Source organism: Oryzias latipes, chromosome 7 (genome assembly GCF_002234675.1).
Source record: "Oryzias latipes chromosome 7, ASM223467v1".
Classification (NCBI taxonomy): Eukaryota; Metazoa; Chordata; class Actinopteri; order Beloniformes; family Adrianichthyidae; genus Oryzias; species Oryzias latipes.
Window position 1 is genome coordinate 31,951,953 of NC_019865.2, and position 129,345 is coordinate 32,081,297.

The 129,345-nt window shown below is 46.0% G+C and overlaps 1 protein-coding gene across 1 annotated transcript; it reads right to left on the minus strand.

Moving 5' to 3' along the window:
- Window positions 1–7,705: 7,705 nt before the first annotated feature.
- Window positions 7,706–105,282, minus strand: plxna3 (plexin A3). The gene is made up of 38 exons (XM_023957061.1): window positions 104,892–105,282; window positions 78,425–78,853; window positions 78,068–78,258; window positions 75,952–76,499; window positions 75,688–75,852; window positions 71,519–71,701; window positions 45,264–45,404; window positions 42,649–42,749; window positions 40,171–40,294; window positions 39,919–40,075; window positions 39,744–39,843; window positions 39,548–39,662; window positions 33,747–33,947; window positions 25,224–25,320; window positions 24,950–25,140; window positions 24,588–24,736; window positions 24,400–24,520; window positions 23,608–23,744; window positions 23,358–23,528; window positions 23,192–23,285; window positions 22,793–22,912; window positions 22,603–22,722; window positions 22,395–22,529; window positions 21,072–21,306; window positions 20,845–20,987; window positions 19,889–20,044; window positions 19,229–19,329; window positions 18,914–18,980; window positions 18,591–18,737; window positions 17,552–17,711; window positions 17,213–17,316; window positions 16,598–16,694; window positions 15,505–15,582; window positions 15,191–15,300; window positions 14,298–14,467; window positions 14,003–14,215; window positions 12,988–13,138; window positions 7,706–12,906 (listed from the first exon to the last, which is right to left on the minus strand). The coding sequence occupies exons 2-38, from the start codon at window positions 78,721–78,723 to the stop codon at window positions 12,811–12,813; spliced, it is 5,688 nt and encodes a 1,895-aa protein (XP_023812829.1). The 5' UTR covers window positions 78,724–78,853; window positions 104,892–105,282; the 3' UTR covers window positions 7,706–12,810.
- Between the last annotated feature and the right edge of the window lie 24,063 nt (window positions 105,283–129,345).

The following is a 129,345-nucleotide window of genomic DNA, read 5'->3' on the forward strand; positions in this document are numbered from 1 at the left end:
GGGACATGGAACAAGGACGCTAGACAAGAAGACGTTAACAACATGAGCAGAAGTTAATGGACCAGCACAAGAGGAAGGCAGAGACAAGACTTATATACAGACAGGGCAGACAAGACCCAGGTGAACACGATCAGGGCAGATGGGGACTAAGGAAGTACAACTCAAGACATGACAAGACAGGAACCCTTTCAAAATAAAACAGGAAACAGAACCAAACAAGACAGAACAAGAACTAAAACAAAAACAGAGACAAAACAAACTCAAACCATGACACGATGTAGGGAAACTGAATGGCTGCATCAGAGACATCAAGACCTGGATGACAATTAACCCTTGTACTATCCTAGGCACTTTAACATTGGGAGTTGGGTCATCTAGACCCACTAGACAGAGCTCTGAACCTTTTTTCTTCAATGGTTTGTGATCTTCACTGGTGTCCATGGATTACATGAAATCTTTCCACCTTTATCCACCTTTGTCATGGTAGGGAGAACACTTCAATGGAAGGGGGGGGGGGTCATCTAAGATAGCACAAGGGTTAATTACCTCCTCTTGAACCCAGAAAAAACTGAGGTCATACTAGGTCCTAAAAACCTCAGAGATGCTCTGTGTTACGCCCCCTTCCGAGTCTAGGGGCAACGAGGCGGCATAACATAAAAAAAATAAAGTTTTGGCTAGTAAATTGACTGTAATACAAAGACCAAACGAATGTCTCCATACCAAAAGGTAACACATTTTATTTACAAACAAAACAACCAACAAAGACTAAAAGTGAAGCAAAAAAGCTTCAGGGTGAACCCAGGCCAAAATAAAAAACAAAACCCCACCTAACTGAAACATGAAAACTTACCTGCAAAAGAAAGAAAAGTGAAATCAAAGACAAAACACTAACCTCCCTAACTTAACAAAAGCAGGAGAAAACATGTACTAAACAAAGGCTACGTTCACACTGCAGGCTGAAACGACCCAATTCCGATTTTTTTGCCCCTATGCGACCCAATTCCGATCTTTTCATGACAGTCTGAATGACACAGATCCGATCTTTTCAAATGCGACCCAGGCCACTTGGTTTTGCCGTCCTGAATCCGAAACGTATTCGATCTTTTCAATTGCGACCGCCGTCTGACCGGCCAGGCCACCTAAATCCGAATCGTACGTCATCGATACGCAACAAACGTCATCATTCTGCGTTGAAATAGGCGGGAACGAGAACGTAAACAGCAACCATGGCGGACGATGCTGCTGAGACCCGTCAGTGGAAGGGAAGCGATGTCCCCGATTGTATTAATATTTGGTGTGACAGCTCTATTCAGGCCAAACTCCAGGGCTCTTATCGCAACTGGGCGGTTTTTGAAAAAAAATTAACAGCTAAATGGCCGAGCGTGGTGTTGAACATTTCTCGCGAGTACTTTTTTTTCTTTCTCCCCCTTCCCGACAGTGGTCAGAAGTGCAGGGGACCCAAGGCGGATCCTCCTCCTCCTCCTCCCTGTTCTGACCCTTAGATTCTCCAGGATTCTCCGGAATGGGTTAATAAAGAGTCCATAGCATTTATTCTGGGGGAAACCTTCTTTTATTACTGTTGTCCTTCCTCCGTAACACACAATATGAATGCGCGCCCACACTGCCGCCCCCCCATTCTCTCCCGCTGCACGCGCTCTTTTCCTGTCCCTTACACAAACGCGCGTGGGCCCGATACATTCCACAACAGTGGTTACAGACGATCCCCGCTCCAATGCCTTCTTAAAAATGGGAAGATTGTTATTGTGCTGGCTCTTTTGTGAAAATAAATGTATTAATGAAAAAAGAGCTCCGCTGTTGACAACACTGTTGTTGACATCCATGTTAACTTTAGCTACTTCCGCAAACAACGAGTGACGTCATTTGACGTTGAGTACTCTTCTGCGCATGCGGGTCAACTCTGGGTCGTTTCACGGTCACACAGTAGATCACAAAAATTCGGATTTACTTGGAAATGTGAACGGTCTAGCAAACAATTCGGATTTTTAAAAAAAAATCGGAATTGAGCATTAAGCCCTGCAGTGTGAACGTAGCCAAAATGGCGCTTCACCCCTACAGCTTCACTTAAACAAAATTATAAACCAAATGACTAAACAGAGTGGGCACGGACAAAACTACAAAATACTAAAACACAACACTAAAGTGCAACACACAACTAAACAAGAGGTGAAATCAAAAACAAAATGTAGAAGTGGGTTAAGCTGCAATGGAGACGAGTTGCAGCCAAACTCCCTTCTCAAGGTGTAGAGGTCCAAGTGGTGCTCTTAAGGCAGCGTCTTCCAGCTCTGGACCAATTGGAGGCCACACTTTCATGCACCACACCGGAAAATATTCAGACAAAAACAGACACACAAAGATCCACAAAAACACAAGTCCCACTCTGATACAGAAATACACAAAACACAGAACAAACAGAATAAAACAAAACCAAATACGGCCACAGCCATAACCCTCTGTCTGATCAGATAGTCTCCCTGGAAGGCGTAAGTATAGCCCCCAATTCACAACGACTGTTGTTGTGAATTTGGGCTATACAAATAAAATACAATAAAATTAATACATTACAGTCAGTCTGTTTTTAACTGATTCAGATCAAAAAGTGCTCCTTGGGGTGGGGGGGGGGGTGCTTGTACATCACTGCCAGCAAGCAGCAGATGTGTCACGGTGAGGGGGCTCGAGAGCAGGTAGGACCCAGATGCAGAGACGGGAGGCAAACGGTTCCAAGGCTAGAGGGTTTATTAAACAAACAAAAGGCGCTGCAGAGCAGGAATCAAAACAAAACAACGCTTACTGTGGCGTGGCGAGGAACATGGAACATGGCATGAAGGGACGAAGACACATGAAGACGTTAATGGACAAGCACAAGAGAAAGGGAGAGACGAGACTTAAATACAGACAGGGCAGACAAGACTCAGGTGAACATGGTGAATATCAGGACAGATAGGGACAAAGGAAGTAAAACTCAAAAACATGACAAGACAGGAACCCTTTCAAAATAAAACAGGAAACAGAACCAAACATGACAGAACAAGAAATAAAACAAATTATGCCCGCCAATTTTAACTGCACCCCCTTAGTACACACACCCTTTACTCCTCAAAACAGTCCAACACACATGCACGCACACACCCTCACAAACACACACACACGCATTTCGCAAGGAAGGTGGGACCTTGGACCATCTGGTAGGGGGTACTGGACCCTTGGCAACGGCGGCCGTGTTCCCTGGGTGCTGGTTTCCTGGGCCCGGCAGCCCTCTCTCCACGCAGGGAGAGGGATCCCTGAGCTTTCTGGCAAGGCCAGAAGCCGGGGATCACATCACACCTGAGCCGGAGGTGTCCGTGCCTGGATACAAGGACGAGGGCAGGGCCCGCGGACCCATGGGCCGCCCACCACCCAACCGGCGCCCGTCTCCGCAAGCCAGCCCAGGCACCCGACCCGAGCAACCCAGAGATCGCCGCGCACCCACAGCCCCCCCCCCCCCCCCCCCCCCACCATAACCCTACACTCTACAACCCTCCTCACCCGCCATATTATCCGACCCCTCCTCCCATACCCCCCCTAAAGCCCTCCCCACCCTGTGATGGAGAAGGAGAGCCCCAGAGGATCCCAGGCCCCAGGTCCATCCCACTCATGCACTCTCGCACACATACTCACAATCTTCTGGTTGCCTCCCACCCCCCGTCGTCACGCAGTAACCCCCTTCGGCCGACCGACCCCTTAGCGCCGCACGCCCGACCATCACCGCAGCCGACAGGATACCCACAGGCCCGGCCTATTACGACTTTTAGAAAAAACATTGCGGAGGGACTTAACATCAATGCAGACTATGAGTTTCTCCCTTTGTTTTCTTTTTTTGGATGCTGGTGTGCCGCAGGATTTTTGTCGAGGATAAAGTGTGCCTTGACTTCAAAAAGGTTAAAAAACCTGCGTGTCCAGTGTGAACACCATGGGCTAAACGTGCATTCAAAAACACGTGTTTAGAGCGTTCTTTACACATGTGTCACATACACATGTGAACATAGCTTATCAAGGAAGGTTTGTTTGGGTCTGTGTCAGACATTCACAATGAGGACATCTTGCTTTGTGATGACAAATTGCTCCTAATTATGGATTTGGTTGATATCGGATAATCACATCATGGGTCAGATATACACACTTTGTAATAAAAGTCAGTGGTCTCCCACAAACATCAGCAGAAAATACAACTTGCTGAAAGCAGAAATTAATATAAATGCTACCAGCAACACAGTGTGTGTGTGTGTGTGTGAGTGTGTGTCTGTGTGTGTGGTAAGCTAATGAAAAGAAAAGTCATGAGTCAGCTCTTCTTACCGTCTATGATTAACAGTTCATTTTAGAGAGTGGCTGTGTGTGGGTTTGCTTGTTCACGTCTCTTTTTGTGGATCACAGAGAGTTTTGGACCTTTTGAAGACCCACTTCAATGAAAACGGTCTTTTTTCTGTTTTTAACTTTTTCTTGTGGCATTTTTCTGAAGACATGAAGACACAGAAGCATTTTTAACAAAATAATCTTGTTAAACACACTTCAATCGAATGAAGACGTTTTAATGATAGATTACAAAATATTTGGGGAGCTTTGGGGGGGTGGAATAGTTGTGATGTGGAGACAATGTTAAGCCAAGCAGTTAACGCTGACGTCTGCGTTGCCCCACGTTTCAATATTTTCAGTAGTTCCCCCCAGTTTGCTAGTAGGTAAGCCTTCTATTGTGTACTCAGGTTACTTGGCTGTGTTTGGTTCTTTTCTAAGTTCTGTCATTTTGTAGTTTGTCTTGGGTTATACTTACTGTTAAATATCCTCAGATGAGTCATAATTAGCTATCCCATTTTAATGGGCCCAATCCCTTGTAACTTTATCACCGTAATTTTTTTAGCTACTTTGGAGCAGCCTAAGTAGAAAGCCAGCATTTTATTTCTAAAAGCTCAGACCGTCACAGAGACATTTCAGATGCTCTGTTCAAGACACTCGTCTTTCATCTCCTTTTAAGTCTGATCTGGTTTGGTTTGGCCCTGGGGTCTCAGACTGTCCTGAAAGGATTAATGTGTGAGCCACAGGAAGGTGCTGACTTGGCGCTGCTTGGGGTGACTGGCAGCAGAGTCTGAGTCAGGGCTTTCCACAAACACACTGGACTGTAATCAAATCACAGCTTTAGAGGAGCTCATTTGTTTCTTTCCTGCAGGGGTCCTGGCACACTGCAGCTCTGCTGTCATTGGTTACAAGGGCTGGGAATTGATGTTGCCTTTGTCACATGTTGCTTCATCATTAGAGTTAGCTGTAAGGAGTGTAACCCTTGTGCTGTCCTAGGCACTTTAACATTGGGAGTTGGGTCATCTAGACCCACTAGACAGTGCTCTGAACCTTTTTTCTTCAATGATTTGTGATCTTCACTGGTGTCAATGGATTACATGAAATATTTCCACCTTTATCCACCTTTGTCATGGTAGGGATGACACGTCAATGCAAGGTTGGGGTCATCTAAGATAGCACAAGGGTTAAGCTTCTGCAGGAAAAAAGTCACATAGGGCATAACGACTTCAATGTCCATTTAACCCTTGTGCTATCTTAGATGACCCCCCCCCCTTCCATTGACGTGTTCTTGGAAGGGTTACACACACCAAAGTGTCACAATGTCCAAGAGGTTGATGCATTAAAGGTTCAAGTCTAATTATATCCATGAGAATATAAAGATATTTGCATACAATGACATACATGTCTTTATTGGTAATTATAGCAAAATACTGTCTATTAAAATTCAAACATTTGTTAAAATAATATTTCTAGTCATATTTTTAAAACCTTGTTCTGGTTTGGGGAACACCACATGAGCAGAGAATCCAACTACTGTGTTCAACCATAGTAGAACAGTTACCGATACAACAAAGCCCATTGAGACGACTGTCGTCTTGATATTGGGCTGTACAAATAAAATCCGTCTGTCTTCAGATCCCACTGATCAGATTCAACCCAGTTATTTTTGGGTGACGGTGGGGAAGACCCCAAACAGGTCACCAGACAGGACCAGACAGCCACACCTAGGAGGAAACTGGAGCGCCGGGGGAAACCCAACATTCAAACTCCACACAGAAAGGTCCCAGCTGGGATTCGAACCAGGGCCCTCTCACTGTGAGATGAGAGCATTAACCACTATGCCGCCCACTTCATTTGCTTATTCTGACTTCAAAGCATTTGGAAAAATCACCTAAAAAAACACTTGGATAGTTGTAATAATTTTGTTGATGAAAACAGTGACAGAAAATATTCTTTGATGACCAGATAAGTCAAAAAACCACAAACAGAAATAAAAACTGACACTGTAACCCCAGGGTCAGAGGTTCCTGTTTGTTTTACTACAAATGTTCCTGTATTGACCTAAAACTAAAAATGTTACAGTATTTGTATGACAGTATTGAACCAAATGCTGATTCTCCTGGACCCCCCCCCCCCCCCCCCCCGACACATTTTTATTAAAGCATGCATTATAACTGTACCATTACTACTAAAAATCCCAAACATTAAGAGTCTGCATTTAAAAAAATAATATTGTTGTTTTTATTGTGTTTTTCCCTGACATTGGACTGCAAAGCACTTTGGGAAATCTGGGTTGTAAATGTGCTTCACAAATGAACGCTTACATCTGCCAATGACGAGTCAGCATTCCTGCTGCATCACACGGTCTCAGGTTTATTAGTGGAACAAGGACAGTTTGTAGAAAATGCCAGTGTGTTTATGTTGTTGCTCTGCTTTGTTGTGTTTCTGACACAAATGACTCGTTGTGCGTTTTATGCAAACCAACCTTTAAATCAGGTAATGATTCTACCATCATCATCATGACAAGTCCTGCTGCTCTTTCAGTGCTTTTACTCAATGATTCTTTGTTCATGGTAACTTCATGGTAATAGTGTTGATATGTGCATCTATTAAGAACAGTTTGCTCCTGAAGTGATGGAGTGGGGATTATTTAAGGGGTAAAGGAGCTCTCTATTGTCATTTGAAAGACCTGGATCTTCACAAAGTGAGAAACATCACTGCGATAAGTTACTAACCTTAACTGGAGTCTACATTTTAGCCTCAGGTTTTACCTTTGTTGGGTTGTTACCTCAAGTCCAGCAGATGGTGGCTGCTGGGAGCTGGAGAGCACGGCTCCATAAATATTGCAGTGTTTAGTTGCCATGCGAACAGAAGAAAAACCTTTTTAACGATGAACTCCTAATGGAAGCAGAGCAAACGCTTTGAGGTTTATGGAAGTGTGAAGAAAACCTCCTTGATTTGGGTAAAGACAGACCTGACTTTGAGTCAGTTTACAGACAAAGTTTTAGTTTGTTAAAGTGAAGCTTCCATATGGAGATGGGAGGTGGATCTCAGTCTGTTCCTCTCACTCACTTTCATCTAAAGTCTTTTTCCATAATGAAAACATTTGATAACAGATCTTTCTTCTGGCTGCTGATAAGCACTCCAATGCGCCAATCATTCGTCACCCTTAATTAGTCTGCACCCTCGCCAGAATGTGTTGCCTGGCAGTGCAGCAGGAAGTCGAACCCTGGAGTTGCCACATGAAGACCACGCTATCTGATCCGTGAGGCGACACCCATCCGTCTCCTTCATGGAGTCTGCCAGCGCTCTGATTTTCTCGTTTTTCATTATTGTCAAACAAAGAGGTCGACAGTTCAGCTCCAGATTTCATTTACACTTTAGTGAAACCACACAAATATACAAACTCAGCAGAAGGCAATGGCAATGATAGAAAACTGACACAGGCTATTACACGTTTCATCATCATTACAATTTAACTTAGCAAAAATGACAAAAACAAGGCAATGGCATCACAAACGGGCCCTGGCTACATCCTGGACGTTGCTGTATTACAGCAGCTTTTTCTGCACTTTGGGTGGGAGACAGTTTTCCGGGTGCTGTGGCGCTGTGGAGCTGCAGGTTCTGGACGTGGGGCTTCCATGGTGACCTTCTCCTTCATGCGTCAGACTTCTGCTGACAGAATCCAGCTGGACTGCATGAAGAAATTCTGTTTTCCAGTGGCTTACATTTGTTTTTGTCACACCTAAAGCAGAACTCCGTACCTTTACGCGGGCTGTCCTGTTTGTCAGCACCAACTGGGTCTGGGTCCAGAGCAGAACAGACTTAATGCAACTAATGACATCTGAATTTAAAGTCCTCCTGCTTTACCCCTGAGGGAAAACTGTGTTTCTGCTACTTTTTCAGTTTATAGGCAGTTTGATTTGAAGAAAAGGAGTTAAGAGGAACTCCTTCTCATTACCCAGAGCTGGACTTCATGGGACTGTTTTCCAAATCCAGTCCAGTCATGAGTTAATGGTTCTGGATTGATTTGTCTGTAATGCTCAGCCCCAGCCCTTACAGGAACACACAAGCCGTCTTCCTGTTCTGGCTTCTTCAGAGAGAACTTCATCGTGTCCCAGAAGATTCTTTCAACCAAAGCCCGGCGGGTCTATTACCTGGTCCCTAGTTCTGCTCGTTTTAGTCCAGTCAGCAGTTATGAAGCTGTGGCTCTGTTTTCACGGCCCGATGTGCAGAACAAAGACATAAATGTTACAGCAAACACACAGAGAGCAGGTCCCCTTCACTGCTCAGTCACATGGAGGTCATGGCTTTCAAAACATTTAATAATACTTCTTAGTGGTTGATGCAGTTGGGGGGGGGGGGGGGGGGGGGGGGCAGGCGCTTTTCTTTGGAGCGTGTGATGATGCTCTCACAGTAGTGTCCTCTCCCTGCTGGACGGAGTCCTGTTCTTCCTCATCTGAGCTCTTATTTTGAAACGTTGGCAGAAAAGAGCGACTCCATCAGGATGTGAGACCCAGAAAGCAGCATGGGCTTCCTCCCAGATGGTCTCTGTTTGGTCTAAAACCTGCAGACCTGCAGCTGTGGCTGCTGAGGAGCACGCTGAGAGCTGCAGCCATGGGAGTCCCTGCCGGATTCCCTGTTCTTATGATAAATGTACATTCGGTGGGATCAGTAATCCCCCCCAGAGCCCTAGTGGCAGCCTGCAGCAGTGCACTCCAGCCTTTACCAAGTACATTTACAGTCAATAGTACCTATTACCACTTAGGGAACATTTCACTGAGACAGAATACCTCGTTTTAATAAATATGGCAAATTTTCACTTGCAGTTACTATATTCAGCAAATATTTCTTCTTGAAAAAACAGTTTTTATCTCAGTAAAATGTTAGCAGGTGAGTTCATAATCCAATAGGTTCATTTGAGCAAAAATAGACAGGGTAAGATTTAATCTTTGGAGTGTGGGCGGAGCTTAATAGACAGGGCTTAGACAGTCCTGCTGGGCACAGTTTGGGGGGTTTGCAGCAGACCTCCATTCCACATTTCGGTTTTGGTCTGTTGGTTCAAACAGATTCTCCTTTTCTTCATCTTCATCACATCGGAACCAAAAACGCCTCTTTCCTTTTCAACAGGACTGTCTTTTAAGGTAACACCTATTTCTGTTCTACTTCAGCATCAAATCTGCTTCTGGGGAAGTTGCTGTTTAGGTCTTAGGATGGCTCAGCTTCCCTCAGGGGCGGAGTCAGGGAGTGAAACCACACCCCGATGAGTGTGCGACTCGCTGCTTCCTCCTAAATGACCTGTCGGATGACTGGAGAGCTTTGCTGAGTCTGCTGATCAGTGAGGATGGTCCATCCTGATCAGCAGACGCCGCGGGAGACCCAGTCCACAAACGTTAGCTCCTGTCAAGAAGCAGCAGCTGGAGAGTTTGGTTTGCTGAAGGGGAAGAAAGCGATAAAACTGAGATGAACTGACTCGTGGTGGTTTGCCCCCACCCTCAACAAAAAGACATGACAAGTTTAAATAAACTCCATCTCCAGAGGATGGGGCACAACCCTGTGTACAATAAATACAACCCATGATGACAATAAATAAAAACACAATAAAAAATATCCCACTATTGCAAAATGTAAAAACCACGATGAAGGCGAGCGCTCATGCACGTTGTGTATGGTTCCAGGAATTAGACCCCACCCTTTCTGTTGCCCTGTCAGTGTTTCCTCCACGTGCACGCTCACAGACATGTGCATGCTACAGCAGAAACCCAAATCTGAGCCTGCCACTTCCCCCCCCCCAACACCTCGGTCGCTGTGATGTCACGGCGAACAGTGATAAACACTCGCACTTCCTTCCTGGTTGTACATCTGCACCTTCCACCTTCATCCCTACACCTCCTCCTCCTCCTCCTCCCAGGAAACTGCCCTGCGTCAGTCGGTGTGATGGAGGCCTCCTTCCATCTCTCCCTCATCTGTATTCTTCCTCTCTCCTCCCTCTCAGTATTCCATGCCGGTCCTCCTCCATCCCTCTCCTCTTCTCCCACCTTTGCATGTGGTGAGAATCTGACCTCCCCCTTTCCTCCCCTCCCTTCCCCTCTCCTCACACTCCTCCATCTCCCCATCAACCTGCTTCTAATTTTAGATTTTTTTCATTTTTCTTTTCTTCCTGCTCCTCTTCTCGAGGATGGAGGTAAAGATGACATCTTTGTAGTTTAACATTTCAACAGAGAAGGGTTTCTCAGAAAGAAGCGTTTAAATGAGCTGCAGATGCTATCACCGATTTAACGCACCGCGTTCCACAGCAGCAGCATGCACACGCGTGTGCACGTGCACACACAGCCAATCCCCACAGAAAGGCCGTTTTTGTCAGGCCCCGCCCTCCTCTTCCTCATTCAGCTTCTTTTGGCCCCACAGACTGAAATGACTTTTAGGTTGGCGAGAAAGAAAAAAAGGTGCTTCTTTATGCAGCTTTATGGCACCGGAGCCGGACCGGCCGAGGCAGAACACTTGCTCGCCAAAGACACGCCGCCTCTTTGTTGAACTACAACAAACACAGCTCCTCAGGTTTGACCTCCTGCTGTTCACAACAAAAACCAACACGTCAAAAGGACATTTAGCTGCAAACAGCTCAGAACCTGAACTCCATCACAGGAGATGAGCGGAAACAAAGAGGTTACCTGAACCTGCAGCCGGAACACCTGAGGCTCTAACATGAACTAAAGCAGGTCTCAGCTTGAATCAGTGCTGTACTGACCCAAATGAAGAGGGGCCAGGCTGGTCCCGCTCAGCTCCTGCTTCAGACGGACCCATGAGAGCAGCGGGCAGCCTGGGGAGCAGCATCCACGCGTTCTGGCTCAAAGAGCAGGGCTGTGTGTGGAGAGGAGGGTGTCCTTCATCCACACAGTGACAGCAGCTCACACCTGGCTCAGGTGATGGAGGTGAGCAGAAGCCCTCCAATGACGCCCGCCCCCCTCACTTACAACCCTCCCCCCGCTGTTATGTTTATAGAAAAGTACCAAAAATTTTGAAACCCTTCAGAGTCTGTGGGTCCGGTTGGGTTCTCATCTGGATGCAGACAAACGTCCATCTTTGTACAAGTTCAGCTCTTTGTTACTGTTGTTATCCGTTTTTACCATCCTTATAAATGTGGTCTGAAGAATGATGGAGTTCCTTCCGGCTTAACCTCCACTCTGGGTGGTTATCAGCTTGCATTTGGTCCTGGGACTGTCCGGTTCTGGTGTGATCCGGTCCAGTCTTTGCATGGCACTGGCTCGTAGCTCTGCACAGTATTCCCCGCGGGCAGGGTTAGCATGGCTGTGTGCAGGCGCATGCACGCCCTCACGCCATTTCGCTGCTGGATCCAGGACCGCTGTTCTGGTCCCAAGAAACAGCATGAGTCCGTTTTCAGGATGTGGGAGAAATGGCGAGTCAGCAGCCAGTGATATTTACAGACCCTGCCTGTTTGCATGTGTTGGAATGTATTCAGGTATAACTCAGCATCCGCCTCCGCCCACGTCGTCTGCTGAGGGTCTGTTGAGTTCCACAGTCTTCATTGGTCGGCAGTACATCACTAAAAAGTCTTGTTGGCCAGCTAAAGGTAAGAAAGGAAAGAAGAGTAGGAAACATGGGAGGGGAAAAAGGGGGTTTGGGGTTGTGGACACAGGAAGTGGTCGCTCCGTAGGCACCGGGCTCAGTGTGCTGCATACAGAGTGATTGTCCAGAGAAAGAACGTGAAGTGGTTTTAAAACAGCAACATAGGGGCATCTCCATCCTGACCGCTCAGCCAGACAGCCTACAGTTCAGCAGAACAGACCTCGCTTCTGCTCACATTTCACCCAAACTGAACCCTGATTTCAAGTCAAGCCCTCCATTCTCTTCATCACTTCTGCCTCATTAAAGCTCCAGAGAACTCCTATAATCCAAGTTTGCTTTTGGCAGAACCAGATTTAGGCCGTGGATGTGGACTCTTCGGTCAGGAGCTTCTCTAGCAAACATCTGCTGCGTTTCTTCATCCTGCAGGTCGGAGCAGGAAGGCCACTGCTCAGAGGACACCCGAGGCTCCAGGCAGTCAGCAGATTTCCTGAAATAGGGCCACTTAGACGTCAGGTGCCAGTCTCATTGAAGCCTCTAGTGCAGTTCAGTCACACCCCCACTTTGGCACCTGCAGTGGGAACCACGTCCCTACAATGACTCAAAGGCATGTTGAAGCCTTGTTACAGAAGAGTTTCCCGCCACCTATCCAGGCGGAGGTGGCAGGGATTCCCCCTTTAGACATACAAGAAATCAACTAATAAATTACTGTTTGATCAATTGACAGTTTGGCTGGAGACATGGCTGCCAGTGTGTCCCAACACAGAGTAGAATGACGTTCTGCTCAGAAAAATGAAAATGCCTTCATCCCCCCTCCTTCTGTGCCTCTCCCCCTCCTCCCATCAGTCCACCCTTTGGTCCATCAGTCCAGCTGTCCTCCTCTCAGCTGCTGCCGGCCATCAGGTTGATGGCTTGCTCCAGTTTGTGCCTCAGTTTGTGTTTGCGACAGTACCCATCCCGGTCCAACGCCGTCAGAATCTGAACACAAAGGCAAGAAAGTGAAGATTAGAGTCTGGCAGCTGCCGACAAGGCTGAAGGAAAAGACAACCACATCCCCACCTCCTCCTTGTATTTGTTGATGTAGAAGTAGAGCTCATTGAGCGCGCTCAGTGTGTTGAACTCGTTGCCATGAAGGCGGGACTGCTCCACCAGGTAGGCATCCATGTCCTGATCGCTGATGCTGGGCATCTTAGTGATGTCCCTGTAGTACCTGCAGGACACAGGTTAAGCAAGGAACTACAGTTAGCCAATCGAAACAAACTCGAAAAATGACAGATGAAAGATTAAAGCTGTTTTCAAAAGATGAGTTTTGGGTGATTTTTTAAACATTGGGAGGTCAGGACAGTCTCTGAGGTGTCGGGGCAGCAATGGAGAAGGCTCTGTCTCCCCAGATGGATGCTTAGTTCGTCATGGAGGGACAAAAGGTTTGCATCAGACGAGCGCAGAGAGCAGGATGTAGCAGATTGGTGAAGTGGGCGGGGCCAGGTTATGAAGGGCTTTGAAGGTGGTGAGAACTTTGAATTTGATAGGCTGAGGGATGGGGAGCCAGGGAAGGTTCTGGAGGTCGGGGGTGATGTGTTCACTAGAGAGGGTGAGCAGACGGGCAGCAGAGTTCTGAATGTACTGCAGCATATTGATTATTTGGAGGATGTACCATAAAGTTTGCTGTTGCAGTCATCTAACCAGGAGGTAATAAAGGCATGAATGAGGGTTTCAAATGAGGTTTGAATGAGGTTGACATGTTGTTCAAATGATAGATTGGTTTCAAAGAGAGGGTTACGGATGACTGGTGACGGAGAAAGTGAAGTGTTGCTGGAGTTTAACTGGAAATTTGGAATGGATTTTGACAAAGTTGTGTCCAAGCATGTTTGGATATATGTTAGAATGTGAAGTGAGTTTACAGAAGGGGTGGAGTTTGATGACTTTGCATTAGCTGAAATGTAATGAACGCGGAGCTGAAATTCAAGCTTCAGATCAGCTCAATCCAACTCAGAGGATGAACAGGATTTATCTGCTTCATGTGCGTCTGTGGTGACAACCCGTCGTGTCACTGCTTGATAACATGGACACGTACCTCTCCACCCAGCTTTTGTAGTTGGGGATGTCTTTAGCGTAGAGCAGCTTGTTAGACGGAGAGTCTTTCCCAAGCCGATGTTCAGACGTGGAGCAGGAGTCCATGAAGGTTTGTGCTACGACCGACAGGCAGGCGTCGGTGATGCTGTTCTTATGGATATCAAACACAAACTGAGGGTTCTTGATGACGTTCACCCAGAACCTGAGAGGAAGGCTGCAGACCAAAGAACACATGTTTCTGACATGAAAACAGAAACGTTGTTTAAACTGCCGGCAACCATGTCACAGTGTCTCACCAGTTGCTCTTCCACGTGTGCCGGACGTCTGGATCGCTGATCTGTCTTTTGTCCGCCTGCTCATCCAAGAAGTCAAACATGTATTTGATGGCCAGTGGAAGTGCAGAGCCCCGGTGAGCAGTGCTGAACACAGTCTCAAACAGGTCATCCACGAACTTTTGCAGCGTCCCCTAGTGGCGAGAGGACCAATGTACAGGAGTGATCACACAAAACCCATGAAAGATGTTGAACTTGAAGTTTAGCTGTGACCATGTAGAGTGTGGAGGTTCCCTCCGCAGACATTGTGAGACAAATGGAAGATCGGGACTTCAGGTGACACTAAGGACACTATGAACCCCCACATCAGACGCAGAGTGATCCTTGGACTCTGACACGCCCGAAAGTGTAGGGAGGGGATTCCCTCTATAACGTGTTTATGAACATGCTAAAAACATGGACCATGATCTGTACCAAAGGGAACTGGAGAGTAAAAACACGACCTCTAAAAACTATCTATGTCCAATAAATAAATAAACCACAACCTTTCCTTCCCCTCCCTCCCTCCCTCCCTTGAATGCTGCTTTAGAATACACCTCATAGCCACATTAGCTGACATAAGCCCTGCCCTGTTCTGCTCACTCCTGCTCTTTGTTGTAGTTTTTACATTTAGTGTTGGGTGGCAGCCTGTAGGTTTTTTACAACAGTCCAAGCTGTAGTTCCAACCATGCAGAGTAGGGTTGGACAGCAGCTTCAGGCCTCTGGTTTACCTGCTTCATTTCACCAATCAGCTCAACCACTGCCTCCATTTTCTCCACTCTTATGAAGTGACGCCACAGCATTGGAGTTGTTGCAACGTGTTGAGCAAAGTGTTTAATAGAAAGCTTCTGTTGTAGGTCTGTGGGGCGCTGTATCACCTTGGTGGCCAACAGTCTGGTCAGGTAGATTTCAGAGACCATCTTGCTCCCTCTGTCTCCTTCCCTCTGGTCGTGCTCATGGTTCTTTACCAGATGCCACAGTTTAGTTCCTGGAAATACACATCACTGCTTAAGCCGCAGCCAGAAAGCAGAGGAAGCTGATCATGTTATCACAGGAAAAAAACCCACAGATCCTTCATTGTGTGGGTTGGTTGATGAAGGAACTGATAACTGTGGGTTGTTCCAAAGAGCTGTCAACATTTCTACAGGCATCTGTCCACCTGACAGGGCCTGCTGACAGGCCGCGGCCTCACCTGTCTCCTGGTCCGGAGTGATCATGGGAGCTCTGGATCTCAGGCTGTCCGGGCTGCTGGACGTCCGCAGCAACGACTCTGCAGCCACCAACAAACACAGAAGACAACGCTGAGGCAACCATCACTTCACGTTATAGAATACGGTTTGTAATTAGCTTTTTAAAGTGAGCCGGTTTGTGTTTCAGCCTGAAACAAAAGGCTCCATGTGGACGATGGAGCGTCAGAAATGAGACATTCAGCTCCCAGTTTCAGAGTCAAACTTCAGCCGTTATGAAGATAAACAACAAGAAGCTCATCCAACATTTTTACATCTACGCAAACTAGAAACTATTACCAGTTGGTTGTCAGGAGATCACTGACAAATCTTCAACTATCAAACTAGATTATCCTCAAACAAATGTAAATGAAGTTCATTGGTTCAATTGAATTTAGATTTTCGCATAACGTGATGCAGACAATCACTGAGTTCAGGCAGAAGAGCTGAGGAAACATTCAGGAGTTCAACAGGAGCAGAGAAACTGATTCAGATTTGATGAAGAAAGCGTTCAGACTGAACTGCATAAAAGTAAGATTATGGGGACCTGACCTGAGGCTACACCTGACCTCCTCACACACAAATCAATCCACAAACACAAAGAAAGAAACCACAAACAGGTTTAAAGAGTCAATGAAGGAAAAGTGTTAGATCCCCTGTTCTGCCTCCCAGCCCCCATCACTACACCTGAAGGGTACGATGTTCCTGACTCTCTTTAAGAGGAAGAGCGAGTGGGAAGAAGAAGGGTTGTGTTTAAAAGAAGAGCTACAAAGGACCCCCCTTACTAAAAAAGAGTGGGAGAAGTCCTCTCTTTTGTATTAGGGGTCCAGAAATGATAACAGGCACCACATTTAGCTTGTCTAATCCAGTAGCCTGACACATGTTTCTGTATGAATTCCTCCTGCTGTCAGAAAGACTGTCCTCATGTTTTAGTTCTCTTGAGTCTGGTTTTTGTGAGGGTTAATACCAGGAGACACGCCACACCGTCTACCTGCTCACCAATGCAAAGACAAACACCATTGTCCACGTGTGTGTGTGTGTGTGTGTACTGCTACATACCATATCTGCTCAAGGATCTGGTGAAGGTGAAGGAGTTGGCAATGTTGTAGGCAGAAACCTGCTTCTGGACCAGTGCCACCACCGAGCCGTCTGTTACCTAGCAACACAGTAACACATCAGTCTGTCAGCGAGTCATTCGTTCGGTCAGCCGACTAATTGGCCTCCCAGTCTGTCCATCTTCATCTTCCCAAGAGTCCCCGTGAACTGAGAGTGTGACTGCAGGAGTTGGCCATGAAACTGAGCGCGCTCAGACGAGCACAGCTCAGTCTGCGTGGCGTCCGTGATCCGAGAGAGCGCCGGAGCCGTCTGATGGGACAAACACCCACGTCTGGCCACATTCATCTCATTTCTGGGTAGCCTGTAGGTGCTATTTTTAAGTGTCATTTCCCGCTTTAGTACTTTGATTTTAGGTTTGTTTAGATGTGTTTGGTGCTAGTCCTTACAATAGTTTTTGTCTTTGCTAAAACAAGAACTTCAAGTTTGACAAAACAAACACAAGGAAAATGATCAGGATACAATAACCAGAACAAAATTCTGATTTTTAGCCTTTTCTTGTTTCAATCAGAAACCGAGTTCTGCAGAGATCCAGCTTTGTTTCTGGAGATCTTTATTTACTTGATAGTGAGCCAGGGTGTTCAGCCTCTTCCAGTCACTTTCTATCTTGGTTGTTACGTCTTCGTCCTGCAGGATGATCCTGGTCAGTCGACCCTGACGCCACTCTGCCAACACAACAGACTGTGAGCCACATCATCACAAAAGCCAACAAACCACCACAAGAACTTAGTGTGATGAGTCAACTGTCAATGAAAGTTAGAAAAGATGTGAAATGCTGAAAGTCAGATTTTGAACCCTTTTAAGATACTTTTTTCAGTTTAAAGTTATCAATATTTTGTAAATAAATAAAATACTGGGGGCTGTAGAGAAAACAGAGGCAGGGGTGGAACCAGCACATACCCAGGTCCATATCGTCGGCCTGAGGCCTCTGTGAGAAGGGGATTCCTTTGTAAACGGCGTCCAGCAGCTTGTCTTTGACCTGAGTGACGGTGTCGCAGTTCAGCACCTTCACGGGCACCTCGGTGCCCGCCTCGCCCTCCGGAGGGATGCACATCAGCGTCTGGGGGAGGCAGAGTCCAGCTTTATTTCCTGCATTTATGTGCTGAAGAAGCGTTTTAGGTTTAACCCTTTTCACAACCACACTCCGGTTGGTGCTTCGCTCCGGGACCTGTGGTCACACCGGACTCCCTCAGATCTTTCAACGGATCAGAAACCAAACCCAGAGTGGATTTTTCTTCTCTCCACGTCCAGCGTGTGCACGAGCAAACACACGGAGAGTGGCTCTGAATCATTCATCATTCATTTCTAATAGTGAGCAGGCGGGTGGTAAACACATGCTCCTGTGCTCTTGTTGCTATGATACGCTTCAGTGCAGAAACTAGCACGTCTGAGTCAGTTCATCACACAATGGCTCAGAGAGGATCTGGACCTCGAGAACAGCAGAACAAGGAGGACCACGCCAGACCTGGACCTGACAGGGCTGTGAAGAAGCAGAAGGCTTGTGGGTGCTGGCAGAGGAGAGACTGAGAAGCTGCTTCTAGAAACTCTAGGAGGCTCTTCTTCACAAACACCCTTCTGCTCAAACTAACCCACACATCTCTGTGAGCAAACGTGGTCGTGCTGTTCTAGGAGGTGGACTTTGGGAGGTTTTCTTTGAACAGAAGTAACGCCGTTCATCGACGGCTCGCAGGCCGGACCCTCAACGCTGTAAACAGGACTAAATAAGGAACGAGGTGTGCCGAGGCCAAAATGAGATCGGCTGATGGGTTTCGAGAAGCCCCACTAAGAAACAGGAATGTGGTTAGCAGGTTCTGGCTTCACAGTCAGTGAATAAGCCACATGATTGTTGGAACAGGACTCTGAGCCTGATGCTGCTCATGTGACAACCAGCTCCAGAACCATCAATCCTGCTTCCATCTCTGGTGAATGAAGCTGTTACCAGCTGCTTGTAGTCGATCTGCTGCCGGATGAGTTTGTCTTCGCTCAGAGAGTATCGAGCTTCTCCTGTTATGGCATCAATCGGTCCTTTCTCCATCTGCTGCTTTATGGCACAAAACAGCATGAAGAGAGGCTCTCCAGCACACTCCTGAGGGGGGAGGACGGTTTGTTAGCACATTAATCCCGAAAAGCCCTCAGCAGCTGAATCTAAGCATTATTTCTTAGGAATACATTAACTGCAGCTCTAATCTGATTGGTCACAGTTATGCTGAGAAGGAATGGCGATGAGGACAGGAAAGAGGAGCAGAGGAATGAAGGGAATACCTTGAGGAATCGGTGCAGCAGGAAGGTGAACCAGTTGGTCAGCATCTTCTCAGCAACAGACTCAGTCCTACACACACAGGTCAGAGGTCAGAGGTGAATGTTTGAATTGTGGCTCAGATCTGAAGGATGAGTGAGGGTAGGCGGGGCCAAAGGAAGGAGAGGACGTGATGATGGGACAGGTGGACAGAGAAGCTGCTGCATTCCTGTTCTCATTAAGGTGAAGAAGAGCTTGAAGATGAGCTGATTTAGTCAGTAATGAGCAGCTCGATGAGAAATGGCTGCTGTGCACCCAGACAGAAAAAGCGGCAGACCCACCTCCTCAGGAGCAGTTTGGGGTGGTTCCTGTTCTCCAGGTTCTTCTCTATCAGATCAGCCAGCAGCTGCTTCAGCACCACGGTGGCATACTCCATCCGACCCTGCAGAGAAGCATCCGTGACGCACGCAGCCGTGAAAGAACAGCTGCCCTCCTTCCAGGCTTTGTCATGTTTCTAACAGATGTTTTCATGATGGGGTTCACCAGGGTTGGGTGTTGAGCCTTCTGTTATTCAGCTAGGGTCAATGGGAATAAGCTCCATTCCAAAACCAAACTCTGGAGGTCTTTTGAAGAACTGCAACTTTGGTACTTCAGGGTTGGTTTTGAATGTGGAAAAACAGGGCTTATAGTACAATACACACCTGATCCTGAAGGGTCTATATCACGCTTTTTGAGTGTTATAATGTTCATTCCTCACAGAAAACAACCCCAAAGTGGGGTTTTGGTCTGTTCACGCATTTCTGAGTCTTCTTATGAAAACCTGCTCTCTGAGCAGCAGCCCCTCCCAGTCCATGAAAACAACCAGGTTCTCACATAGATAAGTGAGGAAAACGCTTTCATTTTATATTCACAATATGCACATTCATCTTTGAAGTCCGGATACAAATAATTAAGAGGGTATCATCTGAACCAACTTATGCAACCGTTGTTGTGAAGAGCACCTGCAGGGCAGCCATGAGCAGCGAGGCCACGTTCCCACGGTCCCTCATGGAGAAGGACCTCTGGGCCTCCAGCGTGTGGATGAAGGTGAGCAGGAACATCTTGTTATTCAACAGCTGGCTGAAGAGGCGCAGAGCTTTTTCCACATTGGCTGGAGACTGAAAAGAGATATCAGCGGATCAGTGATCAAAGTCCTCACACAGCAGAGAGAACTGGACCAGAATCAGGTGCTGAGACTGACGGAGTATGAGACCTGGACTGAGTGACAGTGACCTCGTCCACAGAAAAGGGTTTACCTCCGCCTTCAACCAAAGGAAGTCAATCCAGGCGTCATTTGTTCGCGATAAGGACGGCGCCATGGTGGAACCAGAAATTGCCCGTAAGCAGTGATTGGTTCAAGTCGGTCTGAGTCAACGTTTCTATGGGAACCGCTCTCTCCAATCAGGAGAGACCCAACTCAAAAGTCCACACCCACAAAAGAGGGCTCAAGAGAATCTGCAAACCAAGCATTTCAAACTGTTGACGTGGAACCACAAACTTTACTCATCTGATTGATGCGTTTATAGCTGGAATAACTTTAACTACAGAAGAAAATATCATGGAAAGATTAGGATTATTATTAAAAAGGTATCAGATCCAGAATGGTGATTCTGACCAATAGAGTAACAGCTGTTTATTTCTCTATAGAAGTTTATGGGGTTTTGGTTCTTGGAGCCAGACCATACTTCCTGTTTGGAATGCCAGGGGGGAGGAGTCACTCAGTCCAGTTCTCATATACAGTCAGTGGTTGTGTTCACAGGTTTTGTCATCCATCAAACCATTACTGTTTCTAAACGTTTGCAGAGACAATAAGCAGATGGGAAGGAAATAAGCTAGCATGGAGGAACATCGATAGTCGTAACTCTTTGTGCGTCTCTGAAAATCAGCATGCAAGTGTGTGCTGTTTTCATGTTCGTACGTCCAGCTCTTTGAGAACGGGATGCTCTTCGATTCCTGGGAACATGACTCTCATGGTGTAGGTGCGATATTCCAAAAAGGGAATCTTCACTCCATCCATGTCGTTGGTGAGCTCCTGGATGTCCGTCTGCAGCTCTGCGAACGCTGTGGGGGGAGGGGGGATGTGAGAGAAACCCTTTTAAAGAAAGAAGAAGGCTGTAGCAATGAGGGGGGGGGGCATAGACCCACCCTCCTTGCACTCTAGCGCCACCCGGCTCTCGAGGTTGTCCATCTGCAGCTGGAGGCGTTTCAGGGTGCGGTCGGCGTCCCGCGTCTTCCTCTTGTAAGCGATCAGCACAGCAATGATGGCGATGAGCAGCACCCCTCCACCGGCGCCAATCCCGATGATGGCGGGAAGTGTCAGAACACTGTTGGAGTAAATGTGGAGCATCCCTGGGGAGTACTCCAGACCACCAACCAGGATCTGCAATGCATAAAGCAGGCATGTAAAACCTGCCTTGACCACGCGTACGCTCACCTTCTGTGGCTGTTTCTGTGGTTCTGGTCCACAGTCAGTCCGGTTTTAGATCCGCTATGACCCAGTGCTCATGGAGACCTCTGTGATCATTATCTAAGTGCTACTGGTCCCGATGAGACTAGAACTGACTTGACGCATAAACAAAAATGGTCTCATTGTTCCGGTCCTGTGGGGTCCGACCCGTATGGATGTGTAAAGTTCTGTCAGCAGGAGGTGCTCACCTGCCATCTGGTTCTGAAGGCTAATAACTGGACCTCGCAGAAGACAGACCTGTTAGATTCCTGTGTTTTTTTATTTAGTTTATTGTCCTTGAAAACTGCAAGATTAGGAAAAGGTGGGCCTGCAACGGTTTGATTCGGCTGATTTGAGGTTTAATTTGATGAGTGAGAGCCTCCAAGTGCAATCTAGAGTTTGTGTGTCTGTGTCAGCCTGTAATCTGTGAAATCAGGTCAATAACCCGTGACTCCATGCAGTAGCACTTAATGACTTTCACCTTTCCAGAGACCTCCTCCTCCTCCTCCTCCTCCTCTCAAAAGTGAGTTATGAGCTGCCCACTGGTGTCCGTGTAAACACAGCAGCAGTGACTCAGGCGTCTTCAGAAAGCTTCATTTCTGCCGGTCTCTTTGCTAAGGGTTGCTGTGACAGCTGGCTAAAGCGCATTAGCTAATGCTCCAGGGGACAAAGGGATCTTACAGCCCAGGTTGGGACACATAAAATCCAAACTGAAACAACAAATATAGTAAATCAAGCTTTTAGAACCACACTAATATGTTTTCCTATCATCAAAAGCACTTCAATTACAGGTTTCTGTCACTTCAATGCTGCTTAAGCTAATACTCCAAAACAAAAAGAGACAAGCAGGGGGGCGTTTATAGTAAAAGGGCGACTAAAGAAGTCCCGTTTGAGGTGTTAATGTCCGGATCAAAGACGCGTCAGGACTTCATGACCTTCAGGTGGAGCTCCCTCTGGCCGGACCTCCATGCTTCCATTCATGCGGCGATCTCTGCACCGCCTCAAACATCAAGAATGCTCACCAGAACGCGCTGTTCTCCGGTGAGGTCTGGTGAATCGCAGAGCAGCTGGCTTTCAGAAACGGTCAGGACGCAGGGAGACTCTCCGATCAGGACGGTGTAGTTCAGGCGGTTGTTCCCTGGAATCAGGTTTTTGCCCTGAAAACATGCACAAGCTCAGCCAACCTGCCTCCAGACACATGCGTCCAGAGCAGAGGGCATCCACTCCCACCTTGATGATGATGGGTGAGCCTGGCGTCACCTCCAGGACCCCAGCGTTCCCAAGAGGATCAAAGGTGGGGTTTGGATAATGCATGAAAGGCGTGGAGTTCAGCACCAGCAGAGAGGAGACCTGCACATGTTCATCACCATGAGGAGGCTGCTTCAGCTGATACATTTCTTACACCAGGGGTCAGTGTTACCTGATCAAAGATGAAGCCAAACTCATCGGGTTGGAGCGCCCCATCCGGGGGCTCTGGTTTGTTGTAGACAAGTCCAGGAGCCAAACACGTCATTGCGCTGTCATTGACCAATGTGCAGAACTGCAGAGACAGATGGACGTTTGGTTGGTATGTCATCATGACCTCACACCCGCAGCAGTGTGGAGCCGTGACCTCTGACCCCCACAGTAAGCTGAATGGCCTTTAGAATCAGATTCTGAATAAGGATGAGAGCTTTGTGACGGTCATCACCTCTCAGTAACTCAGGTTTGGCATTTGGACATCATTTCCTGTTTGGACCTCAGCACACAGACCATAATGTGAACCAACCAGGTTCAGAACAGGAGTGAGGTGAAAAGCCTCATCACGAGGTCAGCTTACGTTTGTAGTTTCCAGGCCTCCGTATTTGGCTCTGACTTTGGGCTCCTGGATGGTGTACAGGTTGGTCCCCATCACTGTAATCATGGTGCTGCCGCTGCAAACGCACAACGTTCAGATCAATAACTCTGATGGGATGATTACCTGTTACTGAGATGCCATGACTTACTTCAGGATGGTCCAGTTTGGTTCCACGCTGGTTATTGTCGGATCCTCGGTGTACGTGTATTTTACCTCCAAGCTTGTCACCTCGGCCCTGTCAATCATCAGACGGATGGAGGCGGAGCCAGTGCCAGACACAGAGGCGGGGGTAATACAGACGATTTCTCGATTGGTCCTCCTGGGGGGGGGGGGGTTCATGAGTGTTCAGTGTTTGGGTCAGAGATTTGTTACACAGACAGTGCAGAGAAGGAACTGACTTGACGAACAGACACTCCTCCTTGTTGATGGAGACGACGACCGAGCTGCCGGCGTCCAGGTGCCGACCGAAGACGGTGAGCCTGGTTCCCCCGGAAACGGGCCCTATAGCTGGTCGAATGCGGTTGAAGCTGGGGCTCTGGGGGCAGACAGAGAGGAAGTTGAACTTGACATACTTTAACTCTGACATATTTGATGTCCTTCATTCTTGTGTCACCTGACCAACGTTTTCAACAAACCCTCCTTCCTTACAGCCGATCGTTGATTACAGCGTTTCGTTGGCATCTTTTTGTAATCTTCTCATTTGTATTCATTCTGTCTGATTTCATTTGTGTTTCTGTGAATTACTGAATAATTCTTTGGAATATTGGTAGTTAGTAGTTAAACACTGTTAGAGAAGAGCTGAACCAACAAGACAGCTTGCTGCTCTCTGCAGAGCTAACGGGTCTGCAGCACCGACTCTAAGCTGTGGCTCAGCCCATGTTCTTCAGGGAAAACAGAGTTTCTGCTGGAGCTTCAGAGAAAGATGTTCGTTTAGAAAGCGCTGTGGTTCAAGCCGGACCTTCATTTGAACCATGTTTCTTTGTGTTCAAACGGTTGAACAACTAGTTTAGTTGTGAGATTCTTTCAAATGTTTCTTTCTTAATAACATGGATTCATTTATTAGATGGCTGCATCCTCTACTGTCAGGGTCTCCTGATGAACGGGTTAGCCGTCTTTGGCTTTGCTTAACCATCACAGAGAAGATTGAAAGGTCTGGCAGGAAGAGAGCCCCCTCGGTCTGAAGGACTCACCACAAAGGAGTAGATCTGAGTGGAGGTGGTTCGATACTCAGTGCTGCAGACGCCGATGCAGACCTCCACAGGCCCGCCCAGGGAATGGGGGAGGAGGGCCTCAGTCATGTCGCACACAATCCTGCAGAGGGGCAGAGTCAGACCAGGCCTCCACCATGGAGCCAGAAAGGTCCTCCACATGCACACACCTCTCTGCACTGATGTATTGCACAGGTACGGGGTTGCAGCGGACTCCAGCCACCTGCACTTGAGCGATCTCTTTCACCTGCAGTCCCAGGTTTTCCCCCTCAATCGTCACCCGTGTCCCGCCCTCACGAGGTCCCGTCAGAGGATCGATCTGCAGGGACGGAGGGGATCGATCCTCTCTTAGTTAGCAGTGATTTGCTGCGCCTCATTCCTCAGATATTCATCATTTTCAAGACAATGACCTCGACAGAATCCAAGCTTCTGCAGGAGTTTCATCTCCTTTATGTGCTAATCAATAAAGATAACGTCAACTAAAACCCTCTGAAGCAGGCAGAGGCTGTGGGTTGGAGGTTTGGCGCCGTACCCTTGTGATGCGCGGGTGGCTGCAGCGCAGGTTGTGCCGGCCGTGGTGCATCCAGTTCTGTTCTGGGGAGGGACAGTGTTGCCGCAGAAGACACTTCCTGCTCTCCGTGCACCAGCCGCACTCGAAGGCAGTGGGGGCCTTGAGGCACTGACCGCAGCTGGAGCGCTGGGCTTCACACTTATACAGCAGCGCTGAGGGACGCCAAAGCACAGACACGCTCAGAGACGCGCAGCAACACAGCAGAACGCTCACACGACTGTAAGGGGGGGCTTACCTTTCATGAAGGCAGGTTTGTCGATGAGGAAATCTCCATCCCACACGACGGAGAAATCTACAGGCAGGTCGCCGGCCTCGTCGCCGTCATACCAGTACTGCAGAGACAAACGGGGACGCGTCAGAACACAAGACCACCGCTTCCTTTGAGTCGTGACACAGCTCCACGTCAAACCATTTCAGTTTACTGTTTTTAACCAGAATTTGTTGGTTGATAAGAAATGTCTTCCCAAAACTAATAATGTGAACTTAACAAGGATGCAACTTTCATCAAGAAAAATCCTTAATGAAACCAAATAAAGGACAACAGTTTAGACAAGGACAACAGGAGGTAAATGGACACGTGTGTTGAATCAGCTGGTAAAGGCTTCAAGATTACACACACACACACACACACACACACACACCCACACACACACACACACCCAGCAGAGCAGTGTTGTCATGGAGGCAGCGTTCACCATGGAAACTACCAAAAACTCCCTCAGAGAAACACGATAATGGACCGATGGAGGCGGCTCCACCTGCAGATCCGTACCAGGAAAGAGTGGGATTTTCCCACAACAAAAATGCTGCACGGACCAATGTGTGGGTGTGTGTGTGTGTGTGTGTGTGTGTGTGTGTTTGAGACAGACAAGGCTCTCTTCTTCAGACCCACTGAAGAGACAGAGATGGTGTCCTGAATGTGTCAGCTCCACTTAAGAGGTAACAAACACACAAAGACATGCAAACAAAATGTGCATGTGCACGTGCACACACACGAGCAACCTCTAGAGAAAAGCTGAGAACGTCTTTTATAAAAGAGTGAAAATCAATGTTTCTTAATGACTTTGTTTACCTGCTCATTTAATTAACTTACAGCAGACTTTCTCCCTCTCTCTCTCACACACACACACACACACACACACACACACAAACACATGGTAAATGGCGTATACTTGTAAAGCGCTTTTCAGTCACACAAACATTCACACAATGATGGCGGCTCCGCTGCCAATCACTGGTGCCAAACCTATAATCACAAGAGGCAAGGTGGGTTCAGTGTCTCGCCCAAAGACACTTCGACACATGGACAGGCAAGGCGGAAATCGAACCTACAACATTTCGATCAGAGGTCGACCGCCCTTCCCCTGCACCACAGCCGCCCACAAACACAGACTCACACACACACACAGATTAATTATGAAGTGCTGTTGCTGGACTTCAGCAGAAACCCCTCCTGTTCGGGAGGGGCACGAGTGGAATCAGAGAATTCTGACGCTGCTTCCACGCTAATGGGTGACAAAAAGGTCTGGATCTTCTGCAAGGAGGTTGCAGAAGATCCTTCTGTCAGTTGTGAGGAAGAGTAATAGACACTCCCTTCATTAGTTAGCACTAGTGCTGCTTCAGCTGCGTTATAAGAACCAGACGTGATGAGGTTGGTCCAAATACTTGGCTTTGTCTCGCAGCCCTGCAGAACCAGGGCTGGTTCCCGGTTCTGCAGGTGTTCACTCAATCAGAATGTGGAGACATCTGATCAGCAGGTTGATCAGGCCTGATCAGAAGGAAGCTCCTCAGACTTTTGCTGCAGATGTTGCAGATGCTGCAGTCCATAAAAGAGGCCTCCAGGTCTGCAGGGACTCCTTATTGAATGCCAGTCAGATTCAGAAGGCATTTCAGATGTTCTGCTGGATGACATGCTGTGGCTGGAGCATTCATGGTTGAATATTTTACAGACATGCTGCACACATCATGTCCGCCCCTGCACTTGTTTGTGTTATTGGTTTAGTTGTTGAGGCAGATGCAGGTGTATGATTTGAAAAGAGCCACATGATGTCGGCATCACCATGTTTGCCTCTGAGGAGCATCCACCAAAACAGAGACATTCATGAAAACGGCTCAGGGCAATGCTCACACTGCAGGTCAGCCTGTTTCAAAGAACAGAAGTCTGTGCAAACGCGCACGTGTTCCAGTGAAAAATGTGATACGGCAGGACCGATCTGCAGAGAGCTGCGTGTCTAATGTGCTGATTTTCCATTAAACGCAGCCAGCTGAGCCCAACAGGGCAGCATCATAACTCATTCAAACACGTGCACACTCTCATGCACGCTCACACAGAGCCAGGATTTAAGAGGGAACAAAATGCTGCTGAAAAACTCTGCAAATGGTGACCGCAATAACTCCAAAAGCCAAACTGGCAGCATCACTGGGCTGAATGAGGACAGATCCTTCTCCTCCTCACCACTTTCTTTGTCATCTCAGCATTCAGGAGCTCTGACTCAGCTCTGCTCACACGGTTTGCACGCTCTCTCACCCATTTCCACCAAAATCCTTTTCTGGCACTGCCCTCAACCAGGAGAAGCGCACAGGCAAAGACTGTAAACATGAGGCTGCTTTGTGTTCTCAAAAAGTTCCGCTCTTCTGCTTCCAAACTTGTTCTGACTTCTACAGATGGACAAGCGTTTGTTCATGGAAGTTCATCTTCACAGGTTTTGTCTGATTGTCTCACCGTTCATCATCGCAGGTTAGGATCTGGTCCCAGAAAACATGGATTTTTCTTATCAACTTCCTAAAGGGCCCATATTCTGCTATTCTTAAGCATTTCAGAGTAAACTATATCTATAAATAAGATCATATATTACCTTCGGCACATCAAAGAACAATTTTTAACATCCAATATAACTTATTTTCACTCCTGAAGACGACTTGACCTCTGAGGAACGAATGAACATTATAATAGACTTAAAAGCTCAAAAAGATGATTTAGCATGAGCCTTTTGATGTGTTATCTAAAATAGAATGATAACTGGCTGTTGGTTGGTCTGATAGCTAGCACAGGTTCTGGTTCCAAACCCGCATGTTTTTTCCCAGTGAAAACAGGACTCTCCTCACAACCTAGAAACAAGCGTGATTGATAAAAAGGGGGTTGTGGGGGTCTGCAGTAACACTGGGATCCTCAAACATCATCAACCGAATCAAAGGTGTCACAGCAGGAAACACCTGCAGGTGTCCAACACCGAGGAGGACCAGGACAGAGAAGACAGAAGCAGCACATTCATACCAAGTCCTCAAAACCAATGGGCCGGTGTGTTACCATGCTAAAAAGATAATACTTTAAAATATAAAATGCTCTACAACGGAAAAGCTCTGGCTAACCTGTGCTCCTTCCTGGTGGACAGGACATGGAGGAGGAGGGAGGAGCTAGAAAAGCTTTGAAACAGCTTTGTGCTGCAGGTCAGAATGTAGGACTGCAGGAAGCTCCGCTCCATGGACCTGCTGCGTCTCCGTGCTTTTCTAAAGCCCCTCACTTGACTTCATTGGGCCCTGCTGAGTGCTCCTGTGTAATTGTGTGATGTATGCTTTGTGTCACTTGGCTTGTTATTTGGACTCATTCACTGGGAAATACTTTTCCCGCTGGGACAATAAAGCTCAGGTTGATTCCAACTCCCAATCCTTTTTCATCCTTTGCTTTTCTTCTTCTCCCTCTTCCTGTCTGTTTCCTGCATCCCACCTGTCGGGTTTGAATGTTCCTGCGTTGGTGGGCTCTGCTGGACTTTTGTGTGGTTCTGCTGTTACCATGGAAACCCCTCTCCAGTCAGCGTGTGGTACAAACGCAGAAGCACTTTTTTGACCTTTCTGTTTCTTCAGGAGCCTTACTATACGTTTGTGAGAAGACGCCGTTCTGAAGTTCACATCCTAGTAATGTGGACAACATTCCCCTAAACACCACCACCATCAGATTCTGCTGCTGATCTCCTGGATCCTGTCAAACTTCCTTCAGCTAAACCAGCGGAGAGCAAACAGGATGAAGCTGAAACCAGCGTCACGCGTAAGGTTCAATGTCCGACGAAGGGTGCATTAGAAATAAACACACGCCGTGGAAGCCTGAACCATCCGACGTGAAGCGGAGGACGGTTACTTCCGTGAAGTGCGTTAATTCTAATAATGCACACATCAAAGGCCATTAACCCGCCTTTACCATGGTCACACACAAAAGAAAGAAATATTCAGTTTTTACTCCTTTATTCTTGTTATTCATTGCTTTTGTCGGCTTTTTGTCACGTGGTGTGGCGCGTTGTCATGGTAACGTGAGCGGGCATGGACCTCTTCTGCAGCGCCAAAGGAAAGCGATATATCGATGCTGATGGTCACGATGGTTGAATAAAGCATCAGATCAGAGAGAAAGTTCTCCTCTAACCGCTTGATTTTGTCCGGATGATGAAGATAAAGTTTGTTTTAAAGAAGCCAGCACAGGGATCCAAAACATTTAAGATATGTGACCAGAATTTCTTCTTTAGGCGTGTGGTTATCACTGTGGATTATCACTTCTTAATGCACACCCAGCAGCCAATCAGATTCCAGGATTCATCCGGACCATGGTTTAAGGAACTTTAATGAAGCTGTGTGTAGCTGTTTTGTCAAATATGATGCTGAGCTCAGTGGGAAAACAGTCTGAGCAACATGACTGACACATGTGGGGCAGTGGTTAGCACTCACAGCAAGAAGGCCCCTGGTTCAAGTCCCGAAAGGGACAAAACAGGTTTAGAGGATGAATAATTGAATGAATATGAAGGATGACAAACAGAGAGAAGTTCCAAAAAATCAGAAGCAGAATCCCTGAGGAGCAGCTGCAGAGGAGGATGGAGTGAGATGATGAAGTGTGCTTTTAAATAAAGGGAGGAGGAGGAGGCAGCTCATTTACCATCAGCCATCAGTCCACATCAGCCTTTCATCCATCAAGCTCCAGCTCATCTCTTGATTGTGCATCAAGCTTGAGTTGAACAGACAGACCACAGCCAGCCATCATGTTTTCTAAAGGTGAATGTTCTCAGTAATTCTGCTCAGAAAACAGTCAAAAAGCTGATCCAAAGCTCCATCTTTCCAGCCAACCCAACTCCACACTGCCTCCATTAGTGCTGGTTGACTGCATTAATAAAGTCAAATTATGGTTCACCTCAAACTTTTTAAAACTCAATAGCAATAAAACTGAACTTCTTCTGATAGGCACCAAATCCACCCTGAGCCAGACCAACCATTTCTCTCTTTCCATTGACGGCTCCATCATCTCTCCCTCCCCTCAGGTAAAGAGTTTGGGTGTCATCCTCGACAGTAGTCTCTCTTTCACTTCTCACATAAACAGCGTCACCAGATCAGCCTACTTCCATCTACGCAACATCCAACGTCTCCGGCCCTCCCTCAGTCCCCAGTCCACTGCTGTCCTCGTACACAGTCTTGTTACTTCCCGCCTGGACTACTGTAACTCTTTTCTATTTGGTCTCCCACAAAAAACCCTCCATAAACTTCAACTGGTTCAAAATTCAGCTGCTCGTATCATCACACGCACTCCCTCCATCAACCATATCACACCTATCCTTCATCAGCTTCACTGGCCCCCCATCCCATTCCATACCATTCTAAATCTTGCTCTACGCATTCAAAGCCTTTCACAACCTTGCACCTCCATATCTCTCTGACCTCCTTCATATCTCCACACCTGCTCGCTCTCTCCACTCCTCTTCTATCCAGTTTTCTGTCCCTTCCACCCGTCTTGTCACCATGGGGAGTGGGGCATTCAGTTGCTCTGCTCCCCGGCTTTGGAACTCACTCCCCCCTGACCTCCGCAACACTGACACACTCCCACATTTCAAATCAAAGCTAAAAACTCATCTTTTCCAGATGGCCTATTCACTTTAACATTGACCTTTTCATGTTTTTATATTTGTTTTAATTAATTGTGTATGTATTTAAATTGTTGTTGCTGTTTTAACTGTTTATTGTATTTTTAATACTGTAAACATGCCGTGCAGCGACCTTTAGTGCCCAGAAAGGCGCCTTAAAAAAATAAAATGTGTTATTATTATTGTTCATTATAAAAGGAGCTGAGACGTTCATGTTCTTCAACCTGAACCTCGGACAACTGACTTCTGATCAACTCCTGATGTCAACTCTGCGTTTACAGGAAGTGTCAGCTTCATTTCTTTCAGTATCTGCAAAGTGTTCTTTAAAAGAAATAAACTTCAAATAACTGAACGATGTAAAGCATCCCTCCGTACTGCGCAGGTTTTAGCTGGTAACTTTCTGCAGAATGATAATTGATTTTCAGAGACCCTGTAGTTCGACAAATACGTAATAATCTGGATGGTCAATGGACGTTTTTACCCAACTTCTGCAGAGACGCAGCGTTTTTGGGATTAAAAAGGAAGAATAAAGATCAGTTAACCAGTGAGAGATCCAGTGAGGGCTTTGTTGCTTTGTCCTCACTTGGGACTCAGAAAGCTTTGAAGGAGCATCCGTGTGAGGTTTTGTTTGTGCTCCACTATTTGGGAAGGATTTATGAAAAGGTAAGTCTGGTCCATTTCATCATTTAGCAAGTGTCAGTTCCTGCACAAAGCAAAAGCACAGAAAATCAGATCTTTGGCCCATCATTGGTTCCTGAAAAATGGTTTGTCCATGATCAGAAGGTTTCAGGAAAAGTAGAAACTTTTACAAAGTTAAAAAAACAAATCAGAGAAAGTAATCTTTCCTGTGGGAGCTTTGACCGTAAAGGTAAACACATCAATGAAGACCACTGAAATGCTGTGAGTGCTTGTGAGTCTGCTGCTTTTACTAAATGCTCAATTTCCACTGGGAATGCAGACGTAATTACATACAGACGGACAGCAGCCATCTGCACGTGTGTTGTGTGTGGCTGCCGTAGCAGCACTAAGTCCGTGTGTGTGTGTGTGTGTGTGTGTGTTTGTTTGTTTGTTTGTGTGCGAGCTTTCCTCAGGGCAGCGTCAAACGACAGGAAGACAGATGAAGGACAGGAAATGAGCGTGAGCAGACGGTCAACATTTGGAGAGTGTGTGTGTTCGTGTGTGTCTGTGTTTGCATGTGCGTGTTTGTTGTTGTTATGCAGGACTGGAAATGGAGAGTGTCATCCAAGCACAGGAGAATCATTTATCTGCATCAACCCGGTGCGGTTTACACACGTCTCCACCAGTCAGGGTCAAGGGTAGGACAATAAACTCAAGGAGATTCCTCTCAAACACATGCGAGTACTAATGTTTTCTTTCTTTGACTAGTACAGCTGGTAAGGACAGTTTCAATCATGAGCGCTGGAACGTGAGTAAGCATGGCTGAAATCCTGTCTTGGATGCAGAGAGGATCAGATCGTGTAGAAGGATTTCCCTCATGACCTTGAGCGGAGCAGAAGTCTTCTGTGTGTTTGTTTGTCTTTTTCAGACCTGAGAGCACCTCTTGCTTTAACAGTAACCATTTCTGGTGTTACTGACGATGTTTGGTGACGGTCTGCCTGGTTTGGTGGGGGGGGGGGGGGGGGTTGCAGAGGCTGCAGCAGCTGCCCTCTAGTGTCTCCAGCTCAGCAGAAGGATCAGCACCTGAACAGTCTGAACAGTGGTGACGTGCGCTCATCCAAGGCTGACCTGCAGCTAAAAGGCTGCCTGTCTGTGGAGCAGGTGATGTCATCACTGTGGGGGGTGGGGGGACGTCCTGTCCCTGTTCTGACAGTTTGAAAGCCTAGCTGGTAAAAATTAGCTTTACTGTTTTGTTCTGATTGTTCTTTTTAGGAAAAATCTGAACCAGACAGTGAGCAATCACAGTGTTAGTGTGTTAATCATTGTATATAAAAATCTTTCACTTTTCAGATCATTTTTCAGATCATTTAAAATATAAGTACGGTTTGTCAGAATTCCTTCCCTACTCACTACCCAGAGCAGAATACAGGGCGTTAGGCATTTTTTAGAGCCGTCCCAATCTTCACATCTAAAATCCAGAGACCTGGAAAAGTCTCAATGAAAAACCAGTGTGGATTAGGTTTGAGCGATTTTCAATATAACAAATATGTCGATGTATTTAAAAGTATAGTCCTGCACTATATAGCTTTTTAGATGGTAGGGAGGGAACTGGGACACCGCCTTTGTGTTGAGGTTTTCCTTTGGTTCATGCTACATTTGTCTATGCAAAAAACTGCAACCAGAAACAATATTTTCATCTCCTAAATCTATTTTAATCTCTTCCTAGATGACATATTTTTTGGAATATCTATCAAAACATGTTTACGGACATGAAAGAAAGTTGAGGCCTGGCTCTACATGTCCCCACGAGGACATGTAGGCTAACCTGAGTGTGTGTCGGTCTGCTTCTCACATCAAACACTGTCTGTCACCTTCAGGAAGTCGCATCTCGAAAAGCCTCCCCGCCCCAGCATCAGAGCAAAGAACAGAAAGGACAACACAACACACATGAGGCCAATGTGTGTGGGGGGGGGGTCGCTTCATCGTTGTTGCACTTTTTAAAACAGCTTTTGGTTTGTTACCTGCTCCATCTAATAAAAAACTCATGACAACCTGATGTAGATCTACATCTTTGGAGTTTAGTTAAATAGATTTTAGCTCTAAAAATCTAAATTGAAATATTTAGACAGAAACCCAAATAGAAACTATGGGTTAGGACAGAGCATAGAAACAAACCGTGTGGTGAAAAGGCAGATCAGGTGGATCAGCAGAGAGTGGACAGAAAAGCATGCTGGGTAGGAAACTCTCACCGAGGTGTTCTGGCACTGGATGCAGGAGGAGTTGTAGCGCACGGCGGGGATGCGCTGCACTTTGCCCTGGATGCTGAACACACACTCGTAGTTCTTCTGACCCGACTGAGGCTGGGGGAGGTTACGGGCGCGCAGGGTGATGGGGCGCACCATCCCAGCAGGGACCAGGATGTCAGTGTTGGGGAGGATTTGAGGACAACCCTGCAATCACAGACAGGGGGTGGGGGTGGGGGGTGGGGTCAAAACAGGTGAAAGCTCATCCGGAATATTTTACATGAGACCCCAAAGAAACACACCTACAAGGTAAAAAGATCTGAGTTTAAATTCCTTATTCATCAGTTTTTACTTCATCAGGTTTTTGCTTCCTCCTGCTTTGACCCTGAAGGTCATCATTTTGCAGAAAGATCAAGGCTTCCTGAACTATCTGCTCCCAAAGACATGCTCTGATTAAAAATAGTTTCTCATTTATCTGGACACTTGTTAGAGAATAACCCCCCACCTCACTCACAGGCTCTGACTGCGCCTCAGTGTGGGAAAACCTTCATTAAGGAGCATCACAACAGTAATTAATTGCATTATGACTGATTGGAGGCCATAGCTCCACAGGAAGTGGACCAAGGCACAGCAGACTCCATCATAGAAAGTGGGGTGTGTGCCTGTGCATGTGTGTGCACGTGTGTGTGTGCATATGTGTGTGTGTGTGCACGTGTGTGGTTAGGACAAAGGCCAAGTGTGAGGCTGAGTCTGTCAGCAAAGACTACATATTTATCAAATCCATATCTGCACACTCGTCTGTGTCCCTCTTTCAGTCTGTGTGTGTGTGTGTGGGGGGGGGGGGGTCCTCACACCCCCATTTCCAACATGTCCTCATGCTTCTCCTGGATTTTCATTTACAGTAATTCTGACCTTTCAGAGAGCTGCCTGTCAGGCACAGAGGATCATTGTTGCCATGGTTACAGCTTCAAACACCCCCACCAGCCTCCACCACTTTCCCTCCCAGCACCAAACTCAACAGGATGGAGTGCAGATAGAAAATGAATGGAAGAAAGATAGATAAATGTTTCGTTTCTCATCGTTCTAAAATTCAGGCTCTGGTTTCAAACTACATCCTGAGGAACAAAAAGCCGAGCGGTCACTGACGTCACCGCTGACGGGTTCTCATCGGGACACAGCTGCCCTCGTGCGCTAACGTGCACAATGCTTTCCAACCAGCACTCATAAACAATCGAGAACACAAGAAGGTTTTTCTGGAAACAACATTCAAACCAGCGGTTCACATGCACAGCAAGCAAGTTTCAATCATTTTAGCGTTTCCAGGTGGGGAGTGGAGGGGATCACCTGACGCCCTTATCCAACAACAGGTAAGCCTTAGGCACAACTGCCCTTATGGGTGGATATGGGCTATCTGTGGGGGGGGCTAAACCTGTGGGGGGGCCAGCAGGAAATTTGAAGATGGTAGAAAAACCTGTTAGGTGAAGACTCTTCATGCAGGGACACGGTGCGGATTGTAGTGTACACTTCTACTACATGTAAGGGTAAAGGGTGAGGTAGGTGAGACGCGGGCGTGTCGGACACATTTGTCATTCTTTTTGACCCCCCCAAACCCTGCATTATACAGGACGTCCCTTGACTGTTCAGGGGTGAGTTTGTGCTCCAGTCTGACTGTTAGAAATGAAGGAATTAGACCATACATGGTACGTTCCATTTTCATGAGGTAGACGCACGAGCCTTAAGGGAGGTGAGACACACATAAAACGCAGCCACTTCTCTCTATGAGCCCAGACAACCCAGAAACCCGGAGTACCAACGCATGGGACTACGGGTTAATCCAATGAAGAGAACCAGGATCAGCACTTTTACATTTCTTCCTGATATTTTCCTGTTGTCCGATTTCTGTTTTTTTACCTTCGGTGTGTAAACACAAAAAGGAACCAGTAACATAAAACTTGGTGCTGTGTATCCATGGCAACTGCCCTTTATTTAAATTTCAGCGGCATGTAAATGAGTTCCCTGACTAATAGTTATTGAGTGCAGCAGTTGGCACTTAATCAGGGAAGTTTTATTCATTTCATTTTTTAGCAAACCCAGTGAACTTTCTGAACGTGTTCTCCATGGTATCATTTGTTGTTCCTGGTATTTACTGGCTGAAAGTCCCTCTCCAGGCTGGGGTTGGTGTGTGTGAGCTGTACTCTGCCATGTTTTCCTTGGCAAACATGGGTCATGTATGAAGGTTAGATGGGATTTATGTTTGTCTGTGGGGCGACCCATACTGTGGCCTGTGGCGTGGAGTCACATGATCACCTCCATGGCCAGCGTGAGAAACGTTTGTGCATTTCTGTGTGGGTGTCCAGGTGTTCAACAGATGAAACGAATGTATTCGTTTAATCTATGTCCGTTTTTTGGACTTACATACCTCGTTTGGATGTTTTTGAATCTGAACTTAAGAGAAATGTTGGATTTATGGTTTCTGTTTCTCTGCTTTCAAAGGAAAGAGTGAGAGTCAGGTCAGTCCGTCATCCAAATGTTGCTCAACAGCACTAAAGACCGGCGGGTCTTTTCCACGCAGCTCTGACCAGCACTGCTGCAGGATTAAAGTGTTTGGCTGCAGCCTCAAAGATCCATGAAAGCAGCTTCCACGGAGGGGAAGAGTTATGAGTGGAGCTGCCGCTGTCACCGGAAAGATGAATGAAGGTAAAGGCTGCTGCCGCCGCCTCTCTCGGCTGACAGTGTTTTTATCTCTCAGCTGTGGAGGAATCGATCATCAGGGCAGCTTCTCTTTGTCGACTTCCCTCGTTAACTCCCCGACAGATGAAAAACAGACCCTCCCTCTGTGACAGACTCCAACCTGCCTGAATAAAGGTCAAATGAAAAAATAATGAAATCTCCTCCTCTTTCTCTCCTCAGCTCCTCTTTCCCTCTTAGCTCCCTCTCTTTTCTCCACCTAATTGCCTGGTAATTAACATTAATTGCTGTGATTGGACACTTTGGTGTCAATTAAGTGGCTATTCATCTACCATTGACTAATTAGCCAAGCAGAGTCTGTAACGGCGTTGCGCAGTGACACTCAGCAGCGATTACTGCAGCATCCAGACAGCTGGATGCCGGCTCCTCGTCCAGGAGCTTCAATATTCAAAAACAAAGCAAATGCTGCTCTGATCTTTTCTTGACAGCCTACATGATGCAAATGTTTGTCTGCAGTTCGGTCCACAGACTGTAACGGGTCAGGATGTGCTCCTCCATCCAGTTCAAAGAACCCTGCATCCTCAGCATTCCAGTTCTGGCGAACAGGAAGTCCAAGATGCTCCAAGATACCAAGGAACTGCTGGAAGACTTGTGGGGTGGAGTCTGGAGACCTTAGGCAGACTGGCTGCATGAAGTCCTGGATCCACTACTGTGGTTTCTGTCCTGGGGAGTGCAGATCGGGATGTGAGTTCATCCTGATCTGGGCTGGGGAGGGACAAACGCCAGATAGGCTGCTTCCTGCAAAATTTTATTTATAGTTTAGATCAGGGGTCGGGAACCTATGGCTCGCGAGCCATATATGGCTCTTTTGATGGTCACATGTGGCTCGCAGACAAATCTTTAATTATACTTTTTTTATCATTAGTCCAGTCCTTCTCGGGCGCGAAAAAAAAAAAAAAAAAAAAAAAAAAAGAGGCGCGCAATAGTAGCGGTGCTTGGAGAGAAAAATCTGCGCCAGCGCTATCAGTTTACTATTATCTATAATTTCACAGAGTTTGTACCAACTGGAAACCTGTGAATTGCCGTGCCTAAAAGTGCGCGCTCCCGTCTCTGAGAAAGAGCGCGCAGATGCGGGGACGGGATGTGTGAGGGAGAAAGCAGGGGGGTGGGGCTGAGGTGTTGTGGGGACAGGCAGCAGGTGAATCGCGCAGGGATTGTAAAAACGTAAAACCCGCTGCCCGTCACTCACTGCGGCGTGTGAGTGTGTGTTTGGCTCCCCGTCTGCATGTGAACAGTCTTTGTCACATCTACAGAACATTCAGACCTAAGATCACGTTTAAAGTCTCAACGCCTGCGTGAAGCAGAAACTCACCACGTATCAACCAGACTAGACCATCAGCAAAACTACCACGAGAAATACTCATCATTTATCAGCAACAGCATAACCATGTTATTAAAAAGAATCCACAGACTTATTGTACTTTAAAAATGTTGAAATTACATCAAATGCACACATTCATTTGTATATTTAGTTTTAAACATATTGTCGCGGACTGAGTTGGATGGCTGTTGGGCCGCGTTATAAGTTCTGGAGTTCATTGACCGCATCAAGCAGAGATCTGATTGGCTCTCAGTTCTGTCGCTCAGCCTGTTGTTAGGTAGTTTGGACCAATGGGGTTCAGCTATGGGCCGAATAAGGGAAATGGGAGGGCTGGAGCGGGAGCAGGTGAATATAAAGTTGGTAGAAGCGCTCTCTCTCGTCTCGTGTCGACAGGAGAGATTAAGGAGTTGCTGAATTAATTTTACGGCGTTTGTTGTGGTCTACAGTAACCAGAATAAAGAACCTTAAAAGAGGTTAAGTCTCCGTGCCTCAGTGTGGGAAACTCTACATTATTGTATGGCTCTTTCGAAATTACATTTAAAAATATGTGGCGTTTATGGCTCTCTTGGCCAAAAAGGTTCCCGACCCCTGGTTTAGATGAACCGATAAATGCCTGACTGTGATCAAGGTGGAAGTCTGGTAGTACAGCGTTTTTAACTCCTTTAGGATTTCTGATGGTGCGTCACAGTTTGAAGTGTAAGAGCGCTTTAGCACCCAGGGGTTTGTTCCAGTGATTTAGAAGCTCAGATTTTCCATCAAACCAATCAGGAGCGTTCTTCCAGCAGGATGCTGGCCTTTACGCCCGAGCTCTGCCTGTCCCTCAATTCTGTCCTCAGCAGCCCACTCTGAAATCCCATCGGTCACGGAGTCCTTGAACGCATCAGCAGGGACAGATTTAAACGTGCCAGTCTTTCTGCCCTTGGCTGTTGACCTGCCGCTTTACTGTTGTCTACTCGAGCGTGTAATGACAGAGCGGCAGCGGCTCTGACCTCCAACGCCGCTCCTTCCTACAGAAACGGCGAGCCTCTCAGCTTGGAGACAATGATACACTGCAAGTGCAACGTCTGTGTTCACCGAGCTGAAAGGACTGGTGAATAATGCATGATCTGATGGACAGTTATAATACATTTAGGGCTAATAAACACTGGAGCACTGTGAACAAAGAGCTTTCAGGTGATCACAGGTTGGAAATTCACAAACATCTCCACAGGCTGATTTTCCTACACCCTAACCGAGGAGACCAGCATCATACAGGTTGTCCCCCCCGCTCACAGTGCCGTCCACATGTTAGAGACACTTTGATAGTCCTATGATATTCTTGGTCCTTAATGTCTTCAAACCTCAGGCAGAAGTTCAGAGAAAAAAGGCAGAAAAAAAAAAGATAAAACGTGACAAAGAGTTTCTTTGTGTGCCAAACTATTTGTGAGAGCGCTCGTCTGGAAGCAGAGAAGGTCATTTTTGATGGTTCAGACTTTAAGTTAAAGAGCAGCAGGAAGTTACGATGACTTCATGGGGACAAACGTTGGCATAAGAACCCGTATAATTCACTATGAGAAACCTTTTTGCGTGGGGACTCAGAGCTTTTTCCATCCATGTTTTCCTGTTTTGAGGTGAATCTCCAGATTCCTTCTATATGGACATTGTTTTATCATATCATTCTATAGAATTGCTCATATTAGCAGCCAAAGCTGCGGTCTCTGAATTTTCAAACAACAACCTGCATGCGTTTTTGTCGTACCTCCATGTTGCTGACCCGCCCCTCCTGGAAGGAGCAGTCCTGCAGGTTGTTGGTGCAGATGTGACGATATTTGCACCAGTGGCAGGGAAACAAACTGCTGACGCAGGACGTACACCTGATCAAGAGGGAGACATCTGATTGGTCGGGGCACATGGCCTGGTGCAGGCAATGAACGCCGGGGTGGGGGTGGACTCACGAGCTGAGCACGGAGCAGTTGTAGTAGACGATGGTGGTGGAGATGAACTGAAGTCCGGTCTCTTTGGAGCGAAGGCTGAGCTGCACCACCCTCTTCTCCTCTGATGAAGAACACGTGAAAGTCAGCATCAGCACAAGCATCAAAGCCGGGCTGGAGGGGAGGCGGGGCCGCTCACCGTGGGTGTGCGAGTCTGACGGAAGGTCTCTGAATGACGGCAAGGTGCACTTCACCTGACCTTTGGAGAGCACCTCTCCGAGAGTCTCAGTCAGGTCCTCGAACACACAGGACACGCCCCCCGACAGCGCCGGGACGTTCTGCATTTGGACAGACAGCTGGACACACAGCAGGAACGTCAGCGGCTTTTGCACAGCTTTGGACTGGCCTGCGTGCACGTGTGTGTGCACGTGTGTGTGCACGTGTGCTCCACCTGTGTTGGCGGGGACGTGACAGACATGTTGCTCGGGCTGACTGAGATGTGCACACACTGGTCCAGGCGCGTGTTGAAGTGCTGAGGCTCCTCCCACCGGCTGCACGCCTCCTTTCTGGAGCACCTGCAAGGGTCAAAGGTCATGCATGAAAAAGAAAACCGGCTGAGGTTTTCCTGTCTTCACCTACATTTAAATTGACCCAAAGTACCAGATCTACTACTCTACTGCAGGAACACACCAGCTTTTCATTTTTCTGAACAAAGCTCTTGTGCTTTCATTTTTACTCACTTCAGTTGGTGCTGAATTCCAGTAAATGTAACCGTTTTTCTTATGTGAAAATAAGATCAGTTAAATCTTTTCAAACTTCGTTATCCTATTAAAGGTCAGATTTAACAAACAACTTTTTCAACATTTTTCATTATATGATGGACATTCATGGGTAAAGAATCTGTCAATAAGAAACGTATTCATAAAGACAAAGTTTGCACAAATTTTGCAAAAGTTATATGAATACAACATATAGTTTTACTTTACAGTACTGTCAGAAGTAGGAGCTCTGTTTCTCCCTCTGGTTACAGACAGGAACTGTCTCCTGAGTTCTAACCACACTACAGCTCCCAGCAACCTTAGCGCCCACTTCCTGGATGCTGCACACCTGACTCTCATTCATTCATCAACCACAGCATGCTTAAGCTCTGAGTATTGTTCGTGCCACTCTGCTTTCTTTACCGAGTGTTGTATCCAGATACAACGCTGATCTTCTGTGTCCGGACTCTGACTCTGTTTGTCTGCCCTGACTCTCCCCTGGATCTTGACCATCCTGTCTCTCCTCTGATGATCTCATGCCTGTCTGACCCTGATTTGGCTTTGTGGACTTTCAGCTGCGTTTGCTGCATTTGGATCCAGCCTGTTCCTGTGACGACTATGTTTGACATTTTTGTTTTAAATATGATTTTTCTTTGTTTTGAGTATGACATTTCCCCTTCATCGCGGCGTCATAGTAGAAACAAAGAATAGTCGTATTCGAAACAGACGTCAAACTAAACGTTATGTGTACGTATTCTATGTATGTATTGCACAACTTGGTCTTTACCATTATGTTCCTTATTGACAGGACATCAAAGGTTACATTTGATGCCAATATTTTTTGTAAATAATGTTAAAATTTGTCTTTATGGACACACAGACTGTGGGACACTGGGCCTACATCCCTGTATGTTTTTTAATTCTTCTAATGAACAATGATATTTGATTGAATTAGGAATTTTTGATTGGTGTATTTATTCAGTAATTGAATGTTCTCCTTAATCTTTAATTGTAAATGACAAGCTCATTATTTTTGCACACTTTTAAAAGCATTTTGCCCTGCGGGACGTGATTCCTGTACATTTTTTCCTGTGTGACATGACATGTTGTTTTCTCCGTGGGGCTGCTCTGAATGTGATTAATGGCAGAATTAATTAAGAGAGGGGAGCGGTGAGTGATGCAGTTATCGGTGCAGTGCAGGTGGAGTCGGACAGGCGGAGGTGAGGCGAGTCTGCGGAGAACAGCAGCTCTGACATATGTAGCTCGGCACACGACGCAGCGGCCTGCAGTAATGATCTGTTTACTTCTAATCAACAGCAGATGGACAGAAACCCAGAGGAGGAGGAGGAGGAGGACAGATGAAACAGTTCATCTATTCTGTGAGAAGATTTCTGTTTTCTAGTTTCATATGGAAGACTCTGAATCCAGGTTAGATTGGACACCTTTAGTTATAGAGAATTGTATTGTTTTTTTTCCCCCCTGGGAAGCTAAATTGAGGCCAACAAGGTAAATTTCTGCCACTCAGACGTCTTCCTGTCCCGTTGGAATGCCTGATCTCAGCAGTCAGATTGTCATACGGAAAAATTCTTGGATCAATCCCTGACGTGAGGCTGAGAGACTGATGTAGCCACAAAGACATCCCGCTGAAACATCTCTGGAAGCTTCAAAGGAACAAAAGCTGTCTTTGAGTTTTTTTTCCTTTGAGTTCAGAAATCCACTGGCAGGCTTTTACTTTGAAGGGGCAGTAAAGTGAAGGAACTTCCTCCACCTGCCAGGGTGCTGAAGATCAAACCTCCTGATGAGTGTGTTTGTGTGAGAGGCATTTATAGAAGCATTAATGATGCCTCACAGGAATCACACAAACACAAACACACATCCACATTCTCCCCTTGTTTTTCTCACTGACGGCATTTCTGCCGTCCTCTTCCTGGAGAGGAGTCGGCTCCAAAATGTCAGGAGAACCATCGGTTTGACTGTGTTCCGTTTACTCTGACGGGGGTAAAAACAGGATGAATATGTGGCTGTTCTCTGATAAAAGCTTATTATTTCCTGATGATTTACATTACGAGTCACATGGGACACTCTGAAAGAGGACATCTTTGTGTTCGAAGTGAGCGGGACGCACAGGGGGGCAGCGGACGGGGCTGCAGGCGACCTGAGCGCGGTCTTACTTGTTGAAGAGGACACACCATCCGCAGTGCGGGTCTCCTGACCCCAGGCAGTCGGGGCAGCTGCTGTACTGGTCGCAGCTCTCCACCGGCAGCTTGCTCACCTGGAAACCACACAAACACGTTCAGCTAACAGGCCTGGTTTATAAAACGCAGCCACTGCTCCAACCGCCGCAGCCCTGCTGAACCCAAGCTCGCTAGTGCGACGTGTCAGCAGACTTGGCATGGAGGCCGATGCATTTCCTGCAAGGATGAATGTGCTCTGTGTCAGAAAGGAATCAAGTTTAATGTCATTCATTAACAAATGTAAGTGTGCAGTTGATCCACGACAGCCACCATCCAGTCTGTCCCAGTTTCTGAACACATTTTAATGCAGTTTAACTAGAAGAAGGACAAACAGACCAAAACCTTTTACGGAGCTGGACGTGCAGACCAAAGCATTCAGGCTGACGTTTGCATGACGGCTCCTGTGCACTGAGCACGTGAGCCGTCATCCAGCAGCGGAACAGTCACAGGTCAGAGTTAGGACTGCAGTTCCCTGACGGTTCTACGGTCGCCCTGCTGAGTCTGCAGTCTGTCTGTGCAGCAGATCAAGTTGGTTGACTGATGAGGTCATCATTGTCTTCCTCTCACATTGAGAAGGTCTCCCACGATCTGCTGGCAGGTGGGTCAGATGGACATGAGGGCTGCTCACAGAGTTAAGAGCCAGTATGGTGGTCATCACTCAGCCCCTCCCCCTGCTCCGAGCTGGAATCACACCCAGAAGACTCCATGACCCACAGCAGTTTCACTCTTTAAAGGCTGAAGGGGTTTCTTCCACAGACAGAAGGTGAAATCCCACACAATCTTTTCCCACAAGCCCTTGCAGCAGGGAGACAGTAAACAGGGGCAGAACTGTGTCATTCATGCGATCACGCATGAATACACCCGTTGTGTCTCACAGACAGCGCTGTCTCCTCTCTGACCTCATTATCTGCTCTTCCCTGAAGAGATGTCGCCGCATTTTTTGGGTGTTTTTTTACCAACAGACCAGCTGACTCGGCACTTCTCATTCAAACACGTGCTCCGACGTTCACAACAGTCTGTGGACTCAAATTAATCCGCTGGCTGCTCCAGAAAAACTCAATGATAACATGTAAATGATGATGACTCCTGTACCGGTGCAGAGATGAAGAGCACAGACAGGTTTGTCCTCCGCAGAGCAGCTGCTGTCACACCATCGGGCCTCAAACATTAGCATCCGTAGCACAGGCTTGGATATGGCAGCACACTATTCAGTGTGGAGCGGCTGTGGGGCATCAGCCCGTTAAGTGGTCGGGGGTTCAATTCCCAGGCGTGACTGAAAGTCGGATTCCCTGCAGTTTCTCAGAGTTATGTGGTCGGTGTGCACATCTTTGGGGTCAAAAACACCAACACCCTCTTTCTGTGTGAACCTAATGTTGATTAACAAAAACCTTCAGAGCGAGTGAAAGAGAAGTGGATCAGACAGAGATGCTCAGCGAGTGGAGGAGACGCTTGAACCCCCAACCATCACATTGCTCTGTTTCTCTAGACCACTGTGGAGCTTTCTGTTAGCTCTGTTCATTCACAGCCTTAACCTGAGTCTATCATGGCAGACAAATTCTACAAGTCTACAGAGGTCTATTTCAGGTGGTTCACTTTTCCTGCAGATTTTATTAAAACATTTGAAAATGAGGAGCATACTTCCTGTTGTCATAGAAACCAACGATAACAAAGGTTTGGTGTGTCAGAACCAGAAAAAGGAGTCTCAGAGAAATGGATGGAAAACCCAAGCTGAGTCAGCTGAGCTGGGAAACTTTCCAAAATGTTTGATTTTAATTCTACCATCACACCAGGCTCCGTTTATGAGAACGAGTGTTAAAGCGCGGTTCGGCCTTCCACGTTTAGAACTCTCGGATTGGCAATTAGTGACGTGTAGATGGCGTACGGACGTACCAACCATTTGAAACTTGATTATGAAGTAGAAATGAATAACTGCGTTTGTGTCCGGCTGGAATTCTGTTGCACCATGTCTTTCATGTATCGGAATAGAGCTGTGAAAGAAAAAGTCTGGAGATCCTCACCAAGCCTCTTCCATCTGTGAGTTCATAGTATCGGGCTGCAATAGTCCAGTGGGAACACCATGAAACCATCAAGAGTGGCTGTTTGGCGCGTTCTGTAATGCACATCAAATGCCCGGCGTGTTCGCAGCTCTACTGCTCAGCAGCTTCCATGATGCCACTGGAACACTTCAGGATCCAGCTGAGCTCCAGCAGCCCACAGACTGGATCAGGATGATCCTGTGAGATGCACAGCTGGCCGGCACTGAGCAGCTGTTTGGAGCTGTGAGGACCTCTCTATGACTGTGATGGTGCTATGGAGCTTCAGGGAGTTCAGGGAGGGAAGGGACTGTGTTTCTGTGTGAGTTTCACTCTCCTGAGTTCACAGCACACAGCAACCTACTGGACCATTGAGGTTTGCAGACAGAAACTCTACAGAGAGCACACAGTCCTCTGCAGTGTCCGAGTGACCCACTGAGGTACCACAGCTCTCTCTAAGCCCCTCCCCCTTTTCTTCAGAGTTCAAGCGTGACCAACGTTCTGATCCAGCGGGTTTACCTGTCTGTCGCTCAGAAGGTAGATGTGCTGGTGGTCTGGACTGAACACCATGTCTCTCAAGATTGGCTTCCCTTCCACCACTGGCACAGTCTCATACAGCAAGGCATTCTGGGTCGGGGGCGGGATCCCATCCACACGGATCTGAAACAGACAGAGCATGTTAGCCTGATGTTGACCATAGATGACAGAATCTGTTCAACCAAGGGGCAGCTTTGTTATTGACTCCCTGTTGGATCCAATCATGGAAAGATGACGTTTTAGAAGATGGTGAACCAATCAAGTCTCTGAGAGCTTCTGCAGAACAAATGCCTTCACCTTCACCTTCTGTTCTATCTCTTCAGGCAAACCTGCAAGTATCAAGGCTGCAGTTCTCCAAAGAACCACTAGAGGCTGATAGCAAATGGGAGCCACTTCCCTTTGACTTCAAAACAGACCGTTTTACAGCCAACATGACTTTTATTCAGCCTGTTATTTTGATGTCCTTGGAGGTCAAGTTTCTGCATTATTAGGAGGTTATTTTTGATTGACAGGTGGACTTCAAATGGTGTGCATACTTGCATAGCGCCGTACAACCTTCCTTGAATGGCCAAAGTGCTTTACAGTCAGTCCCATTCACCCATACTCACACACTGATGGCCGCTCCGCCGTCTACTACTGCCAACCGATAACCACCGGGAGCAATGTGGGGTCAGTGTCTTGGCCAAGGACACTTCAACAGGTGTTGGTGGGAACCAAACCTGCAGTATTCTGATTAGAGGTTGACCACGCTACCACTACACCAGGGCCACCAGCCCCATCAATCTTCAGGCTTAGTTTCTGTCATTCAGCATCCTATGTCCTCCAAGGACTGAAAGGTCTGTCCCACCCGTTTGCTCTTTGATGATGTCACATCCTCTAAAGATGACAGTGACACTGGACCTAAAAAAACGGCTTTACACAGGCACAAAATAAGTGAACTGTGCTTGGGCGACAACCCCGGTATTCTCTGTGATGTCATCGTTTTTCCACACTCCTGGGGGCGGAGCTGGACGTGGGCTGGTGTTGGTTTTCACCAGCTTCACTCCGAGGCCCGGTCTCCCGTCCAGGCGCTCACTAGTCTATCTTCAAACCCCTTAGAATATTGGCTCATGGTGCTGATTTGACAACTCTTTCATTATGTCATCTCGTATTCACAAGACAATACAATTCATTTCTAGAAAAACTGTTTTCTAACTAAAAGAAGAAGCATTTTCCACACAATTGGTCAGTACTTTAATTTGAATCCCCGCCTCTTGCACCAAAACTGCTTACTGAAAGAAAATAACTATTCTGTTTCTAATATGTCTCACCTGATACTGGTTTTTCTCTTTCTTCCAGATAAATCTCAACAAACTGTCTCCTTCACACAGGACTTCTGGACTCACACAAACACCAGGACCAACGTCTATGTCTGCCTTTGAGCCACAAAGATCTCAGAAACAACAGCAGGTCTGACTGGAAGCCGTTCACCAAGGTGACCAACCGGATCCATGGAGAGGAGAGGCTGACGATGGGAAAAAGGGAGAGTGTGTGATGTTACACACTGCTGACTGATGAAGAGCCTAGTGCTCAAAAAATGAAGAGCGACGGAAATAAGATTCCCCAAATCTCACCAAAAACCCCTCCCCCAACTGACCCAGAAAAACACCACATAGGAGGAAGAGGAGGGGAAGGAAAAGCAAGAAAGGAAGGAAAAGAAAATTAAAAAAGAATAAAAGATACCAGAAAAAAGTAAGAGTAAAAAAAAAGACAACAAAAATTGAAAATGAAAACAGAAAAAAGAGCAACACAAATAAGAGAAAGGATGTCAAGCCATAGATGAAGGACGAGTGTGTGTCTTTCTCTCAGTGTGTTAATTAGCTGTCTGCTCGTTAAGAAGCTTGGTTTAATTAGAGCTGACGAGCTTCACACACTCAAACGCAAGCACACACACGCAGATGAAGGGAGGAGACTTTTAAGTAGGACACTGCAGCAGACGGCAAGAACTGCACGCATTCACATGCCTGACACACACGCATGCACATGTACACATGCATACCACACACACATTCACATACATTCACAAACACATTCACATGCCTGACACACACGCATGCACATACATTCACATTAACACACGCATGCACATGTACACATGCATACCACACACACATTCACATACATTCACAAACACATTCACATGCCTGACACACACGCATGCACATGTACACATGCATACCACACACACATTCACATACATTCACAAACACATTCACATGCACACACACACACTCACATGTACACAGGCATGACACACACATGTATAGCACACACTTTCACATGCACACATGGTTGATCTGTGAAGTCTTCCACAGATCGGATCATCTCGGCACAAAAGAAAACTAAATTTTCCAAAAAAGAGGGAAAGACAGAAAAGCTCAGCAGAATTCCTGAGCAGCAGACGGATGCCTGAGACAGAAGTGTGGAAGCTAATAGAAGGGAAGGGAGGAGGATGTCCGGAGCAATACAGGAAGTGACCTCTGACCTGCAAAGTGCGACTCTGGCAGGGATTCAAACCCTCAACACCTAGGGGAGGACACACACACACACACACACACACACACACCCACACACACAACATGATGTTCCTATTCTAGAAAATAAAATGAAGCCAGAGTGAAGATCTGCTCTGGTAGTTTAAACCTGGACTGATCCAGGTCTGGTTTCCCCCCTGATGGTCTTTGGCAGGTGTGACCACTCCCCTGAACTTTGGTCCTATGAGTCCTCTAGACAACGAGGGTCTCTGTTCACTTGCAGATGAATTTTGGTGCGGTTCACCTCAGTGTAAATGTATACAGACTTTCTAACGAACACAGAGAAGAGGAGAGTCAACGGAGGAGAACCAACATTTCCACAGCATGAATCTGAAGAAGCAAAGATGCTGAAAGTGTCTGCTGGGTCAACGTGGCTTAGTGAGACCTGCAGCAGTCAGAGGACTACAGACTACCTGCTGTCCTTCCTGGATTTTCTGCTCAGAACTCGTTTTGGGCAAAAGTGCCTTCCAGTGAGCAGCTGTTGGTTTTGCGTGATTTTTCCCAGATGGTTTGGTCTGCTGTGGTCCTGGTTCTCTCCTGAGAGGGTCGTGTGTCAAAGCAATCCAAACTAGATGAAGGGGGGGCATCATCAGCATTCCAACGGAGCCCCAGACTGTCCCAAAGCGAGAGCCGCCCAAGGTGGCGTCCTCGGAAGACAAACACAAGCATTTGTTTTGGCGTGCGCTGACAGACGTGCCCCCTCTGTCCAGCCAGACCTCACAGTTTCACTAACAACAGGATCATGTGACAAGAACCAACTCAAACATCTGAATCCCGTTTGGTTTTCTCATCCTGCAGCAGCTGCTTGGACGGTAGCGTCAGAGAGGGTTCTGGGAGCCGCCTTGGCATGCAGAGGGAGTCACACCGCAGCAAACACAAAACGGACGTGCGAGGTTCATGGAAAACCGTTCCTGCTCAGCTGGTCGGATACCACGGGAAACCGGAGAGTCCGGCACGCACACCGGACACACACAGGCCTGCATGCAGCTGCCCCAAATTCCTCTGTAAGGAAACACCTCAGTGTGTGTGTGTGTGCGTGCACAGACGACATCTATATCTTTAAGTTCCAGTCTGGTGGTGAGAGTAAAAGCTGCTTCATTCATGACATTTCAGAGCTCACTAACAACTCCCTTCAAGTTGATGATCCTGCTGCGGCCCACGTCACCTGTGGGTCCTGTCCTGACATCCAACGTCCTCCGTGACCATCGCGGCCTCGTGCCTTCAACAGCTGATCCTCAGAATGATTCAAACTGGGTACAATGTTTGTTTAAGAACTCACTGTGATTCACTGAGTGACAAAACTCAGAGTTGTTGGAGGTGAACACCAGAGAGGATGGTGTCTCTGTGCCAGCGCCTTCAGACCTAAAGGAAGACTTCAGACTGAAATTCTAGCATGTAGCAACATGCTACATTCATGCATTTTCTCCTCTGTGAAGGCCAAGAGTCCCAGCTGCTGGTTATGATGGATATTTGTGTTCCATCCATTTGTGAATCAGTCCTTCTGCTCAGTTCACTGCACACGCTCACAATCAAGTTACAGATTGATTCTTATCGGATGACCTTAAATCACGCAGGCAGTCGAGAGCCCAGAAAATGTTATTTCAGCTGAATTTACACAGAACATTAAAAAGAAAGCAGTTTTTTTCTCAAAAAATAATCAATTTGAGTAAATCTATTCACTTCTGAAGCCGTAAAACAAAAACTAACCCTTGGCTTTCTGTCCCGTACGTTCTAGAAGAATTCTAGAGGAGTTCACAGCCTTTATCACACTCTGCTACACAGTGCAGATTTTAGGACAACTGTTTTGCAGACAGTCTTATAAGTAAAACTGCAGTGCAGTATCACAGTTAGATCATCTGAGGATCACGGCTAAAATGTCAATCAATGTCATCTTTCTAGAAGTGCTTTGACCAAAAGCTCCAGCTGGTTCAGTTAAATGTAAGAAAGAATTCCCAACCTTTCATTCATGCAAAGACAAACACATTGAAGAAGCCAACATGGATGCAAAGCCTAACAGAAGAAGGTGGAGGAATTACTGGAGGAAGTGGTCTGTGGCTGGGATCTCATGTGTTCAAAAGCCCAAACGTGACAACAGGGGTTCAGAGCAAAGGGACCCCCACCAGGTTTCATGTTGTTTTTTTAGAAATCCACTCAAGAAAATGGATAAAGAAATGAATGACAAAGAAAGCTTCAAAAAGATTAAAGAGAATCAATCAAAGCCTCATCCAGCTTTCTCTGAAGTGGATGATGAGGAGTCATGTAGCGGAAATGGAAACGGCTAAAAACCAAAAGCATTTCCAAAGCTGAGGACAAATGACGTAGCTAAAAAACAAAGCGTGAGTTAAAAGGTGCAGGAAAAGCCTGGAAAGGAGATTTTCCCAGAATTCACACAAACATTATTAATAAGTTTGTCTTCTGTTTGAAGCTGTAACTAATTTTTCATGTAAATTGTTCATTTATTTGTTTATTTTATTTACCAAACAGAAATAAAAAAAGAAATCCCAGGCATGTAACGGAAGCATTTGTCCCTTTGAGGCTCCCGTAGCTGTGAGTTTTGGTTGTGCAGGAGCCTGTTGTGTTGGACCTATTAGTGTCTGTTAACAAACTCGTTCAGCTCTCATTCAATCTGTCTGCTTTCCTGTGTCATTCACAAACACATTAGAGGAGGCTGAAACGTAACGCCTGCACTGCTTTCACTGCTGTGTGAGAGCGTGCACGCACACACACACACATGCACAAACGGCCCGTTAGCGTGTTCCTCTCAGGTTTCGTCCAGCTGCTGCTTCTCTGCTCTGACTAATGTGGACAAATTTGAAAATGATGTTTTCCTCCGTGTTTCCTTTGAAAGGCGAGCAGCTGGAGCACGGAGTGACTAGACCGCGGGTTTGAGTCCGGAGTGCTGGGCTGCCCTCTCAGCCTTTTATAAACAGGTCAGAACTCAGACCAGCCTAAAGTCTTTCACATGAAAGTCCTTTCAAAGTTCCATCCTGTACAGTGATAACGGCCTCTGTCCATCACTTCCTCTAAAGTCTCTATCTGGCTTTGTAAAAAAAAGTTATTCTTTGAATTTCAATCAATCCTGAAATGTTCATCTGGTGATGTTTGCATTTGGTGACAGGATTTCACTGCATAATGAAGCCATAAGTCATCAGCATTCGGTGTGTGATGGAATAAACGCCGGTCTCCAGTAGACGCCCGTCTCTTATAAACGCCACGGCTACTAAAGACAGTATCTCACAACTCCCACCTAACATTAGCGGTGCATCAAAAATGGTAAATAATATGGTGTCTATCCATCTGTCCAGTTTAGATCCAGATTCCAGCTCAGATGAGGAAAACAAAGACGTTCATGGATCTGTTTGTCTGCAGATGGATGATCAGAATAGAGCTTGTAGTCTGACGATTGTAGATTTTATTTAACAACTACACATTTTTCAAACCTGTTTGGTCATAATGTCCTGAAAAATAAAATACACAGAAATATAGCTTTAATCTGAATTTTCTTTCTACATGTCCTCCATCGTCAGAAAAAGGCTACAATACGTTAATTAAAACACCAAAAACACCGTTTTCATGGTCTTTAAATCACAGAAATCTGTCTGTTGCTCATCAGGACAATTCAGAAGGGTCACATGACCCAGCGTTGATCACATGATTCTCTCATGTCTTGATAAAAGTGGAAAACAAATTCCTAGCAGGAGGCAGGCCACACAGTGAGACGGTTTACAGGCAAAGCAAATATCTGATTGATTATTGTGGGATTTCTGTGCTTTTAAACAGAAGATCTGAAGTCCTCTCAGCCACGTGCAGATTTCTCTGCCTGCATGTTTCCACCTCCATGCCGAACATTTCTACCTGTCAGAAGAGGCAGACGCCCAAAGGCAGAGCAGAGCTGCATGCAATGTGGGCGTGTGCTGCAACACGCCCACATTAGCAAAGCTAGCACCGCTACTGTTGACACGTTTACACCCAACAGGCCTGCAGAGGTTTCCTAAGCAGCAGGAAGCTATGCAGTTTTTCAAAATAAATCACACAATGGGCTACCATGCGGAGCAGGATTGTCTCCTGATTGCATTTCCATAGTTCATTGGTACATATTTGATCCCTCCACGTTATCCTGTTTCCGTGTGCGTGTAATGGGGCCGGGTGATAAAAGGACAGGAGGGCTCTTTCAGAGGAACACAAAACCCTGTTCAGACAGCCATGGGGCTGGGGGAGGAAGACAAGGGGGAGGAAGGGCATCTGAGGGTGAAGCAGGCGGGGGGGAGGCAGTTAAGCTTATTAGTTCCTGCCCATCCCCCCCAATGCACACACAGCAAGAACCACCAACTGATGGTTTAAGCCCCGAGGCAGTCTCACACACACACACACAACAGACACACTCACCGATTATTAGCCGTTATTAGAAGACAATATTTAAAAAAAAGAATCACATTAATTTAACTTAGAAATGTCCAAACTGCTCATTGGATAACCTTCATCAGAGGCATAAAACCAAAAAGTTCCCTTTTATACATGTCTGTTTGGGGCTCCTGTCTTCCTAGTTGTTTTTCAAGCGGCTGATATCCTGACCTCTGACCTTTGAGGCCTTGTGCACAGTGCACGCGGTGAAGCGTGAGGTCACCCAACACCACAGCGTGTTGGAGCTCAAACCCTAAATCCGGAGAGGGAAAGCTGATGAGGTTAAAGCTGCTGAAGTTCACAGATCACTTTAAAGTGTGTGTAAAAGAAAACTGCTGCGGTCCCAGCTGGACCGGACCGGACCGGACCGGACCGGACCGGGCCGGCCTGGTTCAGAGGAGCAGGTCAGACGGGGGTTCGGGTTCATTCTCCTCCTCTGCTGCTTCCATTCAGCGTTGGGGCAGCAACAGTTTAGCTTTAACGCCTTTGAGGCCAAGTAGAAAGAGCTTTCATTTCATAAAAGAAGTTCTCCATGGAGAAGGGCAGAAAGGCAGGACCTTGTTCCCCCCATGACCAGACAGTCCCACAGCAAACTCTGGGATAACGGAAGTCTAGGCTTTGCAGTCAGGTTCTCTAAAGTTCCTGATGGGTTTGGTTTCCGCTTACAATCAGCCACAGATTAGCTTCAAAGCTTAGTTTTAGTTGCCAATCCCTCATACATTCATTTGACCTTTTTTCAGCTCTAAACCAAAAAAAAAACTGGAGAGAAGTTCAAGACAGCGGCATCACCTCTGAGGGTTTCCAGAGTAAAATTCAAACATAGGAAAGGGGAAAGAAAGATAGAAACTAAATCAATCCCATCAAAAACCATTTGAGCTTTTCATTGATTTCAGGGATTCCTACATAAACTGGGCTTCCAGTTCTTCAAAGTCTGGATATTCTTCTGCTTCTATAGAATCTGTGAGGTGAAGCTTCCAGGAGGCACAAGAATGGCCACACAACATGTGACGTTTAATGAACTAGAAGCCCAATTTATGTAAAAACAGATCAATAAATACTTGAAATCAATTCAACAGTAGGCCCTGAATCTATATTTCATGGAAGTTTAATGTTTTCAAAGGAATTATGGAAAAGAATACACTTTTTTTAAAGGTTCACTGCAAACTATTTGAAACCTTAAGTGTACTGTAATTATTATGTAAGTATAGACTGGCGTTCATTGTCATTTTCTGTTAGAACCTAGGTATTTAGATTTATGTTCTAAGAATTAGTGCTAGTTTTAGATTTGAGGAAGATTGACTTAAATGGACTAACTTGTACTAAGATTCTCCTTTTGTTCACATTTCCTTCTAAAATGAGTCATTTCCATTTATTACATTAGAGCTTTTTTGTCACTGTAATCAAAATAAACTACAAGGTTTGTATGGACTACAGGTCCATAAAAACTCAGAAATACAAATCATCTACCTAGAAATAGAAACAGATTCTTCTTCACAGGCTGTAGAACATTCAGTTGAAAGAAATTCTATCAATAGTTTTATTCATCATTTTTAAACTTATTTTTCCCTTTTTGATCTTTGTGTGGAACTCCTCGTTTTCTAGATTTGTGTATGTTATTGTGAGGTTTCTAGTAGTTACTCAGGTATAGTTGTGCTTTGGATAATTATTTATGAAACATTCTAACTGAGAATGAACTGGTTGCAAATGTTGACCAAGCAGGAACAGATGGAGCCTCTCAGAAGGGATCAGCTTTCAGAGATTGGTCATGTCTGTGTTCAAACTTCAGCAACTGTGCAATGGCTTCAACTTTGTTTACAGTTTCCACCAACAGTTAAAGTGTAGATGAGGTGAAGTTTGACGAGCTGTGGCTCAGAAAGGGTTCCTGTTTGGTTGTGTCTCCTCTAAAGCTGCTGCTTGAACAGAGAGAGGTGAGCCTGAATCCTTCCTCTCATCGACCCAGAAGACACTCCAGGAGTGTCCCCCCTTCAAACTGGAAATATTATCTCCATGGAAACAATTATACATGACATAACCCATAATGTGCCCCCCAGCCAGACACTCTGCTGGACTGAGTGGTAGAACGAGCTAGAAACAAACAGAGAGAGAGAGAGAGGAAGTGTGAAGAGTCTTCAGTCTCTTTGGGGAGCTGACAGACTTGCTCGTTCTTCCATCATCTCCCTGGCAACCGAATAATTAATCCAACTCTCTCTGAGTGTGTGTGTGTGTGTGTGGTTGGCTTTCTTCTTAGCGTCTGTGATATTTTTGTGTAGTGATGCAAGGACACGAACCCTTTAGTGTGTCTCGTGGAGCAGAGATGATGCAAATGTAACAAAGAGGAACAAGCCCTGGGAAGCTGCAGAAGGAAGCAGTCCACCTTAAGAGCAGTGTTTGTGTCTGCTCGTCTTTGTGAGGGAGCGCCGAACACTCAGGGATGTCAACCCAGTGTCATATAAATGTCTTTTGCACATTCCTTACTTACGAGTTTTCCAAAACTCAGGTCGATTACTGCGAGTGCTCTCTGAGCATGTGCGTGCTTTCTTCTTCCTCCTCCTCCTCCTCCAGTCCACAGACGAGTCTCTTTGTGTAATCCCAGTTTCTAGATGGTCTTTAAGCTTGTGTGGTTGTGTATCTGTATGTGGACCTGTAACCTGTCCCGTACCTTCCAGAGACATCTGGGACAGACTCCAGGGGCCCCTGACTCTAAGCAACACAGAGCATGTGCAGAAGGCAGATTTATTATCCTCACAGACAGAGACGCCAGACGTAGAAGATGGACAGAATCTGCAGTCATGTGACCCATTGGTTTGTTCTGGGCTGACAAGAACATGGTCTGCGTGAAAATAGATGAAAGGGCAGAGCAAACAGCCTCAGGAAGACCATCCTGACCCTTTGGAGGCAGTTTCAAACCAGCCTGGCTCCACAGAGGAGGAAGAAGATTTCAGAAAAACCTCCTTTCAGTTTGGGGGAAGCCTTTCCGCAGTGACCTGCTTTGTTTTGGGTCAGATAGCGTGAGAGTGGGACGAGCACTGGGGTTGGACTTGAACAGAACCCAGCCGCAGGTCCGGCCCAAAGCCCGTCAGCACGGATCAGCGTGATCCTGGATCAGCACTGGGATTACAGCCTGCAGGAAGGCAGTCCCACGAGGTTTGGCTTAACGAAACCTCAGGAAACACATTCAAGAGCGAGCAGGAAGCCGTGATTACCTGAGGCAGTGTCCCCCGCCCCCCCAACATAGTATCTTTGCCGTTCTGCGATCAGCTGATGCTACCAATGCGGCTTCAGGACGGGATTCTGCTGCAGAGACAATCCCCTCCTCTTCAGTATTTCTGATGTGACCCACTTTCAGGTGGCGGGTGGATTTCGGCGCCTCTTACTGCAGATTTTCCTGCTTTTCTCCCTTCACCCCCCTTTCATTGCTCCTTCACTTTAGCTCTTCTCTCCAAGCTCACGTCTTCTTCCTTTCTCTTTCTGATGCAGTTTTGGTGTCATTCTAATCTGACGTCCAGCTGAAGATGCTTCCAGTCTGTGTGTTTTTGTCAACATGCCATCTTTTCCGTCTTTGCCTCAGCGGCAGAGCGGCCTTAACAGAAGCTGCTTCTCACAAAACTTACAGACTTCTTTCTGTCCGTTTTGGTTGAGAAATGCCGCTTTGAGATACAATAACTGACAGAAATGGAGCTGAAGCTGCACATAGCAGACTGGAGGAACCAAACAGCCAATGAACAGCAGCATCTTCATTATGACGGCCTTATTCAGCTTCCAACACTGTTCCTATAACGTCCTCAATACTGGAGTATAAATACTGCATAGTAATGACAGAAACATGTGAGAGGACTGGGAAAACAGGGCTTGAACTGAGGACCTGAACCACAGCCCTACAGCAGTGTTTTTCTACCAATGTGCTGTGGGAAATTGCCCTCATTCACTGATCTAAAAACATTTCCCATCTCCAGGATATCAGCTCTGTGTTCATCCAAACAGGTCCTGATAAAACACTGAGGAGTTTGGAATATGAGAGATCATAAAATACTTTTTTCTTTGTGTTTATTTGATTCTATTAAAGACACTTTGATAAGAATGACAGTACCGCGATTTAGCTGCAGCTAAAGCTGTTTTAGGAAAAGTCCCGCCCCTTTATCTGTCTCCACCAATCATTCTTGGAGGATTAATCACATGTCATCAGTCTGACCAATCAGAAGTGGTTAAAGTCTTCACTTCCTTGTTCAGATTCTGCTCATAAAGTCTCTCAGTTCCAACAAAAATACCAGCTAAAGCTCGTCTTTAGCGGTGTAGCTTCTAGATCCGTGATCCAGACCGTGGAACAAGTGAACAAAACAATGAAGATCAGAGAAGAGAGTAGTTCTGTGATCGGCGGATTCTTGGTCTACATCTCCCATGATGCATTGGGTGAAAATGACAGCGTCTCGGCACACAGTGAGTCTCTCCTCTTAAACGTCTTGAAACTACAACTAACACAAATCAAACAGTTTTTAAATCTTCTACCTTAACTTTTATCACATCTTTTAGAAAAAAACAGCTGCAACTTCCTGCTTTTTCTGCCACAATTATCACAAAAATACATGTGAGAGGGGCTGTAGATCAAAACAGAATATGAGTTTCTCCTTTTTTAATTTTTGGATGCTGGTGTGCCGTGGGAGTTTTGTCAAGGAGAAAGTGTGCCGTGGCTCAAAAAAGGTTGAAAAACACTGATGTAGATGACCGGTGGACCAAAATATAGCAATAAAGGGATGAGTCCAAGACTAAGTGTAATAGTGGGAGGTGGTCTCATTCTCTCTCTCAAATGTTTCCAGGTAGAATACTGATGTCTGCCTTCAGCTCAGATACAGGACATGTTGGAAGACTCATTCTAAACACAGAAATAATTGGAAACTTTGCCTGTGAAGGAAACAAACTCAAAGGGATTTGTTTAAGCTAAATGGAAGAGCCGGCTGCCTGCTGCATTCAGGTTCAACAGATCTGAAGCTCTTAATTCTCAAAGAGAACAACGTTTTGGAAGAGTTAAAGCATTTTGGGTTCAAGATGTCCAAAAAAACAAAGGAGACGTCCAAAAGTTGTTCTGCTGTCCCTGGATTTCCACAATGATCTGCTGTGTCACGGAGTGCAGCAACACCAGCAGATCCCTGCTGCTCTGCTACAGCATTTGGAGTTTCTGCTCTGCTTTTGCAGCATCTGATGAGGAGCAGAAATAACAGCTCCTGTTGGTGTGCAGAGTGGATTAGGATCTGCTGTGAGTTGTCATGACAACCCCAGAAGAACATGCTTCATACTCAAACGGCGCAGAAATCAACTCGGCCTTTAAAGTATGCTCCAGATTAGATTTGTTAGGAATCATTATTGCTCATCTACAGATGAGTCGCAGATTTCTGACCCGGAGTTGAAGCCGATTCATAGTTTTCTGTGGAAAAAAGTGCAGAAACACCAACAGTGAGACTGTCCAGATGTTCTCAGCCTGCTGAACCTCTGCTCAGAGGGACCATGGCAGACCGTCAGCCTGATCTCTGGTCACATGACCTATGCAGAGGCAGCCATGATGGAGATCTGCCCCCTTCACAGGGGGAAAAATGTACACGGAATCAAGTCATCACTTGGGGGTGGGGTAGGGCGAGATGGGTGGAGGCAGTTTCAGGACACCCACACGGGCTCTGAACACGAGGAGACAAGGTTCAACGTAGAACCTTTTGTACCAGAGCAAGACGCTTCAATCTCAGAAAACACCGATTTCAACACGGAGGATGAGATGATGTCAAGTGAAGACAAAGACATGGAAGGCTTTCTTCACTGCACCACCCCAAAGGCCCCCAAAAGACTCTCCAGGCCGGTTCAGGGGGTCCCGTCAAAACCACACGCTGGGTGCTGACCGCTGTGGTGTGGGTCCAGGTTGTCGGTTCTGCTCATCTTGCAGGAAGAGTCATGCGATCGGGGCATGGCACAGATCAGGGCAGATTACAGCATGTGGGGGGAGAGCAGGCCCCCACCTCCACAGTTTCACCAAAAACCATCGACTTAAGCTGTTTATGAGCAGCACGCGAGAACACCTGCCCCCCACCCACAGGTGGACAGTGGGATGGATCTGTCCATCAGCTTCCAGAGAGGATGGCGTGAGCATCTACCTTCACGAGCCTCACCACTGCACGGGGGGGGGGGGGGGGGGGGGGGGGGGGACGGGACGGCACGTGAACCGTCTTCTCAGACCACACTGCTCCATGTGTGACGTCAGGCTGAGACGCGTCCTTCGGGACCGTCTTTATGGGTTTCACTCTAAAAGATGGTCAATACAGAGAGAGACCCAGACGAGGGGAGGGGGGCAGGAGGGATGGAGATGAAGTCATTTCCCAAAGCGTACATCTGAGTAAGAGGTCAAATGGCTGCTGCACCGACACACCCTAGAAGGAGAATGGCGGACGCCGCTCTGAGACTGTGACGCTCTCCTGTTACAGCCTGGAATGACAGAAACCAGGATCATTTCATTCAGACACAAACTGTCCGCCTGATCCAGACCAGAGTCCGCTTCCTGGAACGGGCCGCCCCATTTAGAAGATGTGGGAGCAGATCTGAGGCCATCAATCGATGATCAGTGGACACAAAGATCTCCGCTGATTGCTAGATTAACCCAGTCACCCTTTTAGGAGTAAAATATACCTGCTGTAACCCAGAAAACATTTCTGATCCACAAATATCACAAGGAGCTTGATTTTGTTTCTGTGGAACTACAATAAAAACCTCAAAGACTCCCAAGTGGAATTCAGCTCTTCTGACGTGTAACCTTTCCAAAATAAAACATTTACCTGATCATCATTCAAAAAACCTATTCGATAGTCATGATGTAACTAAGAGGATACTGAGGTCTTCTGTGTAACTTCTAATAAAGTAGTTTAAAAGGGTATTAAAAGGTAAATGAATAATAAAGTAGATTGTTGTCATCTAGGTAAAAGAATGAGACTGTTTTGTATCGCCACACAGTTGGTTGATTTGTGGACCATGTGTGAAGATGTGTGAGCGATTATGTGAGGGGGAAAGACACACAACGCTACTGGAAACTGACAGCTCTGTCGGGGTATTGAGGGGTGTCATCAGAAAAGAAAATAAATGCAAACTTTAGCTTTCCTACACGCTGACACACACACACACACACACACACCCACAGGCACACACACACACACGTTTCAGGCTGGAAAGTGGAGGGAGGTGTGGATCTGATGGAAGCCGCGCCTTCATTGAAGTTTTGTCTACAGAAATCCTGAAAGTCTTCAACCCACATGTGCCCCCCCCCCCCCCCCCCCCCACACACACACACACATCACACAGACGTGCAGCTTTTCATTGGCTTTGGTTTGACAGCAGCCGCTTTAGCTGCTTGTCTTTGAAGCCCCCCCCCCCCATTTAAAGCCACAGTGGTCAGCGGTCAGCATCAGTCAGGGGCACAGAGCTATGGCAGTGCTCCGGTACGATGACTGCAGACAGATCTATGCAACATTTTGAAGAATCGAGGTGAAACGTATTTCTGTGCAGACTCTCTCTCTCTCTCTCTCATGCAGAGGATGCTGCTTAAAATGCATCAAAGTGTTAAAGCAACAGGTAAGAGGTGATTAACCAAACACAAAGCATCTAAGTTTGCTGTTTACAGTTTAGCTGAAGAGAATCTGCATCTTAAAGAAGCCTCTGTGGACGTTTAACTTCTGGAATATCGTGTTTCCATGAAGCAGACGAGTACTGATGCAGCACAGCCTCTGACAGCAGCTTATAACTTTATCACAGGAGCTGCTCCCACATCTGGACGCCCCCCTCCCCCCTTCAGAGTTACAGCTTCAAGATGACGTTTTGACACATTGATTCATGCCTGCAGGACCACGCCCACCTCCGCGCCCCGCTCACTACACGCTTGAGCTCCAGCGCCATGGAAACCAAATCCCAGCGCAGAGTTCACACACACACACACACTCATGCGCGCTCCGGCAGGGGGGCTGAATGCACAAACAGGCAAACAGGAGCATGAAAGCGCAGAAACACGGCCTGGATTTATGGGTGTCTGTTCAAACCCCAACAGCAGCTGCTCATCCGGGAGAGGACATAAATCTGCACCCAGGCTTCAGCTGCGGCCTGCTGCTGATCATTAGAGGCTGATAGAGGGCAGGTGGGCATCAAGAAGGGACAGGGGTCAGAGAAAACCACCAGTCCCATTAGCTGTCACGCACCTAGGTGTGTGACATTTGTTCCCCGCATTTGTCCCATTATTAGAGTCTTTGGAAGGACGCGGACCGGGTTTGAGCCCATAACACTCTACCCCAAAACCACTGAGCAGTCTTTCTGCAGCGCTCACATCTTCCATCTTGGTGATGATGTCTCACACAAATGTTGGGACATGACTTCTGTCTCAACACAATGAATAATGAAAAAAGACAAATACTCTGTCTGCAAATGCAGACTCTGCACAAACAAAGCAGCTTTCAGGCCCGAGGAGGCTAAACGCTGCAAAGAAGCACATGCTTCATGGTTTTTCTGTTGTTTATTTGCAGCAGGGAAGCAGCGGGAGCTGATTCCAGAGGAAACCACACTGACTCAGAGCTCAGCCTCACCAAAGGACAAAGACTGAGTCTGACGCTGCAACCACATGAAGGTCTGTGCTCCACGTTCTCCACGTTGGTTGAAGAACGTTCCGTTCAGCAAATCCTTCAAACGTGACACAAAACCAGAAATGAAATCAGATCATTTTGTTTTCTATTTATCAAAATGAACCAGGAGGAAATGAGGCCTTTGGTCCCAAACTAAAGGTGACGTGATCCTCACTCACAGTCAGAGCCTGTTTCTCCATTCAGTCACATCTTCTCCCCTCACAGATCTTTTACTGGACTGTCTGCTGACTCGAAATCAGAAACTACAACAAAAAGTTCTGTAGATGTCCTACTGCAGCTCAGAACAGGAGATCCTGGTCTCAGAGAACTGACTCCTGATGATGCCGGTGGCAATGCTGAGCAAAGCTGTTCAATGAGGAGAGCAGGACATTATCCAAAAGTGTTGCTGAGGATCAGTGAAACCCTGCATGGCTTGATGAATGAAACCTAAACACTGTGAAACACGAGTCAGTACGCCTACGGCCACAGCAGTCAGGAGCATCACAGAGTGAAGGAAAACATTTACATCTGATTTAGGATGTCTTCTATCCAATCACATTATCAGAAGGAATCTCTACCAAAGCTGACCAAAATAATAACTTCTCCAAAAAAAGCACTTGTAGCTTAACTTGTCCCAGGTTTGGGGGGAATTAGGTCATGCCAGTGAGTTAGGTAGTCTATCTGGGGGTTAACTGACCATATGTCAGTTCTGAACTTTTTTAGAAAAAACTGCCAGTTCTCTTGTAAATTCCTTTAAGTTCAATCACTTGGTGGGTAAAAAAGAAGTCTGGCGGCAGGCAACAGTAAAAAAAGGTCCCTGATTTTATTCCTGTTTTTATTTTCCCCCTCTCTGGTTAATGCGGGGCAGTAAGCCTTCAAACCCGCTCTCAGAACACGAATGTGGAGAACACATTTCAGACTTTAACTTGGATGCAAATAGAAGAAAGCAATCTCCATCTTCACGTCTCTCACACCTGACCTTGTGCACGCTGGACGGGGCAGATCAGGGGGCTTGTGCACGCTGGACGGGGCAGATCAGGGGGCTTGTGCACGCTGGACGGGGCAGATCAGGGGGCTTTGACTAAATGTGTCAAAAAACATGATTTCCTTTGGAGGAGGACTTTAAGGAATGTCAGGATGGAATGTACCATTGTCATGCGTGTGGTAAGTGTATCATGAGTGTTTGTCAGAATAATGGAAGCTACATGCACTGATCATGTACGGGTCATACGGCGGCCCAAGTCATTATTAAGGCCATCATGAGTTGTGACTACAGCTTAGTATGCTTCAAAAATCTCAATACTACTAAATAATACAAATGAGATATTCTAGTCAAACTGCCTCAGTTATCCACATCAGCGCCCCCAAAACTTCTCATTATAGCCCATTATAAACTAAAAACTTTAAGAAAGCCTAAGAAGGGATTATACCAAAACCACAGGAACCCAACTTATGCCAGACTGTAACGTGTTAAAAGCATTCTAACTGAAAGTTACTCAGTTAACCTGAAAGCCTGTCCCGACCGTTTTCAATGAGCTTAAAACACCTGAAAATGTGAGGAAAACTCACCCCCCCCCCCCCTTCATACAAATACAGCATCTGGAAGCTGCTGCAGGTTCAGTAAAGACTGATCCTTCAGACGACAGAGGCTGACAGTAAACTGCTGCAGATTGGGATCAGCTGTCTGCATAATTAACCAGTTAAAAAATCCATTCCTTCAGGACTAATTTACAGTTATTTTCCTTCCCTCATATGTGACCACAATTAAGATTGAAACGGTTTATTTTGAAACTGCTGTTGATCTTTAACTGCAGTTAATAGCTTTGAAGCCGTTAGTCATTTCCAGCAGCTGAAACACGTCTCCTCAAAGGAGAAACCTCTTTTCCAGACTGAAAACTCCGCTCAGAGCAGCCCAGCACCAGCTTTTCTCTGCATCTTCATCATCATCATCATCGTTTTCCATCTGAGTAAAACGCCGCTTGCCGTCTCGGCACAGTTCCTTTTGTGCCTGAATCCACCGATGACTCGTTTTTCCTCAGATTGTATTTGCAGGTGAGGGGGAGAACAAAGCAGGTGACGTGCTGTCAGGTGAGCTGCACAGGTGCAGCCATCTCACAAATCCCTAGCTAATCAATAATGATCATTAGAGGAAGCAGCTCTTCATTCGCTCTGACATCGGCTGAGGTCTGGTTCGCCTCCAGATTTCTGCTCCGCTCTGAAAGAAAAGCAGGTGCAGCCTTCTTCTGGAAATAATCATCCATAAAAATCTGAATCAACAGATTCATTTCCCTCTCAGCTCGCTGTGAGGATCCACTCCCCACTTGTAGCTGAAAACAGCAGAGGAGGGAAGCAGGTGCAGGCAGCTCGCTTGCAAACAGACATTACTGTTATTAGAATAAAAGCTTTAATTCCCCGTCGTCTCATTAGCCAATAATGGCTCTCTTTCCTCTGAATGCTGCAGCTGATTGGCCGACTCGTCTCCACTAATTCACTTTGTGTTCGTGGATAAAAGGATGAGGAGGAAGTCCTTTTTTCTTTGAAAAACCTTTCAGGCTGTCAGACTCGATCTGCCAAAAAAACACAACAGTTTCTCATTTTTCTTCTTGACTCAGGGAGGCGGCGCAGCAGAGCATCTCTAATCACCAGCTACTTTGGCAGCAGTTTCAGCTGTGGTGCTTTAGGAACGGACAGAGAGGCGGGCCTGACATGAAGAGCTGGACCCCGGCGTCCGAGCTGGACCCCGGGTCCCGGGTACCCGGGGCTGGACCCCGACCAGTTCAGATAACCGACAACAAACTGGCAGATGTCAATCACCTAACCTCACAAACTCAGTCTGAGTCCCACTCCAACTAGATTTTTCTCGACTGTAAAATCGTTCAGGTGGTCTTTTGATTATAATTCTGCAATATTTAGTCAAAAATCAAAAAGTCTGTGTGGTACACATAGTTTCTGCAGAGCTGCAGGAACTCAGAAATTAGCCTTTGGATTGGACAGGACTGTTGGTGCGCAAGTTAGCCAAGCTAATCTCCCAGCATGCCTTTGTTTACATTCTCTCCTGCTAGCGACAAGCACCTGACAAGCCCGAGCTAACATTAAGCCAGCAACGCAACTGTAAGCACCATCAGAGGAATCCAGGTGCACACTTTGGAGCCGACGGCAGCTCGGAGAGGACAATCTTTCTGCAAGTGGAGGATTTAGATTTGGAGCGGAGAAAAGCCAGATTTTTGGCAGTAGCTGCGTCATAAGTCTGATATTTTCAAACATCCGGTCTTCATCTGCTACTGGTCAAAGGCGATTTGAATAAAAACATGGTCATAAACCCACTTTTAATGTTAAATTCTAGTTTACATGTCCTCCATCCATCCATCCATCCATCCGTTCATCTTCTGCTAATCCAAGACCGGGTTGTGGGGGCAGCAGTCTAAAGCGAGGATGTCCAGACTTCCCTCCCCCCGCCCACTTCCTCCAGCTCCTTTGGGGGGACCCCAAGACGTTCCCTGGGGCCTCCGCCAATGTTCTCAATTAGGAGAAAAATGCAACAAGAACATGTTAAAATCACTAAAAACACCACCGTCATTGGAATGGGTTTTTTAAAGTGTCCAGGAGTCTGCATGTGTGTTTGTAACAGTGTCTGCACAGATGTGTGTAGTCAAAGTACACACAGTGTACTACAGTGTGGTGGGCTTTGTTTTAACCGTTTGCTTCAGACTGAAGACAAACACAGATGAGTCCATATGAAAGGACGAGCTGTGGTCCTTTAGCGCTGCTTCAGTCTTGAGGCTGGAAGGTGGAGGATCTGATCTCTGCTCATGAAGCCGCACAATTCAGTCAACTTTAGGGATACGAGGCTCAGAAAAAAGGCCCCTGTTTTAAGCTGTTTCTCTGGACGTTTCTTGTTCCTCAGCGGCTCCTGCATTCAGTCACCCCATTTTCATTGAAGGTCTGAGGAGTGGGTCTCTTTTAGTGCTACATCAGTGACTTTGCGCGTGCACAAGTGTGTGCATCTGTGAATCTATGGTTAAGGTGGGAGGAGCCTCCAGCCTTTGCCTCCCGTCTCTTGGAGGAGGAGCAACTTCCTTCAGAAACATTTGAGCTTTTGTTCAAATGTGGATCTGCAGATGAGCTCCGCAGCATGAAGTTTGGTTTGTGTGTGTGTGTGGGGGGGGTGGGGTGGGGGGGGGGGTTGCGGTCATTGCAGGATGCCCCCCCCCCAGGCCTGTTTGTTTTGGAAGCACAACAAGGACTCTCTCGCACACTCTCAAGCTTGCAGGGAAGGCTTTACTAGGACTTTACATTCATTCCAGTCTTTTTGTTTCACATCAACAAGCGCAGACCCTTCAGTGGGTTCCAGAACCTGCAGAACCTCAAAACCAGGCCCCAGCATGAGCTCTGGGCCCGAATGGGTCAGTGGTTTCACCAGAGAACGCAACTTAAACAACACACACTTGTGTGGGCCCATCACTGTCAAACCTCACCCCAAAAACCCAGAACATCTTTAGAATCTGTTTCCGGACCTTCCAGCTGGTCTGGACCCATTTGAAAAACGACCTGAACCGACACACACACACCCTTCCTCCTGGGACCTCCGGGTTCCCGTCCTCTCATTTGCTGCTGTCAGATCAGCTGATACAAACAATTACTTCTGTTGCTATGGAAACTAATCCAGAAGAGGACAGCAGCGTGGTGAAGCTCCTGCTCCCACAGAAACTCCTCCTCAGCTGGGCTGCAGCAGGAGATCCATGTGTGGGTCTGAGGAGGAGGAGTCTGTTTGTTCTGAGGAAGAACATTTGAGGACAGCAAAAAGAATTCTGCACATCGACTAGATCTAAGAGGATCTCAGAGCCAAAGACGGTTCCGCTCAAGTCTGGTAAATAAACTCTGAATGCAAACCAAATGCTGTGTCTTATCCAGAACCAAGACGAGGAAGAGGAGGAGGACAGAGAGCAGCGGTCATTTCATGATGAGTGAAGCTGAGGAGACACTAAACAGAAGCCGGTTCTTCCTCGCTGACTGGAGGGTCTGGTTTGTGGTGTCGGCTCATGTTTCAGCAGAACAGAACCATCCAGTTCTGTTTGGTACCAAAGTCGTTCTATGGAGTTCCTTTATTCTCATCTGTTAAGGACCCAAACAAGACAACATTCCTCCTTTCTGTTAAGGTGGAATGTTCCAATTAAGGTGGAGATTTACAGGCACCTCTTCTTGTTGACTTTATGTAAAATGTGAGGAGCTTGATCCACTGAGGACAAACCCTCCCGGTCTGTGGAACCATCCTCAGACTTGGCCGGTGTCGCCCCGACTGCGGCAGGCGACCAGGGAAAGCTCATCAGAGTCTGGCTGTGGGACCAAGCCGCCTGCTCTGGATCCACATGCAGCCTTAAAGCTTCAGAGGAAGCAGTTTCTGCAGGAGCTTCACCTGTTTGCTGCTCTTCATCGGCTTTGAGAGCAGAGCTGCAGCGATGAAGCGTCTGTCCCGTCTGCATTCTTCATCACATTTTCATGATGACGCTGCTTCTGCGCAACTCAAAAACGCTGCTTATTACTGAGCATGGTGGTTGGATTGTTTCTAAGATAAACATCATCTGATATCTAACATTGGATGTTTGAGTCATTTTCTTGTAGTTTTGAGTTTTCAGTCATAAAACCTGTTTTAAAATGATATCAAGTTTTTGTTCAAAACCAAACGAGCTAAATTAAACCTTGAAACGTGAAATCTGACAAAGATAAATGCTGAAGGAAAAGAGGAAGATGTGCTGAAGTGAGAGGGAGCAGCGAGGAGGAGGAGCAGCAGCCTGTCTGAGGAAGATAAAGTCAACACCGGGTCTGAGTTATGACTTGTTGTTCTTCCTTCATCACAGCAAAGTGTCGGGGGACAGCCCGAGGTGCAGCACACCCCCCACGGCGCTCCCCCAACCAAGATTCATGGCTGCTGTTAGGAGCGGCTTTCAGACGGCAGGATCTCTGCACTGAACCGCTCCTCTTCTGAGGGCGGGGGGCCGCTCACCTGTGAGGAAAGATCCAGCCCTCGTCTTCATCATCTTCATCGCTGACATCCCAAAGTTTCCCCCTGACCAAACCAAGAGATCGCTGCTTAGAGCAGAAATGAAGGTTTTTCACCACTGAGTCAGGACCGCTGACGGTCTCCGAGAACTGGACTGAGATGGTGTGACGTGACTAACAAAAACGGTCGCCCTCCCGTCCAGCCAAGAGAAGCCAGTTTTCCAGGAAACAGACGGCGGCATTTGGAGCCAGACGACAGTGAGGCGGTCTGAGCATTGGTTTCTATAGCAACTACTGTCACCAATCAGGAGCAAGCTTGTTCAAAGTCCACACCCCTTCCACTGAAAGTGCGTTCAGATCAATCTGTCAGTCAAACATTCGAGGTGGGGGCCAGCGGGCACCACATGATTTTATTGACGCATCTGATTGGCAAGTTTATCTTAAATAACTTATAATGAAGAAAAAATATCTTGAAACAAAATGAGGATCATCAAAGGTATCAGATCCAGAATGCTTCTTCTGACCAATAGAATGACTGATTACAGCTGTTTATGTCTAAACAAGTCTGTGGGATTTTGGCTTCTTGGAGCCACCAGGTACTTCCTGTTCGGAACGCCAGGGGGGGCGGGGTCACGCAGTCCAGCTCTCTTATGCAGTCAATTGTCAGAATGTGCCTTATCCATGCATGAAGCTCAGTTTATAACGTCTCGTCGTTTTGTTTATCAGTCATTCAAGTTACCCCCCCCAGACAAACACACACACACACACACACACACACACACACACACACACACACACACACATACACTGCTTAATTCAATTCATTAGCTGAAGCTCTCGTCCCACAGAGAGACAGTCAGAGCTTTCAAATTAGGAGCCACAGGAATGCTTTGTGCCGGAGCCACAGGTGAGCCGTCAGCCTGGCCTGGTGAAACGCTGCTGCTCTGGTAGTGACGCATGAACAAACAGGTCCTGAAAACACTCCCAAAGTTCAGGAGTGCATCCATCCATGGACCATGGACCATGTCAGTTGGCTTCCTGCTGGCGTTCCCTATAGAAGTTATTTTGTTGTGTTTGCTAAACTGATGCAGTCTTTAAAATGTGCTGTGACAACAAAGGGATCATTCATAACCCTGAATATTGATGACAGTGACTCATGTTTAGGGAAAATGAATTCCAAAGTAGATCATGAGGCCCAACAGTCCCACAACCCAGTGGGATACCAGCCCATCTCCAAGCAAAATACGAAATAGTGGCTCCTTGTCATTGGAGACAACAATGGCTTCCAGCTCAAATCTATGATTCCTCTCAGAAATGACAGCTACAATAATCAATGTAGAAAACGCAGTCACCAAAGATTCAGATTTCCTTAGAAATGAGAACAAGCAGAATAAGCCGCACCGCCTCAACACCGGCAAAACTGGACCATGAAAAGGTCAGTGAAGGTCAGTGAAGGTGGGCTTAGAAAAAGGATGACATGCCCCTGTTCACCTGTACAATCTCTGCCACACCTCTCGTACCCTTAAGACATTGTGAAATAACTAGTTACAAGATTAACCTTCAACTAGGAGAACCAATGGAAAAGCAAATGAAACAGCTGTCTTGGAATAAAGACGTGCTATAACCACACCCATCAAACAGACTACAGGAAGTGCTGCGTCTCTCTCTGGGTTGGTGGATGAATGCGATTACAATCAGTTTTTATTTGATTTGAAATGGTTTATTTCAAGTAATCACAGAATAATGGACAAAACAATACAATAAGCATTCAGATATTCATTCAAAGACGTATCAAACTTGGTATAATTAGATATTAAACCAAAGATTGCTTGAAAGGGAGTGGAGGGAAATGAATTTATATAATCCCTGTCCTAATGTAACCATTTTATTACATGATTAATCATTATCCGGTTCATAACTTTTCATCTGATATCAATGCCTTAAATGCCTAAACACAGTTTAATCAGTTTAATTTGATTGTTTTATTCTAAACTTCTTTATTTATTTAGAATGTTGTCTAAAACGGCAAACTTGTCTTTTTTAAGCTAAAGGCCCAAATGTCTTCTTGGACGTTGTTTTATAGGAACTAAGCCGGCGGTGATGAACCGGCAGAAGGATTGAAGGTGGAGCCTGACTCACTTTATCAGGACTGTGGGCAGATGTGGGAGCAGCTCCACTGGACCAATCTTCTGCTGAGAACCGTTCTCCAAGCCCACCTCTGGAGGTCCAGAAGCCAGTTTAGACTCCTGACTTGGTTTCTACAGAGACGGTAAACCACTTCTTGTGTTCTTACATTTGTCTGACGAAAAGGAAAGAAAACTCACCTGTAGCTCCACAGCTGCATCCTTTTTGGAGTTTTATTTTGAAAGTGTCCTTAAGTTGGTGTGGAGGTTTTAGCACTTTGACATTTTTTTCTAAATATAAAGCGCATTTCTTTCTAAATAAAATGTATTATAATTATTATTGTTTTACTCTCTGGGTAAGAATCGGGCCAGAACCCCCCCTGGACTAGTTTTGCTTAGATGAGATCAGTCTAAAGGGGTTTATGCTAATATTCTATAGCATTTGTGACTGTTTATAGTGTACTTTGAAAGACCCACTCCAATGAAAATGGTGTTTTTGGTGCCTTTAACACGATCTAGAAGCATTTTCCTGATGGTGGAGGACAAAGATAAAGAAAATTAAGATAAAAATTGCATTTCTGAGTATGCTGTTGTGGGCGGGAGTGTAAAGGCCTGTTCACACCGGGACGAATTTCGCGCGCGATATTCGCCGACGTGTAACGCCTCGTGACTAAACAAAGGGCACCAATGTGAGTGTGCACACCGACGCGAAATAACGCCACGCGTCAAAGCGGCACTTTTTAAAAAACGCCTCGAGTCGTTTTTTTGGTTCGACGCGCCGCGTCGGAAACTAAACGACCAATGAGAACGGCGCATTTGCACACCTGTCTGGAGCCTCTGAAGTTACAGTAAAACACAACTTGGGGGCGCTCAAACACAAAACTGCCTTGCTGAGCACACATACCAGCGAAGAAGATAGACGCCAAGTAGCGTCTACACTGCCGCGAAGAAATAATGACGGACATTCTAAAATATCCCCAAACCAAACACCAGACGGCACATACATGACCTGAAGACCTTTGGTCAAAAGATGATCGCAGGGCGACTTTAGAGACGTGTTCTTTATTCAGAGGAGACCTCCACTGTTTTTCCTTGTTTGTCTTTCTCTCTGAAATGTTGACATTCTTTTTATCGACGGTTGCATTTACTGTATAGCCTGCAGCTGTGTTTTGTAACGTCTGGCTGCAGGTTCGCAGAGGGGGGGGGGTTGGAATTCAGTGGGAGGGAGGGAGACTGTCAGAAGGTGAAGATCTCACACTAAACAACCAGGATCAACGCACTTTCTAGTCCTGCTTTGAAAGGTTTCAGGGGAGGCGGTTCAGGTCTGATCATCTTATTCTTTCAATAGTACTACTAATAGTACTACTATTCAGATTACTTACAATAGGGCCTGGCATCACTGCCAAATCCTGGACTGATTTAAATTCACAGGATCATGAGTTGATTTATGTTTCAATCCTGTATAATTCAATCTAAACATTTTTTTATAAACAGTTTTATTCAGTTAAGATCAAAAGATTTTTCATTTCTAGCATCCCAAACTGAACAAAGAAGGAAACTTCATCAATACTAATGTGAGCCATTGCATCAAAAACTAACAGAAAAGCTGTTTTCAGAAAACTGATCATAGGAGTAATGGATCAACACAGCAGCCTGGACACACAGAGGGATTCAAATCCATCAATACATTTATTACAACAGAGGAGCATTCATTTTGAATGTCATGCTGATGAAAGGCGTCTTAACACAGAGACCAGGTTCATGGATCACAGCCTTCCTCCCTGCTGCCCCTTCGGGCAGATACGGCCGATTTCTCTTCCTACGGGCAATGCGGCGAACTGAACACCTAAACAACACATAAGGGGAGTTCTGTGCTGTCTGATATAATATAACATTTTTGTAAAAACTATTTTATTTGGTTAGGACAAAAAGATTTTTCCCACCGTACGACAGCATCACCTGTACGTCATCCCTACAAATACTTCATGATACATTTAGCACATGCACCACAACGGTACAATCCATTTTCATGACGTCTCTTAAGGTGGACACATGAGCGTCATGGGAACCTGCCCTCCCGTAAAGATGCAACCGCTCCTCTACGACCCCCCAAGGGCCAGGACAACCCAAAAACCCAGAGCACCCGTGCGGGTCGACCCCCACGCAGGTCATGTGACTAAAGCATAAACAGCAGCTTCAGAACCGGGAAAGGTGGTTCTAAAGACAACAGAACACAACAGACAAATTCAAGGATGGGGAGAATTCAACCTCAGAACCCGAATACCACACAGAGCTAACCAGAACCAGATCTAAATAAGCTAAGCACAGAGCACGCTGACACCCCCCCACCACCACCACCACCACACTCACACACACACTTTTCATCATTTTTCCTGTCTATTCTTCTTTGTTTCACTTCCCTCCTTCCTTTCTCACCAAATGCCGGAAACTCACACCTCAGAATCAGCACAGAGACCAAAGGCACCTTAATCTGCCCCCCCCCCGGGCCCTACCTTCTTCAGCTGGCCGCTCCGGGTCCCCACAAACACCACAGTGTGCTCCCCGTAGGTGTAGCCAGCCACGGCCCCCATGCCCTCGGTCCGGTCCTCGTACAGCGGGAAGCCCTCGATCACCCTCAGGCCTCCGAGGGGCTGGTTCAGCACCAGGCCGCAGAAGTCGTCTCCAATCTGGTGGGGCTGCAGACGGACAGAGGAACGTCAGTGGAGAAGCACAAAGTGCACCAAAACAGAGTTTTTTACTAGTAACAATTCTCTATAAAACACAAATGTTTGTTTCTCTGCAAAAAGGGCCACATCTGAGAGGAACCTGCGTTTGTGGAACGCTGGGCTTCATCCAACCATAGAAGCTTTCCACAGGAAGCCAGCTGCTACCCCCCCCCCCCCCCATCTCTGAACTGTCAGTCACCCATTGACTCAATCTGACCTTTGACAGCACAGAATATCCAGAATCCTTCATTGTTCAAATGACCGAAGGATGTATCAAATGTGAAATGAGCAGAACTTTAGCTGAGGAGGCCAAAAACCTTTCAGATCCGTTCTCCTGCTTCAGAGACAGGATTTAGCCCACATCCTCAGAAACAACGCTCCTCATCTCAGTATTGGGGTTCGTTTGTGGATCTCAGCTGTTCCAGCTGAAAGGTCACCGTTCTCCAGTGATGAACCTCTGCTCAGCAGGAAACTCTTTTCCCTGACCTCTCCTGGTTCTGTCTGCTCCAAAGTGCAGCTCTGGTGGAGTTTCCCTCACAGAGTCTGGCTGTTAGGAAACAGGTTATTAAAGGGGCCTCTCCCTCAGAGGTCGGCCAACACCCCCTCATCAGCGGGTTAAAGGCCTCCGTGCCTCACAGAGCAGAACTTTGAGGCTCTGAAACGCTGCAGCAGCCTTTCTTCTGCTGTCAGGCTTTCATGGTGAAGAGCAGCTTCATGGAAACCACAGCCGTTTCTGTGTTTTCTGCTTCTGATGCAACAGACGCAGAGCGGAGTAAATGTAAACATCAGGAACTCCTGTTTCATCTCAGCTTCAGAGGGGAAACATGGGGGGGGAATCATTTAAAAATCATTTACAAAGCATTTTGTTCAGGCTTTTGTTTTAATTGGTTCCTTTCTGGAGTAAAAAGCAAGATGCTCCTCTAAAAATGCAAATGAGTGAGCGTCTGGAGACTGATGATCAGCTGACTGACAGGAAGCATGGCCCCAACAACAGAGCTGTCAGCTGCAACAATGGGGGCTGCCATGAAACCCCGTCAAGAAATTAATTCAAGAAGAAAGATTGGTTCAAACTACACGCTAATCCACGTTTGTCAGCTGACTCTGACATTTGCAGCAAACGTCAACAAACCGTGGAGTCAGGGCAGGAAACACGGCGTTACACCAGAAAAGGGACAAAAGAAGAAATAGGAGGAATGGCATTCCTGCAGAGAGCGGGCTTGAACCGCTCCAAAGCTAAAATGCTGCTCCGGTGAGGGACGGTCAGCGGAAGGAGCCGCAGAAGCTGAAAGGAATCCGGGAACAAATGACAGCAAATCCGCATGGTCGCTGGATGACCTGTACAAAAGTAGAATGCTTTGTTTCCATGAAAGATCCGGTGCAGAATCAGCTGTTGACATAATGATTTCATGCATGCTGCCTGGTTCAGCTGAAGGGTTCAGGCTCAGAGGACCACAACACTCTCCTCCACAAAGCAGCACTGTTTGACAGTCCATGCATGCTCAGTGTGGGCAAACAGGCAATCCAAGACCTTTACAGGTGAGTCATCTGCACTCCATTCCTTCCCCGTGAAGGTCTGCTGCAGGCAGGCGGAGCCCGACTAAAACACGTTTGTTCTGTTCTCTGCCCGTCACACGTGTGGATCAGAATTATCTGATAAGGACACAAACGGGTGTTTATCTGCAGGAAGACCTGTAGAAAGACGTTTCATGACAGATTCACATGGTAAACATCTTAAGAGCTGCATGTGGACTGGATTTCCTGACTTCACTGGTAGGTTTATGGCCCCAAACTGGTTTGGGACCTAAGTCTGACCCAGTCTGAGCCAGATGAGACTGACTGAAGGCCACGTTTGACTCCAAAGCAGCGGCTCACCGCCATGCAACCATTCTTTGGTAGACGTGTTTTCACTGAGGGTGGGTGATCCCCGGATGAACCCTGCAGCACAGGTCTGGGGGCAGATATTTTTACCACCATTCTTGTTTTCACCTTTTAGGGTCAGATCTTCTGAATCTAGAAGCTGGTGTGGGGATTAGAGGCAAAGCTTCAGGGCCTCTTTGAGTGGGTTTAGACTTCCTCTTCATCCTCAAAGCTTCTTCTGTGTGGAATTCCCTGACATTTACCTTTGTGGGGAAGAAATCCCCTCTTATGACCCCCCCCCCCCCATGAAAACACGGTGTCAGCTTCCATGTGGACGATCCTCTCAGAAAAGAACTCTTGACAGATGTTGGAAAATAAAGGCGACATCAGACAGGAACCTGGTATGCCTTTGAAACCATGGTGTCCCACCTGGAACTGTACCAGCCCCCCCCTTTCCAGAAAGCCCTTTATGTGCAAACAGTTGTTGAAACAGTTTAACCCAAATGCTTGAATTTATTAAGAAAAAAAAAGACGTGTAAAGTTTTCACCTTTACGTTTGCATCCGCAGAGACATTTGAACATCAGCGGTTTGTTCTGATCCCTGTTAGTGAGCTCTGAGTTTATAGCAGTTATGCATAAATGCATAGTTCATCCGTTCAGTTCTGAGTTGTTCTAATTGTCACATAGTTTATGAGGAGAACACACATGTGGGTCAGGTTTACTGTGCAAACATGGATGAAACGTCTGACCTCCATCTCTTTGAAAAAAATGTACATTTAGTTTCAAACCAAAACTTGTCCCAATTCAAAATGTTATAACATTTTCTAGAATCTGCTAGAACAGACTCACTCACTGTTTTTTTTTGTCCTCCTAAATTGTATTAAAATAGCTTTTGTAAGAGGAAACCTCACATTCAGTTTTTCTGCAGTTCCTTGCTGAGCCTCTGAGCTTCTGTGCACATTGAAGACCTGGGCGAACGCCACATTACGCCATGTTGCAGGATAGAATCCACGGCGTTTAAGAAAGTGTGTGGAAACCCTCACAAAGGGTGAGCTCCTCTTCCATAGAAGCAGGATTCCTGCTGTTCACGTCTCTGTCAGATTTAGCCTTCAATGGATCAGTGATTCTCTCTGGTCCTTTACATTTGCTTCAAAGGTGCAGAGCTGAAGACAGGTATTCTGAACCCTGAAGCCACGCCCACAGCATGCTCCTGACCCCCAACAAACTCTTCTGAGCAGATTTTACTAACACACACACACACATGGATGCACGCGCACACACACTCTCACACCCACACGGATGCAAGCGCACACACACTAACACACACCCACACACCCACACAATCCCTGTGGTTTCTGATAAAAGAAGGAGGTCAGAGCTGGAAGTAAGCTCCACCCCCATCCTTCCTCTTTTCTTTTGACTGTTAAAGGAAGCACTCACACACTCACACACACACGTTGACAGTTGGGTTATTTGTCATCACTTTCTTGCGCTCACGGCTGTGACTGGATGGCTAGTCGGTAGGTTGCCATGGGCAACCTAAACTCAAGATCCAATCCAGTCCCCTGCCCACAAATCCAGGCCGGGCCAGAGACTTGACTCCTGGCGGGTTTCCCTGCCGGGTTGTCATGGTTACGACTGCAGGCCGTTGCCGTCATGAATAAGAACATCATCTACCCCCGACCTGGAGTAACCCCACTGCAGACACACTCGCCTCTCTAACTCTTCACATTTTATCCTGATTCTGGACTCTAAATAGTTTTGGTGTCCCTGAATTGAAGCAGTTCAATCCAGCACGGTCCAGGCAGGCAGAGGGGGGGACCCGGTTCTGTTGGAGAGCTGAATTCGGACTGGAAGGCAGGGTTTGGGTAAATATTGTGAAAGGGATGTGAACATGACCGCGGCGTTGTAGCCTAAGGGGGCGGCCTGCGGCGGCGTTCCACAGGAAGAGAGATTCGCTCCGTCTCATGTTTGCAGAATGATTCAGAACATGGAGACAGTATAGGAACCGGTTCTGACAGGAACCAGACCTCAGGACCGCATCCACAGGACTGTGTCAGGTTCTAATGGACGCCCTGTGGCGGTGTTGGGTAACTTACTGTGGGGATGCAGTTCAGCTCTCTGTTGAGTAGCCATGACAACGACAGCTTCCCCTCTCCTCTGTAACAGGAGTGGATCTTCTCTCTGATGGCCATGTTGATGTTGTACAGCGTGAACAGGCAGAGGACCGTCTCTCTGGGCGGGTTGGAGCGGTTCTTCTGACCCTGAACAAACACAAACCACAGCCAGAGTGTCAGCATCACTGCTTCAGCTGCCATACTGGCTAGAAAACCCTAAAGCCAGAAAACAACTAATCCTGGGACCTGAGAGAAGACGACAAACAGGATGTCGTCATCTTCAGACAATCCAAGCGCCTGGGCCAGCCGACGTCCTGGTTTCTGCTTGTAGGCAGCCTGAACCAGACGATACTCAACGCCATCTTTGGTGCAGCCCAGAGGAAACTCCACGTAGGAGTAAAACAGTGTGTCGTTGGAGCACAACCTGACAATCTTGGAGGTAAAGAACTTCTCCCCGCCCGCATCCATCTGGGTCAGCTGCGTGTCCAGCTGCAGGGTCAGGAAGTACACGTACGTGCGACTGGAGAACCCGTAGATGTAGTAAATGTCAAAAGCTGGATAGGTCGACAGCGTGTCGGACGGGATCTTGATCTGTGAGGACACAAACTCATCCTGGTAAACCAGAGAGAACATGTCCATGTTCTCCTCGTCAGCCACCAGCTTCCTGCTGGACAGCGTGGGGAAATACTCCGACTTCCCGTCGATGGCGGCGCCGATGAAGAGCCGACTGCTGCCCTTCACCGGCTTTTTCTTTGCGGGGTCAGAGATCCAGTCATCTTCATCCACAACCACTCCTACAGAGGAAGAAGAGGGTCAGTTCACTCTCCAAAGATGTTCAGCAAAAAAAGAGTCCAAACTGTCCTGGAACAAAACCTGTATGGAGCAGACTTGGGGAAAAGCTTTAGATCTGTGTGTCCGGTGTGAATGACAGTCCTCAAAGCTCCAAAGCTTCTTCATCACAGTGTGTTTCTCTGTGGACGTGTGAGTGGAAGCACAGAAGCATGAAGAAACTGTTTGGAGGTCTGGAACTAACAGCTGAATCTGGACATGACTCCACACAATCAGTCAAAACTGATTAGAACATTTGAGATTTGTCAGAAACCATGTAGCCGAAGAGGCGTATCCTCTGCTGGACTGACAGCAGAGGTTTTCAGGAGACGCCTAGCGTAAGCCCGGCTCACAACATGGATCTAATGTGCAGAGGGACGAAACAGTGGCTCTTCCCAGATCCACCAACCGATCGAATCTCAAGGTTTCCAAACTGATGGAAATCCATGTTGGCCACACATGCAGCCTAGATGTGCATCCCTGCGCTGCCCACACTCATTCTAGGAGCCTTCAATGTTGCATCTTGTTGTTGGCCGCATGTACTGCCTGCCACACACCTACTGTAGGTGTGTGAAATCTGTTCTCCACATTTGATCTATCCCTTGCAAGACGGTGAACTCTAGAAACAGTTTGCCCCGGAACTATTTGATGGTTTATCCCTGACCTTAACCTTTCCTCTAGGTCCATGCGGCCAAAATAAGTTCAGGGCTGACCGTACATATTTTAAAAATGACGTGCCAATAGACACTTTCTAAAGAATTTTGACAGACTTTTTATAGATTTGCTCTGACTGTCGTGCACACACACCTTGTGCACACAGACCCAAACTGAACGACTCTCATAAACAACGGTGTGTTACACCTACAAACTCACACAGGATGGAGACTTTCAGAGGCACAGACTTTAGCTTTTTCCCCACAGAACGGCTGGGCTCACCGCTGCAATCATGGAATTTCTTTAGGCGCACCATAGAAAAATCCAAGTGACTTCACTGATGCCATGAAACAACGGATGTAGTCTTCATCAGAATCCAACAGTCAGCTGGATGACCAGACCAACACTGGGCAGAACAGGATCTGGTGGCATTCATGAACACATAGCAGCTGCTGGGCTGCTCATTCAGATTCAGATTCAATCTCAACTCCGGAGCAGCTGATTTAAGGTGGAACTGCTAAATATTGTGATGCTCTAAATGTACTCTGCTCTGGAATGCACAGGAAGCTTTTTAAAATCCCCCAAACCAGGGAAACCTGAATGAATGAATAATACTTTACACTGCTGCTCACATGTGTGGACCACACATCCCAGTGTCAAAGCAGACTAAACCAGTTTACGCTAGTTTAAACATTTTCTTGAAAATGCTAACCGGCTGTTGCTAAACCTGTCCAGGTAATCTTTTCCATGTTGGTACATCAGGTCAGGCTGGAGTCTGTCGGATGACTTCTGACCAGGTTCAGGTATTCTTACTCTTTCTTGATACTTCTCAAAAACAGGGCCCGTTCTTGCCCTTTGTGCTCCCTCGGCCATCACCTACCTGCCATCCCATCAGCCTCTCTGGCCCCTGAGAGGTAGTGCTCCTTGCGGTGATGCGGCTCTCCCAGTTTGAAGAGGTCCTCCAGTCTAAGAAACTGACAGACTCCCTGCCAGATGGAGCCGCAGGCCACCAGTCTGTTCCCGGTATAATCCACCAGCAAGAGCTTGTTCACGTTATCCAAATTCACCAGTCTGTGGGGGAGACAGGGGCGGGAGAAATGAGAGAGCAGCCGTGTCAGACGAGAGAAAATGAATGAGTGGACGGTACGCTTCAAGACAGGAAGTGACCCCAACATTAACAGGAAGTTACCAAAAAAACGATTGCACGTGTGGAAGAGATAGAGAGGTGAGGACCAACCCGTGGGCGCAGTTCCTCATGCTGGGAGGGGGGTAACACATGTCATTGTCCTCTACAGGTCCGGTCTCATGACTCTTCAGCTCCGTCAGATTGGGGGACAGCTTGATCACACGGTTGACGGCACCGACAAACACCTCACCTGTCCTACGGTGGATGGTTAGGTGGGTGAGCGAGGTGTTAAAGACTCGGTACACCGCCCTGCCCGACCCCGAAGAGGGGGGGGCAGCGGGGGCAGACAGGAGGGGGAGAGGGGGGAGGAGGGAAAGAAGAACGGAAAGGAGCAGAGAAAAGGAAAGCATGGTGAAGAGGAAGAGAAAAACTCCGAAGAGCAGAGGACGTGGGGAAAAGAGAGGAGTAGGGGGGGAGGAGGAGGAGGAGGAGGAGGAGGTGCTTCAGGTCTGATGAAGAGTCTGCTTCAGGTGGACATGACTGTAGAGAGAGGAGAAAGAGACATTCTCAGTCAGGCAGCACAGAGTTTCTAAATGTTTCTGCTGGAAAATGAAGACTCAGAAAAACTCAGATTAACGCAGACAGGAAAAACTCATATAAGGGAAGAGAGGGCAATTTAATGCAAAAACGACCTACATTATGGCAAACAGAGCTGAAATTAACACAGTCAGAGCTCAGATCAATGCAGACAAAGCTCAGATAACATAGACAGAGCTCAGATTAACGCAAATTCAGCTCATATTATTCACATAGAGCTCAGATTAATGCACAAAGAGCTCAGATTAAAAAAAAAGTTCAGATTAATGCAGACTGGCAAAACTCATATTAAGTCAGAGAGGACAATTTAATACAAAAACGACCTACATTTTGGCAAACAGAGCTGAGATTAACACAGTGAGAGCTAAGATTAATGCAGACAAAGCTCAGATTGATGCAGACAGAGCTCAGATTAATGCAGACAGAGCTCGGATTAATGCAGACAGAGCTCAGATTAAAAGCAGAGCTCAGAGTAACGCAGACAGGAAAAACTCATCAGGCAGAGAGGGCAATTTAATGCAAAAACGACCTACATTTTGGCAAACACAGCTGAAATTAACACAGTGAGAGCTCAGATTAATGCAGACAAAGCTCAGATAACGTAGACAGAGCTCAGATTAACGCAAATAGAGCTCATATTAATGCACATAGGGCTCAGATTAATGCAGACAGAGCTCAGATTAACACTGAAAGAGCTCAGATTAATGCAGATAGAACTCAGATTAAAACAAAGGTCAGATTAATGCAGACAGAGCTGAGATTAATGCAGACAGAGCTGAGATTAATGCAGACAAAGCTCAGATAACGCATACAGAGCTCAGATTAATGTAGACAGAGCTCAGATTAATGCAGACAGAGCTCAGATTAATGTAGACAGAGCTCAGATGAATGCAAATAGAGCTCATATTAATGCACATAGAGCTCAGATTAATGCAGACAGAGCTCACATTAATGCACACAGAGCTCAGATTAACACTGAAAGAGCTCAGATTAACGCAAATAGATTTCAGATTAATAGACAGAGCTCAGATTAATGCAGACAGAGCTCGGATAATTCAGACAGAGCACGGATTAATGCAGACAGAGCTCAGATTAAAAACAGAGCTCAGAATAACGCAGACAGGAAAAACTCATTAGGCAGAGAGGGCAATTTAATGCAAAAACGACCTACATTTTGGCAAACAGAGCTGAGATTAACACAGTGAGAGCTAAGATTAATGCAGACAAAGCTCAGATAACGCATACAGAGCTCAGATTAATGTAGACAAAGCTCAGATTGATGCAGACAGAGCTCAGATTAATGTAGACAGAGCTCAGATTAATGCAGACAGAGCTCAGATTAATGTAGACAGAGCTCGGATGAATGCAAATAGAGCTCATATTAATGAACAGAGAGCTCAGATTAATGCAGACAGAGATCAGATTAACACTGAAAAAACTCAGATTAATGCACACAGAGCTCAGATTAAAAACAGAGCTCACATTATTGCAGACTGGCAAAACTCATTAAGTCAGAGAGGGCAATTTAATACAAAAACGACCTACATTTTGGCAAACAGAGCTGAGATTAACACAGTGAGAGCTAAGATTAATGCAGACAAAGCTCAGATAACGCATACAGAGCTCAGATTAATGTAGACAGAGCTCAGATCAATGCAGAAAGAGCTCAGATTAACACTGAAAGAGCTCAGATTAATGCAGACAGAGCTCAGATTAAAACAAAGGTCAGATTAATGCAGACAGAGCTGAGATTAATGCAGACAGAGCTGAGATTAATGCAGACAGAGCTGAGATTAATGCAGACAAAGCTCAGATAACGCATACAGAGCTCAGATTAATGTAGACAGAGCTCAGATTAATGCAGACAGAGCTCAGATTAATGTAGACAGAGCTCAGATGAATGCAAATAGAGCTCATATTAATGCACATAGAGCTCAGATTAATGCAGACAGAGCTCACATTAATGCACACAGAGCTCAGATTAACACTGAAAGAGCTCAGATTAACGCAAATAGATTTCAGATTAATAGACAGAGCTCAGATTAATGCAGACAGATCTCGGATAATTCAGACAGAGCACGGATTAATGCAGACAGAGCTCAGATTAAAAACAGAGCTCAGAATAACGCAGACAGGAAAAACTCATTAGGCAGAGAGGGCAATTTAATGCAAAAACGACCTACATTTTGGCAAACAGAGCTGAGATTAACACAGTGAGAGCTAAGATTAATGCAGACAAAGCTCAGATAACGCATACAGAGCTCAGATTAATGTAGACAAAGCTCAGATTGATGCAGACAGAGCTCAGATTAATGTAGACAGAGCTCAGATTAATGCAGACAGAGCTCAGATTAATGTAGACAGAGCTCGGATGAATGCAAATAGAGCTCATATTAATGAACAGAGAGCTCAGATTAATGCAGACAGAGATCAGATTAACACTGAAAAAACTCAGATTAATGCACACAGAGCTCATATTAAAAACAGAGCTCACATTATTGCAGACTGGCAAAACTCATTAAGTCAGAGAGGGCAATTTAATACAAAAACGACCTACATTTTGGCAAACAGAGCTGAGATTAACACAGTGAGAGCTAACATTAATGCAGACAAAGCTCAGATAACGCATACAGAGCTCAGATTAATGTAGACAGAGCTCAGATCAATGCAGAAAGAGCTCAGATTAACACTGAAAGAGCTCAGATTAATGCAGACAGAGCTCAGATTAAAACAAAGGTCAGATTAATGCAGACAGAGCTGAGATTAATGCAGACAGAGCTGAGATTAATGCACACAGAGCTCAGATTAAAACAGAACTCAGATTAATGCAGACAGAGCTCAGATTAACGCAAATAGATTTCAGATTAATAGACAAAACTCAGATTAATGCACACAGAGCTCAGATTAATGCAGACAGAGCTCGGATTATGCAGACAGAGCTCAGATTAAAAACAGGGCTCAGAGTATTGCAGACAGGAAACACTCATTAGGCAGAGAGGGCAATTAAATGCAAAAACGACCTACATTTTGGCAAACAGAGCTGAAATTAACACAGTGAGAGCTAGGATTAATGCACACAGAGCTCAGATAACACATACAGAGCTCAGATTACTGTAGACAGAGCTCAGATTGATGCAGACAGAGCTCATATTAATGCAGTCAGAGCTCGGATAATGCAAACAGAGCTCGGATTAATGCAGACAGAGCTCAAAATAAAAGCAGGGCTCAGAGTAACGCATACAGAGCTCAGATTAACGCAAATAGATTTCAGATTAATAGACAGAGCTCAGATTAACGCACACAAAACTCAGATTAATGCAGACAAAGCTCGGATAATGCAGACAGAGCTCGGATTAATGCAGACAGAGCTCAGATTAATGCAGACAGAGCTCAGATCAAAAACAGGGCTCAGAGTAACGCAGACAGGAAACACTCATTAGGCAGAGAGGGCAATTTAATGCAAAAACGACCTACATTTTGGCAAACAGAGCTGAAATTAACACAGTGAGAGCTCAGATTAATGCAAATAGAGCTCATATTAATGCACATAGGGCTCAGATTAATGCAGACAGAGCTCAGATTAACACTGAAAGAGCTCAGAATAATGCACACAGACCTCAGATAAAGCAGACAGAACTCAGAAGAATTCAGATAGAGCTCAGATAATGCAGACAGAGCTGAGATTAATGTATACAGAGCTCAGATAACACAGACAGAGCTCAGAGTAATGCACACAGAACTTGGATTATTGCAGACAAAACTCGGATTATTGCAGAGTAGCTGAGATTAATCCACACAGAGCTCAGTTTAATGCAGAGCTCAGTTAGCGCAGACAGATCTCAGATTAATGCAGACAGATCTTGGATTAACGCAGACAGAGCTAAATGGTAAATGGCGTATACTTATATAGCGCCTTTCTTCCTACAAGGACAAAGCGCTTTACAGTCACAGACCCATTCACCCAGTCACACACACATTCACACACACAGTCACACACTGGTGGTCGCTCCGCTGCCAAACACAGGCGCCCGCCTACCACCAGAGGCAAGGTGGGGTTCAGTGTCTTGCCCAAGGACACTTCGACTCATGGGCGTGCAAGGCGGGAATCGAACCTTCAACCTTACGATCATGCTCAGATTAATGCAGACAGAGCTCAGATTAAAAACAGAGCTCAGATTAACGCAGACAGGAAAAACTCATATTAGGGAAGAGAGGGCAATTTAATGCAAAAACGAACTACATTATGGCAAACAGAGCTGAGATTAACACAGTGAGAGCTCAGATTAATGCACACAGAGCTCAGATTAACACTGAAAGAGCTCAGATTGACGCAAATAGATTTCAGATTAATAGACAGAGCTCAGATTAATGCACACAGAGCTCAGATTAATGCAGACAGAACTCAGATTAATGCAGGGAGAGCTCAGATAATGAACACAGAGCTCAGTTTAATACAGACAGAGCTCAGATTAACACTGAGAAAGGTCAGATTAATGCAAGTGGAACCAGACCAGGCCTTACAGATAAAGGTTTTACTGCCATGGCAGAGAAATTCAGAGGATAATAATTTTAACCTTGAGACACACACATGCAGAAACACAAAGAGGCAGTGAAAGATCAGCACATTAGTTAATTACCCTGCTGAGCTGAGGGCGGGGCAGCAGAGAGGTCAACAGATGGACCCTGTGTGGGTCTGAAAGTGTGCACAGGCGGGCAGCTGGCCAGACACAAGACACCGATAAGAGTTTCTCTAACTGGACTGCGGTTTCTCCGGAGCATCCATCGCCTCACTGAAGCAGTCGCTCTGCACATGCTCAGTGTGCACGTGTTTGTTTTTACTGCAGCAGGGAGGACGTTTGTTCTCCAAAACTTCTGTCCTCACAGACCCCAAATCTGATTTCCGTATTCAACTAGAGCAGACCCGTCAGAACCCTTAAGTTAAGACACTGAGTCGAAGGCCAAAAGCACCATGCAGTTTAAACGAGTCAGATCCCTGATTTAAAAATCCATGAACAGTAAGAGCCTGGTAAAGTTGAGATCTGTGTTCATCTGGATCAGATGATCTATGGCATCACTTTTGGTTCTGAATGTTCTCCACGACTGTATGAAAAGCTTTTCAATGCAAAGTCCATGACGTTAACTGACTGGAGCTGCAGTCAGTTAACGTCAGCTCTGCTGTCAGATCAAAAGCAGATCCTTCACCTCAAGTCATTAAGTAATTATGAAAGCTGTACTCAATTATCAGAAGGAATAACATTTGATGCGAGGACTTTGATTTTAACACGTCGAGACGTTAAGATGCTGAGCATCTGAGACAGAGTTGGATAAAAGCAGCACAGACACAAACGGCCTTCATGGAGCGTCATCAGTCTTCCTTCCTTCACTGAAAATAAGTGTGTGCTTATTATCTGGTACCAGAACCCCCCCCCCCCCCCCCCCCACACACACACACACACACACACACACTCCTTGAATAGCAGCAGTGTTTCTCTGATTCTCCAAATGATTCACACTCAAACAAGAGGAAAAGCCCTGCTTTAAAATGAGAACCTTTTCATCTAATTGACTGACTATGGTAAATCAACACAACTCTTTTCTATATTTTATATTTTCCTGTTAGTCAACATAAGCCACACTTGTCCTGCAGAGGCTGATCTTTGTGTTGGTAGAAGTCCTGTCACATTCAGCAATGGAGGTGCATCTGACCACCTGTGCACACCTGTACAGCCTGCTTTCTGGTCGTCTAAAATGAAAACATTTCTTTCTTTCATTGTCAAAACTACAGAGCTGACCCCCAATCCTCATTGTCTGCGCCAACACTCAGCCTCAGTGTGGACTCAAAGCCATCCAACACCAGCTGTTTTTGACACGGTCTCAATGAGTAACTCGTTACCCCCCAGCTCCCCTCTGGGCTCTTATCTCTGAGCATCTCAGGATCAGACCTCCCTGCAGCCGCTCTCACCAGGAAGCTGTGGCACAATGAGTCTTTGTTGTGTGCTTTTCTGAGCCTGAGATTCGCACAGAGCCTCTGTCAGAAACCGAGGGGTGATGGGAGGGTCAAGCGAAGGGGGTGGGGGGCACTGCATTATGAAGGGTGGAGCGCTGAGTTTACGAGTCCCTGGTGGGCAGTGATGCAGCAGCTGGGTGGAGCCTGAGAAACGGTCAATTGGTGAAGTTCTTGAATGGAACCGTGAAGCTGTATGTTCTTCACAAACTCTGAGACCAGAAGAGGAAAAATGTCAGAGAAGCTTCTGTTAAAAACGTCTTCGGTCAAGCTTCACTCAACGACACCAAAACCACTCTGCAGACTAAACACTAGCAATGTGCAGTACTAAGGTAAAACCAAAGGCAAACACACATACCCTGGAATGGTGAATATTATGCAGCCAACAAGTCTAAGCGCCAGAACCTGACTAACCTGACCAAAGGGGTTCCTCATGGCATGGTTTCAGGACCTCTTCTGTTGATTTCTGATAAAACTCAGAGTGTCAAGTTTTGATTATCTAATACGGTCTCTCTCAACTGCAACATGCCACAGAGCAGTCCTTTGTTGGATGTAAAACTTTCTTTTAATGCCAACCAAACTGGACATTTTCTCACATTCAAAGTCATTTCAAACCTGAGTTTCTCCCCTGGAGTGGATTGCAGAGTTTCTGGCTGGTCAGATCTGAAAGAGTGAGTCGGTAAAGGAGAAAAGGCGCAACTATCTATTTTGAATTTTTATCTGATGTGTAAATGTCATAAAATTAATCATTGCAAATTATTATTTGAGAGTTCTGATAAAAAGATTGTGGGAACTTTAAATGAAAGTGATGCAAGTTGGATTCGTCTAATGAGACACAACAGCTGAGAGGTAAAGTGACAACCAAAGCAAGTCTATTGAGACTTGACTGAGTCAATAGATTTACTTCTATAATTCCCAATGGCGTGTTATGACAGGACATGGTATTATACACTGAAGTGCTGGACAGCTAAAATGTCCAATCAATTTAATTTGAATTAGCAAATTCAAGGTTTGATTAGATTTGATATTAGATTTCAGATTGATTTTTTATGAACATTTCTAACCAATTTCCCTTTTGAAGGACATTTTCACATAACTAGTGACATAAACGGACCAACTGATGATATAATGACCTGATCCAGGGACCACTTCTGTTTGTGATCAAGGGTGGAACATTCCTTAATGAAGCCAAGCTCTTACATGAAGGATTAACTGATGTTCGTTAAGCATTGTTTTTGCTGGAATAAAAAAAAAGAAATTGCTCTCAAACCCTTTAGCACCCCAGTTGTGGCTCCAGTGTTGACACTTTTTGAATTACCGTAACTCTATGAGAAGCGACTAGTGTTGCATACAGATGCAAAGCTGCTTTTCCGCTTCTAAATCCGTTGGATTTACGTCAACTGTAGTTCAAGGAGCGTGTTTTTTCTGTCACCAGGAACGGCTCCAGCATTAAATAAAACCAGTTTGTGGATTTGATGAATTATGTTTATTTTTTTTATTTTCAACCTAGAACTAATGATCTTTTAAGCATTTTGACATCTGATGATGATGATGATGATGATGATGATGATGATGATAATGATGATGAGGCCCCATTCTATGGCATACTCTGGAAAGTAAAGTTAAGAGCTCATTATTATCAGACACCTTCTTCTCCCATCTTCTAGGAGAGTGGTGACCTGCAGTTACATCTCCAATAGGAATCAGTTGCTGGTTTAACTCCTCAATCCAAGCCCAATTCCTTCAGTTTTTCACATTTAAGCAGTGAGCTATTGGATCCCATTTACAGCTCAGCAGTTAGACCATACCATGGCCATCTAACCCCAACATATGGCCCTTCTGGTGGTTGTGACGGCTCTGTCAGCATCCCCGGGCACTGACTGTTGTGAGCACGAGCCGACACGAATAGCATAACCATGTTAAGCACTGCCCCCTACATTACCGGCATACATGTCATCCGTGCCTGAGCCCTGCTGGGAAATAGTCTATGAGTGGAGTAAGGGAAGGCAAACAAAAAAGCGCTTGTAGCACCTTTGCTACAGCGGGTTTCGAGATCCTTTGATCTGACGCAACCATGGATTGAATTCGTGATTTCCTGGTGTCAAGACATTTCCTAACGATAACAGACAGACGGTAAGTCTGTGGGAAAAGCGTCTCAGATTCAAGCTTTTAATGAAAGAGATGAAAAAGGCCGTTATTAATCCAAATACCAACATATTTTTAGAAAGAAATGTTTTAACTGAACTCTCCATTGAAGGTCAGAATGCTGATAAGCTCTAAAGCCCATTCATTTGGTCTGTTTGTATAAAAGTCACAAAGGAAAACATGCAACTGTTGACAGAATTAAGTTCATTTACAGTCTTGTTTACAGGATAGACGAAAATGAATTTTTGCTGATATCAACAATAGCCAATGTCTAAAGCTTTCATAAATAAAAACCAAGAGAAAACACTTTTCAAAATTGAATTTAGATTTTTACTTTTAGCTTTTCCATTTAAAAAACAGAGCAAGAAGGCCGTTCAGTACCTACTAAACTCCCCTCAAGGATCAAAGCTCCTTCAGTCCAGCTCAGGCTATCCAGATGAAGAGGACCACAAATGCCAGTCCAAACATCTTCAATAGTGGAGTCACCCACAGTGTCTCTGAGTTCACAGAGTCAGCAGTGGGTCCAGTTTAGAGCATCCCACAGGTTCTGTTTGAACACACCACAGTTCTCTACATTGTCACCTGCAGACTCTACACACCCTCACTCTTTGTTTTGGTCAGATTCACTGACGTGTGCGACCATAGACCCACTCCAATAACAATCCTGTTGTTTGGGTTTCGAACATGTTCTTGTAGCATTGCTCATATGATGGAGGAGATGTATACAGAAAAAATCAGATTGAAACTGCATCTCTGAGAATTTTTTGATTCAAATCATGGTGAATCGGGAGCAGACAACAAAAAGGAAGTTGGAAAAAGCCTTGAGCTGTGATGCAGCTGCTAGAGTTGGCAGGATTCAAGCTCCCTGCTCCGCTCCATTCTGATCATCCACCTGCAGACACATAGATCCATGATCGTCTTTGTTTTCCTGGATCTAAACTGGACGGATGAATAGATACCATCTTGCTGCCATTTTTGTTGGACTCCTAATGTTAGCTCGGGGGTGTGAGGGGCTGTAAGCTAGCGGGAAAAAGCGTAAACAAAGGGATGATGAAAAATGAGGAAAAAGCTTCCTCCACGCCAACAGTCCCACCAACAGCTCAGAGGTGAACTTCTAATGAACTGCTGCTGCTCTGCAGAAACTATGTCCTAGAATTTTTAGATTTTGGCTAAAAACAGCATCATCATCATTAAAGACCACTGGGAACACTGTGAAATCGATGACAGATGATGGGAGTGCGACTTTAAACATGGTGGTAGAGACAGACGTTTGCCTGCTTGGCTTTCTCTGACAGGATGACTGTTCTCTTTGGCTCCACTCTCATGCAAAAGAGATTTGAAATCTCATGGGAATTCTGCTGGTTAAAGATTAAAAATAAATAAAAGGAAATAGTTTAAGAAGATAATCTGGGTTGGCTAGAGGGGTTCAGTCTCTGTGACTCTCAGCTTCATTCAGATGTCCCCCAACACTCAGATGCCAGAGACATCCTGTTTTCCAGAACCTGAAAGCAAACACGGCTTCTCCTGCACACGTGGGGGGGGGCCCTCCAGATGACTGACAGGTGAAAGTCACATTTTCTCACAAGCATTAGAAGGTTTGAGTACCTACAGTCCATCCAGCCTGGAGCCAACAACCATCCACCTCATCCACTGAGGACTCATTCCAACCTGTCAAAGCAGTTCCTGTTCATTCTAATGTCTGTGATGTAAACCATGTTTGGAGCTCCTCCAGAGGAAATACACACCGTCAGTTATCTTACAGACTTTGGGTCCTCTTTTCTAGCTTTTTCTGGATTGCTTGTCCAAACATATTGAAGTCTAAAGGTTTGTGTTCAACAGGTCCAGGTTAACCAGTTCTTCAGACTCCAAACAGAACATTTGTTTTTTGTTTTTTTTTGCGTTTGCTTTTCCTTCAAAGACATTCCCTCTAAATGCCTCGCTTTGTTTCAGCAGACGGCTCCCTCTGTGAGGCTCTGGCGTTGTGTCATTTGTTCTACTTATAAATAATAATTAAATGTAAAAAACAGGCATTGTTTTCATCTGTAAAAAAGAAGTCAATTTACGGTGTTAGAGACAAAATAACTGATGTGATTTAGCCTGATTCTTGTGTGACTTCCTGTAATTATATAAACACAATGAGCTGTAAAGCACACAGTCTGTTAACACGTCCACTTTCATTTCAGTGCGTCCTCCTCTCAGCCAGCCCCTGTAATTACCAACCGCTGTAAACTGTCTGATGCGGCTGCTGATGGTTAACATGCCGGCGCGCCGTCCCACAGCGAGGCGGCTTCACTGTCGGTCTGTAAATCTCAGCTTCGCCTTGCTGCTGATGACTTGAGGTAAATAACAGCGACTCTCTGGAGATGCAGGTCAGCTCTGCTCCAGCAGTCCGAGCTGCTAATTACACTCTGCAGCTCCCAGCACAATCAGACACTGCTCATTAAACAGAGGAGGGAGGGAGGAGGCGCAGCAGGAGCGCCGGGACGGAGGACCAAACCGACACTTCAAAAATCTCAGGAAAACTTTTCCCAAATTCGGTTTTCCTACCTATTTTGTGACTGAAAAGGACATTGTGATGATCACTCCCAGCACCTCTAAAAGACAATAAGCCCAGCTGTGCCTGAAGTGTTCATGTGTTGTTTGTCTACATTGTTCTGTGGATCTTTTATGGTTCTGATCACAAATGTCACCCTGAAATATGTCAACTACATTCTACTCCAAACCTTTCATCAGGTAGCTTGATTATTAGCTAAGCAATGACACCAACTATATTTTAGCCTCTGTTGTTTTGTTTCTATGGTGAATGCGAGTGTGGAGACATGATGGAGAGAGCAGATGAGGAAATGATCAGCTGGTCTGTTGTGTCTCTGTGGGACCGTCCGTCGATGCTAATCTCCATGGCTTGTTCCGTTCTGCCTCTGAACCGTGTTTGTTTAACTAAATGCTGAGGCTAATGTAGCCTCCGCCGTAACCACTAAGAGTCAGACGTGTTTACAGGCTCAGCGTCCTCAGCTTCCATCAGCTGATCCATTAGATCAGAAGAGCATCGCACAAACACACACAAAGAAACAACACACTGGCGGTGTGGCCTTAGACCCGCACAAACACAGAAGGAAATAGAGCCTAGGCCAAAATCAGATCCACATTCTGATGATCCCCATCAAACAGGCATTCATTCTTGTGAAAATACACAAACTGTCTTTGAACTGCTAATATGAGTAAAACAGACAAACACGTGGACTGAGAAAAATAACCTGATAGCAGCTGACGTGGTAGCTCATAGACCTCCTACAGCCTCACCGCCCGATCAGAACACTTCACTCACTAAATGCAGGACTGCTTGTGGTTCCTAGAATTAGTAAAACTACAGTTGGAGGTAGAGCCTTTAGCCACCAAGCTCCTGTTTTATGGAATAAAAGGGAGAAAAGGGGGCCGACAGGCCCCCAGCCGTCCCCCAACTCCATCTGGATGAAGCTCGTCTGCTGGACTTTATATATGTAGTTGTAGGGTTAGATAAGTTAATTCTTCTCTAAGAGTTCTGGTACACCGCCTGTCCGTCCTGGGGGAGGATCCCTCCTTCATGTTGACCCCCCTGAGGTTTAAATGGTCTAAAGGTCTAAATGCTGTGACACCTGGGAACTGGCCCAGTTTTCCACCTGACCGGCAAGTTTTACAAGGAAAATCAATAAAAATTAAACTTTTGGGTAAAAAAAAAAACATTCATCGATGTTTGTACTTAAATGAATTTACATTTTACACAAAGAAATCAGAGTCAGTAAAAATCACACCATCCAAAAAAAAAAACCATCAGTAACCAGCAACAACATTAGAGTTAGACGTGTTAAAGTCTCACTCCAGTCATCTTTTACTTTTGTAGAAATGTTCCCCAGTGGTCTGTTAATTATGATGATCATGTTTTTAGCCAAAATCTCAAAAAGCTGTGTTGTTTTCTAGGACATAGTTTCTGCAGAGCAGCAGGAGTTTATTAGAAATTCACTTCTGAGTTGTTGGTCGGGACTGTTGGCATAGAAGTAAGCCTCCACTAATATCCCATCATTTCCTTTGCATCGGAATGTGGCAGAGCAGGGAGTTTTTGGCCCCACCATTTCTGTTTCTACATTAAAACCCAGAGCTATTTTAATCCGCAGGTTGTCATCTGCTCCTGATTCATCATGATTTCAATAAAGAAATACTCAGAAATGTAGTTTTAATCTTAAATGCTTTTATATACTGTATGTCTTTAATCTTGAGAAAAATCGGTGTATATTAATGTATAATCAAATGCACACGAGACATTGAATCATAGAAATAACAAAAAAGCTCTAACAAACCTGATAAACATTAAGTGAGGTTAAGTTAATGATTTCATATGATCAGTAAAGAAGCTGCAGAACTTCAATCTGTCTTAGAGATTTATGAGGGTAAAATAATGACCTTAAAACCAATAACCCATCATTTGTTCCATGCTACGGGTCATTTCAGCCCTAAAATGGCGAGCCTGTTTAATGGTGGGCCTGGTGGTGTCCTGGGGCCTCATTTATAAAACTTTGCGTAGGATTTGCGTCAGAAGTGGCGTACGGATGAAACATAGGACGTGCGTACGCACAGAAATATTCGGATTTATAAAACCGTGCGCACGCACATCCTACGCATCTTTCCCTTTATAAATCACAACCGATTCTAAATGCAGCGCAGCTTTTGCGGCTACATGACACGCCCATAGTTGCCCATAAATAGTCCGTGAAACGCCCACAAATTAATATTCATGGCTTGCTAAATCATGGCAAACACAGAGGGGAAATCAAAAAAACGTAACTTCACTCAATGTGAAGTAGAAGTTATCGTTGGCGAGGTGGAAAAGAGGAGAAAAGTGTTGTTTGGGGCACAGTGTGGGCATTACTAATGCCAAAAAGGCACGTGAGTGGCAAACGGTGGCAGACGCGTAAATGCTGTAGCCTCACAACCTCGGACGTGGCCGAAATAAAAAAGAAATGAAAGAAATGATCGGACATCAAAGTCGAGGCAAAGAAACGTCTAGCGCTGCATTGCCAGAGTGTGTCTGCCACGTGGGGGGGTGGGGGACCGGAGCTGACCCCTCTTGATGAGAAACTGGCCGCTATTATTGGGGAATCCCTATTAAGTCCCCCTTATCGGCGTCCTCCTCCGCCTCAGTCACCTGACTGAGACGGAGGGGACGCCGACGCGCCAGGGTCAGGCTGACACAGGAAAGAGAAATAATTCAAATGAATGCAGTCAAGTCACATGTATGCAGGCTACACAATTACAGATTATTAATATAGAACAATTTTATTTTAGTTGCTGGGTGTTCCAGTGGTTACGATGCTGCAGCTGAGCAGCCGTCTGGACCCAGCGTCTCCACGGCACGCGGCTCTCAACCCTCCAGCAGTGGACGCGTCCTCACCGATGCAGTCCTTGAAATGCAGAGGGAAGTCAGTAGTTCAATCAGAGAGGTGGCCAAGGAGTTGGGCGAAATCAAGATCGCCCTGACTGAAATAAACTGCACGATGAGGGAATTCTTAAATAAATAATATTTTCCACACCTCTTTTTCTTTACAAGCGACGCATCACTTCCAAACGCTGGCGCACAGCAGCAGCATTTGGCTCAAATGCGTGGGGATGGGGTTCAGGGTCGGGGCCAACACAGCAATCAGCGCCAGGGGGTAGAGGCACGTTTTTAAGCTGTGCCACATTGTGTAGCACAGCACATGCCAGCACAATTTGGCACACACTGTCACTTTCACGTGTTTCTTCCATCTGCCGACGGTGTCGCCGTTTCTCCTTTCACCCGTTTTTGTGCGTACGCCTGGGTCAGAGCTTGTGTGAAGGACCGCACATTTTCCCGTCAAGTTTGCTTTTTATAAATCTCAACTATTGCGTAGAGAGTGGCGTACGCCTTCTTTTGTGCGTACGCAACGTTTATAAATGAGGCCCCTGGTCTTTGACCGTCTTTGCTTCACAGTTTGACCTACGTCCCTTTTTTAACGGGGGCCTCATGAAACCCAATGACCGACCAGTTTCCCCTCCAACAGAAAACATGCAGAGGCAGGTAAAACCACACGGCAGTCACATCTACACATGTGCTCTTGAAGATGCCTACAGAGGTTTACCCGCCACATACAGGTAGCTGGACCTATGCAGGTGCTGCCGGGGGGGGGGGGGGGGGGCGTCATCTACATGATGCAGAGGAGAGAACAAATGAGAATGGAGATCAAAAAGGAAAAAGGACGATCTATGATGTCTGAGGACATTGTCACACTGATCCCACGTTGGGACGTAAAGTTAGGACAATCAGATATAAACAGGACAACTTTTGTTGGACGACTGTCTGACATTAAAGGCACCAGGATTCCATGACTGGCAGGTACTGGTCTATTCACAGACCAGTACCTGCCAGTCATGGTCTGTTCTTCTGCTTCTAGTTATGATGATGGAACAGACTGAAACTTCAACAATCATCTTAATTCTGTCTGATAGAAGTTAGGAACCGGATATTGATAAATCATGTCATAAAATGGTTACGGTAGAACAGGGGTGGGATTATATAAATTCATTTCCTTCCACTCCCTTTCAAGCAATATTTATTAATACGTCTAATTATCCTAAGTAGGATCCGTCATTGTATGAATGTATAACTGATGATTGTATTGGTTTTGTGTATTATTCATATTTGATTGCTTGAAATAAACCATTTCACAAATCAAATCAAATCAAATAACAAAAATCAAAAATCCTGACGTAAGGGATTCTTCAGTAACGATTGATAAGAAAATGAAAACAACCATCTGGGCTAGTTGTCTAAATGAAGCCAGTGAGACTCAGACAGAAATTCCTGCTACTGAACAATGAAGTTTTCCAGATTCTTGGATTTCTTCCAGATCATCAAGTGGAAATGAAATCTGTGTCCAAACAAACAAGTAAACTAGAATGAATGTCAAATCCATTCACATGTTAGTTTCCTAAAGTTCACCACTGTTGTTTTCCCACATCCAAAGAATCCAAAGGGAACATTCTTAGAACATTCTAGACACTGGATAATCACATGACTTTATTCAAAGTCTGTCCACACATTGGACTGGAATGATGGACTGATCCGTTTTAATGACATCACGTGTGTTGTCCGCTCCAATTGGTTGGTTTTACCGTGTAGTCAAATAAACCTACTATGTTTCAATCCAAATGGTATTTTCCAATCCGGTTATCGATTTATTTCATTTTGAAACCATTTTTAATGGTGTTGGTCGATTTGATTCGATTCTGCCCCAGACAGTTTCGCATTCTTCTTCTGATTCAGTTAATTACACCCCTAATAAATAATGATGAGAGAATAAGGAGGGGCAACAGTGGTTCCTCGGAAAATTGCAGACCGTTCATGCTCTTGCTGTGTCGCAGATTTTTCATGAAGCAGTTCTGCATGCTTTTTTTCCCGGCGCATTGGCTTCTGCGTCATGCTTGGCTGTAGACACCGTCAATCAATCTCCTCGGTGTCTCCTGGACAATTTTTTATCGAATCTCAGATCACAGCATAGATTTTAATTTATTCCATAATCCATGACTTATTTTTCTATTAAATTTAACAGCTAAAAAGGGTGAAAATGTTCCCGATTTCTGAAAAAAGTGGAAAAGTGTGTAGTGAGGAGTTTTACGGCTCAAAACATCTAAATTCCTACTTTGTGGATTACACCTATCACTAGTTAACTTTAGTCCATAACTCCTGCAAAAAATGAGGGAACTCTGTCAATCAAAATGATAACACTGGAATCTGTATTTGTATGCAACCATAGTTGAATGTTTTAAACTTGAAAAAGTAACATCAAGAAAGCCGTTCATCCATTGGATGTTGTAGGTGACTTGTGACCCGAAGGATGCTACTCTGACAGAAAACCCAACAGTGTACTCCTGCCACCGTCAGCCAAGTCACGCTGCATTAAACTGCACCAAGCTCTGTGTTTACCCCTGGCAGGGGTCATAAAGAGCTCTGAAAGTGATCACTGATTGGATGAATGAGCAGTGAAAGCCAGGGCTGGACTTCATCCATCACAAATGAAGACAAGGAAGGAGGTGAGGGAGGTTCACCAGACTAATTCAGTCATTAGGCACTGCCGGCCACATTCAGCGCCACACGTTCTTTAGACTTTACAAAACCTTCAAGTTTTCTAACCGAAAAATGAAACACAAAGACGAAACAGCAGAAGAACTCTATGAAGGGACGGGGGAGGACTCTAGACCAAATTATTCTCCAGAAATCCTGATTTCCTTCTAGACTGAGCCCACAACCTGCTGGATATAATTTCACAGCCTGTGAGGAGCCTGAAGCTCACGTTGGTCCAGTCCTTCAAGAGCGGCGCCCCTCAGAGGCTGATGCAAGTCTCTGAAATCAGGACATTGCAAAAGCTCAATTAGAAGCAGGACGCGAAAAATGAGAGGCAGCAGAAGAACACACAGAAGCACATCCCCTAAGAGGGCCGCATGCTGCAACTTTAATGAAAGTCATCATTGCTGCACAGAAACTCAGCAGCTTAAAGTGCTTAGACAGAAAAAAGAAAGACAAACTGCAGGAATCGCCTTGATGCGACTCAGGAACAGAGAAGCACCGGCTCCGTTCATCATCCTGCCTTTGATGAATACAGGACGGTGAAAACCAACAATGTCAGCTCCCACTACCTGCAGCTGTAAAGACTCTCCTGGTATCCTGCTCCCCCTTTATTACTCTAACCTTTTGGTGCCTCCTTACCATCAATAATCAACTGAGTCACTGACAGAGAGGCAGAACCGGCTGTTTTCCAGCTTGCTATGTCCCAGGTTTGATACCAACCTTTCCTCCTGTGTGCCGGTGAATCTCCTCTGTGTGAAAACTGGCTGTTAGCAGACAGCAAGGTCACAGACATCCAAGAATCATACAATACAACACATCAAGTAAAAAAATGTAGCCTTTCTCAGATGTTCAAACAGCAACGTTCAGCCTTCAAACCCGGGTGAAAGATGAAAGCCCAGAATATGTTCCAAACAATCTTCTCCACATTTGTGTAAATGAAGTTCTAAATTTAAAGACGTTTCTTTTTTAAACCATCTCCAACAGTCTTCTCCCCTAAATGAAGTGTTCATGAGAAAGGCTTCTAGGTTTCCTCAGGATGGCTGAGGCGGGTGTGGCCGCTCACCTGGCCCGCCTGATGTCAAGGGTCTGAATCCTTCTGTTGGTGCAAACAGGTCAGACGCCGGGCATTACTGTTCAGCCACATTTCAGTCACCCTACTGTTGTTTACTGATACTGTTGTGGCGTGTTAAGAAGAGAAATGTGGATGCAGAAACTGTGCTGACGGTTATGACTCTTCCTGCTGTCATGGATCTAAAGAGGCGTTTTGCAGAAGCACAATAAGACAAAGCTCCCTTCAGGACAATAAAGTGCGTCTGATGTGAGTGAGGATCATAAAGTTTATCATAAAGAGCAGCTTCAACATGTTCAGAGGATTCATTCAAAATATTCTTTTCTTAAGACAACAATGTTTTGGAACAAAGACATCCTCAGGATTTGCACTGTACTGATTTCTCTCTTTACACTACGGTTACAGTATGACGCCACACAATCCAGATGATCCAGAACCGAACCCGTACAGAACTCCTGAGTTCCACTACATCAGAGTAGAATCCACCCAGTGGTGGGGGCAGTTAGCTCCTTCCCTCCCCAAAATCTTCAAATCGTCCTCCTCCAACAGAGGGCAAAGCTTGAAGGTCCAGTTTGTTCATGTTTACGTGTTTGTGGTTAGCTGTGGTGCAGAGGGGGAGCTATCTGAAGATCGCAGGTTTGGTTCCCATGTGTCAAAGTGTCCTTGAGCAAGACACAGGGGCAGCCAAGGTGGTTTAAGTTGGTACCAGACAGTGTTCAGCAGCAGAGTGAATGTGTGTGCATGGGTGAATGGGAATGTGACTGTAAAGAACTTTGGAGCTTCTCAGAAGGTAGTAAAGCACTATATACATATGTGTGTACTATAAGTACACACCATTTACTTACATAGTAAGACTCTCACACACCAGGACCTGCAGCAGTGATCAGTTTACCTCCTAGCTCCCCTCAGTCCAGCACTTATGCATCTACTGAAACTCATCTGCCTAAAATTAAAACATCTTAATATGTTTTCAATTAACACAATTCAGATTTTATTACCAAGAACACTTTTTAAGCAGTTCCAGTGAACTGAAAACATGCAACCTGATGTTATGGACCTGCCAAAGTCTCCACTCAGCAGAGGCCATCTGGCAGCTTGGACCTCAACCCAACAAGAGGTTTGAGTCCTAATCCTGTTTGTGGTCCAGCCGGTGCACGTTTGCTTGATTGATTGAGCAGAGTCCCTGAGGAAAGGGATCATCCCGGCAAACACCCACACATGACTTTACGGCTTTGTCACGAAGAACAACACATGGAGGTACCGAGCATCCCGGTCAGCTCATCCAACATTTGACATGACGATGGGTCCGTGTGAGCCTCACCCACAGTTTCAGATGCATTCAGCCACACGACCACCAGGTGAAAACGGGATCGATGTTTGCAGAGAGGATGGACGCACATTTACAACTCACATCAAAGCACGCTCAGTCATCTCTATCCCCCTCACACACCACCACCTAAAGTCTGACCCACTTCCAGACCTCGGACTGTTGCAGAAACACTTGTCAAAGCCGACACTGCCCAGAGAAGCCCTGACCAGGACCATGCCCGTCCACTCTGAGCGGCTGCACCCTCTAACCACACTAGGCCTCAGTGGCATGAGATGATGCATTTCTCCTGTTTCATTGGAGAGATGGACTTTTGCCATCCTGATTGAGAGAAATGCATTCACAAGAGACTGAAACGCAAAGACAAAAAGACACGAAGAGAATAGTTTTAAATTATAACTCTTATAATAAATGTTCACCCCCCAGGTCTGAAAGACGAATGTTAAACGCCACTAAGGAGAGCTCAGTCATTTTCTGTCTCACTGAAATGCTCAAAGGCGTTTTTCTCAGAACGTATTTAGCATATAAATGATTAAATACAAAGTCCTGCAAAATATCCCGGAGCTTCCATTAAGCTGCTGCAGAATTCATGTTTTTGCCCGATTGCTGTTCTGAACTGAAATGTTATGAATGTTGAAACATTCATCTTAGGTCCGGCAGCAGCGGTGCTGAGCTTCAGAAAACCTGAAAACCGCAGTCTTGGACATCTAACATCAGACCCCAATTGCATCAATGTGACACGTGTGATTCGGATTACAAATGGCTGTTGCAGAGAAAAAAGGCTTTAAAGAGGAACCCCAGTGATGGGATGAATGTCACAGAACTGAATCCAGAGCGTCTTAACATATAGATCTGTCTTTGCACTGTTTTTCATAACCATCACAGGATGGTTTGAATTGAACTATGCAGTCAGTTCAGGTGTACCACAGGGCTCTGAGCTTTCACCTCTGCACTTCCTGTTATGTGGACAGTGTTCCCTCATCTATCCGGGGGGGAATTATGGAATGAATACAAAAATCTGATCACAATTTCACAATCTGAGATGTAACTCTGGCAGGCTGAACACATTCTGTGCAGAAGTCTTGGCACAGAGGAGATTGATTGACAGGATCAACAGCCAATCAGGACACAGAACACAATGCACTGTAAAAATAAAAAGTATGCAAAACTGCAATGAATAAAATCTGCAAAATAGCAGAACTGCCAAAGGTAAACCATGATATGGCAAAGGAACACAGTCCTTCTGTTGGTAATATGACATCATGTATGTAGTACAGGATTAACATGCAATGATTGGTCAGATTATTCTCAGCTGAGCTTATCCATGACATCAGCTAAAACTAAAAGGAGCTGTATATCCAGAAGAAAAAGCAGGGTTAAATGCTATACTGCTGAATGAAAATAAAACCTAAAGGGTAATAATTAGCAATGAATAAATACAGATCAAAGTTGACCATAAATAAAGTAAAACAGCACAATAAAAAAAAGATATTTTTGTGAAAAATGCCAGAGCTGGGTATTGAACCAGCGAGCTTCTGCACCAAGGATTTCCCATGTATTTCAATGGAAGCAAAACTCCTGGAAATCCTGGAATATCTTGAAAAGTTCAAGGATTTGAAGAACCAAAAGTCGGAGCTGGAAAAAGATGGAAGAGCTGAACATTTTGATAGTTGAATGGTTAACATAGTGGAAAAGATGTAGAAGGAGGTAAGCGGCATAATATTGTGAAAGATACAGTGATAAAGAAAGAGAAACAGGAAAACAGTGGGATGAAGTTTTTATAGTATTTAACCGCTTCAACGCTTTATAGCATTCAACCAACTAGTCAGTCAGTTAAAGACGACATCACTTCTAATTTCCTGCCATCAGTTTGAAATAACACTCAGATTGGTGTTTCTGGGGGGAAAAAGTGTATTTTTTACAAACTCTCAACCTGAAAATGTAAAGTTCTTTTGTAGTCTTCACATTAAAGAGGCCAGCTCTCACCACACAGCAGAGGAGGTGTTTGATTCTGGTTTCTGATGAATCCATGATCCAGCCCCTCTTTGACAGAGCAGGGATACTGGAATACTCTCATTCCTAAGTATAGTACTGCAGTAACTGCTGCTAAAACAGACACGCTCTCACACGGCCATGTATGCCTTTGACCCTGGCCTCTTAGGACAAAATCCAAACACGGCCGGTGCAGAGTGGAGGTCAGCGCTCCCAGAGGGGGGAGAAAGTCAGCAGATTACTTCCTGCAGGCTTTCCCATCCTGAAAAGGTGTTTGTAAGTGAACTCGGGTAAGTGTCAGAGCTGTGAGGACGTCTAGCCTTTCTTCAGGATTAAACTGGGACTCAGTTTCTGCTTTGTGTTACAGATGGGGACAGTCTTTGGAGACAATATGGACAAAGCATATTTGTTTCAAACATCACTGACATGTAGTCATTAAACGATAAACTAACAGATATTAGTGAGGTAGGTGGAGCAGTGGTTAGCACTCTCTCCTCAGTGAGAAGGTCCAGGTTCAAATCCTGGCTGAGGATCAGTGTTTGTCATTTCTGAACAAATTAGAAACAAAAGCTGTGAAAAGAGCTCACATGAGAAAATACACGCCTTTGATTGGCATCATAATAAAAATCATCTCCTCAGTCAAAGAAGACATTTCTATTCTAAATCAAATTACTTTGACACTTCAGTCTCTTTGGTTTCTGACTTGAGCAGAATTGTAAAAGCTAAGGAATAATCCTCTGCCCCTTTGTTTCCTCCAACTATCAAAGCAGTTTCACTGAATCAGTGTTTCCTCACCACTGACTGAGTCATTTCACGCCAACAGTGCTTCATATCCATCATCATCAAGGGCACCAATGATGAAGATGCCCTTGACGATGATCTCCATCAGGAACCCTGATCCCTCTGCTTCCATGTCTGAGGAGATCCAACCAAAACACAGTAGGCCTTAAACTGACATGATGACCACTGACACAAGGTCACACAAACACGCCAGATCAATACTGCTCTTATGGTTTTCCAGTAACACCATGAGGATGATCCATCAGGTGGAAAGCTTCGCTTGTGTTCTTGGAGAAAACAAACTTTTCCAGAACATCCAGGAAATGGTTCTGATCCTTTGGGTTCAGGTAAGCAGTCCTGAAGCCACAATGTTTCTGAAAACCTTTGCAATAACAAAACCAAATGATTCAATTCTGTGATGTCAAATCTGTCATGACAGTAGTCAGATTACTCACTGGGATGGGCAACATGTCTGCATGATTCCCACATGCCCAAGCCATACTCATGACCGGTTACCTGGTTCAGGTATGTTGGAATGCAGCCATCAAGCGGTCCTGAACTAAACAGAAGTTCATTACCGTCTGCTGATGACTGGACAAAGACACCAAACTCACTGCCACAGAGAGCCTCTCCAGCTAAAATACACACTTCCACATACACACTCATGTGAATTCATACAGAGCTCCTGCTAAAAAGCGGCTAAAGCATTGATACCTGTACATGTATCCAAAAAAACCTGCTTTGTAACAGCTACCAGTTTTCCCACCTGTTTCCATCATAAAGCCACACCCCCAGAAGCACTGCTTTTACTCTGACTCCTGGAACCAATGAAAACTCAGCTGAAGGACCAGAATTCATCGTTTCTGGAGTTCTGTTTGCAGAGATTCCTCTCTGCAGCTCATCTCCTTCCTTTCTCCTTTTTGAAGAAGCAAACTGAAGTGAACTGGATTAGATGTAATTAATATGGAATAAGGCCTGGGCGAAAAATCGATTGAATGAATTAATTCGAATTTTTTGTTACGGGTGATTTAAAAAATAACTAAATCTAGTTTTTGTGTGATGGCGCATTTTTGGCTCCCCAGAGCTTCCGTAGCGTTAGTTTCACACGGCGGTATGACAAGTGACAAACAACAACATAGCACACATGTAACAGCAAAAGACAGCATGGCTACCGGTGAGAGAGGGAAGTTTTTTCCCAAGACAGGAATCAAATCATCTGTTGAACTGGTCTGGGTTTACTGCCACAGACGTGGAAGAAGAGACCCCCCCCCCCCCACCCCCCCCACACGCTACAACATTGCCCTACAGCCCATCGCAGTCAAAGGCAGCAGCACCACAAACCTATTCCAACACCTGGGGAAACCTTTATTACTGATCTCCTTCACTCCGTATCTCCAAACATGAACGCACCCCAACACTTCTGCACGCTGTCACTCACTCTCGCACGGCACACGCAGTGTGCTGACACACACACACACACACACACACACACACACACGCACACTCATTCTACAACACCTATATACCGTATTTTCCGGACTATAAGTCACTCCGGAGTATAAGTCACACTGGACTATAAGTCACATTTTGACAGGAAATTTATTTGACAAAATCTGAGACCAAGAACTAATAACTTTCACAACCTTATATGACACAATCATAGCAGAATGTTTATCTCATAATTTCACAGTAATTCTTTCTCATACTTATTTATTTATTCTTTTCATGAAGCATCACTGTCCAACTAATACTCTGTTTTCATCCTGTATTTGTAGAATGTAGTCATTTTTATTGCATTTCTGAATCTATGAAATCATTGGAAAATAGAATATTATGTTGTTAGCCTTCAAGATCTTACTGTAAAAAAAAGTTTGCTGAGTCACTTAACATACTCTTAACACTTAACATACCTCATACATCAAATTGACCCAGGAACATCATCTCTGTTCCTCACAAATGAACATAACAGGAGGGTTAACAATGTATTTATTTCAATTTAGTTCTAATATAAGTCGCTGCGGAGTATAAGTCGCACCCCCTGCCAAACTATGAAAAAAAGGGCGACTTATAATCCGGAAAATACGGTAGTTAGTTTATTAGTTAGATAGTAGTTAGTTGTTACAGTTATTTGTTAATAAAGAATACTGCATTGTAATTATTACTTGTACCGGTATTCATTTGCAGCAGAATGTTGCCCCGGGGCTCGTTCAATACTGGGGTTCGGTACCCCTCCCTAGGAAAGGGGCACGGTGGAGAACAATAACCAAAGCGGTCGCTTCGCATAGCCAAAGACATGGTACCCATATATACCGTGGAGAAGACGGTGTTTCTTAATTGAATTAAAACCTTAGACCCCAGATGTGAGCTGTATTGTTAATCCTTTAGAAAATGGTTCTACTCTTAAGGTGAATGTTTGTCTCCTTTTAGTCTAGACTACAAAGTGTGACTGAAAACACAGCTGGGACTTTGATTCCAAGAGTTTCAAACAGGTTCATATATCCGATTTTTGTTTTTGTTTTTAGCCAACATGCATATCAAAAATCTATATTTTGCTATTGTGCTTCCCTAACTACAGCTACAGCAAAAGAGCCCACAATGCCATCTAGTGTTTGGCAGTGGTTTTACAGAGAAAGGAACTACACAGAATAAAGTACAGACCTTCTCTGAGGCAAGTGCCCACACTCCTCTATTTTCTAGGGACTTTCACTCAGATGAAGGTGTGACGGCTCACAGAAAAGTGAGGTTTCTGTAAAGCAGAATCCCACTGTGACCTGAGAACCAGCAGCGAAGCCGGCGGAAGGCGGGAAAGACTGCGGCCGTTCAGTGTTGCAGACAAACGGAGCGTGTTGGTGTTCATCGGTAGCAGCTGAAAGCTCTGAACGACAGCAGCGCTGGCCTTTGGGTCTGGAAGAACATGTGGTATTAGACTGCTGATGTGATAAAAGACGGTGACTCGTCCTTGGACTCCAGCGAATGAGCAGTCAGACAGAGCTTTCTCTACTGACGAGTCAGATGGGTGCTTCTCTAAAAAAGGATGGTGCAGAGCAGCTTCAGATCTGCGCTGTATTCTTTCAGGAAAAACGGGTAAATCCGTCTAGAAAAGCCCAACAAACACTTGATTTCTCGGAATGGTTTTGGTCAGAGATGGGAGCCTGTAGATGAGATGAGCAGGAGGACGATCAGAGTTGATGGGGAGAGCGGCTCCAGTTTCCTCTCTTCGCTAAACGCTGAGACCGTTTGTGCCGCCGCCAACAGCAGACGAGTGACCTTCACCCACTGCAAGCTGCACCCAAAACCCCGTTTCTGTGGCTCCTCACCTTCTGACCAGATCGAGCGAGACTCTTCAGGTCCAGACTCGGGTCTTTCACATCATTGTTCATCATCGTTGCTCTCACAAAAAGCTATCGTCTTCTGTCCGCTGGAAACTGAAAAAATGCTTTCGATGTAAAATGAGGCGTCAATTCTGGACCATTTTCCTGTGAATGATTTAGGAGAAGGAACCTGGACGGAGTTCCTGCAGGTCAGAGGTGAGGCTCTCTGCGGATCAAAGCGGGCGATCTGCTCTGCTGATTGATTACCTGATTGATTTGAAACGTCAGACAGCTGCTGTTTGCTCCTCACAAAGACGGAACGTGAAGGGAAGAATGTCAGAGGTCCTGCTTTGCTCTGACTGATATTGGAGGCTGCAGCTGATCTTCAGGCAGTTTCTGTCATAAATTAATCTCATCTCCTTTCTTATTGATCCGTGATGACCTCTGATGGATCAGGTATTGATCATCTGAGCACGTGCTGAACACAACTCACACTGGAGAGGCCACCCCATCAGGTGAGATGTAACAGCTGCAGAAGTTTGATTTGTTTAAATAAAGCTTTGTTGTTGTTTAATCACAGATGACTTCCTGTAGATTGTTTACTGTTTACTGATACACACACACGCGCGCGCACACGCACACACATCAATCACGTTCGGCTTTTCAGTCTAAATCAGTCTGTCAGATCGGTAGACTTCAGCCCAGCGTCGGTATGGGCCAAACAGGCTAGGAACGGTTCCGATCCGCAGCCTGCAGGTTCGGAGGATGCACGGGCGCGCGCATGCAGGCGGACAACCTGCAGAACCGGAGAGGGCGCGCGGACGGCGGGAGGACGGTGCGCGGGGTCGGATCCGCCGGAGCGGATTCTGCAGCCTCCCCCCTTTGTTCTTCCTTAATGGATCGGCGTCTGGAGCCCTGCTGCCTCCAAGACCCCCTATTCACCCCCCCACCCCCCACCCCAACGAGGAAAAAGCGTCCTTAAGCACCGAACCGAACACGTTCAGAACCGCACCGGGGGGAGGAGGGGGCAGCCCCACCTGGGGTAGTTAGCCCCCTCCCCGTGGAACCCGGTCCTGCACGACCTCTCACTGATTTGGAAAGGGAGATTTCCACGTGCACGTGAGCAGAGATGCGGCGTTCACCCCCAAACACCACGCGCACGCGGGCTCCGAGAGGCACACACCATCAGGATCTGCCCCGGCCCCTGCGGCCCAGCGCGTGCGCTGTCCCGCAGACCTACCTGCGGGTATCGAGCAGCAGAGTCCGATCCGTGATTTAAGTCCCGAGTCCCGCGCGCGTGCCGCCGCTGCGTGTTCCTCACACACACGCTCGCGCTCAGGTGGTCCCACAGTGAGGGCGGGGCCCACGCAGGTAAAAAATAAAAATAAAAAGTCCCCGGAGGCAAGAGAGAGAAATTGTTCCAGAACGGGGCGGCTCTCCCGGACACTCGCAGCCTGCCTTGACTCTGCTCGGCTCGGCTCGTCTGCAGCGGCCCAGCCACAGCCAGCCCCCTGCCAGACTGCACCACCCAGCGACGGGGGGACGGCAGCCACAGGCGGTCACCTTAACGAGGTGAACGTCCTCTAACCGGGTCGGGAGAACCTCAAACCGGAGCACACACTTGCGCATGCGTGCACGGGCAGTGAGAGCTGTGGGCGCGGAGGCAACGGTGCGTGCGTGGAAAACACGCAGCTGTAAGACACCCCTTCCAGCGCTACTCGTTGGTTCAGTCCGGCTCCTTAATCTGCTGTTTTTCTCCTCCAGGAGCCAGATGTGGAGAGAGACTGACAGAGAGACATAGGAGATGAATGAGAGAGAGAGAAATCCTGAGGCCCCTGGTCCATCAGACCGGTTCCAGCTCAGAGTCCGAAGTGTTGGACCGGGTCTTTGGCTTCGTGCTCCAGTAGCTGGGTCTTCTAAGGAAGCAGCTCTTTGGTGGTCAGATGGAAGGTGATGTTTTGTCCCATCAGTGCTCCACACCACTGAGTTTCCCAGAACTAGTTCTCTGCATTTGAACCTCCCCTGAGGGGGGCTGAAGTTGAGGGTTGAATTCCCGAATCCAACCCCTTCATGCTGAGGGACAAGCAGGGAGCCATTGGGACAACGAGTCGCAATCATGGACTCAAACCTACAATCTGTTATCTAAGACATACAGTAGTTTCTGCAGAGTGACAGGAGTTCAGTAGAAATGTTAGCAGCACTGATGTGGCTGTTGACACAGAGTAATTTCCCATCATCCCTCCTTTTAAACTCTCCTACTATCGCTTATAGCCTCTCTCAACCCCAAGCTCACATAACCGTTGCAACAAAAATACTGAAGCTGTCCAACCGTACAGCTCAGATCCAGATTCCAGCTCAGACCAGGAAAACAAAGACGTTCATGGATCTAATTGTCTGACAGTGGAGGAATCAGAATAGAGCGGAGCAGGGAGGTTTTGGCTACCGATTGAAGTTAGTACATAACAAATACAAGAATTTTCCAACAGCAAAACTCTTCTCCCGATTCACCCTGATTTGATCAAAGAAATGCTCAGAAAGGCAGTTTTTTTTAATCTATCATCTATCATCACAAAATGACTTTAATATTGGGACATACAGTGACGCAAGGGTGTTGGTCATCATCCTCTCCCAAACTCTAACTCATGGTGCAGAAAGAAATAAAACATAACAGGTTAAATTACTAATTAAAACAGAGTAAAACAGCTAGACAACAAAACCCATGGACAAAAACTCACACTTAAACCCCAATCTGTCCAGGTAGGCAAAGAAAATTGTATCCCACAATTCCTTGCACTCCCTTACGTTATGACATCATGACAGCTTCACACCAAAGTTACACCAACTTAATTGAATTAAGTTGATTGAAAGTAAAATAACTATGTCAGACAACTACGTGTTATTTTAAAGTTGAATGAACTAAAAAAAAAGATTTATTTTCACCAAACTAAATAATTAAGTTAGATCATTGTAAAAAAGTTAATCTTTCCAACTACAGCCCAAATACTCTTTTTAGAGTGTAAACATCACTACTGTTCTCTGCATTTGATAACACACTGACGACCATGAACTTGTCCATGTCTGCAGCGGTTTGAAGGGTGAGTGGAACCTGCTGAGCTGCAGAGCAACCCTTTCATTTTAGCTGGAAGACTCACTGACGATGCAGGGCCATGTGCACATGCGGCGAGGACATCCATGCAAAAACACAGGCGATGGGGGTTGGGGTACGCACATGAGAGGGGAGATAGAAAGGGGGAGGAGCAGAAGAGGAGAGCTGTATTTGAGCTCAGTTTGGAATGAAGAAGCAGTCATGTGGGATCCCATGAGAACATGGAGGACAAGAAGATGACATCATTTGATTGACAGACATGAGGATCCTTTTAGACTCATCCAAACTGTTTTGAAGTTAATAAAGTCAAACTAGAAACACGCTGCTTACCTCAGAGAATCAGAGTGACTGATGTTAAGAGCACTGCCCTCACTCCAAATGTGGAGAATTAAACTTTTTGAAGCTGAGTTCAGCTTCTCCTGGAGCCACTCAGACCTGATCAGTGTCAGAACTGCAGAATGAAGAAATCCCTGAAACTGTCTGACAGTTTAGCAGCTGAAAGATCTCTGACAGAAACGTAATCCCAGTTTCTGTCATGTTTTAGAACGTTAAAATACATCTCTGCAGCTCTCCAGAGAGCCACTGTTCATCCACACATGGAGACTGAAACAGACAAAAATGGATCCAAGAAGGATTCATCCAGGAGCTCAGTACAGAGATGCTTGGATAAAAATGGATCCATGGGAGAGTTGAAGAAGAGAAATACAGCTGAGGAAAAAATAACACAAGGAAACATCTAGATCACCAAAAAACACATTTGGACAAATGTTCTGTTGATGAGATAGACAGGAACTCTCTTAAGATCAAATCAAATCAATTCAACCTTTATTTATATAGCACTTTTTCAACAACATATGTCACTCAAAGTGCTGTGCATAAAATACAATAAAATTTAAAAACAAGATGACAAGACAAACCGTGCGACAACCTCCCCCCCCGCAAAAACACAAACACACACACACACACATCAAATAAATAAATAAATAAATAAGTGATAAAATGATAGAATGTAGAGACCTGGCTTTGTCCTGAAGTGGGGAAACGATATTTTGGCGACATCTCCACATCAGCGACCCCCCAACCCAAATTCACGGAGAACACTACCACAGAACCCCCCAGATCCGATCAAAAGAGTCAGACCCAGGAGATCCCACTGCAGCGTCCCCGCTCACTGAGAAGGGTCAGTCACAGATATGGAGGATCCCTCAGAGGAAAACACTGGAGTGTAATAAAATGTAAAAGGAGTAAAATTAAAATATATATAAAACATGGACAAAAAACTAATAATTACATAAACCTTAATAGGCATATGAAATGGTAAGAGCGACTTAAAAATTAATAGAATAAATAAATAAATAAATGTATTTACATACATACATACATAAAACTAGTTAAAAAAATAATAATAAAATAAAAAATAAATAAATACATAATAAATAATAAAAATATAAAAAAAAAAATCCTAAAATTCAGCTAAAAGCTAAATTAATAAGGTAGGTCTTAAGCCTTCCTTTAAAAACATGAACAGTCTCTGCGGCCCTGAGGCTCTCTGGGAGGCTGTTCCACAGGCGAGGTCCGTAAAAACTGAATGAGGCCTCGCCGTATGTTTTTGTTCTAACTTTTGGGATAACCAAAAGGCCGGTATCAGAGGACCTCAGGGTCCGCGAGGGCTCATACTTTAAAATCATGTCAGATAAATATGAAGGCCCGAGACCATAAAAACATTTGTAAACCAATAAAAGAACTTTAAAATCAATTCTGAATTGCACAGATGTGCATTCCGTTACACCTGGACTCAAACTGTCACATCCTTTCACTTAAGAATCAGAGCAACAGTCAGTCATTGTGGTGGTAGTACGATGGTAAAGTGTCACCATGACTGCCACAGAAATCTCCATGTCATTTTACTCAGAACTGAACTTTCTCAGCTGAGAGAAGATTTAGTAAACAGATTTTTTCAAAATAATGCAAGTGTGGCTCCAAGATTGTCAACATCAGTTAATGTCGATGTTTGTTTCAAGGTGAACTTTAAATAAAGCACCAACCAAGTTCCCCAACAGTAGTCAAGACTGGAAAAAGGTCTTGATCTCACTGTTGTCACAAATGCTAAAAAGGGCCCAAAATAATTCATTTTATGATACACATTTTGATAAATAACAACAGAAAACCATCAGGGGAAACTGAACAGAATGACATAATTTACATCATGGAAGATTTGCTGCAGCTGAACTTTTACTCACTCACTTTCAGGACAACCACAAATTTAACATTAAGCAAAACACAAAGTGTTAAACAGATGCACTTTTATAGGAAATGTGATGAACTATTTTTGATTTCATTACAATTACAAAACAGCAGAAAGACTAGCATCACTGTCACAGCTGCAATCCAAAGATCTGCAAGGAAGAGCTTGCTAAGAATGTTCTACAGATGAAGAGAGAGTCAGAGAGGATGAGGAGTCTGAAGCTGGAAGTTGAAGCCACACTGCACTTTTTCCTTTTTAGCCTTCACCACTTGATCCTCTGCTCAACCCTTTCCTTCTTCATCTTCATCACCACCAGTATAAAGTTTTTTTCTCCAGCTTTAGACCAACCTGAATGGCCTGGTTTTACTCTAAGACAACATAACATTTAACTTGTTCATTTCATTAATGTGAAATGTTTGCCCATTAGGTTGATAACTTTTAGGAAAAACAGAAACATTTTAATATGCAGTGTTTACATAACAGGTTGACCAAAAGCTTTTAACGACGTGTAGTCAAGATCAATCAATTATGGTGGAAAATAAGTATTTGTTCATCTATAAACAAGCAGGATTTTTGTCTCTCACAGACCTGTAACTTCTTCTTTAGAGGATCCTCTGTCCTCCACTGGTTACCTGTTAGGGTTATCTATAGAAAAGACACCTGTCCACAACCTCAAACAGTCACACTTCTGCTTAAGCCAGTACATGTGCAGGCCCGTCTAAAGTTAGCTAGAGAGCATTTGGATGATCCAGAAGAGGATTGGGAGAATGTCCAATGGTCAGATGAAACCAAAATAGAACTTTTTGGTAAGAACTCTACTGGTCGTGTTTGGAGGAGAAAGAATGCTGAGCTGCATCCAGAGACCACCAGACCTACTGTAAAGCACGGGGGTGGAAACATCATGATTTAGGGCTGTTTTTCAGCAAAGGGACCAGAATAACTGATCTGTGTAAACGATATAATGAATGGGGCCATGTATGGTCAGATTTGGAGTAAAAACCTCCTTCCATCAGCATTGAAGATTAAACGTCTTTCACCATGACAACCATCCTAAAGACACTGTTGCCCGGGTAACGAAGGAGTGGCTTCATAAGAAGCATTTCAAGGTCCTGAAGTGGCCTAGCCAGTCTCCAGATCTCAACCCCATAGACAATCTTGAAAGTCTGTGTTGTCCAATAAAAAAAAAATCACTGCTCTAGAGGAGATCTGCATGGAGGAATGGGCCAAAATACCAGCAACAGTTTGTGAAAACCTAGTGAAGACTTACAGAGTACGTTTGACTGCTGTCAATGCCAACAATGGGTATATAACAAAGGATTGAGTTGAAGTCTTGTTATTGAACAAATACTTTTTTCACCATAATTTACAAAGAAATTCTTTAAAAACCAGACAATGAGATTTTCTGAATTTTTTTCTCCTTTTTTCTCATAGTTGAGGTCTGCATATGATGAAAATTACAGGCATGCACAATTGGTGGCTGACTGAATACTTTTTTTGCCCTACTATATAGGAGTGGAGGGAGGAAAACACAGTTTATTTTCGTTTTGTGCATAAAATGGTGTTTTTTAAGTTGAATCTGGCTGTGGCATCCAAAGACCAATGGTGAACTTGAGCATTGTCACACAGCTAAACAAAGTCTGTGACCAAAAAGAAGGCCTCCTCTCCACCACCGTCTCACTGATAAGAGCCGCATTAATCTGAGAAAAAACCTCAAGCTCAAACTAAAACTTCAGACATCCCTGGTGGGAAGCTCGAACACCAAAGTCTGAGTTAAAGAGCATTTTATTTTGATTGATCTTGACTACACATCATTAAAAGCTTTTGGTGAACCTGTTATGTAAACACTGCATATTAAAATGTTTCTGTTTTCTAGAAGTTATCAACTTAATGGGCAAACATTTCACATAAATGAAACAAACAAGTTAAATTCTATGTTATCTTAGAGTAAAACCAGGCCATTCAGGTTGGTCTAAAGCTGGAGAAAAAAAACTGTATACTGGTGGTGATGAAGATGAAGAAGGAAAGGGTTGAGCAGAGGATTCAGTGGTGAAGGCCAAAAAGGAAAAAGTGGAGTGTGGCTTTCAGTGAGGAGTGGAAAGAGTCTCTGGAGAAAGAGTCTCTGCAAGTCATGAAGGCAACTGAGAGGAATTTACTTGGTGTTTCATCTGGAATGAAGAAGTTCAGGATAGTGTTAAGAGCAAAAGGTTACAATTAAAGGACAGCAAACAGGAGTACAGAAAGATGCAGCACTAGGTAAAGGTGGAGGTGGAGGTGGCAAAGACCAGACAAAGGGTGTATGAGGACTCGAATGACAGGTTGGACAGAAAAGAGGAGGAGGTGGATCTGTACAGGCGAGACAGAGAAACAGAGATGGAAGGATGTTCAGAAGGTTAGGAGGATGATGGACAGAGATGGAAATGTGTCGACAAGTTCAACCAGTGTGATAGAAAGATGGAAGGAGAACTTTGAAGAACTGAGGAACGAGGAACATGTTAGAGAACACAGAGGAGAAGAGGTGGATGTCATGGAGCGACAAAGATCAGTGATGAGAAAGTGAGGAAGAAGAGAATGAAGAGGATGAAGAGTGGAAGTTGGTCCTAACAATGAACCTGTGGAGGTCTGGAAGAGTTTAGGAAAGGTGGCAGAAGAGTTTCTGACTGGGCTGTAGAACAAGATCTTGGAGAATGAAAGAGTGATGAGAAATGGAGGAGAAGAGTTCTGGTTCCATTTTGAAGAAAAATGGAGAAGTGCAGAGAAACTACAGAGGAATCAAACTGATGAGACACAATGAATTATGGGAAAGAGGAGAGGAAGCTAGACTGACGTCAGAGGTGAACATTTGTGAGCAACAGTTTGGTTTCATGCAGAGACAGAGAAGCACAGATGAAATATTTGCTTTGAGGGTGTTTCTGGAGAAGAACAGAGAAGGTCAGAAGGATCTGCATCAGGTCTTTGCAGATGTAGAGAAAGTCCAGGACAGGATCCAGAGAGAGGAGCTGGTTTGGATGAGGAAGTGTGGAGCAGCAGAGAGGAACGTTGGAGCTGTTCAGGACATGGATGGGAGCTGGAAGACAGTGGTGAGATGTTCTGTGGGTGATGAAGGTGGAGGTTGGACTGCACCAAGGATCAGCTTTGAACTCTTTCTTGTTGACTGTGGTGATGGACAGACTGACAGATGAGAATACACAGGATGTGGATCATGATGTTTGCAGATGACATTCTGCTCTGTAGTGAAAGCAGGAGGTAGGACATCTAGAGAGGTGCAGATTTGTTCTGGAAAGGATAAGAATGAAGGTCAACAGCAGCAAGACAGAGAATCTGTGTGTAAATGAGAGGAAGTGAAGTGGAACGATGAAGTCACAGGTAGCAGAGGACTAGTGGGTGGATGAACAGACTGATGTATGAGCTGGCAGATGGATGAATGGATGGATAGACGTATAGGTGGATGAAGGGGGGGTGCTTTTAATAATTGATTGAGTAGTTGCTCATTTGATTGCTTGCTTGAGAGCCAGAGGGGAACTCATGACATTGTCACGAAGCAAAAAGAAGCTCTTACAAAAAGTCCCCAATCAAGGAGACTATCAACAAGAAATCTTAGCAAAGGTCTGAGAGTCAAAGACGATTTGAAGGATCTACTGAACAAACACTGTATGAAGATGCGATGAATTAGGCAGAGATGACTCCATTGGCATAAAACTTTAACATTTCTGAAGCAGTGAAAGTGAATGCCAGCCCAATTCAGCCTGCAGGCATGTGGTTAGTTTGCAGAGGCAGACTCCCAGTTTCCAGCTGGAGCCCAAAATAACGTAAAGTTGGGGTTGGTCTACGTTCAGGTTTAGACTGGGGCCGCCATCACCCTGTAATCAGCTGACAGTTCTGGTTTTAACCTCTCTGTCAGTCTCTGTAATTTTCTTAATTAAAGCCAGTTGAGGGTCTAGTTCTTGATCCATCCTCACTTTTCTAATGTTTTTTTTTACTGCTTCTAGCCCCCTATCTTTATTGCTTTGTTGGTTTTGCTTTGATTTCCCCTTTTTTTGTTTATCATTCTTCTCTTTTCACATTCTCCACTTTTCAGTCATTTTCTAGGATGAAGGACGGAAGGAACTTTGGTGATGTTGAGGAAGGCTGAACGTTTCTTTGCTTGAGGTAAAACATTTTTCCTCACATGTGTTTTTAAGTTTCCATCAGCAGTTATTTTTTACTTCCAAAGAAACCCTTTTTGTCCCTTCCTCTCCCCCTCCACAGTGTAAATCGATGCCTATCTGTCATTAATCTTTATAGTTGGCATGAAACAACCAGCAGCATGCATGACAATGTGAGTGAGGGCGTGAGGGTGTGTGCCTCCTTCTTTAAAGTCTTGCAACAGTAGCATGTGCGGACTCTGATGTGCGGGAAAACGTGTGTGTGCCTGCAGCTGTTGCTTCAGACTTCAGAACGGTTTATGAAGTCCAAGCTGCAGAGCAGAGCCACTTCTCTGAGCTTCACTCTGTATTTACTTTGACTTCTCTGAGGTTTGTATAATATCCAACACATCTGCTTGAGTGTCACAGACTTCTAACGTCTGAAGCACTCTTTATGTGGAGTTTTTTTTTTAACAAAGAGTGTGATTTGTCGAGAGATGAAACAGAAACTTTTATGGCCTGTTAACTCCTAGGTGTTATGAATGAGTTTATAAGGAGGGGCACCAGGTCTGCTGCAGATGATAAAATGATTCTGAGAATAATGGTATCAGCAGACTGAGTCATCAAAGTTGGAATGAGAGACATGCTGGTGAGTTTTAACTTCTCCAGAAGACTTGGAGGTTTATCAGTCTCACGTCATTTGGCCCGCTCTTCTTCTGTCAGTTGCTCAATTCTCTAATGTCTGCTTTCTGCTCGGCTCTTGACCGGATCGCTGCTGTTGCCAGATTCTTATCAACAGCAGCCATTCTGAAGCGGATGCTGCTGTGTTTGGGCCACTCTGACTTCAAGTCTACAGCTTCGGGGTGACAGACAAGATCGTCTGCTCTGACTGAAGCATCAAAACATTTAACCTTAGGGTTTGTGCAGGCCAGGACTGTTTGGTCTAAACCAGAGCTAGTTTCCCAGATAAAGTCGATGACTCCATTTGGACTGGTGTGAAAACTCTCCTGACCCCTTCAGAGGGTGGGGGCGTTTCTCAAGTGTGAGCACAAACTGACAATCCAGTCGTCCAAAGAAGAGAACTGACAGAAATGTGCTCGTGGTTCAAAGTGAGATTAGTAAACCCTAAGGTCTTTCACGTATTAGTTCAATAACGTTTATAGTGTCTGTATTATTAACTGACTTCTTAGGTTCTTCATCATCAATGACGACTCTGACGAAGACGTAGGTCAAAACACGTCAGGTATGTGAAAAAACACAACCGTGTCTGACAACAGAAGAACCTAAGGAGTCAGGCCTTTTTCTGCAGCTGACGTTGACATCTTTGAGGGGATTTGACTGACCAACACATTCTGCTCATGAGACCCCAGGCCCTTCCAATCCTTGTCAAACTGGACTTAGAAAATCTGAGGTTTCAGGTGTCCAGTGTCAGCCTGAGGTGGATCACTGCTGGAGGACAGGACAGCCAGCAGGTGTGGTGCTGAGGTGGTTGCTATGGTTACTGCTGAGCCTGGCAGTGACCTGATTGTTGAAAAAAAAAACAATGGCAGAAAACTTCAAAGAGGAGCTGCTCAGTTGCCTAGCAACAAGGCAGGACTGCTCCCCCCTCCGTGTATCCCTTGGTTTTATCACTCTCTCTTTCAAATCACTTTCTGTCTTTTCATCACTCTATCGCTCTGCTCTATCTCTCTCCAGGCCTCCTCCTTTGCTCACATCACTTTTTCTCGGTTTCCCTCTTTTATCACTTCATCATCCCACTTTTATCTCTCTTTGACTTTGTCTCTCACTAGTTCTGTTTTTCCATCTCACTCAGTCTGTGCCATCTAAAATAAGGCATTTTTCCCATCTATTTTGTGATTACATGTTGTCATGATTAACCCTTTGAGTGCACCAGTCTATGGTTGATGAAGGAAACAGCCTCCATCATGCACTACCAAAGCCACCCCCCCGCGTCCTATACAGGTTTTGTGGGATTCTACAGAATGAAATGTTTGCTAATAACGTGCATCATGCATTGTTCCCCCACCCAGATCCCTTTTGGAGCCTAAAGCTGCTAAACACTTTTCCTGCCTCTCTATTCTGCCCTGAACATAACTCTGACAGGTTCAGTTGTGATCCTCTCCGCTCCATCGTCGTGAAAAAGCACCACTCTCAATGTTGTTTTGCAGATACATGACACACAGGATGTCTGAAAATAAGAGGTAATAGCAGACGGTATTGCAGACATGTTACTGTGAAGTAGCAGCTCAGTCATCTGTTGGACAGGACCGCAGTTTGAATCTCATTGGTTGGGGAGGTTTACTCCATGGTTACTGTGATAATTTAAAAAAAGTTGTGTTAAACCTATTGACTGTATAAGGGAACTGGACTGAGCGAGTGTCATGTTACCCCTAGAAATTGGTTTACTCCTGGTTCCAGTTCCATGAATTCAATTCAGTTGCCATTTTTTTGGAATACGGCCGTCGCAATATTGGAACCAGAAATCATCAGTAAGCACTGATTGGTCTGACTCCACATTTCTATGGCAACTGTTCTCTCCAATCATTGGTGAGCACATTAGAAGACCACACCCATTCCATTGAAAGAGGGCTCAGGAGAATCTATCAAACAAGCGCTTCGGTTCGACACAAGAACACCTCATTTAACGAGGCATCTAATTGGTCAGTTTATAACTTGACTGACTTGAACTATAGAAAAAAATATTTGTTAAAAAGGTTTTAAAAGAACATGTTAAAAAAGATCAAAGTAAGAATGGTGGTTACTTCCTGTTTGGACCATGAAGGGGGAGGGGTCTATACAGTCAACCCTGTAAAAGATGCGGGAGAGGAGATGCCAGCACAGATGTGATGAGTTCAGATTAACCATATGTTACAAGAACAGACAGATGGCTGGATCCAAATGCAGCAGGTTCATTAGCTCTGCTAAAGCTAAATCAGGGTCAGGCAGGCAGGGGTCAACAACAGCCATGAGATCATCAAGAAGAGACAGGATAGTCAGAGTCCAGGCGAGAGTCAGGGCAGGCGGAAGGCTAACAGGAAACAGAAGATCAGATCCGGACATACCGCTAATGAAGGCAGAGTTGCACAAACAATACTTCTCACCGAGTCTCACTCAGTGCAGAGCTTAAATATGCTGTGATTGATTGAGAGTCAGGTTTGTGGGATCCATGAAGTGCACGCTGGGGTTGCTGGGAGCTGTAGTGCATTGAGTACTCTGGAGATGGTTCCTGCTGGTGACCAGAGGGGGAGACAGAGTTCTGACTTCTGACACCACAAATCATCCCTGAGGTTTCTTCTTTTCTTTTTTTTGGAGTTATCGAGAAGGAGAGTGTACGTTTTTTCTGTTTAGTTAACTTTAGCAATAAGCTATTTTATTTTAAAACTGATCTTATTTTTGTACAATTAGTGAAGCTTGTTGAGACAACTGTGTTGTAATATTTGGCTATACCAATAAAACTGAATTGAATTGAAATCAAGTCTTTCCCAGTGGGAAATGCACTGCAGTAATCAAGTCTAGAGGAGATAAAAGCATGGAGGAGCTTTCCTGCTTCAAAGGGAGAGTGAGACAGTTTGTCAGTTTCCTTCAGAGGAATCAGATTTATGCAGATCCCTGACGATGCTGTTAATACTGTTGTCATCCTTGTCATTCACTCACAGCATCTTCTCCAGGGCTACCTTCAGCCATTTTCAAACTTTTTTCTTCATCCTGGTGTAGCTGCCATCAGAGATGCTGCATCCATCAGCAGATTGTCCATTCCATTGGTCCCACAGGATCTTGATGTGCTCATTTTCTGTCACTTGTGGGGCTTTTTCATGCCTTAATCTTGGGGCATCCAATATATATTTAATACACAGATGATCTGTAGACCTGGTTTGGTTAAGAACCTGAACCAAACTTTAGTGTTTAATGGTTGCTGACCCCTGCTGTTGACTCCCCAAGACACTTGTGTTGTGTCAGAATTCCCACCCTAACCCCTAACTATTAAAATACTATATATTGCAGCACTATGCAGTGCCCTGAATTTTGAAGGCAATCGTAAAACATGCTCACTACTTTTTTTTTAATGGCGGAAATGACGTCATTGATTTCACAAAGTTAAAATCTAATTACCGGTAATAGGAGCGTTTTGGGATAATTATTTATGAGTCCACTGCCCTGTGAAGATGAAAACGTTGATGGTTTATTAAAAAAATACATTTAAATACAGTAGTTTGGCATAAATTGTTCTGATGCAATGCATTGTGGTCTATATTTGCCGATCTAGTGAGCATTGATGCACACTGATTTTTCGCAGACACCTCTGGGAAATTTCTAGGACACTGGATTTGGAAATGCACTAGAAAATGGTGAAAAGGGTGAGTAGTGAAGGAATTCAGACCCAACCTGGGTCTTCTTGCTCCATGTAATCAAAGTCCTCACTTGGACCGAAGTGTTTTCAGAATGTGTCTGCATTGAGCACTGCAGGCTAACAAAAGACTCAACAGGAGCGTTTCTGAACAGCTGGATTAGTTATTTGACACAATTCTGTTGGATCTGAGGGAGCAGTAACCTCTGCTGGAGCCCATCCCCGTGATCACTTAATCATCAGCCCCACATCTCCACAGTCCATCACAGCTTGTTACAACTGAAGTAATTGGTTGAGTTGAAGAAACAAAGACAGAATCTCCCCAAAGCCAGCAGCACAAGAACCTGTCAGCATGGAAGCTGGAACCATCAAACTGTGGAACCTCGTCAGGGGCAGAAAGTAAGGCAGAGCTGCAGGATTACATTACTGCAGACTAAACAGGTGTTTCTAATTAAGTGTTTAGGGACTGCATCTATATATATATATATATATATATATATATATATACTCATGACACTGTGTGTATATATTTACACACAGCTGTAAAGCACTTTAGCTAATGTGACAGTCCTCTCATTTCCACCATCACTTCATTTCTTCTCCTTCTTGAGTTTTTCTCTTTGGACGTCTGTGGTCTGTGCTCCACTGAAGGAGAATAAACCCAAAAGCTGTGTTTGTGTGTGCATGTGTGTGTTTGGGTGACTGTGTAGCAGTCGGTACAGTGTGCTTAGTGGCAAAGCAGGACTCACACTGGAAGGGTTACAGTTACGTGACAGTGTGTGTGCCTGTGCGAGTGCGTTTCATCTGCTTTTTCATAATCCTGAAAACCAGGAGCCTGCAGTCCCCGTGAAGATCACTGAACGCAAAACCGGCGTTTACGGGCGGTTTAGGGGTGGATTGGAGTGGATCCTAAACTAGTTCTGAAAAGTCCAGCTCATATACAGCACACACACACACACACACACACAGCACATGCACACCCCCTCTTGAAGCACGCATCACATTCACACATCCACAAGAAGTACTGAACACACACAAAGACACACACACACACCACGAACACACACACGTGTAGTAGCAGCGCATGACACACACACAGAGGCAGTCCTGGTCAGTTTGACGCCCTGGGCGACTCACTGGATGGCCCCCCCCACCTTCGCCCCCCTCTCCAGCCCCACCCCAGCCTGCAAACACACAAACACAAAATGTTTCATTTGTTTTATTTTATCAATAAATATTAGTAAAACACACTTGTGTCGTTAAATTCCCACTAAAGCCATCGTGTGTAGTTAGTTCAGACTGAACACGCGTCCATTTTGGTTTTCTGTCTGAAGGCTGCTTCTGCCAAAAGTTGCCACATTTGCTGTTTTTTTGTTCTTGAGCTGAACACAACCCTGACATCAACCTCTGAGCGGCTCATCAATTCAACACAGATGGTTCAGGGACAGGAAACAAAAAAAAAAACACCGGGGGAATTTTCAGAATAAATGAACAGTATTCATGGAGAGTTCATAGCTTCCTCACTACAGGTCTGACACTACATTTATCTATTAAACGAAATATTTTCTGATTACAATCGTCTTCTTTAAACTCTGTCATTCAGTTTCACAATCCTATGTGTTAAAATCTTGCCAATCACAACACAAACCTGTGTTTGGAGGATAAGATGCAAAAGAGAATTTAGCTGTGAATCCCAATCTAGAACCAGAGTCACACTGGATCCAGCTGTCAGGAACTGGAGGTGTAGGAACCAAAATGTAGGAAACTGGGCTTGGAGGCAGAAACAAACATTTAATCAATAAACAGGAGAAAAAGCAGATGATCTGACAATGAAGAACTGAAAACCAGACACTTCTACTACCTGAAGACAATGAACAGAAATGAAGACAGCTGTGGATGATTGACATGACCCTGGAGTGACTGACAGAGGACAGAACAGGACCAGAAACACTGAAAAACTGCAGAATCTTCACAGCAACACTATCATATCATTGAGTGTTAATGATAATTTCAAGATTCTGGGAATAAAATTTGTAGAATGTCTACGTTTAATATATTCCCATCTGGATTAAACTTGATTCGTGATTCTGCCTGCAGCACATTGTACCAACAGAAACAGCCTCCAGTGTTTTATTGCTCTGATGTCTGCCACGTCTGTGATAAAGTGAGCAAACTCATGTTGACAATAGCTATTTACATAAAAGAAATGACAAACCTACAGTAGCTGAGTATTTATCTATTAGTAGTTTACCTGATTTCCGTATTGTTTAAAGGACATAAAAAGTGTTTTTGTTGCCCTTTTCTGACTTTGAGCCCCTGCCCCTCTGAAATCCTGTGCACGCCCCTGCACACGCACACTTGCAGCACACACAGCATGCAGGATACACATGTAGTGTGCAGCACATGCACATCCCACACGCACATACCTAACACACGTGCAGCATAAACACACACATCCATACACGCACACATGCTTGCACAGCTTCCTAGATGTCCCTGGATCATTCCTTCTCTCTCTTTTCTAATTAAGGTGAAATGCGTGTTGATTTTACCTGGAAGGACACTTTCTCAACAAAAATGATGCATATGCTTGATATGAAAAGCGGAAAGTGTCCATAATTTCTTAAATTACGTTTAATTTAGAAAAGTATTCATCCTGAACATGCACATGTATTTTCAAGATGGAGTTCACAATAGAGGTCTGGTTTTATGTACAGAAACATTTGCAATTTTAACGTTATAGTTCTAAAGTTTAATTTCTTCCACTAACATATACAGGATGAATAAAACTGCACGTGTTTTTGTAATCATTGAAGGGGTTGATGGAATTTCTGTTGGGTTTTTGGGAAGTGGATTCAAATGGCTGCTAGACTTTAGGTCTGCTGACCCCTGAACCAAACAGTCCGGTGATTAAAGTTTAGCCAAAGGCTTTCCCTGCATTCTGACTCTCTTACTGCTCTCTCTGCCACATACTTTACACACTGCATCTATTTCCTGCAGCTGTCATCATAAACCACAGTATCAGATTTTGAGCTCTAAGTGAAGCCCAAAACACAAAGACTTGGGGCTAATGTGAGCCCTGGAGGGTTTTTGGGTTGTCTGAGCCCTTGGAGGGTCAGAGTGGAGCAGCTGGATCTTAAAGGGAGCGCAGGTGTGTCTTACAGTTCCCTCCACACTCGTACAGCCACCTCAAGGAACGTCATGAAAATGAAACGCACCATTATTGTGAGGTATTTGTATGGATAATGTCAGAAACACGTAAGGGTGACGCTGCTTCCTGCTGGAGGCTTACATATTTTGAAAGTAATTTCAGAAAAACAGGTCGCGGCCTTGATGCGGATCCAGGTCTTGATGCGGATCCAGGTCTTGATGCGGATCCAGGTCTTGATGCGGATCCAGGTCTTGATGCGGATCCAGGTCTTGATGCGGATCAAGGTCTTGATGTGGGTCCAGGTCTAGATGTAGGTCCACGTCGTGGTGCGGGTCCAGGTCTTGATGCGGATCCAGGTCTTGATGCGCATCCAGGTCCAGATATAGGTCCGGGTCTCGGTGTAGGTCTAGGTCTTGATACAGGTCCAGGTCTTGGTGCAGGTCCCGGTCTTGGTGCGGGTCCAGGTCTTGATGCGCATCCAGGTCTTGATTCGGATTCAGGTCTTGATGTGGGTCCAGGTCTAGATGTAGGTCCACGTCTTGGTGCGGGTCCAGGTCTTCATGCGGATCCAGGTCTTGATGCGCATCCAGGTCTAGATATAGGTCCAGGTCTCGGTGTAGGTCTAGGTCTTGATGCAGGTCCAGGTCTTAGTGCGGGTCCCGGTCTTGGTGCGGGTCCAGGTCTTGATGTGGGTCTAGGTCTTGGTGCAGGTCCAGGGGCCTCATTTATAAACGTTGCGTACGCACAAAAGAAGGCGTACGCCACTCTCTACGCAATAGTTGAGATTTATAAAAAGCAAACTTGACGGGAAAATGTGCGGTCCTTCACGCAAGCTCTGACCCAGGCGTACGCACAAAAACGGGTGAAATGAGAAACGGCGACACCGTCGGCAGATGGAAGAAACACGTGAAAGTGCCAGTGTGTGCCAAATCGTTCCGGCATGTGCTGTGCTACACAATGTGGCACAGCTTAAAAACGTGCCTCTACCCCCTGGCGCTGATTGCTGTGTTGGCCCCGACCCTGAACCCCATCCCCACGCATTTGAGCCAAATGCTGCTGCTGTGCGCCAGCGTTTGGAAGTGATGCGTCGCTTGTAAAGAACAACAAAATGTGTGGAAAATATTATTTATACAAGAATTCCCTCATCGTGCAGTTTATTTCAATCAGGGCAGTCTTGATTTCGCCCAACTCCTTGGCCACCTCTCTGATTGAACTACTGACTTCCCTCTGCATTTCAAGGACTGCATCGGTGAGGACGCGTCCACTGCTGGAGGGCTGAGAGCCGCGTGCCGTGGAGACGCTGGGGCCAGACGGCTGCTCAGCTGCAGCATCGTAACCACTGGAACACCCAGCAACTAAAATTAAATTGTTCTATATTAATAAACTGTAATTGTGTAGCCTGCATACATCTGACTTGACTGCATTCATTTTAATTATTTCTCTTGCCTGTGTCACCCGGTGCATCTGGCGCGTCGGTGTCCCCCTGCGCCTCAGTCACCACTCCACTTAAAAGGGATTCCCCAATAATAGCCGCCAGTCTCTCATCAAGAGGGGTCAGCTCCGGTGTCCCCCACCCGTGGCAGACACACTCTGGCAATGCAGCACCAGACGTTTTTTTGCCTCGACTTTCATGTCCAACCATTTCTTTTTTATTTCAGCCACGGTCCGAGGTTGTGAGGCTACAGCATTTACGGCGTCTGCCACCGTTTGCCACTCAAGTGCCTTTTTGGCATTAGTAATGCCCACACTGTGCCCTCCAAACAACACTTTTCTCCTCTTTTACACCTCGCCAATGATAACTTCTACTTCTCATTGAGTGAAGTTACGTTTTTTTGATTTCCTCTCTGTGTTTGCCATGATTTCGCAATCAATGAATATTCATTTGTCTGTGTTTCTGTCATGGTTTGAGTTTGTTGTGTCTTGTTTTTCGTTTTTGTTCTTGTTCTGTCTTGTTTGGTTCTGTTTCCTGTTTTATTTTGAAAGGTTTCCTGTCTTGTCTTGTTTCTTGAGTTTTACTTCCTTTGGTCCCCATCTGCCCTGACCGTGTTTACCTGTGTCTTGTCTGCCCTGTCTGTATTTAAGTCTTGTCTCTGCCTTCCTCCTGTGCTGGTCCATTAGCTTTGTCATGGTGTTTTTGTCTTCCTGTCTTCAAGCCTTGTTCCATGTTTTTGCCACGCTCACGTTTCATGTCCCTCGCCACGCCACAGTAAGTTTAGTTTTTGTTTTTGTCATCCTGCTCTGCAGCGCCTTGTGTTTGTTGGTCATTAAACCCTCTAGTCCCTGAACCGTGTGCCTCCGCCTCTGCATTTGGGTCCTACCAGCTCTCGAGCCACCCCGCATCGTGACAGTTTCACAGACTATTTATGGGCAACTATGGGCGTGTCATGAGGCCGCAAAAGCTGCGCTGCATTTAGAATTGGTTGTGATTTATTGAGGGAGAGATGCGTAGGATGTGCGTGCGCACGGTTTTATAAATCCGAATATTTCTGTGCGTACGCACGTCCTATGTTTCATCCGTACGCCACTTCTGACGCAAATCCTACGCAAAGTTTTATAAATGAGGCCCCAGGTCTTGATGTGGGTCCAGGTCTCGGTGTAGGTCTACGTCTTGATGCAGGTCCATGTCTTGATTCGGATCCAGGTCTTGATTTGGGTCCAGGTCTAGATGTAGGTTCAGGTCTCGGTGAGGGTCCAGGTCTTGATGCAGGTCCAGGTCTTGGTGCAGGTCCAGGTCTTGATGCGGGTCCAGGTCTTGGTGCATGTCCAGCTCTTAATGCGGATCCATGGCTAGATATAGGTCCAGGTCTCGGTGTAGGTCTAGGTCTTGATGCAGGTCCAGGATTTGGTGCAGGTCCAGGTCTTGATGCGGGTCTAGATCTTGGTGCGGATTCAGGTCTTGAAGTGGGTCCAGGTCTTGAAGTGGGTCCAGGTCTTGAAGTGGGTCCAGGTCTTGAAGTTGGTCCAGGTCTTGAAGTGGGTCCAGGTCTTGATGCGGATCCAGGTCTTGATGTGGGTCCAGGTCTTGATGCAGGTCCAGGTCTTGATGTGGGTCCAGGGGCCTCATTTATAAACGTTGCGTACGCACAAAAGAAGGCGTACGCCACTCTCTACACAATAATTGATATTTATAAAAAGCAAACTTGACGGGGAAATGTGCGGTCCTTCACGCAAGCTCTGACCCAGGCGTACGCATAAAAACGACGGGTGAAATGAGAAACGGCGACACCGTCGGCAGATGGAAGAAACACGTGAAAGTGAAAATGACAATACTGCCTCTCAGAAATAACATGAAGACTTCACAAAGCAAGTCTTACAATTAACAGCTACATGAACACCCGTTTGATCGATCAGCAGTGAAACAAACAAAAAAAAATCAAACGCCAATTACAACAGAAATTCAAATGAACACTTATTTGCAGAAAGAAAAGTGAAATATGTTCTGCAATATTGGCATGTTGTGCAATTCATCCTCATAAATAATATAGTTAACAGAACGAAATAATGTACAAAACTGATATTCTCGTCAATGTGTCCGTCGGGCGGAGCAGATATAGGTGCGGACGTGCGGACGGACGGACAGACGGACAGACGGGCAGACGGGCAACTATGGGCGTGTCACGAGGCCGCAAAAGCTGCGCTGCATTTAGAATCGGTTGTGATTGTGAGTGGTCAGAACTCTGTCTAAACACCTTTAAACTGACAAAAAGTCCAAATCTGCAGCTAATCCATTTCAAAACTTTTCACAGAATTTACTACACTGGACAGAGGATGTTCAAGATGGGTCTCAGTAACTCAGACATTTGCGAGCACTGTGATAATAATCTACCCGACAGTTACATGCACGCACTGTGGTTCTGCACTCCTGTCCAGGCTCTCTGGCAGCAGGTATGTGCCGATTTATCAGTCTGGCTCAAAGTTTCAATCACTGCCTCACCGTCACTTTGTGTGCTTGGTGACATGAGTGCCATCAATATAGAAGAAGGATTAGCATCTATCATTTTCATAACTCTTTGTATTGCCAAAAAAACTATTTTAATAAATTTGAAAAACAAGAAAAATATAAACATAAGTCAACACAGAAATCTGCTGTTTGATCATATCAGCTTGGAAAAAATGTCAGCCCAAAGCTCAAGTAACTTTGAAAGAATTCAGTCTCTCTGGTCTCCTGTGGTTGACTCCATGACTTAGGGGGTGGGGGGCTTGGCCGTCGCTGCTCCTTGCCCTTCTGCCGTGGTTTGGGGTGGGGTTCGGGGCTTCCGGTGCCCGGGGCTCCGTTGGTCGGGGGGTTGGGTCCGGTGCCTGGGTGGGGCGGGCTGGGGCGCTGCGTGGTCCTCTGGGCTTGGGTGTGGGGGTGCGTGGTGGGGGGGTGGGGTGGTGGTCTGGCTTGGCTTGGGGGGGTGGTCCCTTTGCCTGTGCTGGGGGGGTTGGCGGGGGGCCCTGCTCGGGGGGGGGCCCAGCGGCACCGGATGGGCTGCCCATCTGCACCTGGGGCTGGGATCGGCCCTTCCCTGGCTCTGGGACGGGACGGGACAACCCTCTCGGGGCCCCCGGTCGCTCTGGGTGTCACCCGCTTCGGCTGCGGGGTCTGGGGTGGGGTGGGGGGCTTGTCGGCCCTGTCCTGTGGCGGGGCGTTCTGGGGGGGAGGGGGGGCCCATTATTGGTACGGGTCGGGGGGGCTAACGGGTCGGGGTCTCCGCTGAGGCAATCAGTGGTTGCCTCGGCCGGTTGGCCTCCTCGGTCCCGTCGAGGCCTGACCAGAACTCCTCTAGGGCCGGCGTCTGGGGGTGGGGGCCTGGGCTTGCTCCGGGGGGGGCGACGCTTTCTGGCTCCTCTCTCTCTGTGTGGGGTGGGTGGTGCCGGGCCTGGGGTGTCGGCGCCTCCGGGGGTGGGGCCCATGGGCTGGGTGGCCCTGGCCCCTTTGCTGGGGGGGGGCTGGGGGACGGCTGTTTGACCACCTGGGGACAGTCTACCAGCTGTCCCCAACTTACCCCCTTCCTCATATAACCTCATATTAGGGTGAGGAGGTGGGGGGTCTAGCCTGCGATGCGCCTTGGGGGGGGCTACTTGGCAGTGGCCCCCCTCCTATGGTTGCCGTATGGAGTGGGCCCCCCCTCTTTCGGTTTTATTTGCACCTTAGACATGTAGGGTCCTTGGTAGGGGGGGTGCTTGGACATCACTGCAAGCAAGCAGCAGATGTCCTCCTGGCACCCTACCCGCCAATTTTAACCGCACTTTAGACATTTAGGGCCCCTTGGTGTGGAGGGTGAGGGGACATCACTGTGAGTAATCAGGAGATGTCCCCTTAGTGCCCTACTCGCCAATTTTAACTGCACCCCCCTTAGTACACACACCCCTCCCCCTTCAATATATACATTCAAACATAAACACACACACATGCACACAAACACCCTATCAAACACCCGTACACGCACACACATTTTACAAGGAAGGTGGGACCTGGGTCAATCTGTCCCCTACCCCTTCCCTGGTGGGGGGTGCGGGCCCCTTGGCGATGGCGGCCGTGTCCCTTGGGTGCCGGCTCCCTGGGCCCAGCGGTGCTCTCTCCGCACGGTGGGGGGGTTCATATTACACCTGAGCCGGGGGTGTTCGTGTCCCTGGGGGGTGGGTCCTGGTCCTTGCCCCTGGGCCCCGCCAAACTTCCAACATGGCCGAGCCTGGTCGGGCCATATTTATAACACCCCTTGTGGGCCGCCCTTTTTTCCCCGGGGTTCCCCCCCTCCTGGGCGGGGGCGGCGGGCCCCTGCCTTGCTCCTACCTGGACCAACCGTGGGCCAGGTGGGTGGCTGCCTGGAGTGCGGAACGGGTCTCCCTTGGGGGGTCCTGGCTCGTACCTGGTGTCGGGGCGGGGGGATGCCCGGAACTCCTGGGTGGTGGTGGGGTGCTCGTCTGGGGCTGTGGGCGTCCCTCTCCGGTGGGGCCCTGCGTTGGGCTCTACCGGGGCGGCGGGGGGGGCTGCTTTCCTGGCTGGGCTGGGGCGGCGCTCTCTTTCCCTCCGCGCCTCCCTGCTCTCTGGCTCTGGGGGCCTCGCGGCGGTCCTGCTGGCCCTGGCCTGGGTGGCGGTCTTGGTTGCCCGGGGGGCGGTTGTTCCCTGCCTGTTCCCGTATGGCGTTGGGGGGATTCCGGCTGCCGCTGCTGCTGCGGCGGGGGTCTGGGTGTGGGGGTGGCTGGGCGCTCCTCCTCCTTTTCACATTCCACCATCCATTTTAGAAGAACATAAACACTCACCTGAACACAGGTGTTAGCTCACCTTTGCACTAATAGTTTGCATGATTGAATGAATGAAAGATTTCACACTAGTTGGTTTAAAGGCATAAGTATGCGTGTGTGAACACTATCTGTTTTGTGTACATGTTGACATGTGGACATTTTTGCAGCTAGCAGGTGTGTTGATAATATTTGAGTGTGTGTGAACAGGCCCCGCCCTTTTTGTACTACATTTGAACCGTACCATAATGATTAACAACCATTAAACTTGTTGCTTTATGCTGCTTCATGGTCTTACCCCCCTTCCCCTCCTATTATCACCCTCCTACCCCCCCCTCTCTCTAACGTCCCTCTCTCTTCTTCCCCTCTTTCCTTTTCCGTCCGGTCCAACACCAAAGATTTTCAGACATGATTGAAATTAATAAAGTTTGGCCTCAATTACAAAAGGGGTTTATTCAGACATACCTTTGGTTTGTCTGAAGATTAATAACCCCTCTTGTTAAAGTAAAATATGTCCAACACAAGAGGCCCTCAGCTCTCATCTGTTTGCCTAGCTGTTGGACAGGACAAGTTTAAAGAAAAAACAAAAAAAAAAAAAAAAAAAAGAATCGGTTGTGATTTATTAAGGGAAAGATGCGTAGGATGTGCGTGCGCACGGTTTTATAAATCCGAATATTTCTGTGCGTACGCACGTCCTATGTTTCATCCGTACGCCACTTCTGACGCAAATCCTATGCAAAGTTTTATAAATAAATCAGGTCTTTGTGCAGGTCCAGGGGCCTCATTTATAAAACTTTGCGTAGGATTTGCGTCAGAAGTGGCGTACGGATGAAACATAGGACGTGCGTACGCACAGAAATATTCGGATTTATAAAACCGTGCGCACGCACATCCTACGCATCTTTCCCTTTATAAATCACAACCGATTCTAAATGCAGCGCAGCTTTTGCGGCTACATGACACGCCCATAGTTGCCCATAAATAGTCCGTGAAACGCCCACAAATTAATATTCATGGCTTGCTAAATCATGGCACACACCGAGGGGAAATCAAAAAAACGTAACTTCACTCAATGTGAAGTAGAAGTTATCGTTGGCGAAGTGGAAAAGAGGAGAAAAGTGTTGTTTGGAGGGCACAGTGTGGGCATTACTAATGCCAAAAAGGCACGTGAGTGGCAAACGGTGGCAGACGCCGAAAATGCTGTAGCCTCACAACCTCGGACGTGGCCGAAATAAAAAAGAAATGAAAGAAATGATCGGACATCAAAGTCGAGGCAAAAAAAGCGTCTAGCGCTGCATCGGCAGAGTGTGTCCGCCACGTGGGGGGGTGGGGGGGGCGGAGCTGACCCCTCTTGATGAGAAACTGGCCGCTATTATTGGGGAATCCCTATTAAGTCCCCCTTATCGGCGTCCTCCTCCGCCTCAGTCACCTGACTGAGACGGAGGGGACGCCGACGCGCCAGGGTCAGGGTGACACAGGTAAGAGAAATAATTAAAATGAATGCAGTCAAGTCACATGTATGCAGGCTACACAATTACAGATTATTAATATAGAACAATTTTATTTTAGTTGCTGGGTGTTCCAGCAGGGCCAGTGGTTACGATGCTGCAGCTGAGCAGCCGTCTGGCCCCAGCGTCTCCACGGCACGCGGCTCTCAACCCTCCAGCAGTGGACGTTTCCTCACCGATGCAGTCCTTGAAATGCAGAGGGAAGTCAGTAGTTCAATCAGAGAGGTGGCCAAGGAGTTGGGCGAAATCAAGATCGCCCTGACTGAAATAAACTGCACGATGAGGGAATTCTTAAATAAATAATATTTTCCACACCTCTTTTTCTTTACAAGCGACGCATCACTTCCAAACGCTGGCGCACAGCAGCAGCATTTGGCTCAAATGCGTGGGGATGGGGTTCAGGGTCGGGGCCAACACAGCAATCAGCGCCAGGGGGTAGAGGCACGTTTTTAAGCTGTGCCACATTGTGTAGCACAGCACATGCCAGCACAATTTGGCACACACTGTCACTTTCACGTGTTTCTTCCATCTGCCGACGGTGTCGCCATTTCTCATTTCACCCGTTTTTGTGCATACGCCTGGGTCAGAGCTTGCGTGGAGGACCGCACATTTTCCCGTCAAGTTTGCTTTTTATAAATCTCAACTATTGCGTAGAGAGTGGCGTACGCCTTCTTTTGTGCGTACGCAACGTTTATAAATGAGGCCCCAGGTCTTTGGTCAGGTCCAGGTCTTGATGCGGATCCAGGTCTTGGTGTGGGTCGAGGTTTTGATGCAGGTCCAGGTCTTGATGCAGGTCCAGGTCTTGATGTGGGTCCAGGTCTTGATGCAGTTCCAGGTCTTGATGTGGGTCCAGGTCTTTGTGCAGGTCCAGGTTTTGGTCTTGGTCCAGGTCTCGATCTGGGTCCAGGTCTTTGGTCAGGTCCAGGTCTTGATGTGGATCCAGGTCTTGGTGCGGGTCCAGGTCTTGGTGCGGGTCCAGGTCTTGATGCAGGT

Bases quoted from the DNA above. Each gene is read 5' to 3' on its own strand.
- plxna3 (XM_023957061.1), bottom strand. From the start codon at position 78,723: ATGCTTTCCTTTTCTCTGCTCCTTTCCGTTCTTCTTTCCCTCCTCCCC. The intron at 33,948-39,547 runs GTACGACAAAAA...CTGTGATTGCAG, and splicing joins GGCGGGTCAGCAACATGGAG to GGTTGTCCTCAAATCCTCCC. The intron at 18,738-18,913 runs GTATTCCCTTCA...CTCCCCCCTCAG, and splicing joins TGCTGCACCGATTCCTCAAG to GAGTGTGCTGGAGAGCCTCT.